Source organism: Aquarana catesbeiana, linkage group LG10, assembly GCF_042186555.1.
Source record: "Aquarana catesbeiana isolate 2022-GZ linkage group LG10, ASM4218655v1, whole genome shotgun sequence".
NCBI classification, from domain to species: Eukaryota; Metazoa; Chordata; class Amphibia; order Anura; family Ranidae; genus Aquarana; species Aquarana catesbeiana.
Genome location: NC_133333.1, coordinates 53,039,269 through 53,183,447, shown reverse-complemented (window position 1 = coordinate 53,183,447; position 144,179 = coordinate 53,039,269).

Genomic DNA, 144,179 nt, shown 5'->3' with positions numbered 1-144,179 from the left:
GCCGCCTAAGAACACCTGAAGCGACATCCAACTCCTCGACGATGGGGAAGAGCGATAAGAAGACCAACAAGGAGAAGAAGAACCCCGTTCCAGCCACTTCCTCCGAGCCCGGGAATGCCGCTGCCTCAACCCCCACCCTTACCCCGGCCGGCACCAGCCGACCAGGACCAGCCAAGCCAGACCAGCCTGCAGACGGGCTCCCAGCACTGGAGCCTTGGATGAAGCAGACGGTCGTGCTGCAGCTGAAGGAGGTGGACAGAAGAGTCCCTGACATGACCCCGGAGATCTTCAGAAAGAAGATGATTCTGGAACAGGGGTTCAGCAAAGCGGAGACGCTTTCTGTGCAGGCCTTCACAAGAGGTATATTCTTTATAACTTTTGTGTCATTTCAGGTCTGCAGAAGATACTGGGAGATGGTGAAGACCGGTGGCCCTGAATCCCCTTTCCGGAAGTTCACTGCGAACTGCCCCATAACACGGGACGAAAAGCGGGTGACAGTGGCCATGAGGAACCCCCATACCAGTGGAAAGTCCATAGCCACCTATCTCCAGAGGTTCTGCACCATGGTGAAGGACCCGATCCAAATCTTCGATGCCAACGGCTTCTGGATAGGTAAGTGGTCTGTGCTCTGCAAACTGAGGAAAGACCCTTCGGGGGACATCCAGCACCTGCAGCCTTTCTTCTCCCTGGGATCGTCCGCAGGAATCCTTTTCTACCCTGGCATACCCTACAACTGTAACAAGTGTGGGCAGCCGGGACACATAGGTAAGGATTGTACCCATCTGGGAGGAAGCTGCCAGAAAAACCAAAGGAACCGCGAAAGGCCACAGGTAAGTCCACTCCCCCCCCCTGCCCCTACCCCTGCCCCACCCTCCCACCCCCCTCCACCCCCACCAGTGGCTCAAGAAGAAGCCGGAAACGGAAGCCAGAGAGCCCAACAGCTGAGGAACCTGCCACCTCCACCAAACGGCCCAATGGGGTCCAACGCGACAGCGATGGACCAGAGCAAGTAGTGGAGGACCTAGAGTCTGCAGGGGAGGAGGAGGAAGGGGAGGAGATCATGGTCGACCCCGAGCATGACCTCCCCCCCAACGTCCACATCAGCCAGCAGATGATGGAGTCTGTCCTGGAGGAGCTGGGCCTGGCCCAGAACACAGGACAGGCAGAAGACGCAACGGAAGAGCCACCCCCCCCTCCGGGGAGGTAAGTTCGGACCCTTGTTAACTAGACCCTCATACCCTTTTTCATTATGGCTGAGATCTCAATCTTTTCCATTAATGTGAGGAGTATCAAGGATACATCTAGAAGGCAAGCGGTCCTGACCTTTCTTTCAAGTCAGCAGAGTGATGTCTACATGCTTCAGGAGTGCGCCCTTCCTCCCTTGAGGAGGTACACTCATCTGTCCTCCCAGTGGACTCCTACTGGTCCAGGGGTGGCGATTGCAAGTCTGCAGGAGTAGCCATTGTGGTCAGGGGTGGGCGCTTCACGGTTGACTCTATCCATGAGCTAGTCTGTGGCCGTCTTTTGGTCATAAACGGCTCGTGGGTGGAAGAGCCAGTTAGGCTCATCAACGTGTACGCCCCCCCAGACAAGAATGTGCGGCTGGAACTTTTCCAGACCCTGTGGACCCAACTCGTCACCACCAGAACAGTAGTGATCGGCGGTGATTTTAAATGTCCGATCGAGGAGGATGGGCGCAGCTCCAGCATATACGCAAAACTTGATGCTACTTCTAGGCTGCACAGAGAGATGATCTCGGAGGCCTCCTTGCAGGACGCCGTGGGATCCATAGGGAAAGGGACCGTGAACTATTTGTGGTGCCGACCCGATGGATCTGTGCGTTCCAGGATTGACTTCGTGCTCACTTCAAGAACAGTCAAGCATCGTGAGTTCTCCATGGTCCCCTGCTTTTTCTCTGACCACAGGGCTATTCACTTTCGGGGTGACCTGGGCGAGGGCTTTGCCCGCGGACCGGGTTCCTGGAAGCTGAATAGCACCCTGCTGGAAAACGAGGAATTGATGGGGGAACTCCGGGAGGCCTATGCCACCTGGACGGAGGAAAAGAGATTCTTCGGAAGAGTAAGTGACTGGTGGGAGTTTGTGAAGGTTAAGCTGCGTAGCTTCTTTCAGGCAAGGGGACGCCAGCGTGTGTGTGCCAGGAGGAGGGAACTCAGGAGACTGCAGCGTCAGTTGCAGTCTGTTAGGTACCTGGTAGGAGAGCCTGACTGTAGGAGAAGACCTCTCATACAACGCTGGTTCAGGAGCCACTGGAGTGGGGACAGTGGTCTCCTGAGCGCAGTGGGGTAGGAGTGCCTGTTGGAGTATAGGCTCTGATGTAGAGGCAGAGATCCCTCCTGGGATGGCAGGACTGCAGGTGAGTGGAGACTGGAACAGCAGCAGACTTGACACACTGGAGGTGAGGGATCACAGGAGCTGAAGCTGAAGGTGCAACAGCAAGTAGAGCGGCAGGCACAAGCAGAGTCAGACAGTCCGGGTCGGCAGGTAACTGGCACAGGTAATCACAGCAGGCAAAGGCAGAGTCGGTGAACAGGCAGAGGTTGGCAAAGGTAGCAGATACAAACAGCAGAGTGGTCAGGCAGGCCGGGTCGGGATTGGAGCAGGTCGGATGGTCAAACAAGCCGGGTCAGATCAGGTAGCAGACAATCAGATACAGGTTCAAGCAGAATCACAGAGCTGAGACGAAGCAGCGATGTTCCCATGGAACAGGGGAACTTTTATGTGCTAAATGGCGCCAAACCGGCGCTAACGCGAACGCGCGCGCACGCACCCGCGCGCCCGAGCGCCGCGCTGATGCACAGCAACAGTAGCAGCTTGATGCCGTGTCTGAACAGGGGCGCGCCGGCGCATAGGCGCATGCAAGCGCCCCGGTCTGGTGCTGGTAGATCCCTGACATTGCCCCCCCCCAAGGGGCAGCCTCCGGATGCCCAACAACCTCTTTTTCTCAGGATGAGTAGAAAAATAGGCGCGTACTAAACGCCTAGCATGCACATTACTGTCCGGTTCCCACGAGTTACTTTCTGGGCCGTAGCCTTTCCACTTGATTAAGAATTGGTTTTGCCCTTGCCTTCTTCTACAATCAAGGATAGCCTCAACCTCAAATTCCTCGCTGCCATTAATTACAACAGGTTCAGGAGGTCTTGTCCCCCTAGCAGGAAAGGGATCAGGTACAGCAGGTTTGAGCAGAGATACATGGAATACCGGATGAATTTTAAATGAATCAGGTAAAGTCAGTTCATAAGATACTTCATTGATTTTCCTTCTAACTGGAAAGGGTCCCATGAATCTAGGTGCCAACTTCTTAGAAGGACATGCTAATTTGATATTAACGGTAGAAAGCCATACCTGGTCGCCAATTTGTAGGTTCAGCTCCCCCCTTCTTTTCCGGTCGAAGATTCTCTTACCATCTGCCTGAGCCTTGGACACTGTTTCCTGCAACAACCGGCTGTTGTGACTGAGGAACTCCACTGTACTTTGTACTGCTGGAACCGAAGACTCTGAAAGGAAATCAGGTAGAAAGGTTAGGTGAAAGCCATAATTGGCGAAAAAAGGAGATTGACCGGTGGCAGAATGTTTGGCATTATTGTAAGCAAATTCTGCTAAGGGTAGTAGAGATACCCAATCATCTTGTGAGAAAGATGTGAAACATCTGATGTATTGTTCCAGGGTCTGATTAGTCCTTTCTGTCTGACCGTTCGTTTGAGGATGATAGGCCGAGGACAAGGCCAATTCAATCTTTAGGGTTTCACACAGGGATCTCCAAAAACGTGAGGTGAATTGAACCCCTCTATCAGAAACTATGTTTACAGGTACTCCATGAAGTCTGATGATCTCCTTGACAAATATCCGAGCAGTTTCGGTGGCAAACGGGGTTCCCCTTAAAGGTAGAAAATGAGCCATTTTGGTTAGACGGTCCACTACTACAAAGAGGGCTGAACACCCTTCAGAACATGGAAGCTCCACAATAAAATCCATAGAAATCATTTTCCATGGTCTGTCGGGTACAGGCAACGGCTTCAATAGGCCCCAAGCTCGATTCCTGGATGACTTATTCTGAATGCAGATGGGACAGGAACTGACATACTTTTCACAAAATTCTTTCAGATTGGGCCACCAGAATGTACGCTGCACTAGTTCCAGGGTCTTGCGAACTCCAAAGTGGCCCGCCAATGGATGATCGTGGAGAAGTGTCAAAACCCTGACCCGAACATCTTCAGGAACGAAAATTTGGCTTCCTTTCCAGAACAGACCATCTCTACTTACTAAAGAAATCCCAGTAGGCCTGGCTGACTCAGAGGATGCTTCCTTAATCAGGGAAAGTAAATCTGTTTGTAGCAGTAAAAAACTGTTTGCGGGTAAGATGGTGTCAGGAGTAGATAAGTCCTTAGGATTGTCGTGCATACGTGATAATGCATCCGGTTTAATATTTTTTGAGCCTGGACGGAAGGTGATATGGAAGGAGAAACGTGAGAAAAACAGAGCCCAGCGGGCTTGTCGAGGCTTCAGCCGTTTGGCAGATCGTAAGTATTCCAGGTTCTTATGGTCAGTATAAATTAGTACTGGATGCATAGCCCCCTCCAACAGGTACCTCCACTCTTCCAGTGCAGTCTTAATGGCGAGAAGCTCTCGGTCACCAATGTCATAATTCCTCTCCGCAGGGGAGAGTTTGCGGGAGAAGAACCCTACAGGATACATTATCTCTTTGCTACCTTTACGTTGTGAAAGAATCGCACCTACCGCAATCTCGGAGGCATCAACCTCTAAAATAAACGGTAGAGATGGTTCAGGGTGACTGAGGATAGGTGCTGAAGTAAACAATCTTTTGAGATTTTCGAAGGCGTCTTGGGCAAGTTAGTTCCAGGAAAAACGGGTATTCTGTTTAGTTAACTGCGTGATGGGTGCAATTATAGCTGAGAACCCCCTGATGAACTTTCTGTAGAAGTTCGCAAACCCCACAAACCGCTGAATTCCCTTCTTGTCCAAGGGTACCGGCCAGTCCAGAACAGCAGAAACCTTTTGTGGGTCCATCTTGATGCCTGTTGCAGAGATTATTAACCCCAGAAATTGAATGCTCTGTTGTTCGAACTCACATTTCTCCGCTTTTGCGTACAGACTGTGTAAGCGGAGACGACCCAACACCCTGCGAACATGTTCTTGATGCAACTCACGGGATTCTGAAAAAATCAAGATATCATCCAAGTATGCGATTACAAACACATCTAGAAAGTCCATGAGGACATCGTTAATCAGGTGTTGAAAGGTCGCAGGGGCATTGCAGAGTCCAAAGGGCATGACCACAGGTATTCATAATGCCCGAATCGGGTTCGGAATGCTGTCTTCCACTCATGCCCAGCTCGGATACGGATCAAATTATATGCCCCTCTCAGGTCAAGTTTAGTGAAAATGATGGCAGTCCTTAATTTTTGGAAGAGTTCAGGTATCAAGGGTAGAGGATACCGATTTTTGACCGTGATTTTGTTTAGTTCACGATAGTCTATACACGGACGGAGAGACTTGTCCTTCTTGGTGACGAAAAATATCCCGGCACCAGCTGGAGAGGTAGAGTGGCGTATAAAACCCTTGGCCAGGTTCTCATCTATATATGTCTTTAGTACTTCCTGTTCTTTCTCTGATAATGGAAAAATGCGTCCGAATGGTATTTCGGATCCTGGCAGCAATTCAATGGGGCAATCGTAGGGGCGATGAGGTGGAAGAGAGTCTTCCCCCTTTTTACTGAAAACATCAATGAATTCATGATACTGTTTAGGTATGACCTGACAAAGTTTCTGGTCGGTGTCCAAACAAAGTAGGGTGGATGAGGAATCCGAATCTTTCTTAAAACAGTGTTCATGACAGTAAGAAGATGAGAATTTCACTTCTCCAGATGTCAAATGAATGTATGGATTGTGGGCCTGCAGCCAAGGAATGCCCAGGATGATGGGAAACATAGGAGAGGAGATGGCATCAAGAACCAGCAGTTCCTTGTGTTGGGAGGAAGTAGAAGCAGGCAGAGGCAAGATTTCCTGGGTTACTTGTGCCGATCTGATGCGGGATCCGTCAGCTAGAAATACAGCGAGTCCATGGGTCTTGTAATGGGATGTTATGCTGGCTGGCAAAGTTTGAATCAATAAAGCAACTGCATGCTCCGGAATCAATGATGGCGTTGATCGTTATCGTCCCTTCTTGCAGCTGCAAAGAGAGAGGAAGGGCAATGTGGGTAGAATTCGCAGACAGAGCAGAGAGACTGGTATACACGGAAGACGGGCACTTACTTCTTTTGACTGGACAGTTCAGGACATAGTGCCCAGTCCCACCGCAGTAGAGGCACAGATTGAGTTGCCGGCGTCGGGCACGTTCTTCAGGCGATAAGGCAGGTCGCATCAGTCCTAATTGCATAGGTTCTGCAGAGTCAGGCGTGGCATTAGCTGGATTTGAACTGGATGGGGGTACATAGCGTGTTGCCGGAAGTGGTGCTCTGGCTGTCATCCAAATCGGGCGGATTGTAAAGCAGATCGTTCAGATCGACGTTCCCGGATACGTCGGTCGATTTGGATAGTCAAGTTAATCAAAGCCTCAAGAGTATCTGGTACACCCACTCGGGCAAGTTCGTCCTTTAATCCTTCAGATAGACCCAAGCGGAACTGGTGACGCAGGGCCGCATCATTCCACTGAGTGTCCGCACTCCAACGTCTAAAGTCCATGATATAGTCCTCTGCAGATCTGCGGCCTTGCTGGAGCATGAACAGAGCTGATTCAGCTGTAGCAGTTTGTTGAGGGTCTTCGTATATTTGCGCCATGGCTTCAAAGAAAGAAGATAAGGACTGGGTTAGTGCTGAGTCCCCCTCAAGTAGACGATGAGCCCAGGTCTGAGGTTCCCCTTGTAGGAGGGAGATCACGAACCCCACCTTAGTGGCCTCCAGTGAGAAAGTTCGGGGCTGTAATGCGAAGAAGAGCTTGCAGGCGTTGCGAAGGCCCGGAACTTGGTCCGGTCTCCAGAGAATCTATCAGGAGTGGGAACCTTTGGTTCAGGTGGAAGCATTACAACGGAAGGACCAGGAGCCGTCTGTGCCGGGGTTGCGACTGAGGAGGAGGCCAGGGGGTTAGGTCCTGCAAGGTTCTGGACTTGTCCCTCCAATCTGTTGTAGTTATCCTGGAGGGATTGTATTGGCTTGAGTGAGGGCCGCAAGGTGGGTGCATATTTCTTTCAATGGAGAGGTATCTCCTGCAGGCTCAGTCATGGCTGCTTCGTACTGTTAGGTACCTGGTAGGAGAGCCTGACTGTAGGAGAAGACCTCTCATACAACTCTGGTTCAGGAGCCACTGGAGTGGGGACAGTGGTCTCCTGAGCGCAGTGGGGTAGGAGTGCCTGTTGGAGTATAGGCTCTGATGTAGAGGCAGAGATCCTTCCTGGGATGGCAGGACTGCAGGTGAGTGGAGACTGGAACAGCAGTGAAATTGACACACTGGAGGTGAGGGATCACAGGAGCTGAAGCTGAAGGTGCAACAGCAAGTAGAGCGGCAGGCACAAGCAGAGTCAGACAGTCCGGGTCGGCAGGTAACTGGCACAGGTAATCACAGCAGGCAAAGGCAGAGTCGGTGAACAGGCAGAGGTTGGCAACGGTAGCAGATACAAACAGCAGAGTGGTCAGGCAGGCCGGGTCGGGATTGGAGCAGGTCAGATGGTCAAACAAGCAGAATCACAGAGCTGAGACGAAGCAGCGATGTTCCCATGGAACAGGGGAACTTTTATGTGCTAAATGGCGCCAAACCGGCGTTAACGCGAACGCGCGCGCACGCGCACCCGCGCGCGCCCGAGCACCGCGCTGATGCAAGCAACAGTAGCAGCTTGATGCCGTGTCTGAACAGGGGCGCCCCGGCGCATAGGCGCATGCAAGCGCCCCGGTCTGGTGCTGGTAGATCCCTGACACAGTCCCTGCAGGACCTTCATCACTGTGGCTGGAACGTTAGGCAGGACCTGGAGGACACCAAGAAGAGCCTGAAAGGACACTTCGAGGAAGAATCCAGGCACATTGTCTTCCGTGCCAAGGTGGAGAATCTTGAGAAAGGTGAGAAGTGTAATTCTTTCTTTTTCAGGAAACTTCACTCAGGACACACACCCTTGTCAGAGCTGCGTGACGAGACCGGAACACTCCAGAAGGGGAAGAAGGCTGTGATGCAAGTGGTCAGTGACTACTACACCAACCTCTACTCCCCGAAAGAAACGGACACACAGGCGGCCGACAGGTTCCTGTCAGGTATCTCTAACCATATTGATCCTGCAGGTTCATCAACCATCAACGCCCCCTTGGTGTTGGAGGAGCTGCACTCTGCCGCTAAATCCTTTAGGCGAGGCAGGACCCCGGGCTGCGATGGTCTCCCAGTTGAGCTCTATGTAGCACTGTGGGATCTCGTGGGCCCGGACCTGCTCGAGCTGTACGAGGAGATGGTGGTGGAGGGCAGAATGCCTCCGTCACTGAGGGAGGGGATGATCACGATTTTGTATAAGCGGAAGGGGGAGAGATCGGATCTTAAAAATTGGCGTCCGATCTCTCTTCTGAACGTGGACTACAAAATCCTCGCCAAGGTCCTGGCCAACAGGCTGAAGTCTGTCATCGGACAGATCATCCACCCGGATCAGACTTGCGGCATTCCTGGTCGCAGGATTGCGGACAGCCTTGCGCTTGTCCGGGACACGGTCCAGTACATTCATGGCCGCCGTGTGCATGCGGCCCTGGTCAGTCTTGACCAGGAGAAGGCATTTGACCGTGTCTCCCACGAGTTTATGTGCAGAGCTCTGCGCAGGTTTGGTCTTGGGGAAATGTTTTGTTCGTATGTGAATGTAATGTACACTGACATTTCTAGTTTGGTGCTGGTAAATGGCTGGAAAACTGACCCCTTTCCAATCTTGTCTGGGGTCAGACAAGGCTGCCCTCTCTCACCTCTGCTTTTTGTTTGTTGTATAGAGCTCTTCGCCCGAAGCATCAGACGGAACCCAGAGATCAGAGGGATCACCGCACCAGGACCGGACAGACGGGAGGTCAAGTGCTCACTCTACATGGACGACGTGACGATGTTCTGTGCTGATCGGCGCTCCATCGACACACTCGCCCAGACCTGTAAGGACTTCGGCCAAGCTTCAGGAGCAAAGGTCAACTGCGGGAAGTCAGAAGTCATGCTCTTCGGAAAGTGGTTCCTGCCTTCTTCTGCACCCATTCCTTTCAGCATCAAGACGGACTTCATCAAAATCTTTGGGGTCTGGTTAGGAGCTGAGGGCGCAGCCCTGAAGTCCTGGGAGGAAAGACTATCAAAGATGCGACAGAAGTTTGGACTTTGGAGCCTCAGAGAACTCACCATCGAAGGCAAAACACTGGTACTCCGCAGCGAGATCCTCCTTGTGTTGCAGTACCTCGCCCAGGCCTGGCCTCCCCGGGTTAACACCTGCAAGGCCATCACCAGGGCGGTGTTTCACTTCATCTGGAGCTCCAAAATGGACAGAGTGAAGCGGGCGGTTATGTTCAAGGAACCCCTCAAGGGCTGTAAGGGCGTGCCCGACATCGCTACCCTACTGAGGGTGTGCTTTGCCTGTAACTGCATCCGCAGGACATTGGTGGACAGAACTGTGGACTCTGGTGGTAACTCCATGTCCCGTTTTTTCCTCCTGCCTCTTTGGAGGACCCTTGGCTGGGACAAATGGGACAGCTCCATCCCCTACAACTGGGACACCCCTTGGTACTACTTGGACACCTTCAATTTTATTAAGGAGCTGGGGCTACATGGAGTGAAGCCCGACTTGTGGAAACCAAAAACTATCCACAAGTTGATTAGAGCATCGGACATTGTTGAGACTGTTCCAGGCCTCCCTTCAGCCACTTGTAAAGTGGTCTGGAGGAATGTTTCTTCAAAGAGACTCACCAACAGGCACAAAGATCTGGCATGGATGGCAATCCAAGGGGGGCTGCCACTCAGGACATTTATGCATTCCAGAAACCTGTGCAGATACAGGCACTGCCCCTTTTGCATCATCCAGGAGGAAACTGCTCTGCATGTTTTCTGGGAGTGCCCCTTTGCACAGGACCTGTTGAGGGCCTTGGAACCTGAACTCAAAGACTTTGTGCCACAGACTGCTATCACACACTTTGGTGTGTTGAACGGACTCTTCTGTGGAACTCATTCACAGGAGGACATTGACGGTGCCTGGCGGGTGCTGTGTTGCTTTAAGGACGCTTTATGGTGCGCCAGAAAGCGCCTCATCCACCAACGGGAGAGGATGTCCATCGAGGACTGTCGCAGACTGGTTCACAGTCTGCTCAGAGACTATCACTTGATGGACTTCAAGGAGGAAGAGGAGGTCTGAAGATTTCCCCTCCCCCCCTCTCCCCCGTGTATCCTTTGGCAGTTCAAATAAAGCTTCGGGCCTGTGAACTCTTTCTCCCTCCCCTACCCCACCTTCTCCACCCCCTCCCAACACACCCGTTGCCGATTTGAATGTTATTAGACTGTATGACCTGACTTTTGTGACATGTGTTTGAAGTAATGCTTTCAGGGTAATGCGGCGTCATGCATGATGTGATGTTTCGTGGTATTATTATGCCCCGTACACACGGTCGGATTTTCCGATGGACAATGTCCGATCGGAGCGTGTTGTCGGAAATTCCGACCGTGTGTGGGCGCCATCGGACATTTTCCATCGGATTTTCCGACACACAAAGTTGGACAGCAGGAGATAAAATTTTCCGACAACAAAATCCGATCGCGTCAATTCCGACCGTGTGTGGCCTGTTCCGACGCACAAAGTGCCACGCATGCTCAGAAGAAATTCCGACACGGGACAGCTCGTTCTGGTAAACTTAGCGTTCGCAATGGATACAGCACTTTCGTCACGCTGCAATGTTCAAAATGGTTTAATACAGCGCACTCTCTTCTTCTTTATAATGTGACAAGAATGAAGTAGTTTTGCTGCTCATATTCACACACACTTCTCAAACCTTTCTTTGTGTTTTTTTAGTGGGATTCCCTCAATATATTGTTATTAGTTGTCACATCTGACAGTTTTATATTTTTTATGTTTTTTTTTTTGGATTTTAAGCCTTTTTTTTTCTTTAATGTTTGGATTTTTTCCAAGGCTGATCTTTGTTCAATGTTATTTTTATTTTTACTCCATAATATTTTTTGTGTGTTTTGTGTGTCAAGTTACCCCAACACCATTGATATCTTTTATTATTTAATCTCCAGGAGATTTTTTGTTGTTGGTGTCCCTTGTTCATTTCACATTGTATATTTGAAATGTACCTGAATCCTCACAAACAAACTGTCATTTTTGAAGTAAAACACATAGGAGAGTATAATTCAAAACAAAAATCCTTTATTAAGGGATCAGAACCAAACAAAGAGGAAGGCAACACTGGATCAACAGCAGAAATTAGTGAAGCCTGGGACCCCCACGGCAGACATCAATTCTTCAACATCAAAATTGGTGGCCTGAGGAGTACATATCTAAGGGAGGGCAGTCTGGTCCAGAATTCGCAGAGATCCGGATAGCAGCAGATGACATCTGTGTCCCCAGGCTGTGGTACCACAAGAGGCTGCATTTTTTGGCCGACCAGACTGGACCCAGGGCAATCACTGTCTGGTCTTCCTTTCACACTTCCTTCCGGGCTGTGGCTGTGCAGTTGGAGATGTGGCAGGAGGAGGAGTAGGACCTGGAGGAGGAGGAGGACTGGGGGGACCTGGAGGAGGACTGGGAGGACCTGGAGGAGGACTGGGAGGACCTGGAGGAGAGGGAGGAGGAGGAGGACCATCCCAAAGCTGTGTGTGAGGTGTAATTTGGCCCCTCATACCTTTCTCCAGAGCCTCTGATATGAGGGCCTCACACATCGCTTTTTGGCCCTCCTCCATCCTCTGCATTTTATATGCTATGAAGGCAGCAATGTTCTCCTGCCTGGTGTGGGGTGCTCCCAGGACCTCTGTAGCCCTCCAAAAGAATCTGATAGCCGCCTCCTCTAGGGCACTCGTCCTACTGCCACTTTCTCTTTTCAGGGGGGGTGGAGGGACCTGCAGATCAGCCAGCCGGCTCGGCCCGGCCACCTCCTGGCTGAGACTTCCCTGTGTATGAAAAATGGACATGGTTGTAATGTTTTGCATCATCAATCACAATCCTAAATTAGTACTCCAAACTAACATCTAGTTAACATCATTGATTGGACAAGCAGAAATATTTAGAGGAATGCTATACCTGGCTCAATCTGGGCTCCTCCACATGCGGCCTGGAAGGCCCAGGTTGGGCGTCAGAAGCCTCAGCCAGGGGGGAAGGAAGCGTGGAAGGAAGACTGGAGAGGGATGGCCTGGGTTCAGTCTGGCCTGCCAGAAAGTGCAGCCTGTCGTAGTACAACATCCTGGGGACATAGATGTCATCTGCTGCTCCGGATCTCTGTGAATCCAGGACTTTCTTGCGCTCCCTCAGATATGTGCTCCTCAGGCCACCAATGAAAATCTTTAAATAAGTGATGTCTGCCGTGGGGATCACCTGCTTCACAATTTCACACAATTGCTCCAGTGCTGCCTTCCTCTTTGCTTGGTTCTTGAAATGGGGGTGGGTAATCTCCCACAGACAGGGCAGCTCACTTAGCATATCAATGAATAGTGACATGAAGTCAGTATCTCTCATTAAGATATCCATGTTCACTGCAAGACACAACACAAGACAAAGCCTAATGTCAGACAAAACTCTCCTAATCTTGTTACAATATAGGCCTCAATCTAGAAGCAGTATAGGCACAAGTTTGTCTCTTACCTTCGTTCTTACAATCGGCGCGTCCAATGCTCCTTCCTCCGCTCACAGATCGTACGTAATACGCACGCGTGTTACGCTTTATACACACTGCGCATGCGTGTAACTCCGCCCGCCCCTGACGTTCTTTCTAGTGTATTCCCCGCCCTTTTCGTTCGGCGCAGTGGGTGAAGAGCATGATGGCAGAGTTACAGCAGGTGCATGCTAATTATAGCTACGAGGAGGAGGAGGAGGAAAGGCCGGATCCAGGCACGTCCCGATCCAGAAGGAGACGTTTTAAGGCCACAAATATGTCGTTTGGGAGATGTTGGAGATGGTACACATCATGAGGAAGTCCGACTATGACGGAAAATATGGGCCTTACCCCAACCCCAACATCTGAAAGGCAAAAATCATTGGTAAAGTGGTCAGGAGTCTAGAGCGGAATTTCGGGGTACGAAGGTCTAAAGATCAGCTCAGGAAGCGGTGGTCGGACCTGAAGTTGAGAGAGCCAGAGCAGTACCGAAAGATCCGGAGAGTGCTGCAAAAAAGTAAGTAGTTGTGCTGTGTTCCTATTCTTTCTGTCTTTATTATGTTCGTTCTGCTCCATATGCTTTTATTAATTGTAACGTTTAAAAGGGCAACTTTAATGTTCATGGGCCCATTATTCGTTCGTATCAAACATTTTTATTTCGGCCTCTAGAACACCATTGTTTAGGCCATATGCATTTTCACACATTTTTTGGGGCCTACTTGGATGCCAAAGATTTGTTTGTGTAGATGGGTTTGTTACTAGAATGAAATGACAACTAGATTGTGTGTAAAGAGAGGACACTGAGCAGCTGTTTTCACATCTGGACACTGGAGCACTAGTGTGGGACCCCAGAACACCATTTTTATTAGGGGGGCACACAGGTGCTCCAGTGTATACTATAGGGGGGGCTACATCTGTGAAGCTTGTACCAAACATGTAAAGTATTGCAGCTTGACAAAGGGCAATAAAAAAAATATACATCTTGGAACTCGGCTAAAATAGACAATTGTACCCCACTTCCAAGCAATGTTTCCTATTTCTAGTTCTGCCATCAAATATCTGTGTGCTAATTATACCATTTTTGTTTTACATAGGGGAGAAAAGACTCGGAGGACAGCCCTCATCCGAGGAGACCACAGACCCCCCACCTATGGAAGAAGGTGAAATACCCCCAAACGAAGAAGAAGAGCAGGAGGAAGAAGAAGACGTGGTGGAGATTGGCACCACAACAGGTGAGTGTCTGCGACCACAGGCTCAGGTAAAAGAGATGGATGGTGGCAGATTTTTGAGACCTTTTTTTTGTTCTTTATCTCTTTTTAGGTGATCGTGATGTGAGGGATCCTGAACGCTTTACTTCAGAAAGTGCCCAGATACTTATCGGGGAGATCATGGGGTGTAATCTCCAATTGCAAAACATCCAGAACCAAATCAGTGATGTTATTAAAAAAAATAATAACATCATTGATGTTTTGGGGCGAATTTAAACCCCACAAAATCACCTGTTTTATTAATGTGGTCCAATCTTCCAAAAATTTTTAAAATGTTTAGAAAAGCCAAATTTGGAGGATGCACACAGTGTGCCAACATGTGCTATCTGCCATCACGGGAGATCAATGGACGCGTTTTGGGGGTGCAACACCTTCCTCAATTATAAAGTCGCATTGAGGAAAGGCTTTCTCCCCCAAAACACGTCCCTTGATCCCCCCTGATGGCAGATAGCACATGTTGACATTCGTAAATTGGTGTGCATCTTCCAAATTTGGCTTTTCCAGGGGTGATTTCCCCCCATCTGAACGCTAGATCAAACCCAGTTCCTAAATACTGATGTCTGATCTAGCCTTCAGGTTTTACCTAATGTGAACTTTGTAAGTTCAAGTTTTTTGGCTTTCTTGTTGGTTTTACACAGGCCTGTTTTATCTGAAATGGATATTTTGATTTTTCATAATGCTACTGCAAACATTGTTATACAACAAACATGTTGGTTTGTTTTAAAAACCTTTGGTAAATGCACATGTGATTGTGCAGGTATAAAAAAGTGCCTTACTCAAGAATGTGTGGATTATTGTCTCAACACTACAACACTTTTGGGGTGATGTAATTGTTGTTTTATGCACAAATGGGGGTTATTTCCTAAGGGCAAATCCTCTTTGCACTACAAGTGCAGGTTCAGTGCAGTTGCAAGTGCACTTGTAGTGAAATGTGTTTTTGCATTTAGGAAGTACCAGTCAACACTGTTTTTTTATATAAGGTTACCCAATCACGACATTTTCTGCACTCAACACATTTCTGTCAGGGTCAGCTAAAACAAACACAAGCAGTAAATGTCCACCAAGAATTTCTTTTGGTTGTTTTTTATTTGAAAAAGGTGTCAAAGATTGTCTGGCATATTGATAGCCCCCCTACCCGCAAAGAACTCCAGGTATCGTAACCGGACATCACGGGCATTCAGGGAGGGCAAGCCAGGACGGCCGCTTTCAAGTGCCGTCATTGTTGATGTATTTGGGATTCCGGCCTCAGGCCCAACTGAGCCAGCATAGTTGGCTGAATGTTTTTGTAGAAAATTATGGAGAACACAGCAGGCAAGTATTATATGGTTCAGTTTATACTCCGCCATATGGATGGGTGTCATAAATAATCGGAACCGGCTGGCCAGGATTCCAAATGTGTTCTCCACCACTCTTCGGGCTCTGGCCAGCCGGTAATTAAAAACCCTCTGTTCCGGGGTGAGGGTCCTCATCGGGAATGGCCGTATCAGGTGGTCCCCCAGCGCAAATGCTTCATCAGCAACGAACACAAATGGGAGACCTTCAACATTGTCCTCTGGAGGTGGCAAGTCCAAGCTGCCATTCTGGAGACGCCTGTAGAACTCCGTCTGGGCGATGACTCCACCATCGGACATCCGGCCATTCTTCCCCACGTCCACATACAAGAAGTCGTAATTAGCCGACACCACCGCCAACATCACTATACTATTAAACCCCTTGTAATTATAATAGTACGACCCCGAGTTGGGTGGTGGGACGATGTGGACGTGTTTCCCATCAATTGCCCCTCCGCAGTTAGGAAAGTCCCACCGCTGGGCAAAGTGGGAGGCCACAGTCTGCCATTCCTGTGGCGTGGAAGGAAACTGTTGAGGAAAAAACAATAAACATTACTATTTTTTCACAGAAACCTGGCAAGCAGATTAGACACAAACATTATGGGTCAACCTCCAGATAGCATTTATTAAGTGGAATTTAACAACAACAAAGTATAAGGTACACCTATCATATTCCCCCTCCCCCCCTCATGGGCCATTTCTAACATTATAGGGGGGGGGGGACTCTTGGACAGGTAACCCTCTTCACTTCATTGAGAGATGAATGCCTAAATACAGGGTATTACTTGGAACAGCCCCTCCTTAGTTACACTATTAGCAGACCACTGGACAGGTAAGAAGTGTCTGAATACAAAGATATAAATACACACTGTACACATTTGAGCACATTTGGACATTCTGCTATTACCTATCAAGATAATAATAGGATACAAGAACGTTAAACAGTACCATTGGAAAGTATACAGGCAGGCCCTTGCACTACATGCTTTGGGGAATTAATCCATAAATCTGAGCACTAAAGAGATGGGTATAGTGTGTATGGGTTTGGCAAAGTCAGCAGATAGATGATTGGAGATAGAGAATTGGGATCAGCTGACTTAGCAGTTGGGGGAGGGAGGGTTACAAAAAATTTGGGGACACCACAAAAAAAAGCCTCTGCCACTCTGCCTGAATTTAAATCAAAAATAACATTTCAAAACATTTTAGGGGGTGTTTGGGGTAAAGCACTACTATGGAGCTGATAAAATACATTGTTAAGTGACTACATGAGGTGAATATAGGGCAGGAGACACCATGCTGGGGAGGTTATTGAAGGGCAAATATGTATGAAGGACCTAAAATAATAATTACATAAAAATCCAGCATGCATGAGAACAAAGGGGACATTCACAGCATATTACAATCATGGTAATTAGGGAATGAGGGAAGAAATACAATATATTATCAAACATTCAATACAATAAAATGTGATATAAAAGGATAAAAATCTTACCTTCATATACTCCTTCTGCAGGACCTGGATGATGGCAGAACAGGTCTCTGGGATAATGATCCCCAGAGCCTGGGGGGAGATGCCTGTCGAGAACTTCAAGTCCTGCAGGCTTCTCCCTGTGGCCAAATACCGCAAGGTAGCGACCAACCTCTGCTCCGGAGTGATGGCTTGCCTCATGCAGGTATCCTGCCTGCTAATATAGGGGGTCAGCGAAGCCAACAAACGGTGAAATACGGGGTCCGTCATCCGGAGAAAGTTCCTGAAATCATCAGGATTATTCTCACGGATCTCACGGAGCAAAGGCATATGACAGAACTGGTCACGCTGAAGCAACCAATTCTTGGTCCATGAACTCCTCCCCACCCTGTTCATGGACTGGACTTGTGTCAAGGTCAGGACCCCAACACCAAGCCCCCGCACAGCACGAACTCTACGAGGAGTACGCATACGAAACATGGCTAGAAAACGGTCGGCTGCTCAGAACGAAGTAACAGAACGCACTGAAGAACAGCAAGGCCTGTGAAGAGCGACCTGAAAAACAGCAACGAGCGGACAAGATCGCACAGAAAACTCCAATACGAACTGACTGCACGCACTGAAGAGCAGATACAAACCCACAAGCACAAACTGAACGGCAGAAAACGATCTGAAAGCCACGAGTCTGAAAAAGCGCAAATCGTCTCTCACCAAACTTTTACTAACACGAGATTAGCAAAAGGAGCCCAAAGGGTGCCGCGCTTGGTTCTGAACTGGCCTTTTCTAGTCTCATCGTACGTGCTTGACGTCACCGCGTTCTTGGCGATCGGAAATTCCGACAACTTTGTGCGACCGTGTGTAGGCAAAACAAGTTTGAGCCAACATCCGTCGGAAAAAATCCGAGGATTTTGTTGTCGGAATGTCCGAACAAAGTCCGACCGTGTGTACGGGGCATTACTCTGCACAACACATTAGGCATCATACCGCAGGATGAATGTAATTTATTTGTATGCTTGGCAATGTATTGTTATGTAGTGTATTTATGCGCTGCGTCGCAGTACAGATTGGAATGTACCCTGTTTAAGAATTTGTTTTTTGTATATTTTCTTGCAAAATAAAGTATACATTTTCAATCAAAAAAGCATTTCCCCGTTCTGCCTAGTGACAGGACACTGATCACAGCTCCCTGTAATCGGGAGCGGTGATCAGTGTCGTGTCACACATAGCCCACCCCCCCCACAGTTAGAACACATCCCTAGGACACACTTAACCCCTGCAGCGCCCCCTCCTGGTCAATCCCTTCACTGCCAGTCACATTTACACAGTAATCAATGCATTTTTTTTTTATATTCTCTTTTTATTTGTATAGGTTATTCAGGTTAAACAGCCTTGTTAATTATTACATTTTTACAAAAGTTGGTATCTACGCCTTACATTTTCAGTACATGAATCTATATTAGACATACCATCCCTCATCACATAACCTGAAAAGAAAATTTCAAAGTTTAGTAGATAATTAAATAAATCCCATAACCACCCCTCCCTCCCTCCTTCTCTCTCTCTCCCTCTCTCCCCCCCCCCACCCCCCATGCATCCACCCTCATGACTCCTCTTAACACTCCATCATCATATATTCTGATGATTTTTTAAACTCTAGCCACCTCTCCCATTCACTGTTATATGTTTCCATGGAGTCTTCACTTCTATGTATTGTTTCTTCTATTGATCTCAACCAATCTATTTTTACTATCCATTCTTTCATTGAGGGGGGATCAGGAGTTCTCCACACTCTTGGGATCAGGCTTTTGGCTGCATTCAGAAGGTGGGGTGCCAAGGAATTCTTGTATTGAGCTACTGTTTTATCCGTATCATGGAACAGACATATCCACGGCTCTTTCCGAACATGCTCTCCTGTTACACAGGCGGCACAGTGGTACAGTGGATAGCACTTTCGCCTAGCAGTAAGAAGGGTCGCTGGTTCGAATCCCACCCACGACACTACCTGCCTGGAGTTTGCATGTTCTCCCTGTGCCTGCGTGGGTTTCCTCCGGGTACTCCGGTTTCCTCCCACACTCCAAAGACATGCTGGTAGGTTAATTGGATCCTGTCTAAATTGTCCCTAGTATGTATGAATGTGAGTTAGGGACCTTAGATTGTAAGCTCCTTGAGGGTAGGGACTGATGTGAATGTACAATGTATATGTAAAGCGCTGCGTAAATTGAAGGCGCTATATAAGTACCTGAAATAAATAAATAAATATTTGGTAAATGTTATCTATGACCCTTTGCCAATAAGGCTGGATCTTCACACAGTCCCACCATAGGTGTGCAAAGGTCCCCAGGGCGCCACATCCCCTCCAGCATGTTGGTGAGGTCTCTACACTATACTTCTGTACTATTTGCGGGACAACATACCATCTCGCCATCAGTTTATAACACATTTCTATTTTCTTAATATCCCTAAAGGTAGAGCACGCTACCTCTAGGGGCTTGACCTTCCAGCGGTCCCTGAAGAGGAAAGAGCTGCTAGATGCCCAATAACACAGGAAGAAGTCCTAAGAGCCATTAAGAGTCCTGGCCCCGATGGGTATTCTATTACATACTTTAAGAGGTTCCAAAAGCTACTGGCCCCTAAACTATGTGATTACTTGAACGCTCTGGCAGAAGGGGAAAATCTTCGGGAAGAGGCATTGATGGCCTATATTACTCTGATTTTAAAAGAGGGCAAGGACCCAATGACACCGGAGAGCTATAGACCAATATCATTGCTAAACACCGACATAAAGATCTTTGCAAAAATAATATTGGGAAGATTAAAACCACTTCTGCCTCGATGGGTTCACAGTGATCAGGTGGGGTTTGTAACAGGGAGGGAAGGGAAAGACAACAGTCTTAAATCCCTGTGCCTGATACATGAGGCTAGAGAGAGTGAGGACCCGGTCGTACTACTGTCGATAGATGCCGAAAAGGCCTTCGACAGAGTCGACTGGGGCTTCATGATGGGAACACTGAGGCATTTGGGAATAAAGGAAAGGATGATGCGATGGATATCCGCATTTTACTATCACCCAACAGCTAAAATAAAAATAAATGGAAGTCTCTCTCCCTCCCTGGAACTGTTTAACGGTACAAGACAGGGCTGCCCCCTTTCACCAATGCTATTTGTATTGGCATTGGAACCCCTGCTAGCCGCGATCCGGGAAAATACCAACATAAGAAGAGTAAGAGAAGGTGATAAGGAAGGTAGCCGCATACGCAGATGATATACTATTTTATATCACAAACCCCAGGACAACAATACCAATCGTAATAAAGGAACTGAGTAGATACGGGAAGATGACAAATTTTAAAATAAATACATCAAAGTCAGAGATTCTAAACATAACTACATCAAAAGAAGAACAGCAGGCAATTCAACCTACATTTCCCTTCATTTGGTGTAGAGAAGAGCTTGGATATTTAGGCATAAAACTTACAGCATCATTGTCAACTCTCTATGCGGCTAACTATATCCCTATACTGAACAAGGTCAAAGACCAACTAAACTATCTGAGACACAAACCCCTCTCATGGTTAGGGAGGATCAATGCTTTAAAAATGTTCATCCTGCCAAAATTAACATACATATTCCAAATGATCCTAATAAGAGTCCCACAAGATTTCTTCGCGAAATTAAGAACTCTAGTAATAAAATATATATGGAGGCACAAACACCCTAGAATCTCATATGCAACACTTGTAAAGGGGAAACAATTAGGGGGATTATCAGCACCGGATTTTAAAAAATATTATCAGGCAATTATTATCTCACGGATAACAGGTTGGATACATGATAAAGACGGGAAAGGGTGGGTGAATATTGAAAAAGCCCAAAGCAAAGTAGACTTAGGGAAAAGGGTATGGATCCCACATCAATATCGCAAATTATCAAATAGCACAAATACACTAACAAAAAAACACTTTTAGGATATGGGATGGTTTGAGTAGATTATATCACTGGCAATATAACTCCCCTTTAATTTCTTTACTAGACACAAATTATTTTAAACCTGGGAAAGATGAGCACATGTATTTCATTAGATGGGCAAAGAAGGATGACATAACTTTACAAGATGTAATGAGGGGAAATAGATTATGCACTTTCTCTGAATTAGCACCAGGGCTTTTTTTCAGGGGGAACTTGGTGGAACTCAGTTCCACCACCTCTGGCTCAGACCCTTTGGTGCCTGCTCACCATAATCACTTGTAAACACAGAAGTCTGGTTTCTGTGTTTACAAGTGACAGCTCTGCACTCTGTGTGTAACCCCCATGAACTCTGCACTCTGTATGTAATGCAATCCTGATATTTAATGCCCCTTTAAAACCCCTCTACTGTTTGTGAAATATGACCACACCCACTATTTGATGTGATTTGGAGGGTGTGTGTAGGGGGAGGGGTTTTGGGGGGTCGTGGTTGAGTTCCAGCACCTATTGTTTGAGAAAAAAAGCCCTGATTAGCACAAAAATGGGGAAGTAGACCACTAGATAGATGGAGATATGCACAGATACTGCACTTTTCACAGACACTCCCCCAGCCACTACAGGGAAGAGGTAATATAAGGCCTATGGAGAGGCTACTCTCTTCCCCGGGGTGCTTGGGCCAGAGTATATCTAAAATATATAAAATATTGGTAGAAGAAACAGAACCTAAATACCCACCCTATTTGGGGAAATGGGAAGAGGAAATAGGTGACCTGCGGGATGAGGAACATAGGTGTAAGATTCTTAGGGTAATCAATGCATTTTTAATAGCACTGATCGCTGTATAAATGTGAATGGTCCCAAAATAGCGCCAAAAGTGTCTGATCTGTCCGCCATAATGTCGCAGTCATGATAAAAATTGCTGATTGCCGCCATTACTAGTAAAAAAAAAAATATTAATAAAAATGCCATAAAACTATCTCCTATTTTGTAGACGCTATAACTTTTGCGCAAACCAATCAATAAACACTTATTGCGATTTTTTTTTACCAAAAATATGTAGAAGAATACGTATCGGCCTAAACTGAGGAAAAAAAATGTTTTTTATATATTTTTTGGGGATATTTATTATAGCAAAAAGTAAAAAATATTGCTTTTCTTTCAAAATTGTTGCTCTTTTTTTGTTTATAGTGCAAAAAATTAAAACCGCAGAGGTGATCAAATACCACGAAAAGTAAGCTCTATTTGTGGGGAAAAAAGGACGTCAATTTTGCCACGCCGCACGACCGTGCAATTGTCAGTTAAAGCGACGCAGTGCCGAATCGCAAAAAGTGCTCTGGTCTTTGGTCAGCCAAATGGTCCGGGGCTTAAGTGGTTAACATAATCTTCAGTCTGTCCTGGGGGGTGCCATCTGGATGGCTCTTCAGTAATATATTTTTTAAATTTGTGCATTAGACTTGTCATCAAATTAGGCTGATACTAAAGTGGAGAAAAAATAAAGGCATATTATTTTTTCACAGAGCATGCAAACAACTTTCCTTTACTGGCCTAGTTTTACACAAATTTTGGGTGGTTGGCAGTCCTGCTTACTTCCCTTACAGTTGAGTTCTTTCATTTAATGGTTACAGCTTTGCAATGCAATGTAAAGTGAGGCCCACATATTGTGATTTGTAGTCCATTTGCACACTACAGTCCTCAGAATAAGTTGAACCCTTTATTTAGAAATGATGAAGTGTTTGGGTGAATTCAAGCTTCACACCAGCCACAATGACACTTAGACAACTTCTGCTCACGCCAATATGGTCCCTACATTCTGCTCGGCGTGCCGGTGGCTCTGAACAGAAGGGGAGGGAGGGTCTCTATACATCCCATCAATGCAAGCCTGCTCCATTTTCTTCCTGGAGGCTCACATTTAATATGATAAATGAAGCGTGCTTGAAAAATAGCTGCACACAGTTGAAAGCACCATGTATCAGTCTGGTGCTGGCATTGGGGACAAAGCTCGGGGACCACCTTCATTAAAACAATTAGGCTGAAAGTCTTTGCAAGAGGCGGAACTCCAGCTGTTAGCTCCTTGGACTCTGAATGCCTCCTTAGCAACAGGGGACCTTAGGGCTCAGCAGGGTGGAGAACAGGGACACTAATTACATAGGTCAAGGGTCCCGTGTGTTCAGATAAGAAAGAACACACACTACTTAGTAATTTTCTGCAGAGATGGAATAATGACAATGCATGCTTTAATTAAACCTTTATTTTGGGCATGGCATTCTAAATTCAGTAATAACAGAGCTTTTGATGAATGTGACGCAATGGAAGAGATATTTGTCCATGGTGTTTGGTGTTTGTATGACAAGATTAAAGTCTTTGCATAAAGTGCCAACGAGTATTCAAAGGTATGCATATAAAAGTTCCCACACTTCCAAAAATGTAATTGCATTAAGCGGCAAGCACATAAAAATCAAGGAATGTTTAAAGAGAAATTTCAAGTAACAACAAAAAAGAGTCAGTGAGCTAATAATGCTATCTAGCAAACATAGCAAATATGCCAAAGTCAGCAAGTTCACTCAGATTATTCTAATTATTTATCAGTCATCGAGCCACATTTCAGAAAGAACCTCACAGGATCCCTGGGAGTATACTTCGTATTGTCTGTGCTATGTAACTTCCTTGACTAGGGTAGCTAAGAGCTAACCTTCCAACATACTCATTATCTTTTCCTTGTGACCTCCATAACCCCTTACCTTGACATAAAAGACCACACAACACCTGAGGTGGGGTAAAATGGCCGAACACGGCCTTTTATTAACAACACAAACTTTATTTAAATTAACCAACATAATTAACCAACATAATATTTAAACGAACAAAACCAGATGTAATAATTTTAAGGTCCTTGACGGTACCAATATACCCATACCCTTTTTATTGTATCAGAGGCATCAGCAAGCTGAGTTGCCTCCCCAGCCGTGACTTATAGACTCAAGGCCTAAACCCAGCTGACCTCAGCCACCCAGGGTCCTTAACGCTACCCGGTCACTACACAGTGAACCGTTCCCCCTAGAGGATACCATACCTGAGATGGTTCCCCACCTCTTACCCAAATGAACCGAATTATATCGCCGCCAAGGACCCCAAAATGGCACAGAGCCGCAGGTGTAACTCCTTACACCTGCGCACCCTGCCACACCTAAAAAGCCCTGGGGGTGCCATCCTCCAATCCCAGAGACCACCAGTCCATGCCCACATCATTGAGGTGAACTCCATCACCCCTCAGGAACTGCCATGTCTCGGACTCCAAGTCTAAGTGCCTGACCACCAAGCCCCCATTCCTGACGAAAAACTTCTCCACCTCCTTATTGACCTTGACTCGAGCTTTGTTGATCTTCTCCACCAATCTGGCCTCTCACCACACAGTACCTGCCACGATCTCTGACCAAACTAAAATGGTTCCTGGAAAATCACAACGAAGCCGGAGAAAATCAAAACGGATGTCTCGTATAAGTTCCCTAGAAGATCTAATGCCCAGATCATTGCCTCCTGCATGTATCACAAGAATATCCGGGGCCCTGTCCCAACGGGCAAATCTGTGAACCTCAGGGACCACCCTGTTCCACATCATGCCCCGGACCCCGATACAGCGGTCACTGCCTAACTCCCTGGGGATGCCCAACTGCCTGGCCTTGGGCCTGACCTCCGCCTGCCTGGCTCCCCTGTACACAAAGGAATGCCCCAGGATCCACACGAGGCATCTCTGACCTGTAAGCAAACAAAATAAACACGGTACCTCCCACCAACCAATGAACACATCTACACATTACATAAACAACAGCAAGAGAAAGGGTGGAAAACAAAAGCTTGACACAAAAACAGAAAAAACCCCCATGCCCTACAACAAATGAGGCCTGATGTACAGCCGGAACCCGTTGGACACCCACCTGCCGATCTGTTTGACCGCAGTGTCCTTCAGCCCCCACCGAGATGCCTCAGTAGCGGCGCCTATACGGAAAGAGCGAGACCCATACTGTTTGGGATCCAAGCCCGCCGCCCCAAGACATTTGCGAAAAACGTCCATGAACTGAAACCATGATAAACAGGAACCATCCGCGTGCACCAACAATGGGCCCGCCATTTGTGGTCGCACCGCCGCAAACTGTGACAAGGCAACAACCGGGCAAAGCCCCGCCACCTTTCCCCGGAACAATTCCAAATGTACCCCCTTGCCACCCTGATCCGTTTTGAACGACGTATCCCAATACGTACTGATGCCCCTGTGCACTCCACATCCTCCCACAAAACCCCCCCCACGATCGTTTTGGAAGGACTGACCAGTTCGCCTATCCAGAGAGCCCCGAAAAAAGCCAGCAAGAATGCTGCCTGCAACAAAATCCGTTCATAAACCACAGAACAGACCGAATGCAGGCTGCTGCCTGAAACAAAATCCGTTCATAAACCACAGAACAGACCGAAGGTGCTCCAAAACAACCCTCAATATGGCGACCGACGCTGGACGCCTGGAATCCCTAGAACTGCGGCCCCTGCGATATCCCTTCATCGCCTGCCGTACCATAAAGGATTTCGTGGCATCCCCACTACCCTGCAACTTAAACCAGAAAGCCAGGCCCACCAACTTGCGGTCCACAGCCGATGCAGATGCCCCCCAAACAAAATTACGCACTACAAAATAAAGAACTAAGGAAGACAAATCCACCCCAGGCTCCAGCCCCCCTACCTCCGCCAGCAACTAATTCCATTCTCTCCACGCCCTGGAATACTCTTCCCACGTTGCCACACTCAAGGAATCCCGAATCAATCCTGCAGTGTCTCCAATGCAATCGTCCATAACCGTGGCGGACAAAGTGTCCCATGCCGCTCCGCTTCCGGTGCCAACATGCAAAGCTCCTCCCACTGAACAAGACAAGGCATCCGCAATCTTGTTGCAAACGCCCGGGATGTGGACAGCGTAAATGAAAGCATTCAGGCGAAGGCATAGCAGAACCAAATGGCGCAAGAGGCGCACCACAGGTGGACAGGAGTCCGAGAGGTTATTTATAGCCATCACCACCCCCATGTTGTCACAGTGGAAGCGCACCTTCTTATTCCGAAATGCACTTCACCAAATTTCAACAGCCAACGCAATTGGAAACAATTCCAAAAGTGCAAGGTTCTTCAACCAACCTGCCGCACTCCATGCCTCAGGCCACCGCCCCGTGCTCCACTTACCCTGAAAGAACACTCCATAGCCCACCGACCCGGCCACATCCGTAAACAGAGCCAGGTCCGCGTTGCTCACCGGCCCCGACATCCACAGGGATCTTCTGTTGTAAGATGCCAGAAATTCATCCCAAATCCGAAGGTCAGCTCTGAGATCCCGGGTCAAACGAATGTAGTGCTGCGGGGCGCTGACGCCCGCCATAGCCAAGGAAAGCTGGCGGCAAAATATCCTGCCCATAAGAATTATCCTGCAGGCGAAATTCAATTTGCCCAGCAGGGACTGCAACTCCCTCACCCGCACCTTGCGCCTGCCCCCCATGTTGCTCACCTCCTGCCGCAGAGCCACCAGTTTGTCCACAGGCAAACGGCATTCCATGGCCATTGAATCAATCGTTATGCCCAGAAAAACCAGCTCCGTCGTCGGGCCTTATGTTTTTTCCGGCGCCAAAGGAATGCCGAAACAGTCTGCTATATGTTGTAGCTCCCCCAGCAAGACCGCGCAATTGTTAGAAGCCAGCGGCCCAATACACAGGAAATCATCCAGGTAGTGGATGATGGAATTCAAGCCGGAAACATCCCGCACCACCCATTTGACAAAAGAACTAAAGCCCTCAAACAGTGCACAAGAAATGGAACACCCCATCGGTAGACAACGATCGACAAAATACGAACATTGCCACGACAACCTAAAAGGTGCACACTGTCCGTATTAACCGGAAGCAGGCGGAACGCCGCCTTCACGTCCGTCTTGGCCAACAGTGACCTGCGGCCGTACCTACACACCCAGGTCACTGCCGTGTCAAACGATGTATAGGTGACCGCACAGCCCCCTTTTGGGTAGGAAAGATGATGAATTAAACGATACTTGCCAGGTTCCTTTTTGGGAACCACCCCCAGGGGAGAAACGACCAGGCCTGAAAACGGAGGAGAGGAAAAAGGTCCGCTCATCCTACCCAGGGAAACTTCCTTCGAAAGATTCTCTGACACTACCTCCGGGAACTGGAGAGCCAACTGTAAATTCGGGGACACAGGGGGAACCCCCATTAACATGCACGGGATGCCAAAACCCACCGTAAACCCCTCCCTAAGGAGTCGTGCAGACTCCCGATCCGGGTACCTACTTAGGAAAGGAAACATCTTTCCCACCCTCACCGGAGTCTTCCCTTTTTCCAGACGCATCCCCTGCCTGGCCTTTTCCCGCCTTGAAACATCGGGCGAGCCAATGGCCGCCACCACACCCAGAACACTCATGCTTAAAAGGACAGGTCACACCAAATCTGCAGGAACTGTCGTTAAATTGCCAGCACCCCCCCTTCTTCCTAGTGGCCGACGAACCCGAGGTGGAGGCACCGCCAGCCCCCCCTGGAAAGGACTGGCTCCCACTTCTGGCTGTGGTCATCAGCTTCATCCAGAGACCGATGTCCTTGTGGTCCCAGCAAATAGCCAGCCGCACAGCCTTACGCTGCCTAAACTGTTTGTCGTAGCGAAGCCACTCCATGCCACCATAAACCCTATTAGCCTCCCCAATAGCATCCAAATAGCAAAATAGGGCCAAACAACTCTCCAGTTCCTTCTCGTCGATCACACTTGCCAATATCGCAAAGGCTTGCAACCATTTGGCAAACGTGTGAGGAATAAGGCGATACCTATGCTTCTCCTCGTCCTTCTTGCTCTTCTCCGGTTTAAGCATTCAAGATTAAACTTCCACGAACCCCCCCCCTCCAAATCTTTTCCCATACCTCAGGCTTGAGGTGAGCACCGAGGGGCCCCTCAAAGCAAACATATACCTCACATTTTGCAGAATCAGCCAATCTCACCTTGTCCGTCTCCTTGTCCTCCTTGGACTTCTCCGCTGTGGCCTCACCGCCCGACCCTTGCAGGGGTTCCAGGTGCTGACTCCCTGTGTCCCTGGGATGTCCCTCGGCGTAACTGTGGACTCCCCTGCACCACACCCCCTCTCCAAATTGTGTAAAAGTTCCCTCAAACCCGCCAGCACCTCACGGGTGAGCGCATCTGATCCCTGGGCCCTAGTCTCATCCCAAGCCTCCCGACCCCAGACCCCCCACCCCAGACAGCATAGAGGGAGAAAGAAAAGGCAAAAGAGCTGAGTCACACTCACCAGGCTGCATGGGGCTAGGGACCGACATCCCTCGCTGCCTCCCCGACATCCTCTTCCAGCTCTTCTTCCTCAGCGCTGCTGGACTCCTCTTCGGACCAGTCCACTGGCACTATGGGTTGCACCGACCTCCGCGCTGCAGTCCGCCCCCTTCCTCCCATCTGCTGCAGGCAAGCCCCGAGCAGCCGACACACTGGCCGGCCTCTCCCGCACCGTTTTCGTCCTCCCGTCACTGCTGACGTCATCGATGTGTGCCCCGGCCCAACCCGGAATCTCCCAGTCACCGCCCGTGACCTGGAGGTGTGCGCCGCCATCTTGGATCTTCCGTGGTCAGACGTGCCTATCCTAACATGCCACCGGCCACACCAGGAGACAGGCCAGGGCCCACAGCCCTCTCTCTCCCACGCTGGCCTGTACGTGTCAACCGGAGCATCGCCAGGCACACCAGCCGCCCGCTCCGGAATCCAGACGATGGAGGATGGGGCCGGATCCACACGCCAGGGAGAACCCATCCCCCGTGGGCTCCACCTGAGCTGGGGATTCCTTCCAGGCGCACCCCCTGCTGAAGCCAGCGTGCGATTTGCAGGGGGACTTGAAGGGTCCGATGGTGGGCTCCCGTTGCGGCGCTGAGCCAGAGGGGTCCTGTCGGGCTGAAGTGATCCGAGGGCCTAGAACTCCGAGCACGTGGTGGTGCAAACCCCGGCTGGGGGGAACTCTTCTAGACCCCTTGCAGGGAAGCCACGACTTGGCTCTGCACCCACGCTGTGCCATGTACATCGGCCGCAGCCTGAAGCTAGGATAATAAGCGTTCCAGCTCGCTCATAATCAGCGGCGTGGAGAGGGAGAACACTAAGCCCTGGGATGTCGGATGTTCTTCCCCAGCTACCTTGATCAACTGTTGAAGCCCCACCCCCCTTCTGCAGCTAATACCTCCTTAGCTCCCCCCCATACACCTTCCCATGGCCAATGGGGTGCCCCCTCAACTTTCAATACAAATACCTCCCTTAACCCCTTAGTTGCTAAGCTACCCTTACCACCCTGTCATGTCCCCCCTCCGCTGACTGCGTTCCTGCTCAGCTACGGTGCTTTCTCTCTGTTTCCTTTATTTCCATCCCATTTAAAATTCCAGGACAAATATGAAATTGATTTGTGGCTGTGAGAAATGCTTTATTTGTTTTACCAGGCCATCAGATGTTCTCTGTGTGAAAGATGCCAAGGAGCCTGCAGTAGATGCCTTTGGGAAGAAAAAAAGGTGTATTCCATATTACTAACAAAAAGGGAGTGGGATTGATTGCACACTACAAAAATGCCTGCATGAGGGGGCAATATTTTGAAACGCACTGTTGATCTCCTGTGCGGTAATCCAATGGATGAAAGCTTTTACTTTAGTGGCTCCTTTTACCAATGGACTAAACTACAACAATTTAAAATCCTATCCCATTGACAGATTTAACATGACAGTCACCGTATTTGGCTAAGGCTACTAGGTGTTTTTTAGCAGCTCAACCATGCTTCTAAAAGTTGCTAGAGATGAATCTCTAGGATTAGCAACTGGCCATTTAACAGATGAAACAAATGGCTCCCTATAGTGTAAACTACACAAGCAGCATGCAGTATCATTTGTACTGATCAGTTGCATGTGATTGAAGCATAGGAGCATTGTGCTCATGTCAGTCTGATCACTACTGAATGCTACTACATGCTAAATCAGGGGATAAAAGAATATAAAGTCAATTTTAGTAATTTTGAGATAATAAACAGCAAAAACACATAGGGGTTTATTTACTAAAGGCAAAAAGACTGTGCACTTTGGAAAGTGCAGTTGCACACGGCAAGAGCAGTTGCTCCAGAGTTTAGTAAATGAGCAGAAGCTCTGTTGACTTTCATCAACTAATTATGTGCAAGCAAAAACGCTGTTTTTTTAATTCTCCTTGCATGTGATTGGGTATTCTTTGCAAAGTGAATCTTTACCTCATTTACTAAGCTCTGGAGCAACTGCACTTGCAGAGTGCAATTGCACTTTCCAAGGTGCACAGTGTGTTGGCCTTTAGTAAATCAACCCCATAGTCCCTCTAAATCAAAGCATACGGGCTTAGTATTGGTTTCTAAATAGATACATGTATATAGGCCTAGCTAGGCCTTGCCAGTTGCCATTTCCCCTTTGTAATTTGTAATTTCTATGCATGACTAAAGTTGTCATTTATGTTCATGAAAACCCTTTAACCTCTTCCTAACCCATATATGCGGCAAATACAGTATATGTGGCAGCAGGAACAGTGGACTTTAACACCCAGGTATTGTACATATGCATCCAGGGTGATCTGAGGTTGTGTGCTTAAAGCACTCTTACTGTGCACTTCCATCACACTGACCAAGCTGTCTCCGACAGCTCGCTGTCACTACTTCTAATCGGAGTCAGTGGGATGAGCTCTCGATCATGTGACCACTGTATCATGGTGGTGTTATATTTTTAAAGAATAATACACTTTAATTACATCTGAATATTTCCCTACGATCAACTGCCATTTTTTTCAGGTAAAAAATATATAGCTCACATTAAATGACATTTATTCTCCACCAAGTTATAGTTAGGATCAGGGGTCTCCAAACTTTCTAAACAAAGGGCCAGTTTATGGTCCTTCAGACCTCATGGGGGTAGGACTGTAGCTAGTAAGAATAGAAAATGCCCCAGCATCAGTGGGAGTGGACCATGTCTCAGGCTTGGTGGTCAGTGGGAGTAAAAATTGCATAGCCCCCGTGGTCAGTAGAAGGAGAGAAAGTGCCCCATTATTGGTATTAGTGGGAGGAATTATGCCTCATCATTGGTGTTAGTGGAAGGAATAGTGCCCCATCATTGGTGTCCGCGGAAGATATACTGCCCCAGTGGGAGGAGTGGTGCCTCATTATTGGTGATCATGAAAGAAATAATTTCTCATATCAGTGAAACAGTGCCCCAAGAGTTGGATAAAGCGAAGCAAAGGGCCACATCTGGCCTGCGGGCCAAAGTTTGGAGACCACTGGTTTAGATTTTATGTCTAAAACAGCCTTTCTCCACATTTTGAACATGGAGGAACCCTTGAAATAACTTTCAGGTCTCAGGGAACCTCTGACAATAATTATAATATCTAAAAACTCATAGTACATTAGAATGATGGTCAGTGAGAAGAATGCCCCTTATATTAGTGGTCAGTGGGAAGACTACCCCCTACCTCACAGACAGCTTAAAAGATCATAGATTACATATCTGAGAGGTAGAAATTGCCCATCGCTCAAGGAACCCCCTAGAAATGTCTGGAGGTGGTCATGAGTTCTACATAATCCTGCTTGAAAAAGGCTGGTCTATAGACTAGAAGAACCGAATGCCCAACAGCAACAAAAAGACAGCAAAGCCCACTGTAAAAGGTAATAAAACATTCTAAAATTCAGTAATACTTGTGTTAGAATAAAAACACAGTGTTCTTATAACACTATAACATGAATTTTGCTGGTCCTACTTTTCAAAAGTAAATCTAAATATATGATACAGATTTCACAATGAAACTTTTATTTGTTGCATTCAATAAGTAAGACCATTAGTTATACACAAATATAATTAATCATATGGGCCCTTTAGGGTGCACCACCGCTACTATTTATGAAAGTACTTTATATAAATGAAAAGGGAAAGTCATCATTAACTGTCAGACAAGATCCGCTCAGGAAGTACCCTGCTGCCATCTCACCAGCCTCTTCATTGTTATTCACTCTTGAGAATGAAAAGCTGTCACAGCATGGTGGTCCTTCTTTTCCACATTGTGAAGAGGTGGGTAACATTTAGTTTGTGTCTGCTGTGAATTTGTAGCACACAGAATGATCAATGTAAATGCTAATGACAGTACATACTATAATATTAGTTTACTAAGTTTGTTTAAAGGGCAAGTACAGTTAAAAATGGCATGAGTTAGCATCTCAAGATCCTAGCAAAAATAAAGCAACCACTGATCTAGCCAGTTTTGGTGACAATTTCATCTTTGGGACCTCTGTATGACTGATCTCTGCCCATTCTTTGGGGAAACAACCAATCAGGCACAATAGAAACCTTGCCTGGATCTCTATTAACACCTTCTACTGTTAAGGTTCAAATCCCACTAGCTGTCTGGAGTTTCAATGTTCTACCTGTACCTGCATGGGTTTCCTTCAGGTACTCCGGTTTTCTCCCACACTCCAAAGACATGCTGGTAGATTGATTGGCTCCTGTTTAAATTGGCCCTGGTGTGTGTAAGCTCCTTGAGGGCAGGGACTGATGTGAATGTACAGTAAGCGTAAATTGACAGCTCTATACAAGTACCTGTGATAAATAAATAAATACCACCAGCAAGGTTTCTTACAGGAATAGTTGGCTGTGGGGTGTAAATTTAGGCATGCCAATAAGTAGGGACAGCAACACCATTTGTCAAACCATCTTCTGTAAATGAAATACAAGGTTCAGATTGCTATGAAAAAACATAGAATGCTGCAGTATTTAATGCCTCGTACACACTAAAAAGATTATCGGATGAATGATCGTCCATTTTTTTTGCACGCTGATCTCCTATCGAAAATGAAGAGGTTACTAAAGTTACATAAATTCTTGTACGACAGAATAAAAAGTGATGTTATGTTTTGTATTGCATTAGTATTGTATTTTCGGACAACAACTATACCGAATAAATGGAAATCGTATGATCTGGTATCGATTGCTTCGAAAGCGGTATTTTCCGTACGATTTTCAGATCGTGTTTACGGGACATTAGTGTGGTGCATGGCTTATCAGGCAGACCAGAAATACAAGGAGCCCTGTCATAATAGTGCTATCATACCCAATTATATACTATTATGCTCATTTTTCCTATATTATTCTTTCACCGAATTCCATGTGATTGCAATACCATCGATTAAAGGCAAAGCAAGCCCTTAAGGCAGTGTAAGTAGGCTTGATGAGGCTCTAAATGTGCTTATAGATGCTAGATGGGAATTTCCAAAACTAGCTTGGAAATTATGTGGGAAAGAGTTATAGTATTTTTTTAAACCATTTGTGTTTAATGATTCAGTGGATTGCATAAATGCTTGACAGTTGTTGGCTTGTGCCTGCACATCAAACGCTCTTTAATGTCTATGGCTGCCTTAATTGGGATCACTGAACTAAGGTTTCTAATTGGATAGTAGGGGTTTACTTTTTGCCCCATCTCAATCAATAAAGCATTTAAATTAAACTCAAGTCAATTAAAAAATAAAATGGCCAATTCTACTACTTATATGGGAACTAAACTTTAAAATACCATGAATGCTAGGAGATAGAATTTGTTAAAAAAAAAGAGTCTCTGTAAGTCTCTTTTAATAAATAACTTCTTTCCTTTTCCCTGAACAATTTTAATCTTAGTGAACAGTACCCACAGTGCATGTACGGAGTTACATCATCCGTGTCTAGCTAAAGGGAGGCCTGGAGCGGGAGGAGTGAAATGGAGCTAGCAGAGGGCGGGCATGACAGGGGGATAAGGGTACAGCAAGGGTTAATGTGGAAATTGTTTAGAAGGTTGGTGAGCTTGGGATTGGATAAAAAGTGTAGAGAGGGGAGGGGTTTAGTTTATTTAGGGGGCAGGAGGGGTATCCCGGGCAACATTGCAGGGAGATTTGTGAAGAAGTTTGTCGTCCAGAGTAGAGAGCAATGGCGAACGTCGAACGTTTGTTAGCCCAGCTACGGGCTGCTGCTACCACCCACGGCCCTGAATGGCTTCACAGCCAGGTGGCTGTGCTCCTCGGAGACCAGGCAGGAGAGGAGGTAAGGGGACAGGACCTCCCACACTCCCAGAGGTCGTGGCCTCCGGAGCATTTTTCCCCGGGAGCCTCCCCCAGAGCATCTCGCCACATTAGGAGCCCCCCCAAGCGGGACCCGTCAGGCCCACCAGCGAAACGGCACCCGGTTTCTGCCGCCATGGGTCCTGGACGGAATCCTCGTCATCGGCGGAGCTCAGTGGGCGGGGCATCGGCGCGAGCCAGTGTCTCCCCCTGCCCGCTCGGCGAGGACAGCGTGATCGTACGGACGCTCCCTTGGTTGCTGCCGCAGCCAGGGGGAGGTCTCAGCGTGGGAAGATGATGGCAACGGCCGCTGTGCTTTCCCTATCCGCGGCCGGCGGCTCTGATGCACAGATCGTTACCCCTTCCAGGAGGAGTGGGCAGCCCAGCAGCCAGGTGTCTAGTGCGACGGTGCGGAGGAAGGCATCATCGGTGGGAGGAGCCAGTGGAGGGAGGCGTGGCCAGTGCGGTCAGGAGACGGCAGCATCCAGGCCCTCATCCCCAGGGATGGATGACACGGAGCCCCTGCAATTGCCCAGTGATCGGTCGGAGGGCGAGCTGAGCGGGTCTGAAGCGGAGGAAAGGCAGGAGCGTCCGGCGCCATCGGATTCGGGAACATCGGCGGTGGGGACAACCCCTGGTCGGCCCGGTAAGTCACCTTCTGGTTCTTCTCTTACACTCACCAATGCGTTACAGGGGTTGTTGGGTGTACCTACTGTGGGGGGGTCAGGGACCACAATGGGTGGGCCGCAGTCTCTATTGGTCACGGCAGTCGACCCCCGGCTGGCGGGCCCGGTGCCCGCTTCTGGAGGGCCTGATGGGCAATTGCAGGCTTTGTTGGGGGGGCCAGTGGGAGAGGGGGTCGGGGCAGTGGGGGTCCCCCCTCCAGCCGCTACAGGTGTGACAGTGCCCACTGGGACGGTGCCCCTGCCGGTGTCCGCTCCGGCTACTACAGTGCTGGCAGTGGCAGGGGACAAAAGGGTATGGCCCAAGAAAGTGGCAGCAAGACAGACGTGGATCGCATCGCAGATGCAGCGAAATGCGAGGTATACGTCTGCTTCAAGGAGCCGCTGGGGTCACATCTGAAGTCAGAGGTCAGGGACAAGATCGTGACGGGGGAGTATGTGGAGATCTTTTCCCTTCTGCCCTTGGAGAAGTTTAACCTGGACAGGGTGAAGCCAGAAGATAGCAAAAAGGAGGACGAGATGAAATGGCGGTATCGGCTGATACCGCGCACAACTGGCTGCAGGCGTTCGCCATTATGGCGAGCGTAATAGGCGAGAAGAACACCAAACATTGTTCGGCGCTCTTTTGCTACATGGACGCCATTGGGGAGGCCTACAGAGTGTATGGGGGTATGGCGTGGCTCAGGTACGATGAGCAGTTCCGGCAACGTAGGGCAGTGCGTCCCTCCCTTCGCTGGGACCATAAGGACATTAGCCTCTGGATGAAGCTAATGTCCTCAGCGCGGGCCCCAAAACAGTTTTTTCCAGGGGGGGCGGCGGTCCTTCTTCCCCCGGACAGCCGGCCGCCAAAAAATGGGGCGTCTGCTGGCAATACAATGTTTGGAAGCGCCTGTCGTTTTAAACATGAGTGCTCAGGCTGCGGTGGATCTCATCCCGGATCCCGCTGTTTTAAAAAAGGGAAGGGTCACCCCGGTGAGCTTGGTAACAAAAGGGAAGACTCCAGCGAGGGTGGAAAAGATGCAGCCTTTCCTAAATAGGTACCCGGGCTTTTGTGGGAGGGCTTCAAAATTCCTAGTTCATTAACTGTTATTCCACCGGTCGCGAAGAACTTGCGATCGGCATTGATTTACCCCGGGGTGGTTGGGGAAAAATTGGGGAAGGAAGTGGCATTGGGTCGTATGGCCGGGACATTTCAGGAGCTACCCCTGCCGAATCTGGTGGTTTCCCCTCTGGGGGTGGTTCCCAAGAAGGAGCCGAATAAGTTCCGACTGATACACCATTTATCATTCCCTAAAGGTGGATCGGTCAATGACGCGATCGACCCGGATGCTTGCACGGTGTCTTACATGTCATTTGATGAGACTGTGGGATGGGTGCAACGCTGTGGGAAGGGCGCGCTTATGGCTAAAGAGGACATTGAATTGGCTTTTCGCCTGCCCCCTGTCCATCCTGACAGTTTTGGTTGTTGGGATGTTGCTGGCAGGGTAGGTTTTACGTCGATCGCTGCCTGCCTATGGGCTGCTCAATCTCATGTGCGTTATTTGAAACTTTTAGCTCCTTCCTGGAATGGGTGGTTCGGGATGTTTCGGGTTTGAATTCAGTAATTCATTACCTGGACGACTTCCTATGCATAGGCCCCCCAGCGTCGCAGGCGTGTTCGATGCTGTTGGCCACATTACAGCACATGGCGGTTACATTTGGTATCCCGTTAGCGGGTGATAAGACGGAGGGCCCGACTACCGTTCTTAGCTTCTTGGGTATAGTCATCGATTCGGAAGCTATGAAATGTCGATTGCCGGAGGATAAATTGGTGTCATTGAAGGGTGAAATTTGGTCGATCTTGGAGTTGCGCAAGATTCAGCTTCGGAAACTACAGTCATTACTGGGAAAGCTGAATTTTGCATGTCGCATCATTCCCATGGGCAGGGTGTTCTGCCGACGGCTGTTGGCAGCCACAGCCGGTGTTAGGTCCCCTAATCATTTTATTAGGATTACACGAGAACATTGGGCGGATTTGAGGGTGTGGGATACCTTCTTGTCGACATACAATGGTAGATCATTGTGGATGGCTGGCCCGGTGAGCAGCTGCGATTTGGAGCTGTCCTCGGGTCCTCGGGCTACGGGGCGTTCTACCAAGGGCATTGGAGCGCGGAACCGTGGCCTAGGGAGTGGCAGGAGGCTGGATTCTGTAAAAACCTGGTGCTGCAGGAGCTGTTTCCAGTGGTGCTGGCAGTTGAGGTTTGGGGTGAGTTGTTCAGGGATTCGAAGATCAGATTGAATTGTGACAATCTGGGAGTGGTGCAGGTCATTAACCGCATCTCAGCGTCATCACTACCTGTCGTTCAGCTGCTGCGGCACTTGGTGCTGCGTTGCCTACAGATGAATATCTTGTTGTATGTGGTGCATCTCCCGGGGGTGGATAACACGTTGGCTGACGCCTTGTCTCGTTTCCAGTGGGACAAATTCCAGGACTTGGCTCCGGCAGCGGACCGGCAGGGTGTTTGTTGCCCCCGATGGCTGTGGTCAATTGTTTTGGAGCCCTCGCTCGATGGATAAGGGGTTTCGGTGAGTGTATCCACATGGGGAGGCTTACGAAAAAGTGTGGTCCGAGTGGTGGGCACTTGTCAGGCAGGTTGGAGTGGACCCTGGGGCTGAAGAGGTAAAGTTGCTAGTTGTTTATTTTGTCTCCAGGAATTTGGAGCAAGGGGTGTCGGTTTCAGCAATGGCCCGCAAGCTCGCAGGTCTGGCATTCTTGTTCAAGTTGCAGGGTGGGACGGATTATACAAAGGATTTCTGGGTGCGATAAGCAATGAAAGGCTACCGTCGGTCGCGGAAAGGTAGGGACAGTAGGAGGCCAGTGACTTTTGGCAACCTGCTAGTTTTATCCGAACAGTTGGGCTCGGTATGCACATCGGCATACGAGGTGTCCTTGTTTCGGGCAGCGTTTTCGCTGGCCTTTTTTGGTGCCTTCCGGATAAGCGAACTGGTTAGTCCTTCTAGGAAGGTTCCGGGGGGTTTGGGGGTACAGGATGTGACGGTCATGGGGGGTTGGCGTTGAGGTATTGCTGAGACGGTCCAAAATGGACCAGAGGGGAAAAGGGGTTAGGGTGCAGCTATATCGGATGCCGGACTCTCCGGTGTGCCCCGTGAGTACGGTAAGGGATTTTCTGGGAGTTTGCCCATTAGGGGATGGGGTTTTGTTGATCCACAGTGATGGGTCCCCTTTGTCGAAATTCCAGTTCGTAGCAGTTTTAAAAAAATGCTTCGCACTCCTTCCACATTGGAGCGGCCACAGAGGCTGCGCGATGTGGGTTGGACGAAGCGGCTGTTAAGCGCATTGGCCGTTGGGAGTCACGGAGATTTCGTACTTATGTGCGGCCGCACTTGGTGGTCGAATAGAGAGCGGCCCACTGATTGACCTGGAAGAGGATAGGTTCTTAAGGGGATTGTTCATAGTGTATGTTATGTGACTTTGGTTATCTGTGGTTTTCTCCTTTCTTTCAGGTGGAATCCAGAGTGGTCTCATATGGATATTGGGCCACTTTTATGTGTTTTGGGGGGCAAGGCGGGCTGACATGAGACCCAATGGGAGGCAATTGGAGATTTCCAGGGCTGAGGCATGTATCCGCTGGATAGGTAGGCCAGGAATGCAGTGGGCTAGGGTGTTGCCGGAGGTGCAGCATTTTGTGTGCCTTGACAGACCACCTGATGGGTTGGTGCTTCACGTCGGTGGTAACGACCTGGGGGGGTCGTCCCATCCGGGAGCTCATCAAGGATGTTAAGATTGATTTCTTACACTTGAGAACTTCCTTCTCTGAGATGTTGATCGTTTGGTCCGATATTGTGGCCAGGACAACTTGGAGGTTGGCAAGGTATGTGGACCGCTTAAATAAAGCCAGGATTAAGGTTAACAAAAGGGTGGGCCAATTCGTGATACGGAACGGAGGTTTTGTGGTTCGCCACTGGGAATTGGAGAGGGATGTTGGGTTGTACCTGCGAAGGGATGGGGTTCACCTGTCAGAAGTAGGAATTGATCTCTGGTCCCTGGGTTTGGAGGAGGGGATTCAGAGGGCGCTGAGAGTGTGGAGGGGCTCCCAAGGGTAAGGGGGTCACCCTTGTTAGCTGTGGCGGTGGCGGTGGTCTTTGATGGTGGTAACTAACCCAGGAGATGGAAGTGTGGGGGACCCAATGGTTATGGGCCCTCTTGGTGTGTACAGTTAACACGGATTAGCTGAAGATGGTAATGGTGACACTGCGGGTAACGAGTTGTCTTTGGGCTGATGTTATCACGGCAGAGGCCTATTACGATAGAAGGCCCGCAGTGTAGAAGTGGAACAGAATTTATGTTGGGAAGTGCTCATTGACCACCGGGGGGAGAAACTGACAGTTGATTTTGTTACGTTTAAATGTTATATATATATATATATATATATATATATATATATATATATATATATATTTATTTATTTTATATATATTTTATATTGGTTAATAAAAAGGGCTGCTATGGCCAGTTTTACTCCAACAAGGTGTTGTTTCGTCATTATAGGTAAGGTTAAAGGGGAGTTAAGGTTGGGGTAGAATAGATGGCGGCAGTCATTGAAAGGAAAGGTGTGCATCTTATATACACTGGTCATGGATGACTCTATCCACCTTGCTTGTGTGGATGGAGGAATTTGTTATTTTTTATTTATTTTTTTTGTTCAGTCCGCTGGCTGAATGAAAAATAATGATCCAGTTATGGCAAGCTTTACAGTGAAGTGGGAACTCCTGATCTTTATACTTGTTCCAGATTAGTGGCTCAAAAAGCTTTAAAACCAGAGGATTAACATGACAGACAGTTTAATAGTTTAAGAAAGAGGTTAGCAAATTGACAGCCCCGTATCTCTCACATGGCAGAATGCATTAACTATGCACTAAAAACAAACTTACCAATTTGAAACAAGTTCGCTGAACAGGTGCCCAACATTTTCAGAATTCACTGAATCTGTGCTTGTTACAGATCATTGTCTTAATTGGTAAAAAAAGGCATTAAAACCAACTCAGAAATGGCAGGTCACAATTTGCAGCTTCTTGGGCCCCCTTTAATTCCGTGTGTTAAAAACAATGTTAGAACTGGTTTGCTATTACAAAGCTGCCCATAGCCCTCTTAGCTAGGTAATTTGCATATCGTTTGCATATTGGCACTTGAACATTGCTTAGTATAGTGTATAAAAGATTAATACTGCACTGGTATACAGAGTTCTCAGTCCTGGACAGCAGTCTGTCCGATAATGATTCATAAAGGGATTTTCCCCTTTCAGCCAAAACTTTGGAAAGCCACACCTGAGTGCTAACACCAAATGGCAAGGGTCCAAAATGTGGACTTTCACCAATCAGTTTTTCTGCAATAAATCCAGATGTGAGGCTCCTAGGACACTTAAAGCTGATTGGCCCTTTTCAGTATTATGCAGTCAGGCTAAGTTTAGATGTGCGGTTGTGGGGCTCTTAAAACACACAGGGGTTGATTTACTAAAGGCAAAAAGACTGTGCACTTTGGAAAGTGCAGTTGCACACGGCAAAAGTAGTTGCTCCAGAGTTTAGTAAATGAGCAGAGGCTCAGCTGACTTTCATCAACCAATCATGTGCAAGCAAAAATGCTATTTTTTTTATTTTCCTTGCATGTGATTGGGTATTCTTTGAAGCTTTACCTCATTTACTAAGCTCTGGAGCAACTGCACTTGCAGAGTGCAATTGCACTTTCCAAGGTGCACAGTCTATTGGCCTTTAGTAAATCAACCCCACAGTTGATGTTTTAGATCTGCCTTTAAATCTATAAGGTGAACAGGATTAGAAAAGCTACCAAAGCCATCAAAATAATTTTCTACGCAAAAAAAAAAATTCCCACTGTCCCTAACCCATTGGGATGGTAACTGGGGTCTTACTGTACTTCTTCCCTATAACAAGAAAAAACCTTTCGTAGTAGGCTGCTTACACGACTTGCTGCATAAAGTATCCCAGTTTGTGAGTGTGCATAACAAAGAAGTGTAGTTGTTCATTTTTCTCTTAGGCTTGCTTCACACTACTGTGAATTGGATGCGGGGTTTCTCCGCATCCAATTTGCATGACAGGAGATTGTGACTGGCTCTCTATGGAGCCAGTCCACAGATCTCCAGAACAGAGGAGTCTTCTGGTTCATTTCAGGTCCGAATTCAGCCAAAAATTCACACTGAAATCGGATCTGAAATGGTGAACAGGGACGTACCGGACCCCCTGCTGTGAACCGCTCCGTGCTTCAGTGTGAACCCAGCCTAAAGGTGGATATCACCAAAAAAGGTTTTTTGTTTTTTTTTTTGTATAAAAATAAGAGTTAGAAATTCTGTCAGGTTGGCATTGCTGTATCCACTCTTTTGGATATTCATTCACTTTATTTGTCCTGGTCACTGTTATCACTTGGATAAAAACTAATATAAAATTCAAACTTTTCTGATTGCCACCAGAACAGAAAATGACAGTAGGGCTGGCCATAGATGTCAGTTTTTTGTTCAATCAGTGGGTTGAACAAAAAAAACCTAATCCGATTCTCCGATCCAAGGAGGATGGGGAGATCATCCCCGTTGTGTCTTTGTATTCTGACATTGGGAAGATTCCCACACTGTCAGAATGCAATGATCAGAGCTGTAGACTATAGCGCGCAGTGCTGATCAAGCTTAAATCGACTTCTGTTAAACCACAGTGGCCATACATGGATCAAAATTCGGGTGGTCCCTGCTGAACCGGCAGAATTTCGATCCATGAATGGCTAGCTTAAAGTTTGGGGGCACCTGTTCCAATGACAACAAAGTGAGATTCCTCCCTACTTTGGGGAGATTTCCTCCTCCCGCAGTATTTTTGGGACAGGAAATAAAAAGAAATCACCCCATGGGGACACAGACAGTGAGAAAATCCTTACAGGGGTTTGAACAGTCCTCGAGCCAAAACAAGGAAATAACTTTTAGCTACGAATACAATTTAACTAAGGAGCTGTGGCACTTAACATGTATTTCTAATGCAATCAAGGCATTAACAGTGTTTTTTTTTTTTTGAATGCATAAAATGATAATCTCCACTGCTGCATATTTAATGTGATGAAGGGATATGTAAAGAGTAGAGGCAACACTAACACTTTGTAATTTCTTTATTGAATGCAGACAATTGTTTCATCTCCATTGCTGCCTATTATCTTTTGAGAAAAGGACAAAAATGATAGCAGAACAAAAATGACATTTTAAAGAAGGACCAACCTTCCTTTTGACTGTCTCCATTTTCATATGATATCCCTGTTAGGATTACAATTTAATTCTAGGAACTGTAAAATCTCCAGGCATTGATGTGTCACATCTGTATAGAATTGCAAACCCTTCTTTAAGAAAATGACTTATATTAGCTGTCCATCATAGAGACTGACAAGGTTGAATTGTCTCTAACCTCCCTGGCCCCCCTTCCTGGCTTTCTTGAGAAAGTTTAAGGAGGAAGGAGGGCTCAGTCATTGAATAGAGAGCTCTAGTGAAAGTAGTATAAGGTGATTGGTGGGAGGAGATGTAATCTAGCTGGGGAGAGAGAAAAAAGAGAGAGAGAGAGAAAGAGGCATACACATTGTAGTGCACAAGGAAGTGTGCTCGACATATCACAAGAGACAAGTCATGACGAGCTGACAGGGGAGTAACCTGTTCTACAGAGATCCTCGCAATTTGCAGGATAGGACTCAGCACAAAAGACAGGACAGATCAGCCACTGGTTTTATCTGTTCCTTTTATATATCACTGAAGAAACAAGCACCTGTTCTACCTCACTGCCCAATGGAGACCTCAGAGGAACCCAACCTACTGCACAGCAGCCCAGAGAGGCCACCTAGGACTATGCGTAAAGGTGGCGCACATTCAGGCTCCCCGCAGAGGCTAAGATGCCAAAGACGAAGTGGGGGATCTGGAAGCAACAGGAATGGGGTCATCTCCTCCACCTCAGAGAGGCGTAATGAAAGAGAGAGGAACAGAGTAAAGCTGGTCAACATGGGCTTTGCCAAGCTTAGGCAGCATGTGCCCCAGGCTCAAGGGCCCAACAAGAAGATGAGCAAGGTAGAAACCCTGCGTTCAGCTGTGGAGTACATAAGGGCACTCCAGGCTCTGCTACTGGATAGGCAGAATGGAGAGGCTGGCCAAGGAGGTTCAGGCTCTGATGGGTTGTCTCCATGTGGCAGCAGCTGCTCAGTGGACTCAGGCTCCATGCCTCTGTCTCCAGGCTCTTGTTCCCCTTGTCCCTCTGAAGAGTGTTCCAGGGAGGACAGCAGTGTGTCAGATGCGGACTTCTTCCTGACATTGCATGGCTGGGGATAGCATACTGCAAGGTGGGTGCACCTGTAATGTATAGCTGACAGCTGTTACTGAATATCAAGGTGCATTACAGGTTTTGGAAAACTTTTCCCTAGAGGGAAAACATTGTCTCTGGAAACGTACCAACTAAACCTAATCCTTTCTTTGTATTATATTCTCATTGGAGATTTTGCCAACAGTGATTAATATGAATTCTTGTTTGACGCCTCCATAAAAGGGTTGGATAGGCAACAGCTCTAATTGTGTGCCCATTTTCTTTTCTCCAGTTTTTATGCATCAGCACCTTTAGGTGAGCAAAAAATATTTATAGCTCATTTTATCATGACTTATTTATAGAATGTGTATTTCTTGGAGACACATTTGTCCATATTTTAAAAAAGGGCAACTGATCCACTTAGACTAGAGAAAAGAAAAGGAGAATTAAAATGAAGTCACCGCCATTAGTAACCAATAATAAGAATATGAACTTTGTTTTAATTCTTTTATAAAAATGAAAAGTAGAACCTGACTGGTTGCTCTTAATAACCCCCATTTTGTGCTTGTTTTCTTTTTTTTCTTTTCTCCAAATTAAGTGAATAGGCTTTTTGGGAGGCAAAGGATTAAGGAAAATGTTTACACAGCCACTTAATAGAGCAACAGTTCTAATGCAAGTTGGTTTCCTGACTGTTTGTGAATTCTGTGTTTAACATGTTTTGCCATGCAGTCGTAAAACTCTTTAAATTTATTGCAATAACTAATGCCAAATATTGTATCTGAACTTACCCAATATGTCTGTGTTTAACATGTTTTGACATGCAGTCATAAAACTCTCTAAATTTATTGCAATAACTAATGCCAAATATTTGAACTTAACCAATATGTCTGCTTAGTGTATACTTGGCTTATTCACAAGTTTAAAAGACTTGCAGACTTGTGTTATTGAATGCTATCCCTCAAAAACTGAAATTTTACAACTCAGTTTTATTGTATATTTATTATTAAAATAGGGGACAGCATACTCCAATCATGATACACAAGCTGCAGTAACCCATAGCAATCCGATTTCATCTGGTTTTGGAGACTCCATAAAAATAAATCTTAATTGTTGATTGGCTGCTACGAGGTACTGGACCATAGACATTAATCTTTGCTTTGTATAAAACCATTTGTTTAACAAGTTCATCAGCAACGTGGACCAGTAGGAGGCACATCAGACAATGGTACAGCACAGCAAATGCTGTCTTGCTGTTTCATTGGGATAACACATAACAGATTTATGAGATCTTTTGCCACAGGGTTTTGAGTGATAAAATTACCAATGTGTGTTGTAGGCATTTTAAAAACACTTCATATCCATAGCAGCCTCAATCTTCTTATCCCAGAGGACTCCTTAAAATAATTTTCAGGTCTTGGGAAACACCTACTAAGACCGATTCTTCAAGTATCAGTATGGAAAAATACCCCTTATACTTATGGTCAGTGGGAAAAATGCCCCTCTTACAGTGGTGGTTAGAATGCCACCCTTTTAGATAAATAAAAAGATCATTGGTGTCATGCTGTTGGCTCTGCCAATTGGCACTGGCAGGTATTGACAGAAGGGAGGTCAATCAGCCACAACTCAAGGAGCAACCTCTGGAGCTCTGGAACTCCGAATGGCTGATTCATGGGGTTACATTTACAACACAGGTGTAATACTGGACAAGAAGGTTTAAAACAAAGTAAACCAAGTTAATAGAAATTGGTGTAGTACTCTTGTTAGCCATTATTAACCCCCTAATGTCATCCTCTGCCAGCCCTTTAAGGGTTTTATTGGTTAGGAGGCGGTATGGATTCTATATCTTGTGACCTGTGCGACTGGCTCTCACAGTGGTCACATGACTGGGAGCTCATCTGCTGTCTCCTGATCAGAAGCCTTGACTGACTGCTGTCAATGACAGCTCGGTCAGTGTGCTGGCAGCGAGCAGTGAGCGCACAATCAGCACACAAACTTCTGTCGCTGCGGATGCAAAGGTGCAGTGGCTGGGTGTTAAAGCCCACCTTCCTTACTGTCACATATATGCGTTATGGAGACAGCAAGAGCTTAATACACTTTTAAAACAAATAAAGCGTAGCGCAACTTTAGATAAGAAATCAACATAAATATTGTTACAAATTGTCCTAAAAAATAATAATAGATAGCAACAGTCCAACATCCCAATGTGACTTTTGACAGCAGTGCAAAAAATTGAAATCTCTCATGCATACATCAGCAATCCCACAGCGACACCAGTGCTCTCCACCACGTGATCATGCTATCTACTAACCTCAAAAGTTTGAAAAGGAACTGATCCCTTGTTCACACTCTCATATGGCTCAAACGTGCATTAAATATGTAAGAGAAAAGGAGTTAATAGAGCTCACTGTATTTTATTAATGGTAAAAACAATAGGGTTTAAAAACACTCACAAGATTTAAGTCTCAAAAACATGTGTCTTTCAAAATAGGCAGCAGCGGTAACATATACTGGTCTCCCACTGCTCAGCAATTTCAAAATGGCAGCGTGGTGATGTCATCTGCTACAGGCTTCGCCCCTATACATTATGTCCGATGGGCCGGATGTAATGGCAATTACATAATGGTAGTGTGGTGACATCAGCTAAGGCTCCACCCCCACACCAAGTTGCGGTCAAAGGGCCAGACTTCATCTGTGTATGCATAATGCATTGTCACGTGGTGGAGAGCATTGGTGTCACTGTAGGATTGCTGATGTATGGAATTTTCTAGAGAGATCACATTTTTTTCCACTGCTGTCAGAAGTCACAGTGGGATGTTGGACTGTTGCTTTATATTCTTTTTTGAGACATTTTGTAACAATAGTCATGTTGATGTACTGTTGATTGCACGTTTCCTATTTAAAGTTGCGCTACTCTTTATTTGTTTTAGATTTCTGTTCAGGGGGTGGTATAGTGAAATCACTCCATCAGTGTTTAGTTGGCAACTTTCTTAGTCCTTGTTTTATATTATCACACATATAGTAGACCTGACAGATTGCTTTTTCAGGTTTATTTATATTATTATACTTGTTCTTCGGAGTTGTGTGTTTGCTGTGGTAAGTTCATTTTGCATTGTCTGCATAAACCTCCACTGCGATATGTCAATGACATTATTCATAAAGAAATTGGGAAGTGTAAAGAGCAGTAACCTACCATATCTAATCAAATTTGAGTTTACCCCTCACAGATCAGTAAAAAGTACATTTAGAATGGCTGCAATCAGCTTTTGCAGTTTGCACAATATAGCAAATGTGGTTGAGAGTATACACACAAAAGATAATGTCATTGTTGAAGTGAACATTGTTTTCTCATTTTGTGTGTCAGTCCAGCAGGAGCTTTACTCATTTAAAAAACAGTAGTCGGGTCTCTAATATTAGTAATGCACTAAGGGGCCTCTGATAAATGCAATGGGGTTAGGGTACCAATATATATTAAAGTAAATTCTGAATATACAAGAGATTGACCATCATCTTGTGTGTGGAGTGCAAATAGTCATGTAAACCTGTCATAACAGAAATATAGAGGCTGCCACTAATGACCTGCTAGTTGCCTGGCAGTTATGCTAACCCTCTGGCTACTGGCTTTTGAAGTCATTGACCTGGGACAAGTATGCTTAACAGGAAAATCATAGAAAACTCAGAAACCCTCATCTACCTGCTTGTTCCAGATCACTGACACAAAAAGTAGTGAAGCTAAACGATCCCCATTAGTGATCATGTGAGTGAGCCTTAGCAGAAACATAGCACATGCTGATAACGTCTGATCTGATTGTATTGCTTTGGGTCTGATTTACTGATAGATTACACTAGATCATTGGTTCTCAACCTTAGGGAGACCAGGGCCCAGTAAGTTGTTCCAAAACCTTCCATCCCCTAACCTGGCTGTGATTGTGGTAGATTGAGATTAAACTGTTGCCGATCATCATTCAAAACCTTCCCTACTCTATCCATAACCGCAAAAAAAATGGGCTATAGATACTTTTTAAATCCATAGCTTATTATTATAAAAAAAAAAAGCTAAAGGACTAATTCATTAAAACTGAAGAAAAGAAAAATAGCACACAATTGCAGTTGTATCCCACAGCAACTGATCACATTTAAAATAAGAAGGTGAAATCTGATTGGTTCCAGTTAGTTACAGCTCCAGTTCTCTACGTATTTACAATTCTCATCTTTAATGTAAAGTTAAGTCCCAGGAGCTGATATTTTTGCATGACTTGTCACATGAATTCACCCACCAATGAGATTGGATACAAATGTGCAACAAGCAACTTCAAACTGGGTATCAAAAAGCGATCATTGGGGCAGTACTGAGCTTGACAGACAACAAAGAAAGGTTTTCAGGATCAGGGCAATGTGCAGCACCTACAGTAAGTCTGTGAATGCATACCCAAGCTGGCCACCCCGTAGAGCTGCACATAGAGCTTGCCAGCAGTAGATTGCACACTTCCCTACCATGTAAGCTGCAGGTCAACCTGGTGGCTGTGGCTGCTGTTGTTTTGAGATGGGATTTAAGGTGACAACATTTACCAATTTTTTTGCTTTCCTGGCCATCTCTAAATACCTTTTGATAGATTTACAGTGCTAGATTTAGCTGACCAGAAAATGTGAATAATATTGATGAGAAGAGTCCAAAGTCTCTCTGTAGCTCAAGTAACATGTAGCCATCTCTGAAAACCTTTCAGGCATGTGGGCAGCAAACTGAACAGTCCCATAACATGTCTGCATATAAATCAGAGAGAACAGCAAGTGACAAAGGACAAACCCTCTACAGCAGATTTTCTGACCCTTTTTTAACACAAGGGAACCCTTAAAATAGTTTTCATGTCTCAGGGAACCCCTGCTAAAATTAATTAATAAGGGGTCAGTGAGAAGAATGCCTTCCCTACAGCGGTGGTCAGAATGCCACCTTCAGAGACAGTAAATAAAACGAAAGGAGAAGTAGAGTCCAAGCTGTTTTGGCCTTACTTTTCCTATGGTTTACAGGAGTGTATTTTATTCTTTTATTCTGCACCCCTGTGACCACGTCACTCAGCCAGTACAGACTCTGAAGAGATCCTGACTTTACAGTTGGGATCCACCCAGATGCCTGGACCGGTAGCTGGCTCAGACCCCTAGTAAGTCGCTGTCTGGGAGCACTTCAGTAAGTGTTGGGGGGGGGGGGCAGAGCAGAGAACTGGTAACTGACAGATTCACCAAGGTAAGCATTTGTTTTTTTACATCCCAAACTTCTCTTTTTTTGGTGTGATGCTACTGGCTCTGCCAAGTGGGGCTAGACCTGAACCTAGGCACTATCAGATGAGTGATCAATCAGCCACAGCTCAAGGAACACCTCAGAACCTGTGGAGGAACCTTGGTTAAAAATGACTGGTCTACAGAGAACTTTATCTCTAAGTATGCTAAAAGCAGGGTGATACCTAAAGGAAGACAAGAGATTAAGATGTTCTTTATTGCATACTGCATGGTCAAGCATCTTTAAGCCCATTTATCAGAATGTTGACCTTAAAAGTAGACCTACTGAAGTATGATTGCCTATAGACAGACTGCAATGATAAATTACTAGAGATCTCCATTGATGGGGTCATTTACATTTCAACAGACAAGCTTAAGGAGTCGTTTTTTTTATTTGCCTATGAAATATATTTGCATGACTTTGAAGTAATTTCTTTTTACATGTTTATTTGAAGGGTCAGTCCACCCACAATGAATGTTGTAGATTGATTTTGACTGAATGACTCGTTAACTCGTTTCTTGGATGTTTTGAAAAGTTCTTCTGTTAAGGTATTTAACTCATGAGATTCCAGGTCTAACCAATTGCTCTGCCATCACAAGAAGGCTTATTTTTTGCTGAAGTTTTAATTTTTATTATGATAGGGAGACTCTCTTGCTTCAACTTAGACTCTGTAGTAGAGGAGGGCAAAGGGAAAAAATATGGGGGAAAGATCTCACTAATGTTGTCCCAATAGCCTACTAGCACTCATCCATAACTAAAATATCTCTATTGATAGGACATTTTACTAAGGTAAACCACAATGCGCAAGTCTCAGAAACTATGACCGGGCCCCTGTTCAAACTGGGAACCCAGGCCATCTCCACATAGTCCTAAAGAAAGCAGAATGGGAAGGCTCCCCCATTTTTTTTTATTCCTGTTGCTCCTGCTCCAACGCGTTAACATTCATTACCGCACATGGAGTAATGTGCAGCATTTCATGCTTTATCATGCTTTTCGTTAGAGGAGCCCATTTATTTTGAATTACCTGCCAATACAATACACATTTTAGTGGAACAGTGCACAACAACACACTTTTGTGCTGCACTGTCTACATGCATTGGGGTACCATTCAAAATGAATGGCACAGCAACACACAGCATTATGTTTCATGCTTCAGTGTCTGAGTGCTAAAAAAGCATTTTTCAGGTGCTTCTGGAATTCACAGAGACTGCTGCATAATCAGTCTTTTGTAGAGATTAGCATTGCATTGTATGGTGTGTACCTTAAATTGTAGTGAACAATCTATAGCGCATATTGAATCTCATATCTACCACGAAAGAAGTGAAAAATGCTGCAGCCTGTGTGCTGCGGTTAGGATAAATGTATGTTACTGAAACAAACGGGTCCTATTGCAGTGCATTGTGGTGACATTCATTGTAAATAGCACCCTGATGCACTATTCAGTGGCAGCCAACGAACAATAGACTACCACAATGCATATACTGTGCAATTTTGTACACTACAGTCCAATGTAGTGGAAAAAAGTGAATGTGCATTTTCTGGTCTATTTTGGTGCATTAGCTGCTCAGTCATAATGAATGAGATTTCCCAACATAAAGCCTTTAAACAGACCGCAATGGACCAGATAAGTCTAAATGGTCTGAGTCAGTAAAAGACCTGGAGTCCAACTGCAACCCTTATAAAAAGGGTAATAGTTTCAAAAGGGTATCCAACACCAACAGGAAAGCTAACGCATTATGAGCTATGATTAAAATGGTCGTAAACTGCTGTTTTTTTTTTTTTTTAATCCTGTAAGGCAATGCTATCGCATACTAGCACATTATGTAAAATTTACCTTAAAACAATGCCCTCCAGAGACGCGCTGTCACCACTGAAGGTGCTTCCATCTTCACCTGGCTTTCCTTCCAGCTTCGCAGACTCCGGCTGTGTGACTGGTCTGAGCCGCGATAATGTCACTCCCGCGCATGCACGTGGGAGCCGCCGTTCATGGTACAGGACTCTAAAGGAACGGCACGGTATGCCGTGCCTTCAGAGCACTTGCGCCGGTGACGTCACCGGCTGCATCAAAAGTAAATATTTCCTAAACTGTGCACGTTTAGGAGATATTCACTGTACCTATAGAAGCCTTGTTATAAGCTTACCTATAGGTAAAAGTCATGCTGGGAGTTTACTCCCACTTTAAAAAAAAATGTAAACCCAACATTTCATATTCCTGATATGTGCCTGCTGTACCATGTACTTTTATGAAACAGTATCCTGCTCTCTTTGTATTGCTTCTTTTGTGCGAAATACCTGGTGTTCCTGCAGGTCCCTCTGCTTTCCTATTAAAAACTGAGAAAGCTAAGCAGGAGAGCACACTATGGTCAGTTCTCTAGCTGTGCTGGGAACTCAGGCTGCTCTCCTCCAATTATCAGACTTGTCCTGCTCCCCCCCTCCCTCCCCGTACACAGAAGCTCAGTGTGCTGTTGTGTCTCCTCCCCCAGCTCTTATGCAGCTGAGAACATAGGGAATGTGATCACTTCTGAAAAAAAAGGGAAAAAAAGGCATTTATGTTTTCTTATATCTATACACAAATCTTTTTACTTTCATTTCTATTTTAAACTGAATTGTGTGATCTTGTTGATGTTAGATGTTCTTGGCTTTTAAAGTCATCAACTTTTGATAAGGATTGCAGTTGGACTCCAGTATTTTCACTGACTAGGATGATCAATAGAGAACACATGGGAGCCCAGCTGGTGAGCCACAATGACAAACAGATAGAACATTTTTTTTTTGCTTTCAATGAGTATGAATGGGCATGTTAAAGTAATTTAAGTAAAAACTAGGGACAGAGGGGTCAGAATCAGACTAGTACTGTGGAAGGACTGGGGAACGAATACAAGCTAAATGCAGGTAGTTTCCATGGTATGAATTGGAATTTGGAATCCCAGCCCTGTCAGATTAAGCAATACCCTAACTTTGCAATATTATCAGGCTTATCTTATAAGGCTGTACAAAAATTAATTATAATGTGCACGTGCAGTTACCTAGAGCAACTAAATAAATGTCACTTTTTATTAGTTTCCAGCAGTCAGGGCAAGAAAAGATTATTTCTGATTGGTTATCGTGGACCTGCATACATTGCAGTCCACCCTTCTGTCACCACTCTTTTCATTGAAGGTCTGCTTCTGTTTGCTGGGCTTATCTATTCTTGGCCTAATGCATGTTTCTTAAGAGACCACTGGCTTAATTTCCCATGTCATTGAAAATTTCAGTGTTTGCTTTATCTTCCTTTGTGCATCGCAGGCCCCTTTTTGTCTGTGGACTTCTGAGAATTTAAATAGGACCTCTTAATGCAAATTAAACCACTTTATACTCCTGCCATCCCATTTGCTGGTTAAGGAATCCAAACATTTAGCAATATCAGTCAGTGCACTTCTGCTGCTATCCAGTAAATGCTGCAGGTAGACTAAAATCCAAAAGGTCCAATCAGTCATAATCCACTGTACAATGCAAAATCATCTTGTCACATGAGTTTCTGCAGTGCAATCTACTTGTCCTATTCCAGTGTGCATTGGTGGGACTGCTGTGGATTCAGAGGGATTGCTATGATTAAACTGTTTAACACATTGGCCCATATTTTCATTTTGACTGCAGACCGGATAAAAGATTGGGATAGCAGGAAGTACCAAGTGAAACACAGCATGCCATTGCTAACCAAGGAACATGCTAGTTGCCTGGCTGTCTTTGGGATCATTGATACATTAAGAAGCTGATCTGGAACAAACATGTAAATTAGGAAGGTCAGCATATAAATCAGAAGTTCTAATCTGTCTATTTGTCTGTAGCTTGGAAAGTTTAAAGTCTATTGGATCACCATGACAGCCTAAGTACTGGAATTTTCAGGAGAGATCAGCAATGACATCTTCAAATGTATCTTTTAAATAATCCATTCAATTTAAAGCCAGTTAGGTAGTTCCTGGCTCTACATATAGTAGTTGCTGTAGATTTAAAGCAGCGGTCCCCAACCAGTGGCCCATGAACTGATGGTCCATGAGAAAATGTTGGTGATCCCCAAGGGTTCTGCCGCAAATCAACATTGTAGCAGATGTATACCACCCAATGCTGTTTCCAGTGTTGTTCTCAAGGAGCGTTGAAGTCCTGTGAACTCAGAGGGAGGTGCCAGGAGTAGTGCAGAGAGCGGGAGGTGAAAAAGGAGGGGACTTACAATGGCAGCGCTGATCACAGACTGTGGGAGTGAGCACAGATCTTTAATAAGGAGGTGTGAGATCCAATGTTGAGTCTGTGTAAGGCCGGCTATACACGGAGTGAATTTCTTCGCTGCAATCACAGGTTGCAGGAAAGAAATTCACTCGATTCCCCCATCAACACAGGCAGTGTTGATGCAGGAATCTCTCAGGCCGAGCCATTGTCTTTTCGCAGCAGAGGAGGGGGGGTGGCAGGGTAGCTGTCCCCACCGGGAGGGGACAGTGATGATTGCTAGCAGCTATAGCTGCCGCTAGTGAAAATAAATCGAAGACAAGTCCCAGCAGGCTGGTTGTACCCAAGTTGATCGATCAGCCTGCCCACACACGGTTCGAATTTGAACCATGTATGGGCTGCCTAAGGCAGCAGTGTGATGCAGAGAGGGGGGGGGGAGCCAGAGCATTGGGTGTAAAAGGCAGCAGTGTGTTCATGTTAGTGGTCCGTAGGATTCAAAATTGTGAGTTTAGTTGTCCGTGAGGTCCAAAAGTTTAGCGACCACTGATCCAAAGGATCATAGGTGTGCGCAGCCTATTGCATTAGGGTGTGCACCCCCAAGCTCAAACACATATGCCTATGACAGTGTCAGTGGAGCAATGGACAGTGTCAGTAGTTTTTATTTTTATTATTTCATTTATTATTCATTTTTAAAATTTATTTATTTTTTTTAATAATTTTTTTTTTTTTTTTTTACAGTTTTTTTAGGAGCCCCGTTAGGGGGCTTTGATGAAATAAAAGGAGTCTAAACAGGGGGAATCTGTGCCACACAGAGTGATTAGGGTGTGCCCAGGCACACCTGGCACACCCTGTGCGCACGCCTTTGCAAAGGATATTCTACATTTAGATTGTGGGCTCAGATTTAGTTTTATGGTTCCTCTAAAACTGAGGTTCTCGATAACAATAATAACACATGGCACATCTAGTATTTTCTAATTATTGTTGAAATTTTGGAACCTCAACTTCATTTCCAGTCCCAGAGCCCAATGGGGTCACCATTCATAAGCCACTGAAGAAATGGCTATCAATGCGCTGTTAGTTTCTGAGATAGAGAAGTCAAAGAAGCTATGGTCGCTCAAAGCAAACTGGGCAGTGTACCTAAATCAAAAGGCTTCCTGGAGTGTATAAAATGCACTTGTAAAAGTACCTTTTTCACATCTGCTCTTTAGTCGTATTGTTAGTTTGAGTAAAATGGGGAAGTGGATTAAATTGGATTGTTTGAAACCATTTACCAAACTGAAAATATAATGAATTATACGTTAAATATAAATAAGCCAGAGTTAACGACCAACTGAACTTTCAGTATAAATCAGCTTGTTCCAGGAACATTTAGGCCTCATACACACGAGACGCTGGTGCAAACTCTGCTGTACACAGGCTTTTAAAAGCTGAAACCAGCATTTAGAAACGCACATTTTGCCGAGTTTGCATGCCGCGTTTAGCCGCATTTAGCCGCGTTTGTGTTTAGAAGCATCTGCAGAGCAGAGAATGACTTTTGCGACCCAACTTTGGGGCCCCGTATCTCGGAACCCCTAATTTGGATATGTTATAGTGTTAGTCCAACTGTGTTAGCACAATTGACCCCGGGATATGGGGCCCCAAATTCGGGTCGCAAAATGTCAAGCACTTTTCTGCAGCAGAGAATGACATTTTGTGACCCGACTTTGGGGCCCCATATCTTGGGGCCACTTGGTGCTAGGAACCCCAAATTTGGAGTGCTAACACAGTTGGGTTGTAAAAAACACTTATAAATGCAAACACGGCTAAACACGGTACCGGCGTTTAGCCGCGTTTGGCGTCTGAAACATGGAAAACTTTTGCGTCTGAACCCATTTTTTTGCTTCTGGAAAAACGAGGTTAAACGCAACTGCCTAAAAACGCCAAAAAACGAGACTGTGTACATGGACACATAGGATAACATTGAATGGGTTCAGGGGCAGTTGAAAAAAGTGTCCAACTGCCTCTGAACACGAGTTTAACAGTGTCTCGTGTGCATGAGGCCTAAAAAACAAAAAGGTGTGCAACAGAGAGTTACAGTTCTTTTCTTTAGAAAGCAGCCACCTGAGTGGAAAAGTCTGCTCTCTGTCAGGATGCTGCAGAGAAGGAACCTTGGTTTCCATATGAAAGCAGTGGTCTCTGCAAATGCCTGATATGCCCTCTGCTAAATCATACCTTTAGCTCTGCAATTAGCAAAGCTCATGCTTCCTACTGAGAGCTCTAGCAATGACTCAGCAAGGGAATATCAGACATCTGCAGACAAACCAAGACACAGTAATGCCGTGTACACACGACCGGTTTTGCTGTCGGAATAAACTCCGAAGGTTTCTCCGACGGAATTCAATTCAAGCGGTCTTGTCTACACACTGTCAAACCAAAGTCCGACCATCCAGAACGCGGTGAAGTACAGCATGTACGACGGGACTAGAAAAATGAAGTTCAATAGCCAGTAGCCAATAGCTTCCGTCTCGTACTTGCTTCAGAGCATGCATCGTTTTTGGTCCGTCGGAATAGCATACAGAGGAGCGGTTTTCCTGATAGGAATTGGTTCCGTCGGAAATATTTTCTTTCTAGGTCCGTCAGAATTTTCAAAAGAAAAAAGTCAGATGAGGCATACACACGATCGGAATATACGATGAAAAGCTTCTGTCGGATTTTTTCTGTCGGACATTACGCTCGTGTGTACGCGGCTTAAGGATCTTTCTCTACAAAATGCTCTAAAGAAAGAAAAGTGTAAGCATTTGCATACCTTTTGTTTTTATGCACCTGGAATATATTTCACTGAATTAAACTAAAAGTTCAGTTGCGTTTTAAAGCCTTCATTTAGAATGTTTATTTTAGTTTGGGACAGAGTGGGGAGGAATTAGAATCTTTGCCTGTTCATTGTAATTTGTGACTCCCTCTGGGGTGATTTCTAAACACTTGCTGTATGGGGGGACTAGACATGACAGGAATTTTTTCCAATGGACATAAATAGTGACCATAGTAGGTACTGTATGTGTTGGTGGAATGCTGGACCCCAAATTGGACAGAAGTTCAGGGGTCAAGAACTAACTTTCAGAGGCAACCAGGGTGTCCCATAGGGTCTCTTGAAGAGCAAAATAAGGACGAGAGCGCCACACAACATAATTCAGAGCAGTAATAATTTTATTTACCACCAAACTGTAACTTTTTTTTCCACCGTTTTGGTGGCAAATTATGCCAGACTGAATCATTTTGTGGCACTCTTCCTCTAATGTTCTAAAGACAGTGACCAAAAACACATTTTTTAGTATAGTGGCAAAGGTTTCGAAATTTGGTCAGTTTTTATGGCATTCTGCATGTTCCTATGTCCAGTCTTTCATTATTATTATATTGCAGAAAGATGTTAGAGAGCAACATGGTTGTATTTATTATATATGTAAGATGGATGACCAAAAATAGAAATCAGACCAATACTAGGAAGCATAATGACCACAACTTATGGAACCTGTACTGATCAGTAACAATTATGATAATGAGTCCTTTATTGGTGATTTCTCATAAGGCCTGATTCACACCTATGCAGGTTGCAGTTTGCTTCTTCCAGGTGCATTTTGCGTTTTTCAATAAACATTTTTGATCCATTGAAGTCTATGGAACCAAAAACCAAAAAAATCAAAAAAAGGAACAGATGTTTACTAAATCCATAGGAAACAATGTTAAATGGACTGTAATGTGTTTCCACAAAACTGAATACACACTAAAAAATGTATAGGTGTGAACCAGGCCTAAGGAGGGTCTTCAGAGCAACCTTTTCATTTACATTTGGAAAGCAGGCCCATCAGTGCAGCATCACCTTCTGTGTAGCATTGACTGACCTCTGTAACTGATGTTACTGATCCATACTAACAGCCAATTCATAGATGCATAGATATCACCACCATTTTCAGAGAAGGTATTGTTGACAGCCACAAGTAACACCAGGGGGATAACACTACTGTGCTAATATAGCTGTAGCTGAAGGTGTAGAGCTGCATATAACTATATCGAACTATTGTATTCAAGTGCCTCTATTCTTCTTTCCTTAACAGCTAGCCTTCCTTATGCCTGATACTTAGGCTCAGTAACAGAGTGTTATGTACTGTTATGTTAAAAATGGTAGTCCCAAATCATAAGTTTTGTATGCCATTGTTTCAGCACTTCTACTTTCTAGCAAGAGACTGGGTTAATATAGTTAAAGCCCAAGAAAAGCAAAAATCCTCCCTTGCAGTAGGGAGCAGGGAGGCTATGCTGCAGAAGTGGACTGTTCCTCAGCGCCTTCACATCTAATGCGGGCACTGTGCCATGCATCAGTCTTGATGATGTCAGAGGGTATCCGACCATCTTATGCTGGCCATACATTATACCATTTTCTTATTCAGTTTCCTTTAGATTTACCTTCAACTATGTAGTGCAAGGGTCTGCCTGACTGCATACAAATTGAATGTGTTTTAGATTTGACCTCATATTATTTGGTTTTGGTAAATCTAAAGGAAAACTGTACAAGAAAATTCTATAATGTATGGCCAGTCTTAGTCCCCTATACCTAAACGAGCATTTAAACCTTGTTGGGGGACCAGCCCAATCTAAGGAAGAATCTTTACTTTTCCCAGAGTTTGGCTTTAAGAAGATATTTCAGGGCCCATTTATACAGTTGTGTTTTAATGCACACATTGCAAGGCGTTAAACAGCATGTGTCCAACTTCCCCATTGTAAAAATAGTGCCTGTGTTTTAAACCATATGTCAATTATTTTTCTGTGTTTTAGTGTGTTGGGAGACCCATATATGTCAATAGCAGTGCATCAAAGTGGATATATACCATGTGCTACAGACATTAACAAGCCTTGGTCAATGACTATTAACCCTATTCACTCCCAATTTAAAATTCAAAAGTGCATTGAAAATTCATATCAAGGGGCATCAAAATGCAAATGCAAAAAGGAAGCGCAAGGTTGACGCATCACAATGCACCTGCCTAACACTACAAAAAACAAACCTCTACACAGTCACATAGATCTAAACAGGCTCTCAGTGTTTGAAATTAAGTTTAAAAAAAAGTTAGCCTTGGGGATTTGATTAAGGGTTAAATTGTAATTGGGTTTAGGATCTAGGGTCATGCTTAAGGGTTTGGTTAGCAGTTATGGTCAGGGATAGGGTTATGTGTTAGAAATTGGTTTGGTTAAGTGTTACATTTCAGGGATAGTTTAAGGGTTAGCTTTAAAGTGGTTGTAAACCCTTCCATATACCAACTGAAGGGACTATCCTCAGGTGATACACAGAGCTTAAACAAATCCTCCTACAAAAGTTGTACCAGTCTATCTGCAGTCTTCTCTTCTCTATATCTAGGCTTCAAAGTGCAGAATTTATACAGTTTGTCTGAGAGTTCAGAAAAAAGGGGACATAGAGCTGAAATTACACTCTGCAGAGCTCAGTGAGGAGAGGTCTGAGAGCTGATTGAAGGGAAGGGACACACCCCCTTCACACAGCACACAGGAACAGAGCTGAGGCTGTCAATCTGCTGGAGATTCCTCCCCTGTCACCATTTTTCTCTTGGTGTCAGGAAAAATTGTCAGAAGTGACTCATGCTGATAGCAGAGGAAACAAAGCAGCAGACAGAAATGACACTTAGTGCTTTTAATGGAGACACGTACACACTATAGAGGGATATGCTTTGTTAAAATTTCATGTCTGAGGTTTACAACCACTTTAAGGGAAAATTATACATTTGTATAGATATCTTTTAAAGCAGACTTTTACAGTTTGTTTTTTGGTACCAAACCCCTTCTTAAATGTATTGTGTCAGTAACCTGCAAATGATCATATTGTGCAATAATTGTATCATTGTAATATTACATTGTCTCCAAGTAATCAGGTTAAATAGTGTTACTAATATATTCTTTTTAGCAGTTTGACCTTATAGTAATTTTCTGTTTCTTCTTCTTCCTATAGGACCTGAACGGTTATGGCTCCACTCTTTTCACAAGAATCTACTTGCAGCTTGGATGTACCTGCCCCATAAGTGTTCACTGCATGGGAAACAATGGACAGCTAATATATTAAGGGACAATTATTTATATGTGACGTTGTACATACGTTCTGGCCATTTTGTATTTAACAATGCTGTAGGAGGGTAATATATTTGGTACAATCAGTATTCTATGTATTTTAAGGGGTGAGTGATATGCCCTGTTCTGGGTTTTGTATTGACTGTGCTGAAAAAAAATCCTCTTTGATATTACTTTTCTGAAAACTCAGGGGGAGTCACAATTACCTTTGGAGTAGGGCTTTTAAGTGAAAGCCATTGTGTGCCCAAATCCCCCTTTTTTTGTTGGGATCTGAAAGGCCACTGTTTGCATAGAGCTTTGGCTTGCTCCAGGCTATACAAAGGACTCAATGGCAAAGCCACATTCACTCAACTAATGGATCTGAGAGCAAACAGAGCCTGCTCTAAAAAGTCAGACAGGATGGAGGACAAAAAACTACAGCATAATATATACATCAAAAAGTCTTTTTTTTTTTGGCATAGTACCTCGATGACAGAGATGTGTATTATTCTGGCTGTCAGAGCACAATCTACAGCAGCATTGTTATGCCCTGTGTGACCTCTTAAAGGCTGACTCTTCCAAAACTGATGTTTCATTCTTGCATGGTTGCTGGCAAATTAATTCTTCTGATGGTTTTTTTACATATCATGGGGACGCAAGTGCTGAGAAATCCCTACCAAATGTCAAGCACCCCTTAAAACCAAATGATGGTGTCATGCCCCACCCTTCTTAGTGAATTATTTCTTTTATGAAATAAACAAATAACTGGGGAGTCTAGCTGTAACATTGACACCTTTGTTTAGTATCATATGCAAGGTATTGTACTCTCGGCAGTCTTTAAATTTCAGAGACATACAGAGGACAGGACAGTCAACTGTCTATTTAAAATGGAAATATCAGTTTTGGTTTCAACATATTCTCTGCAAAATGTTTATAGCCTGCTAGCTGGAACCAATTATGTATTTGTATATTGTGTTGATTTCTTTCTTTTTTTTTTTTTTTTTTTTTAAGGATAACTGAGCAAAATGTCTTGTTGACAGTGTAATAGATGGCCACTAGGTGGCAATGATTTGCGTTATGACAACTGCCTAAACAAGCCCTGGGCAACCTGTTAGGGCTCATGCACACAGGACATTTTTACAGCTGCTGTTAGGGAAATTTGCCATTTTCTTTAACTGCCTTTAAAAGCCTCTCAATGTTATCCTATGTGTCCATGCACACATAAACTGTCAGAGGCGTTTGGAGGCATAAGCATTAAGTGGCAGTTAAAAAAAAAAAACAGCTAGCCTGTGCTTCCAGGAGCAGTTAAAACGAGCTGTAAAAACGAAAAACGTCAAAAAACGCAGCTATGTCACGTTTGACATTTTTACATAAAGAGAGTATTTTCAATAAAAAACACCCAAAAACTCTAATGTGGGAAAACGCGCAGAAACGCTAATGTAAAAATGTGGCTAAACTGACGCTTTTAGCGCTGCTGTGGCGCTGGCGTTTTTGTGTGCATGAACCCTTAATGTTGAACTCTTGCTGACCATGAACTTTCCAAGTAGGCGTGAGAATGCAGAAATTTGCAGTCTTGCATCAACTTGACAAGAGTAGGTTGCTTAATTGCCACGGTAATTTGAAGCCCATTGTCCTGTAACAGAGACAATGGATAGGGCATGCATGGGGTGTTTTTGGCCAACCCTTTGTTGTTTCCTAAAAAGATGGGCAATAGACTGATGGGTCAGTTTGTGCCATATATACAGATAATATGTTATGTACGAAAGATTAGAGGTGCATACCTTAAAATGGATGGAAGCGGACGTTGTGGTGGACATAGGGTGATAACACTGCAAGGCCCCCAACTTACTGCATAGAAACTTTCAGATTGCTAACAGCACTGGGAATGTAGTTCAAGATCAGTTAAACCTGTAGTATCAGGCTCCCTGGTCAGGTCTCCTAAGACCCTATTCACAGGTTTTTTTACTAAACAAAGGCTGTGTTATAACTATGGCTACCTTAAAGCTGAATTCTAGGCAAACAGCTAAATATACGGTTGAAAAATATACATGTACAGTAATCTATTCCACCTGGCAATGGTATTTGTAATTCTGTTCAGCTAGTCTTGTGTTCCAAGCACCCTTGTGAGAAAGCACAGACACATCCCTGATATCCCTGCAGACTACACTGCAGTTAAGAAATAAAGACCGCTCCGAGATTCACCCCATTCTGTGATTGGATAATGAAAGAGCAGCAGCACACCATCGAGATCGTTTTACCTTCTGTAAGCATGCTCACATATTTTGCTTTACAGCAATGTGCTAAACAATAGAGCCTGAAAATGTCTCAGGTTGCTGACCTTCCCACTCCAGGTCTGCTTACTACTGTGCAAGAGATAACAGGTTGACCTACAAATGCTGGTACTATGTACACATAATAGGAATAAATGGTTCTTTTTACATATCTGCCTGGAATTCAGCTTTAAAAGTTACGCCTTGGCAGAACTGAAGTTTCAGTTTTGAGTGGAAGTTGGCAAATTGAATTATTTACTGGTTTCTACGGTCTATCAGGCTGTAAAATACCTGAGGTTCTAGAACCAACCATCTGTTACCCAACACATTTGGTCTCTCCAATGGATTCTGGAGTATAGAAATTGCCACTGGGGACACTAAGGGATATAAGACGTTAGTCATTAGTGGTGATTTACACCACACCAGCATCCACCCAACACTTAGCCAAAAGCCCAACTCCAGCCAAAACCTATTTTTTTATTAGGATAGATGGGAAAGTGTAAACACTTCTGTAAAGTTTTTATTGCTGTCAATGACCCTCTCAGGGAAATTTCACTTCACTGCCTGTGCCTATGACAGCCTGTGAAGGCAGCACAAGAATTGAGGTAGTGTTTTCACTGGGATAAGAAGATACAGAGAGTAATACTAAATAGAGTGAGATTAAGGAATGCTGGATCCCTTATAATTGCGATTAAGACATTGGAAGGATGAGAGCTCCACAAAGATTGAACAAGTCTAATAAAACATTTTATTTATTATGGTACGAAAAACAGAAAACCAGCGTATTTCAACGGCTCGCACTCCTCTTCATTAGGGTTAAAAAACAAAACAACGAAGAATAATATTAACCTCATATCATTCTTCATTGTTTTGTTTCTCAGCCCTGATGAAGGGGAGTTTTGAAACTTTGAAACATGTTGGCTTTCTGTTTTATGTATCTTGAAGAATAAAATAATTTGTGGTACTTTCATCTATCCAATATCCTACAGATTCCTCCTGGGATTCTTTCCTGAATGGCAGAAAGTTGCCTTAAAAAAGCAAGATTTTGGCTCCTATTTTTCCTCACCTTGGAGTTCACCAACACTTGTAATTGTTCTTATTGTCCTAGTTTTGTGGGTTGTTACCTACGCAGCTCTCTAAAGTACGGCACATAAGTCTCTTAGTCCAAATTAGTTTTATTCATCATCGCATTTGTTTAAAAGAAAAAAAAAAGAAGGGGAGCATTTTTCGCAGGTTGCCCCTTCATCAGGGTCTTAGGGGTGTGAAATTGAAAAAATAGCTTGATTCTGGACATTTGCCAAAAAATACGCTCGGAAATCTATTGTTTTCAAGAACAGAATCTGTCCTCAAATGTTGGGTGGGCAGCATGAACTGAAAAGTAGAAACAGATTCTTGTTCAAATTAAAAATGGTTTCTTGAGCATATCAAAGCGCTTTTATTCACACCTCTAATGCCCAGATAAAGAGAACTCTTTGGAGCATCCTCAATAAGCATTCTTTAACCAAATACAGTTATAAACAAAACTAATTTGTACTAACATCTCTGGAGTTGTATTGTCCTTTCTATCCTTTTACCAAGTACAGTGGAACCTCGGATTATGAGCATAATCCGTTCCAGGAGAATGCTCGTAATCCAAAGTACTTGCATATCACAGCAAGTTTACCCATTAAAGTCAATAGAAACAAAAATAATTTGTTCCACATTGACTTCAATGGTATGCAATACCGCATGCAGCCAGAGGTGGGGTGGGGGGGCGCCAGAGAGCCTTGGAAACGGCCGGAAGGGCCCGAGGACACCTCGGCTGACCTCTGCAAACCTCTGTTCCCGAGGTTTGCTGAGGTCAGCCGAGCTGTCCTCGGGCCTTTCCATGCATTTCCGAACAGCGCCGATCGGCTCAGGCGCCCCCCACCTCAGGCCAAACGTGGTATTGTACACGCTTTGGCCTGAATCGTGCTCATTTTGGGAGACAACACTCGCAAACCGAGTTACGATGTTTAGAAATACAGTGCTCGTATTGCGAAGCGCTCGTTATCCGCGTTACTCGCAATCCAAGGTTCCACTGTAATAATAACCTAAAATCGCTCTAACCCTTCCCCATTTAGAGTGGAAATAGAGTTCATACTTTTTCACCTCCGTTCCAGCAGAGCAACATCCACAACTCCCTTGCCAGCTCTGACACCTTCTCTCGGTCTTCCTCCAAGTGCTGGGTCTTTGGCCGTCTTGATTGGCCAGTGGGCGATGACATAACCCCCATGCATGTGCAAAAGTGTTCATTCATTCTGTCACCAAGGTGTGCCAAGAATGTACATGGAGCTGTGCATGTGCAGCTCAGTGTACATTCTAAAGAAGATTGCGAATAGGCAGGCATGTTAATTTTATTGCAGAAGAGACATAGCATGTCTCATTTTTTAATAAAGAGCCTAATCACAGTTTTTGTACTTCAGTTCCCTTTTGAACTAAAAAAAAATATATTGTTGCAGTCTTTATCCCGACTGATGAGATTTCCAATCACTTGTTGTTCCAATGGGGACACAGAATGCAGTACAAACCTGACAAGGCTTCTTTACCTTCATCACTCTGTCCAAAGAAAATAAAAAGTTTGGCTGGGAGTAGGGATTTTAAAAAATTAAGTTTTGGGTGAACGGACTTTTTCCTTCTGGCCAATATATTTTACACTGTTTTAATATGCAATGCACATGTATCTACCTCCTGCTACTGACTGTAGTACTTTTTTGATGGATTAGCACTGGGAATCTGGGAATTACTTAGACAAAGCACTATTACTTGTGATTACTTATGATGAGTGTTCATGTTGAAAACTACATCTTCTGGCTGAGCGATCTGCCTTGAGGCAGCAAAAAATGCAGATCTGCAAAATACCACAAAACCATTTTTCACGGAGTACGGATAAGACAATGGAAGCATGGCTTCAAACCACAGCTGACACAAGGTGATCAACAAAGGAGCTCGGATTATATAAACAGTCACTGCCTCTTCTCACCTATGGACTTGTGCCTGATACGACTCAAACAATGGCGGATCAGATATCAGCACCTGTACAAAGCATGATGGGAGTTCATTCTGTAATGTGGACAACGCCAGATTGGATGTACTGACTGATACACACGATTTACCGATTAATACTCACTGATTTCAGAACTGTTAAGTTATTTATTTGTATATAAATTCTTTCTACTTACAGATTTTCTAACCCGAATGTTAAGCTATTTTTCTAATTAAAACCAGAAAATGTTCTTTTTTATGCGCTTACAAACTGTGGTCTCCTTTCTATCACTTACTTATCCTTCTCGAAATCCTCTTCTGTCCTAGGGTGACAACACTCACCATACTGTATCTATGGAGGAGCAGCGTTGTCATCCTAGAGCAGGACTACAGAACACCTCCCCTCTCCTACATATAATAGGGAGTCCACAAAGTCTACAAAGTAAGCTGGGAACAATATACAAGATAAGGATGCAGCACAGACAGAGATCACATGAAGTTATTAGCTCACAAGATTTCTGGCAGGATCAAAAGGTGTTTTTTTTGCATTTATCAAGATATTACTAAAATGCTAATGCTAATGGTATATTTATTAGATTGAAACTGAACAAATAAGAGAAGTTCAATGTTGTATACACTTTAGATAGAATGAAAAGATAAATACAGTGGAACCTTGGATTATGAGCATAATCCATTCCAGGAGAATGCTTGTATTCTAAAGCGAGTTTCCCCATAGAAGTCAATGAAAGCGAAGATAATTCGTTCTGCATTGACTTCTATTACATGCAATACTGCATGTGGCCAGAGGTGGGGGGGGTGCCAGAGAGCCTTGGAAATACTTGGGGACAGCTCGGCTGAACTCGGAAAGCCTCGGAAACACTTGGGAAAGGAGTATTTCCAAGTGTTTCCGAGTATTTCCATGTCATTCTGAGTATTTTCGAATGGCTCCGAACCATTCCGATTGTCCCCGGTGACCCTGCACCTCTGTCCAAATGCGGTACTGCACCGCCCATTAGCTTGAATTCTGCTCGTTTTGCGAGACAACACTCACAAACTGAGTCAGAATTTTTTTTTAAAAATTGCTCGTCTTTCAAAAAGCTTGTTAACCACGTTACTCGTAAACCAAGATTCCACTGTAGTTGCTATTTTTTCTGGGATCCTTGATATTTCATCAGGCAAAGGAAGTCTAAATGTAAATTGCAGTCTTGATATATAACATTCACCACCACACAGCCCTGTTCTTGCAATTATATTCTCAACATGCCATAAATATTTGTATGTAGTGCTCACGTCATCAAACAGCAATCATTTATAAAAAGAAAACTAGAATAGAAGAAAAAAGTTCACTCACCAGATTCTCTCATTACAACCCTCTTATTTTTGCATCAGCAAACTCAGATGTAACCACCATCCTTAGAAACGGGTAGATCTGTCATTAAAAATTAGCAAGAGAACCCTAGATAGCACCTCACTGAACAGTTTGCCCCACTACAATGTAACCTTTCTATATAAACGCAACGGCCACTTTATTAGGTACACCTTGCTAGTACCGGGTTGGACCCTCTTTTGCCTTCAGAACTGCCTTAATTCTTCATGGCATAGATTCAACAAGGTGTTGGAAACATTCCTTAGAGATTTTGGTCCATATTGACATGATAGAATCACACAGTTGCTACAGATTCGTCGGCTGCACATCCATGATGCAAATCTCCTGTCCCACCACATCCCAAAGGTGCTCTATTGGATAGAGATCTGGTGACTGTGAAGGCCATTGGAGTCCAGAGACCTCATTTTCATGCTCAAGAAACCAGTGGTAAGATGATTTAAGCTTTGTGACATGGTGCGTTATCCAGTTGGAAGTAGGTATCAGAAGATGGGTACACTGTAGCCGTAGTCATAGTCGTAAAGGGATGGACATGGTCAGCAATAATACTCAGGTAGGCCCTGGTGTTTAAATGATGCTCAATTGGGACTAAGAGGGACTAAGGGGCCCAAAGTGTGCCAAGAAAATATCTCCCACACCATTAGACCACCACCACCAGCCTGCACTGTACAAGACAGGATGGATCCATGCTTTCATGTTGTTTACGCCAAAGTCTGACCCTACCATCTGAATGTCGCAGCTGAAATCGAGACTCATCAGACCAGGCAACGTTTTTCCAATCTTCTATTGTCCAATTTTGGTGAGCCTTTGCGAATTGTAGCCTCAATTTCTTGTTCTTAGCTTACAGGAGTAGTACCCGGTTTTGGTTTCTGCTGCTTTAGTTCATCTGCTTCAGGGTTCAATGTGTTCAGAGATGATATTCTGCATACCTTCGTTGTAACGAGTGATTATTTGAGTTACTGTTGCCTTTCTATCATCTCAAACCAGTCTGCCCATTCTTCTCTGACATTAACAACGCACACAACTGAAGCTCACTGGATATGGCTAGAGATGGTTGTGCGTGAAAATCCCAGTAGATCAGAAAATTTTTGAAATACTCAAACCAGCCCGTCTGGCACCAACAACCATGTTACATTCAAAGTCACTTAAACACCCATTCTTCCCCATTCTGAAGCTCGGTTTGAACTTCAGCAAGTCATCTTCGCCACGTCTAGATCCCTAAATGCATTGAGTTGTTGCCATGTGATTGGCTGATTAGTAATTTGTATTACCAAGCAAATGAACAGGTGTACCTAATAAAGTGGCCGGTGAGTGTACATCTCATGCACACAGGACTTCAAAAACACTGCATTTACAGGTGTTTGACAATTTTTTTTTTCTGCCTCCAAATGGCCTTCTATGCTAGCCTATATGCACACATAGGTATTTACAGGCAGGAGTATTTAAATGGAAGTAAGAGTGATGAAGAACCGGAAGTAGGCACCACATCCCATTTACTAAATAGGAACAATGGCAAAAAGCGGGACTTTAAAGGTGCCAAAACACATGTACAATTACAAATTTTATTAAATATCAATTTCTTTAAAAATGATAATAAATGTTCAAAAGACATATAGTTCATACAACAATGCAGCCACTTTTGCACTATATGTTTCGCCCCAAAGAGCTTCCTCAGGAGCTTTAAAAGTACTGCATAAAGTTGATACTATGAAACTATAATGCACTGCATTGCCTATGAACTATGGTCAATGTGCTTAGAAGAACCAATAAAGGGGTTTTTGGATATGCCTTCAGTATAAAAAGGGGGAGGGGGGTAATGACAGTGTATTGGAAGCTGCTGAAAGGATAGGGAGATCTGACAACTGCATAGGGAGAGATTAGAGTCAGTTCGGAAACTATACTTTTAAAGGACAAGTCACCTTTCTAAAAAAAAAAAATATTAAAATGCTAATTTTTTTGCAGCCATCAGCTGCAAAGGCTGTTGGTACTTGTAATTTATTAATTCACAGAACTCTATGAATGAGTGACAAGGCCATGTGGGTGGAGCCCTGCACGGCTGCACTCTTTTCAAATTGTGACAGCGGGTCCAGGGAGAAGATCCCTGGCCTGCTGTCACAATTAGCAGGGGGATCGGGGGGAGGCTGCAGGAGTGGGAACATGTGACATGTTCCACCCTAAAAACAGGTGTAAAATGTAACATGTTCCCAAAGGTGAACTTATCACTTAAGTCTATACAATAAAACACAGTGAGTGCTTAAGAGATGAAGCTGCTAGCACAAAGGTGACCAACCCTACGATCCAAATCAGTATTATACAAAAAGTGCAGTGTTACAAACACTCCAGAAAGAATTAAACATAAGTGGCCGAACTTACAGAAATGGCCGCTGATCCAGACCTAGGATACGGCGGTGTGGCATCAGCACGTAAGTCTCCTCCCTACGCGTTTCATGTGCATGCATTTAATCATGGGATACACCTAGGTTGATTTTGATACAATGCCGTGTACCAATGGCATTCTGGTGAGTGCATATTGGTGAAGGAAAAGTACTGAAGTCACTTTATGCAGAGAAGCACTGATGTAATATTATATGTTTATTATCACATGGGAACATACCATAATTGGATGATTCTCATTCACCTTTGGCACAGTCTGCACTGTATCGACTTTCTTGGACTTTTTTTTATGATTTATGAGTTTGTGTGATGAAATTTTTTTATATGTTTATTTATGACACTTTGTTATTGGAGAGTTTGTAGCATTGCACTTTTTTTATATTATACCTTAATTCTGATTAGTAGCTCATTGGGCAATCAAGCCCTTTGCTGTCTTTTTTCTTCTTGTTATTTTTTTAATTTAATCCTATTTTGAGGTCAATTTGAGGTAAGCAGTCAGTTTTAGCTGCTTTCCTCCATTTAAAAAAGTGGACTTTTGTTTAATGAATTCATTTTGGGGGGTTTTCCTTTCTTTTGGGGTTTCCTAATGTGTAGCACCCTCTACCAGAAGGTAGGTGCTAGTAAATGTTGTTTTACTAAGTTTATTCAGCACAGGCAAATTTAGGCAGGCTTATGCTGCGAGCTAGACCTGTCTGTTTTAATTCTGAGGCTGGGAGTGTTTAGAGTAGCAGTGGGTGTGACCACCTGTCCTTCAGTCTGAGGCGCCTCCCCTGCTTCCAGGCAGAATGTTCTGGAAGAGGAGGCTGGGCCTAGAGCTGGAGTGGCAAGCAGCACATGTGGGAGCTCTGACCAATCCCAAACTGGCATTGGCAGGGGGCGGGCCTCCTATATATGCTGAGGTCACATGCTGCTGGGGAGGAGAGTCGACTGGGTGAAGTGAGGAATGGAGTGCTAGACAACCGCAGGACCGCACCCCCATCTGGGGGGGGGGTGTGGGATCGCAGGAGAAGGCCCAGGAGAGCAGTGAGGTAACATTGCCTTCACACGGTCATTGGCAATGTCTCTGTCACCACACGGTCGGTGGCAGGGAGCTCCTGGAGCAGAGAGGGCAGGAGAAGCTGTTGGAATGCATTGTTCAGGCAAATTCCTCCTCAAGGACTCAGGGCTGGAAGGTTGGAAGATCGGTGAGTGTTACCACAGTGGATGGCTGGAGGTGCCAGGGAGTCTGTGAAGGGAACTCTGTTAGTACATGGTCACTAATGGAGTCTGCATCAATACACACGGTGGATCATGGAGAATCCTGGATCAGGGAAGAGACTGTGGGGATGTGTGTGTCAAATCAGTGTGGCCGGGGAACACGTGATTTGCAAGCTGGACTGGCTGGGAGCAGTAGTCCATTTCCTAGAACATAGACTTTAACCTACTAGGCCTCCGGGGAGAGGTTCTGCAGGCCTCAAGCCTAGTAGCAGCGAGTCACCAGAGCCAGTAGAGGGGCTTATTCAGAGTGAGTTCTTCATACCCATTTGAAGAGGATGTGTTATACCCTAATGTAACTACAAGTTGTGCAGGAGGAAACCAAGAGTGCAAGGAGAAGCAAGTTTGGGCTGGTGGGGAAGACCATTACTTTTACACGGTCAAAAGTGATGTTTCTGTGCCTCACACGGTGATGGATGGGGAACTCTTAGTTAACAGTAGTCTGCATGGAGATGCAGGGAGCAATAGTCTGCATAGGAGATGCAGAGGGAGTAACAGTCTGCAGGGAACTGCAGGAGAAGATTTCTACTTAGTCAAGTGTGCACATTCTAGCTTCAGGCTCTAAATGGATCAAAGTATATTGAAACTTGTAAATATGATGGCAATGATTTATCCTATGGGCATCCCATATCCCTATCCCTATCCAAGTTGTACCCCCCAATAAAACAACAAAAACAAAGCTCGCAAATGACTGTTCATTGTTTCTGGAAAAGAAGTATGAAGTCTGGCAGTGGGGTGATTTGGCGGATCATTTGTCACTAGTGCTGTCACCATGGCTAAAAATGTTTATCTTATGTTGATATAAGTATGGTATGCTCAATTACTTGATACTGACCATCATTTTGCTGCATCCTTTGAGAGAAAAAAAAAAACAGCGTGCACTTAAACGACCTCAAAATATATCAATTCCATTCACTGAACCCCACCATCTCCATAGTAAAATCCACAGTTAGGCATATACTTGTTAGGCCTATTATCCCTGAATACTAGTGTCCTGCCGGCCAATGTTATGCTTCTGTATCTTTTGCAGTGTCTTAGTTATTGTAGTAAAATCCCAGCCTGTGCTCTTTGTCGTTAAAAAACTTGGGCCTACCCTTGCTCAATAAAGTTTCACAATTCAGAATTTTCCTTGTGAGCCAACACATTTTGAGGGCTTAAAACATCCAATTTATCAGGTCTAAAGATCTAAGATATGAGCAGTACAAAAAAAGTAAATAATCCATATTAGTTTAGATTCATGATTGAATTAGTACTTATCCCATACTTTTATGTAATTATGTATGTTCATTAATTTTTTGCTTCAGCCAACAGTGTGGTGCGCCTGCTTCTTCTCTTCTGTAACTTTTCCAGGCTTGTGTAGTGAACTGAGCTTATGCGCCAAACTCAGGAAAAGTCCTCGCATAAATCAAATGCTACAAAATGTTCAAAACTGTACTCAAATCAAGTGCCTGTTTTTACTATTACTGCACAATGGTACATTCATGCCATGGGTTTAACCAGGTGGAGTTCTCTAATGGCAGTTTATGACAAGGTTCTTTTCACGTTTCACAATCTAATGTTGTTCCCTGTCTCAACTATCAAAAATTGTGATTGGAAGAAGACAGGACCTATCACAGACCTCAGCCAGCGCTAAACGCAAAAATGCTCTTGAACCTGCTGCAGGCAACATTAGAAAAGATGACAGACACATAAAGCTCTGTAGCAGATACAGTAGTTGGGGATGACTGCTGTCAATTCCAGTTGATAGTAACAGCACGATCCACTACAAGGCACCAAAGTGGCACTAAACCCTTCCTATCCTTTACAGCCAAGGAAGTTGCCATTTTAACCTCTGTTTGGTTTGCAAGTGCCATGGTGCTGCACATGTGATAAAGATGAAAACAGCTATTTGATGGCTTCAGTTGAGAGCACAAGCAGCTGTGACAATTATCATTCATGCCATGCCTTGAATGTAACTGTTTTGGGAAATAGTTAAAGTGTTTGTAACCCTAAAAAAAAAAAAAAAAAAAAAAAAAAAAGGAGATCCTGTTCCCTTATAGCAGATTAAACAGCAAAGTGCTTGTGCTGTCTAATCTGCCCTCACTAAACTGTAAAAAACCTGGCTGATCCTGCCACTTCCTGTGTCCCCCTCTGTGAGCTGACCAAGATAATCATGGCTGCTGAGCTCTGACTACCCTGGTCAGGTTACGTGCCTCCATCATCCACAGCTCTCCTTTGTCCTCCTCGCATACCCCCCCCGCCTGTTAGCTCCCATGTCTGTGTCTCTGTCCTCTGTCTCCGCCCACCCCCACCCCCCGCAGCTACATTTTTTTACTACTAATGTAGTAAAAAAAAAATTACAAAATATCCCGGCAGCCACTCTCCTTTATCTGGTGATAACTCATTGTGTAAGTGTTTGTTTAAATAGGATGTCTCTAAATACCTTTTTACAGTTATCTTCAGGCCAGTCACATGACTCCTGGCCGCTCTGCTGCTACGATCCAAGGCTACAGTGGAAAGTGCCGAGTGGCCAGCACGGTGGTCACGTGACCCCCGGCCGACATCAGAGGGAGATCTCTCACCTCCCACTGTAGCCCTGGATCGTAGTAGCAGAGTGGCCTGGAGTCACGTGACTGGCCTGAAGATAACTGGAAAAAAGGTATTTAGAGACATCAATTTAAACAAATGCTTACACAGCGAGTTAATCGCCAGATAAAAGTAGAGGGGCTGCCAGTGAAAGGGGTTTTTAGGGTTACAACTACTTTAGATGGATGGGTTTAGTTCCATTTTAACCACTTGAACTCCGGAAGGTTTTACCCCCTTCATGACCAGACTATTTTTTGCTATTCAGCACTGCACTATTTTAACTGGCAATTGTGCTGTCATGCAACACTGTACGCAAATTAAATTTTTAGCATTTTTTTCATACAAATAGAACATTTTTTTGGTGGTATTTAAACATGTCAGGGTAATTCTAAGCTTCTCCCTATAAGCATATAATTTCTTTGTGCTTAAAAGCATAAACAGCTCTCTTATATAATGCCAGGAAAGCACGCTCGTTTATGTCTCCAAGTAACACAAACAGATGCTGGTATCACCTTGAGCTCAGTATAATCCTGCACAGAATAGCCAGGCTGCTTTTATTTATATTAAACACATGGATAACAAAAGCGGGTGGTGGCTTCAGAATCAGCCAAACACTTGTATTCATTCAAAAGAACCAATAACACACATTTATATATTCAAATAGAGATGCAGTAGTGACGTGGCAAATGGTCGTGTGCAAAACCATGCGGCAAGCACATGGTTCTGAACACGATCGTGTGCACATTCCCACTGCTACCAAATATGCGAGCCACACTCCATTGTGGCCCAGTGGGGCATAATTTTGTATGGTTATGCTATGGTTCCCAAGTACGCAGATCTGCTTACTTAGGAGTTTAAATGCGATTGCCATGGAGTGGCCAGTCCCTTGGTGAGGCATAAACAAACATCCTTAAAAGAGCAAACAGATCTGCCTCGTCCACGGGAAAGTTTCCTCATCCAATGGTCTTCCACCAGCGTCTGTATGTACGAATACTCTCGCATGAGCGTATTACAGCAAAACAGACACTGGGGGGGCATCTGACAACATACATTAATAAAAATGTCCACAACACTGGGTTTTTATTCTTTATGATATAAATTAAAAGACCGAAAATTTGGGGAAAAAAAAAGAAAGAATATTTTCTAACTTCTGTTATTAAAAAATACGGAAAACAAAAACGGATGAACTGTCGTGATCGTCCCTCGAAAGCTGTGTACTAACCATCAGATTATTGTACGATCATGTCGAAAGTGGTATTTTTTATCCAATGTACGGGCCTTAATGCCGGTGATCAGCGACCTATAGTGTCACTGCGATAGCGTAGTGGGCAATCTAGCGCTAACGGACACTATCTGGGAGGGTCACTAACTGACACTGACATCGCTAGTGACACCGATACAGTGATCAGTGATAATACTGTACACTGACACTGTACTGACACTGGCTAGTAAGGGATTAACATCTAGGGGTAATCAATAGGTTAACTGTGTGCCTAACTATATGTAATGGGTGCTGCCTTTACTTTTCAACCCTGGCTATTTTTTCTCCATGAAAACAGCCACATCGCTGTTCCCTGTGCACAGAGTTCTGAGTTTTTGGAAACACAGAACTCTGTGTGTGATTAGGCACAGCCGATCAGCTGACTTCAGCCAAGATCATTGGCTGAAATCAGCTGCCAAACCCCTGCTCTGTCCAATCACAGCACGAGTCAGCAGAAGGGACAAGCATGCCCGCCGAACCCAAAAGAATGAGCCGGCATACAGGTATGTGACTGTGCCAGCACTTGTCGCCCACTTGCAGTAAATTTACTATGAGCAGTTAGCAGGCAGTTAATGATTTTTGGAAAAAATAGCAGTCATCATATGAGTAAAATCAGGAGCTACAACATGTAAGGTATGCCTACCATTAAGGAGATATTGCCACTGCCTTCTTAGCTGCTGGCATTGTTGCCACTTTTCAGAATGACGTCAGGTCACGGAGCAGACTCCCAACAATGGTGAGCACTTGCCCCACTGTTTCCATTTTTCAGCATTCCGCTTCTCCTGGATGTCCTTGGCAGAATGAATTGCAGAGGGTTCTCAAGAGAATGCTGCAAAAGAAGAACATAAAAGGTCAATGTTCTCAACCTAGTAGAAAACATTTGTTAGGAGAGCAGCAACAAAAAATATGAACAGACCTCAAAGCCCAAACCTCTAATAGACAAAAAATAAAAAACTATCAAACATTCCCATGGCCCAAAGCAGAAAACTACTACAACAGACAACTTCTAATACATGTCTACCTTCTAGGGCTGCCACAGAAGTTTATTGTAAATATATGAACAAAGAAAAAACAGATATATCACTTTTATGCAGCCAACTTCCTAACAAACTTCTTTGGGATACCAATCAAACTGATCAGATGTCAGTCTCTCCCCCCCCCCCCACACACAACCCCATGTAACCCTGCGGTGGTGTTCTATGCTGGATGGACTTTTGCCTTACATTTGTGTAGCGATGGCCCTGCGGGGTTGCTACATGTTACAGCATCCACACATTTCACCCTGCTGCCAGACATCCACTAGACACATTTCTCAGTCAGTCAATGAACAGTCTCTTGCTTGTTTTTTGTTGTTTTTATTAGGGGATTGAACTTGGTTGGGGAAAAGGGACATGGGATGCCCATAAGATGAATATTGCTTGGCAAAATAAAAGTAACTGCGTCACACTGCTCGGCGGAACAAGATGGTTGACGCTAAACTTGACAGTCCTTTTCTCAGCACACTCCCTTCAGCACACTACTTAGGAGCACATACTTCACTGTCCAACTTTAGTCTCCTGTCACACCATCAGCATGACTAGGCCTCACTCTGAATAAGTCCTAGTGTCCTTTATTAATAGCCCTTTGTAGGCCGGGGCCTACAATACCCCTTTGTGGTAGCAACCGATTTGATAGAGAAGAATACATGTAGATGGGGTACTGATCCCAGCAAGTCCGATTGCAAATCCTGCCTGCCCTCCTGGCTGCAACGACTTGACACAAAATCTTCCACAGTCTCTCCCTCTGGCTCTACATCCAGCTCCCCTGGCATGTCTCTTCCAGAGCTTTCCACTGTGCTTTCCACTCTTCGACACCTGTCTTGGATCCTTCCTGAATGACTTTACTCCGGACGTACTGACCAACTGTCCTTCCAGCTCCCATTCCAGGACACCTCTCCATGACCGTGTAAGGAGAGGCTTCATCCCAGCTCCCGAACTCCTCCTGAGCCCCCCTCCCCCACCCAAGTGTCCTCGATCACAGTCTTTCCATCAGGCACACTGGGTGGCAGGCAAAGGCTGTCCCTGTAAAAGGAGTGTCAGTGAAGAAAACCACACAGACCCTGCCCTGTTCTTCAAAAAAGGAAAAGCAAATTTGGGACTTTAAATGAGGCTGGCACCAAAGGGATGCTCGCCTCCATCCCGGTCATTGGTTAAAAATAAAAAAGAGAGGTGGGACTTTAAATGAAGCACACACCAGCACAAACGCAGGTCAAGTGACCAAAATTCATTTATTTGATATAATCCATGGTATGTAAAAAACATTTTGGGCATCCAACCTCTAAAATGCTGTGGGCATCAAGCCTCTATATAATAAACTATGGATTAATTATACATAAAATACACATAAATTACACAATAAGTCATGATCCATTGTCACACAGAAAGCAAAGATAACAATCAATATGCATGTGTACATTTGTTACTGTAATTAGACCCAAAAAGAGCCATGAAAATTAGGACAAATAATAAAAATAGTAAAAGAGACTTAATGCCATGACAGATACTTATGGGGGTAAGTGGAATCATTGAAATCTTGGTATTCCATGATAAGGGAAGATTGGTAATAATCAAAGCTCTACGCGTTTCACGGTATAGCAACCGCTCTTCAGGAGCATACGTCATGGAATGATTCTAAAAAATATTTTTATTAAAAAAAAAATATACAGTAAATAAGCAGAAAATGAAAAAAGGTTTTGTATAAGAATGGTTTGGTTGTATAAAATTAATTAAAGGTTGTGCGTCCAAACTCACGTCTGCATCAGCGATCCAGTGAAACAGCATCCAGAATCGCAGAGAGCTGCAAAGCAACGACGCCGGATGCCAGGGTGATCTGCGGGAATGAGAACAACCGCCATAGGCAAAACCATAGCTGGTGGGTGCAATGAGTGTAGGATGCGGACCTCCATGTGGGAAACCTAGATGAAACAAAGCGTAGTGATATGTGTTGATGTGTGAGTGTGAGAAAATGTAAAAAAGAGTGATGTGGTGACAAACGTGGAAATAAGGAGAGAGGGTGGGATAGGAAGGGGTGAAAAAGGAGAGAAAAACAAAGAAGGAAATGAGGCCAAGAAAGAACATAAACAATAAAGACTGATGAAAAAGAAAAAATAGGGAAAAGGGGATAATACCTGATGTGCACAAAGTGGACAATTCCATACATGTGAGTGTGATGCTGAACAGGAAGGAAGGTAAAGTGTGTGAAGCCCAGCCTGGGAGATGCCTATATAGGTGTTCCATCATGGCCCAACCCCCTAAATCAAGTCGACAGACAACACCTGAGAGTGGAGCACTTTCACCTGGGCGGCTCAGCCGTCAGGCGATTATCGCCAATCCATCTCCCCAGTGTGTCCGCCGAACAGTGATACACCACCGGAAACACTGCGCCATAAGGAACCTGGTGACTGGTGCATGTGGCATGACGCAGAGAGGGAAGGACCATGCATCCATCCCCTCCAGAACACCCATGGGCGGGGAGAGGGGTAGGAGACCCACATGAAACACCGCAGCTAGTGGAGGCGAGCAAATGCAGACAGATCAGCGAAATCAAAAGCTCTGTCCAAGGATCGCAGATACAGACCCAGCAGGACACACCAACCAAACATCAGTATGGAAGGTTGATTGTAGGACCGCTGATATCAATGGCCTACATAGATATAGGAAGTAATTGTGTGACTGCTGCTGTGTGCTTCCATCCCGGATTATGTATTCAAAAAAGGAAAAGCAGATTTGGGACTTTAAATGAGGCTGGCACCAAAGGGATGCTCGCCTCCATCCCGGTTATTGGTTAAAAAGAAAAAGAGAGGTGGGACTTTAAATGAAGCACACAGCAGCACAAACGCAGGTCAAGTGACTAAAATTAATTTATTCGATATAATCCATGGTATGTAAAAAACATTTTGGGCATCCAACCTCTAAAATGCTGTGGACATCAAGCCTCTATATAATAAACCATGGATTAATTGTACATAAAATACACATGAATTACACAATAAGTCATGATCCATTGTCACACAGAAAGCAAATATAACAATCAATATGCATGTGTACATTTGTTACTGTAATTAGACCAAAAAGAGCCATGAAAATTAGGACAAAAAATTAAAATAGTAAAAGAGACTTAATGCCATGACAGATACTTATGGAGGTAAGTAGAATCATTGAAATCTTGGTATTCCATGATAAGGGAAGATTGGTAATAATCAAAGCTCTACGCATTTCGCGGTATAGCAACCGCTCATCAGGAGCATAAGTCATGGAATGATTCTAAAAAATATTTTTATAAAAAAAAATGCCCTGTTCTTGCAGTCCTTGCGGCTGCTTCTATGGTGGCTGCACAGCACAGCAGTCCTCCTCACACATAGAAGCAGGAATCCGGCAACCTCTTCTTGCTATCCCTTCTCCTCTGACTGAGACCGAATGGCTCCTGGTAGGCCGCATTTACAACCAGGACTCGATCTCTGTATATGGCACGTCCCAGCTTCCATTCCTCCCGAATGTCCTTGAACCGGGCCCAAGCATCACTCTCTGGCACTCTTAAAGGCTTTGGGATGTGCATGAACTCCCAGATTAGGTCATCCTCGCACTCTCCCCGGGAGTTCTCTACGATGTCCATAATCTGAGAGGGGACATACGGAAAGTCTAGACCCCACTCCAGAGCAACCCTTCTCTGTATTTCCCTCTGAAACTGAGAGAACCTTGGCAATTCCTTGGGCTTCCCTCTCCCGGGCAAGACACCTAGGCTTTTACCACCCACTGCCTGTAGGTGGGTGCTCTTTTCTTAGTAGTGGAAGGTTTGCTTAAAAAGAATCTGCTGCAAGGGACTTGGTTTGAGATTCTTCCCCTGCCTCTGAATGGGTCTCTGTGGTATGGGAGTCTCCTGTCTCCCACTCCTCCTCACTGGAGCTCTCCTCCCTCCCAGCTCCCAAACTCCTCCGTCAGAGGTACACCTCCCCCCCCCCCAAGAAAAAGGGAATTCCCTCAGACACAACAGTCTAACACTCCATCATCCAGTTTACCCAGCCGACAACTCCTACCCCAGCAGGCTGACCATGGGTATATGTAGGAGGCTTGCCCCCTTCTAATCCTAGTTGGGGATTGGTCAGGGCTCCCACATGCACCCCATGTCACTCCTGCTCATTGCCCTGCCCCTTTTCCAGAACATTCACCCTGGAAACAGAGGAGGCGCCCAAGAGCTGAAGTACATGTCAGTCACCTACTGCTATACTAAACCACTCCCCTGCCCCCAGATCAAAACAAACAGGCCTAGCTCACAGCATAGGCCTGCTTAAATTTACCTGCATTGGCAGCTTACACAAAAAACCTACACTTAGCACCTACCTACCTAAGGAGATATTTTGTTTTTAATAGTTATACCTTGACTTTATTTTGTGTTGCTTTGTGTCTTTATAATTTCTGTAATTAAAAAAATTGCGTTTGTTAAGAAGTTGGCTGCATAAGAGCAATATATGCGGATGATACTAAGCTATGCAGGGCAATAACTTCTCCGCAGGATGTGGAAACCTTGCAAGAAGATCTGAACAAGTTAATGGGGTGGGCAACTACATGGCAAATGAAGTTTAATGTAGAAAAATGTAAAATAATGCATTTGGGTGGCAAAAATATTAGTGCAACTAGGGGGAGAACCTCTGGGGGAATCTAGGATGGAAAAGGACCTGGGGTCCTAGCAGATGACAGGCTCAGCAATGGCATGCAATGCCAAGCTGCTGCAAGCAAAGCAAACAGAATGTTGGCATGCATTAAAAAGGGAATTAACTCCAGAGATAAAACAATAATTCTCCCACTCTACAAGACTCTGGTCCAGCCGCACCTGGAGTATGCTGTCCAGTTCTGGGCACCAGTCCTCAGGAAGGATGTGCTGGAACTGGAGAGAGTCCAGTGAAGGGCAACAAAAATAATAAAGGGACTGGAGGACCTTAGTTATGAGGAAAGGTTACGAGCACTGAACTTGTTCACTCCCTGGAGAGGAGACCCTTAAGAGGGGATATGATTTCACCGTACTGGTGACCTCACAATAGGGATAAAACTTTTCCGTGAAAGGGAATTTAATAAGATACGCGGCCATTCACTAAAACTAGAAGAAAATCGGTTTAACCTTAAACTGCGTAGAGGGTTCTTTACTGTTATGCCCCGTACACGCGGTCTGACTTTGTTCGGACATTCTGACAACAAAATCCTAGGATTTTTTCCGACGGATGTTGGCTCAAACTTGTTTTGCGTACACACGGTCGCACAAAGAACGCGGTGACGTCAAGCACGTACGACGAGACTAGAAAAGGCCAGTTCAGAACCAAGCGCGTCACCCTTTGGGCTCCTTTTGCTAATCTCGTGTTAGTAAAAGTTTGAGAGACGATTCGCTCTTTTTCAGACTCGTGGTTTTCTGATCGTTTTCTGCCGTTCAGTTTGTGCTTGTGGGTTTGTATCTGCTCTTCAGTGCGTGCAAGCAAGTTCCGTGTGACTTTTAGTCATTGTATTCTTGTTCGTTCGTTACTGTTTTTCAGGTCGCTCTTCACAGGCCTTGCTGTTCTTCAGTGCGTTCTGTTACTTCGTTCTGAGCAGCCGACCGTTTTCTAGCCATGTTGCGTATGCATACTCCTCGTAGAGTTCGTGCTGTGCGGGGGCTTGGTGTTGGGGATCTGACCTTGACACAAGTCCAGTCCATGAACAGGGTGGGGAGGAGTTCATGGACCAAGAATTGGTTGCTTCAGCGTGACCAGTTCTCTCATATGCCTTTGCTCCGTGAGATCCGTGAGAATAATCCTGATGATTTCAGGAACTTTCTCAGGATGACGGACCCCGTGTTTCACCGTTTGTTGGCTTTGCTGACCCCCTATATCAGCAGGCAGGATACCTGCATGAGGCAAGCCACCACTCCGGAGCAGAGGCTCGTCGCTACCCTGCGGTACTTGGCGACAGGGATAAGCCTGCAGGACTTGAAGTTCTCAACAGGCATCTCCCCCCAGGCTCTGGGTATCATCATCCCAGAGACCTGTTCTGCCATCATCCAGGTCCTGCAGAAGTAGTATATGAAGGTAAAATTTTTATCCTTTAATATCACATTTCATTGTATTTAATGTGTGATAATATATTGTATTTTTTTCCTCATTCCCTAATTACCATGATTGGAATATGCTGTGAATGTCCCCTTTATCCTCATGCATGCTGGATTTTTATGTAATTAATTTTTTAGGGCCTTCATACAGATTGTCCTTCACTAACCTCCCCAGCATGGTCTCTCCTGGCCCTATATTCACCTCATGTAGTCACTTAACAATGTATTTTATCAGCTCCATAGTAGTGCTTTACCCCAAACACCCCCTAAAATGTTTTGAAATGTTATTTTACCTTTAAATTCTGGCAGAGTGGCTTATTTTTTGTGGTGTCCCCAAATCATTTTTAGTAACCCTCCCTCCCCCAACTGCTAAGTCAGCTGATCCCAATTCTCTATCCTCAATCATCTATCTGCTGACTTTGCCAAACCCATACACACTATACCCATCTCTTTTGTGCTCTGATTTATGGATGAATTCCCCAAAGCATGTAGTGCAAGGGCCTGCCTGAATACTTTCAAATGGTACTGTTAAAAGTTTGTTGTATCCTATTATTATCTTGACAGGTAATAGCAGAATGTCCAAATGTCCTCAAATGTGTACAATGTGTATTTATATCTTTGTATTATGACACTTCTTACCTGTCCAGTGGGCTGCCAATAGTGTAACTAAGGAGGGCATGTTCCAAGTAATACCCTGTATTTAGGCATTCATCTCTCAATGAAGTGAAGAGGGTTACCTGTCCAAGATTTCCACACACCCCATAATGTTAGAAATGGCCCATGGGGGGGGGGGGGGTATGATAGGTGTACCTTATACTTTGGTGTTGTTAAATTCCCCTTACTAAATGCTATCTGGAGGTTGGCCAAGAATGTTTGTGTCTAATCTGCTTGCTTTGTTTATGTGCCAAAATAGTAATTTTTTTTTTTCCTCTACAGTTTCCTTCCACGCCACAGGAATGACAGACTGTGGCCTCCCACTTTGCCCAGCGGTGGGACTTTCCTAACTGCGGAGGGGCAATTGATGGGAAACACGTCCACATCGTCCCACCACCCAACTCGGGGTCGTACTATTTCAACTATAAGGGGTTCAATAGTATAGTGATGTTGGCGGTGGTGTCGGCTAATTACGACTTCTTGTATGTGGACGTGGGGAAGAATGGCCGGATGTCCGATGGTGGAGTCATCGCCCAGACGGAGTTCTACAGGCGTCTCCAGAATGGCAGCTTGGACTTGCCAGCTCCAGAGGACAATGTGGAAGGAATCCCTTTTGTATTCGTTGCTGATGAAGCGTTTGCGCTGGGGGACCATCTTATGCGGCCGTTCCCTATGAGGACCCTCACCCCGGAACAGAGGGTTTTTAATTACCGGCTGGCCAGAGCCCGAAGAGTGGTGGAGAACACATTTGGAATCCTGGCCAGCCGGCTCCGCCTATTTCTGACACCTATCCATATGGCGGAGTATAAACTTAATCATATCATCATGGCGTGCTGTATTCTCCATAACTTTTTAAGGAAACATTCGGCCAACTATGCTGGCTCTGTTGGGCCTGAGGCCGGAGTGATACCTGAAACAACACTGACGCCGCTTGAAAGCGGACGTCCTGGCTTGCCCTCCCTGAGTGCCCGTGATGTCCGGTTACGATACCTGGAGTTCTTTGCGGGTAGGGGGGCCATCAATATGCCAGCAAATATGTGAAGCCTTTTTATAATAAAAAAGCAAACAAAAGAAAATCTTTGTGGACATTTACTGCTTGTGTTTGTTTTAGCTGACCCTGACAGAAATGTGGGGAGTCCTGAAAATGGCATGATTGTGTAACCTTATACAAAGCACTGTTGGGTGTTATTGACTAAATGCAAAGACAATTTTCACTACAAGTGCACTTGCAACTGCACTGAAACTGCACTTGTAGTGCCAAGAGGATTTGCCCTTCGGAAATAACCTCCATTTTCTCTGAAAACAGCAATGACATCACCTCAAAAGTGTTGTAGCGTTGAGACAAAAATCCACACATTCTTGATTAACAAACTTTTTTATACCTGCGCAATCACATGTGCATTTACCAAAGGTTTTTCAAACAAACCGACATGTTTGGTGTATAACAATTTTTGGGGTAGCATTATCAAAAATAGAAATGTCCATTTAAGATAAAACAGGCCTGTGTAAAACCAACAAGAAAGACACAAATCTTGAACTTACAAAGTTCACATTTGCTAGAATTTGAAGGCAATATCAGACATGAGTATTTATGAACTGTGTTTGATATTGCGTTCAGATGGGGTGAAGTCACCCCAGGAAAAGCCAAATTTGGAACATGCACACCAATTTACGAATGTCAACATGTGCAACCTGCCATCACAGGGGATCAAGGGACGTGTTTGGGATGAGAAACCCCTTCCTCACCGCTACTTTATTATTGAGGAAGGCGTTGCACCCCCAAAACGCGTCCATTGATCTCCCATGATGGCAGATAGCACATGTTGACACACTGTGTGCATCCTCCAAATTTTGGCTTTGAGAAAAATCACAAAAACATTTTGCACATTGTAGCACACCAAAAAATAAAGGGTTTTGGAGGGGCTTTAAACTCGCCCCAAAACATCAATGATGTTTTTTTGTTTTTAAATAACATCGATGTTTTTCTTGAGGTTTTCCAATTGTAAATTACACCCCATGATCTCCCCGATCAGGATCTGGGCACCTTCGGATGTGAAAGGATCTGGATCCACAACATCACGATCACCTAAAAAGAGAGGAACCCCAAAAAAAATTAGGTCTCAAAAATATGCCGCCATCCATCTCTTACCTGAGCCTGTGGTTGCAGACACTCACCTGTTGTGGTGACTAGTTCCACCACGTCTTCTTCCTCCTGCTCAGCTTGTGTTGGGGGGATTTCCCCTTTTTCCAGAGGGGGGTGGGCTCTGGTCTCCTCGGATGAGGGGTGTCCTCCGAGTCTTTTCTCCCCTATGTAAAAAAAAAAAAAAAGGTATACTTAGCACACAGATATTTGATGGCAGAACTAGAAATAGTAAACATTGCTTGGAAGTGGGGTAAAATTGGCAATTTTAGCAGAGTTCCAAAATGTAGCATTTTCAGTGTCCTTTGTCAAGCTTCAATACTTTACCTGTTTGGTACAAGCTTCACAGATGTAGCCCCCCCCCCCCCTATAGTATACACTGGAGCACCTGTGTGGCCCCCTAATAAAAATGGTGTTCTTGTGTCCCACACTAGTGCTCCAGTGTCCAGATGTGAAAACAGCTGCTGAGTGTCCTCTCCTTACACAGAATCTAGTTTGCGATTCATTCTAATAACAAAGCCATCTACACAACCAAATTAGTTTCATACAAGTAGGCCCTAAAAAATGTGGCCAAATGCATATGGCCTAAACAATGGTATTTTATAGTCCGAAAGAAAAATGTTTGATACGAACGAATAATGTGCCCATGAACATGAAAGTTGCCATTTTAAACTGTACAACAGTTTCTAAAAGCAGTAAAAATAGGGGGAGAGCAGGTGCGGGACTTTGTACAAGGCACATGGGAGCAGAAGTATGGATTGGATGAAAAGTCCGATTTATTATTTAAAAAAGAATAAAAAAATTCATACAGTACATATTTAGGCACATAGCTCTGCATATGTTGGCACTTAGCTCTATGGTGTTAAAAATATGATCAGAAATATTCCATCAATAATTGCAAATACAAACAATTGAATACATATAGGTAGGAACGTTTTATGCATATAGGTTCATCATGTGTACATTTTTACTACTTAATCGGGATGGAGGAGGGGTTTTGAACGGCCCCACTATCCTCATGCAAAGTCCCACCCTATTGCTCTAACTTTCATCAGTTTCTAAAAGCACATGGAGCAGCACGAACGTAATAAACATCAAAAGAATAGGAACACAGCACAACTACTTACTTTTTTGCAGCACTCTCCGGATCTTTCTGTACTGCTCATGTTCTCTGAATTTGAGGTCCGACCACCGCTTCCTGAGCTGATCTTTCGATCGTCGTTCCTCGAATTTCCGGTGCAGACTCTTGACTACTTTCGCCATGATCTTGGCCTTTCTGACATTGGGGTTGGGGTAAGGTCCATACTTTCCATCATAGTCGGCCCTCTTCAGGATGTCCACCATCTCCAACATCTCCCCAAAGGACATATTTGCGGCCTTAAATCTCCTTCTGGATTGGGACGTTTCAGGATCCGGGCTTTCCTCCTCCTCCTCCTCCTCGTTGCTACAATTATCACGATCCTGCTGTGTATCCGCCATGTGCTCTTCCCCCACTGCGCAGAACGAAAAGGGGCAGGGAATAGACTAGAAAGAACGTCAGGGGCGGGTGGAGTTACACGCATGCGCAGTGTGTATAAAGCGTTACACGCGTGCGTCTTAAAAACGATCTGTGAGCGGAGGAAGGAGCATCGGAGGCGCCGATCGTGATAACGAAGGTAAGATCTAAACTTGCGCCTATACTGCTTCGAAATGGAAGCCTATATTTTAACAAGATTAGGGGAGTTTGGCCTGACCTTAGGGTTTGTCTTGTGTTGTGTCTTGCAGAGAAAATGGATGGGTTCAACGACCACAATTTCCTCCCCCTGTTCATAGACAAGTACAGGGAGCTGCCCTGTCTGTGGCAAGTGAGACATCCTCATTACAACAATAAACAAAAGAGGCAGGCAGCGCTGGAGAAACTGCTGGAGTTGGTGAAGCCGGTGGTCCCCACAGCAACCATCCCTTATTTAAAAACCAAAATTGGTGGCCTGAGGGGCACTTATCTTAGGGAGCGCAAGAAGGTCACGGATTCCCAGAGATCCGGAGCTGCAGTAGATGACGTTTATGTCCCCAGGCTGTGGTACTATGAGAGACTGCGATTTCTGTCAGACCACACTGAAGTCAGGGAATCCCTCTCTACTCTTCCTTCCACTCTTCCTTCCACCCCAGCTGAGGCTTCTGATGTCCAACCTGGGCCTTCCAGCCAGGAAGAAGTGGAGGAGCCCAGCTGGAGTCAGGTATAGCATTCTTCTACAGATTTCTGGTCAATAAATAAATGATGTTTTCTATAGATGTTATTATTGATCACTAATTGGTGATTGAAAAAAAGTGGTTTACATATTAATAGACAGTAGTGGGCACCCAAAATTGGTAAAAGAAACAAAAATGCTGGGCTCAGAATGCTAGTCTGTTATATTTGTTAACATTCAATTTGCAACAGTCAGAAGGTGAAAATTGTGTGTGATTGATGAATAAAAAACTAAAACTATGTCCCTTTTTCATACACAGGAAGACCTCAGCCAGGAGGAGGTTGTGGAATGTGGCAGTCAGGAGGAGGCAGGGATTAGTGGCAGCCAGGAGGAGGCGGGGCTAAGTGTCAGCCAAGAGAAGCCTGGGACAAGTCGCAGCCTGACCGAATCGCAGGTTCCTCCCCTCCGCCTTCCATATAATAAAAGAGCGAGGAAGACGACTCCCGTGCAGGATTCTGCGCTCAGGCTCATTCAGGAGGCTTCTGCGTCCCTCTGAGCCTTCCCCACTCCTGAAGAGGCCTTTGCCTGCATGGCTGCCACCAAACTGCAGGGCACGCAGGAGGGTCAACGCAAGCTGTGTGAGGACCTGCTTTATAAAGTCCTAAGTAAGGGGGTGAGTGGGGAACTAACAACCAAGACCGACGTGATTGAGTTGGACCATCCTCCTCCTCCTCCTCCTCCTCCTGCTGCCACAACTCCACCACCACAGCCACTGCGTGGAAGGAAGCGTGGAAAGAAGACCTGAGAGTGATGACCCTGGGTTCAGTCTGGTCTGACAAAAGCTGCAGTCTCTCGTATGACCACAGCCTGGGGACATAGATGTCATCTGCTGCTTTCCGGATCTCTGGGACTTCTGGACCAGACTGCCCTCCCTTAGATAAGGACTTCTCAGGCCACCAATTTTGCTTTAAAATAATTGATGTCTGCCCTGGGGGTCCAAGGCTTCGCCAATTTCTGCAGTTTCTCCAGCGTTGCCTTCCTCTTTGTTTAGTTGTGAGCCCTTAATAAAATTTTTTTTAGGGAAATTATACTCTCCTGTGTGTTTTAATCCAAAAAGGACAGTTTGTTGGTGAGGATTCAGGTACATTTCTAACATAAAATGTGAAATTAACAAGGGACAACAACACCAAACAATCTCTTACAGATTAAATAGAACAACATATCAATGGTGTTGTGGTAACTTGACACAAAAAACACACACACAAACATTTTCTGGAGTACAAATAAAAATCCAATAAAAAAAAAAAAAAACACCCTTCAAAAAATACAAACACAAAAAAAAAATCTACATTAAAGACAAACAAAAAAAAAAATAAAAAAATAATGTTGTTAGATGTGAGAAATCAAAATATATTGAGGGAATCCCCATAAATAGTAACGAAATAAGTTTGTGAGAAGTGTGTGTGAATATGAGCAGCAAAACTACTTCATTCTTGTCACATTATAAAGAAGAAGAGAGTGCGCTGTATTAAACCATTTTTAACATTGCAGCGTGACGAAAGTGCTGTATCCATTGCGAACGCTAAGTTTACCAGACCGAGCTGTTCCGTGTCGGAATTTCTTCTGAGCATGCGTGGCACTTTGTGCGTCGGAACAGGCCACACACGGTCGGAATTGACGCGATCGGATTTTGAAGTCGGAAAATTTTATCTCCTGCTCTCCAACTTTGTGCGTCGGAAAATCCGATGGAAAATGTCCGATGGAGCCCACACACGGTCGGAATTTCCGACAACACGCTCCGATCGGACATAAGAGCGGTTAGGATGTGGAATTCTCTTCCACAGGCGGTGGTCTCAGCAGGGGGCATCGATAATTTCAAAAAACAATTAGATAAGCACCTGAACAACCACAACATACAGGGATATAAAATGTAATACTGACATAAAATCACACACATAGGTTGGACTTGATGGACTTTTATCTTTTTTCAACCTCACCTACTATGTAACTATATACAGAGGGTAAAATAAGTATTGAACACGTCACCATTTTTCTAGGTAAATATATTTCTAAAGGTGCTATTGACATGAAATTTTTACCACGTCAGTAACAAGCTATGCAATCGATACATACATAGAAACCAAACAAATATGTTCAGAAATTAAGTTAAGTGTAATAAAATAGAATGACACAGGGGGAATTATTGAACACATGAAGAAAGGGAGGTGCAAAAAGGCATGGAAAGCCAAGGCACCAGCTGAAATCTATCAGTAATTAGAAAGCAATCCTGCTCCTTGTCAGTGCAAATTAATATCAGTTAGTTCTGTCTCCACTGATGGCCTATAAAAAGGTGTCTCATTACCAAGGTGTCACACAAGAAACATCTTATGATAGGTAAAAGCAAAGACCTTCACAGCCTTATTGTTGCAAAACATACTGATGGCATTGGTTACAGAAGGATTTCTAAACTTCTGAATGTTCCAGTGAGTACTGTTGGGGCCATATTGCGGAATTGGAAACAACATAATTTCACCATAAACTGGCTACGACCAGGTGCTCCTCGCAAAATTTCTGACAGAGGGGGGGAAAGAATTATCAGAAGAGTTGTCCAAGAGCCAAGGACCACTTGTAGAGAGCTTCAGAAAGACCTGGAATTAACAGGTACAATTGTTTCAAAGAAAACAATAAGTAATGCACTCAACCGCCATGGCCTGTATGCACGCTCACCACGCAAAACTCCATTGCTGAAGAAAAAGCATGTTGAAGTTTGTTTAAAAGTTTGCTGCACAACATTTAGACAAGCCTGTGAAACACTGGGAGAATATAGTCTGGTCAGATGAGACCAAAATTAAACTCCTTGGATGCCATGTTTGGCGGTCAAATGGCACTACACATCACCCCAAAACACCCCTATACCAACAGTGAAGTTTGGAGGTGGGAACATTATGGTGCGGGGCTGTTTTTAGAGTATGGTACTGGCAAACTTTATGTCATTGAAGGAAGGATGAATAGAAAAATGTACCAAGACATCCTTGATAAAAATCTGCTGCTATCTACCAGGATGATGAAGATTAAACAAGGGTGGACATTATGGCAAGACAATAATTCCAAACACAAAGCCAAGGAAACTCTCAATTGGTTTCAAAGAAAGAAAATAAAGCTGCTAGAATGACCCAGCCAATCCCTTGACTTGATTCCAATAGAAAATCTATGGAAAGAACTAAAAATCAGAGTTCATAGAAAAGGCCTTCAAAATTTGAAGACTGTGTGGAAGAATGGGCCAAAATCACACTTGAGCAATGCATGCGAATAGTTTCTCCATATAAGAGGCGTCTTGAAGCTGTCATTACCAATTTTATGCCAAGTATTAAATGAATTTCAGTTAGCGTGTTCAATACTTTTTCCGTGTCATTACATTTAATTACACAGAACTTAATTTCTGAACTTATATGTATTTGTTTCTTTGTAAGTATGGGTTGCATGGGTTGTTATCGATGTGATGAAAATTTCATGTCATTAGAACCTTTAGAAATATATTAACCTAGAAACATGGTGACGTATATAATAATAATTTTTTTCATATATTTGAACTTCCTTGGCAGTCCTATAAGGTAGACATATAGTAGAAGTGGTCTGTAGTAGTAGTAGTAGTAGTAGGGTTAAACGTTGGGCTGTGGGAATATTTGATAGTTCTTTTTTTTTCTATTAGAGGTTTGGTCTTTGAGGTCAGTTCATACATTTTTTTTTATTTTTTATTTTTTTTGGTCCATAATATACATTTTGTTGCTGCACTCCTAAGTAGGGATGAGCTTTTGAGTTCGAGTCAAACTCATGTTCGACTCAAACATCGGCTGTTTGCCAGTTCGCCGAACAGCGAACAATTTGGGGTGCTTGCGGCAAATTCGAAAGCCGCGAACACTCTTTAAAAGTCTATGGGAGAAATCAAAAGTGTTAATTTTAAAGGTTTATATGCATGGTATTGTCATAAAAAGTGTTTGGGGACCTGGGTCCTGCCCCAGGGGACATGGATCAATGCAAAAAAAAAGTTTTAAAATCGGACGTTTTTTTCAGGAGCAGTGATTTTAATAATGCTTAAAGTGAAACAATAAAAGTGTAATATTCCATTAAATTTTGTACCTGGGGGGTGTCTATAGTATGCCTGTAAATGGGCACATGTTTCCCATGTTTAGAACAGTCTGACAGCAAAATGACATTTCAAAGGAAAAAAAGTCATTTAAAACTACTCGCGGCTATTAATGAATTGCCAGCCCAACAATACACATAAAAGTTCATTGATAAAAACGGCATGGGAATTCCCCACAGGGGAACCCCGAACCAAAATTTTTAAAAAAATGGCGTGGGGCCCCCCTAAATTCCATACCAGGCCCTTCAGGTCTGGTATGGATATTAAGGGGAACCCCGGCCAAAATATAAAAAGAAAAATGGCGTGGGGTCCTCCTCAAAATCTATACCAGACCCTCCAGGTCTGGTATGGATTTTAAGGGGAACCCCGCGCCAAATTTTTTTTAAAAATGGCGTGGGGTCCCCCCAAAAATCCATACCAGACCCTTATCCGAGAACCTGGCAGGCCGCAGGAAAAGAGGGAGGGGACGAGAGAGCGCCCCCCCTCCTGAACCATACCAGGCCACGTGCCCTCAAAATTGGGAGGGAGCTTTGGGGTAGCCCCCCAAAGCACCTTGTCCCCATGTTGATGGGGACAAGAGCCTCATCCCTACAACCCTTGCCCGGTGGTTGTAAGGGGTCTGCGGACGGGGGGGCTTATCAGAATCTGGAAGCTCCCTTTAACAAGGGGACCCCCAGATCCCGGCCCCCCCATGTGAAATAGTAAGGGGGTACAAAAGTACCCCTACCATTTCACAAAAAAAGTGTCAAAAATGTTAAAAATGACAAGAGACAGTTTTGGACAATTCCTTTATTTAAATGCTTCTTCTTTCTTCTATCTTCTATCTTCTTTCTTCTATCTTCCTTCGGTTTCTTCCTCCATCTTCTTCTGGTTCTTCTGGTTCTTTCTCCGGTGTTCTTGTCTGGCATCTTCCCTTCTTCTTCTCAGAACCGTCAGAAGACGAGAAGCGTCACACAGCGGGAGCCTCCCATCATGGTGGATGCGGAGCGGCCCGAGAAGAAGAAGGGAAGAAGACGCCGCGGAGGAAGATGCCGGACGAGAACACCGGAGGAAGAACCAGAAGAACCAGAAGAACCAGAAGAAGAAGAAGAAGATGGAGGAAGAAACCGAAGGAAGATAGAAGATAGAAGAAAGAAGATAGAAGATAGAAGAAAAAAGAAGCATTTAAATAAAGGAATTGTCCAAAACTGTCTCTTGTCATTTTTAACATTTTTGACACTTTTTTGTGAAATGGTACCCTTACCATTTCACACGGGGGGGGGGGATCTGGGGGTCCCCTTGTTAAAGGGGGCTTCCAGATTCCGATAAGCCCCCCGCCCGCAGACCCCCACAACCACCGGGCAAGGGTTGTGGGGATGAGGCCCTTGTCCCCATCAACATGGGGACAAGGTGCTTTGGGGGGCTACCCCAAAGCACCCTCCCAATGTTGAGGGCATGTGGCCTGGTACGGTTCAGGAGGGGGGGCGCTCTCTCGTCCCCCCTCTTTTCCTGCAGCCTGCCAGGTTGCGTGCTCAGGTGAGGGTCTGGTATGGATTTTTGGGGGGACCCCACGCCATTTTTAAAAAAAAAATTGGCATGGGGTTCCCCTTAAAATCTATACCAGACCTGAAGGGTCTGGTGTAGATTTTGAGGGGGACCCCACGCCATTTTTTAAAAAAATTTTGGCCGGGGTTCCCCTTAATATCCATACCAGACCTGAAGGGCCTGATATGGAATTTAGGGGGACCCCCCACACCATTTTTTTTAAATTTTGGTTCGGGGTTCCCCTGTGGGGAATTCCCATGCCGTTTTTATCAATGAACTTTTATGTGTATTGTCAGACCGGCAATTCATTAATAGCCGCGAGTAGTTTTAAATGACTTTTTTTCCTTTGAAATGTGATTTTGCTGTCAGACTGTTCTAAACACGGGAAACATGCGCCCCTTTACAGGCATACTATAGACACCCCTCAGGTACGAAATTTAAAGGAATATTACACTTTTATTGTTTCTCTTTAAGCATTATTAAAATCACTGCTCCCGAAAAAACGGCCGTTTTTAAAACTTTTTTTGCATTGATACATGTCCCCTGGGGCAGGACCCAGGTCCCCAAACACTTTTTATGACAATAACTTGCATATAAGCCTTTAAAATTAGCACTTTTGATTATTCATGTTCGTGTCCCATAGACTTTAAGGTGTTCCCGTGTTCCAACAAATTTTTTGCCTGTTTGCATGTTCTGGTGCGAACCGAACAGGGGGGTGTTGTTGCCCTAGGACAGAAATTGTATTACTGGCCAGATCACCAGATGAAAATAAAGGAAAAAAGCCTAATGAAAAAAAAAAACAAATGCAGCCATCACATCTACCTCGTAAATTGCAATATATAAAATTTTATTTTTTTGGGTTAAATATGCGTTAAGATCACATTGCCTCTGGCTGAAAGAGCATTGTGGGTGTTTTAGATTAATACAGACTGCAGAAAGTCTAAAGTTTTCATTTAGACAGAATATGATAGAATTACAAGGAAATAAAATAAACAGAAAGACACAATCAGGAAGCAGGGTATGTCTCTAACAATCAAATATAGCTACCCTAATACATATATTACAAATTACACTTGGAAACAAGGATTAAAAAACAGCAACACACTATAATAGAATAATTTACATTAAGCTGGTCTCTTTAACCCCTTCTTGCCCGGCCCTGGTGTCCCTTTAACAGGGTTTTTAAGCCTGGGGGGGCAGGAAGGACTGGCTGATCACGTGATCACTTTGATTGGCTGTCACAGTGTTCACATGATTAGGAGTCAGTCTCACCAGATTCAAATCATTAATCATTCACATCTTGGCGTTCCGTATCACCGCGATTCTGCCTGCGAAGTTCTTGTACTTCTTTTGGGTGACAGGCGTCCCACGATTCTGTTTACGTAATTTTACCAGGATTGTCGCCCGATGAATCGCAACATTTCGCCGCGATCAGGGTGCCATTGGAAGTGACGGGGATTACACGGGCGTCCCGTGATTTGCTGCTATTTGCAGCGATTCGGAACTCCAAGATGTGAACGGAGCCTAAGTAGAGACCTAGGGCTGTCTGATAGCTCGGACACTGTGCTGGGAGCGTTCAGTGAGCATGCTCCCAGCACAGAATGCTCTGCTGCCAACCCTCTTAACCAACTTCCCTCCACTCCACCCCTCCTCCTATCCTGTATATGCTATATATTTTTTTTTTTACCTTTTTTTTTTTTTTTTTTTTTTTTTAGGGAAACTGTCCCGCCCCTCCAAGCACATAATTTGCCTAGGTGAACGATGTGCACACTGCCCACTATGCCTCCCGGGAAATGCACATCACATATCCCAGGAAGCATAGCCTTTCATTCATGAGAGATGCAGGGGGTGGATCTAACAGGGTTTCATCAGGAGGCCACCCCACCAGACCCAGAAGTGCCAGTGGGCTTCTCGATGACGTCAGAAAGAACATGGTGCCGCAGGACAGAACCAATTAGATCGGAGGGAAACCTGAATCCAATACAAAAACTATATACCTCACAGCTAGCAATAAAACACGAAATATCCCAGATCTATAGAATACTCACGGAGATGGGGGAGTTGGGAGGGCCTCCATTCATTGGAAAATGGGAGGAGGAATTGGGTATATGACTGCACACCAACTAGTGGCCAAAGTGCTGGGTGCAGTACACGATTACGCGACTGACATAAATACAAAAGAATCAAACTATAAATGTCTAGCAAGATGGTTCATAACTCCTGTGATAGCTCAAAAATACCAGCAAAGTAAATCTCCTATGTTGGAGAGGCTGTAAAGAGAAAGGTACTATGACCCATATTTGGTGGGAATGTACAAAAATAAAGGAGTACTGGCAGGTAGGGATGGGGTGTGTTCGCCTGTTCGCTGAATAGTGAACAATTTGGGGTGTTCGTGGCAAATTCGAAAGCCGCGGAACACCCTTTAAAAGTCTATGGGAGAAATCAAAAGTGCTAATTTTAAAGGCTTATATGCATGGTATTGTCATAAAAAGGGTTTAGGAACCTGGGTCCTGCCCCAGGGTACATGTATCAATGCAAAAAAAAGTTTTAAAAACTGCAGTTTTTTCGGGAGCAGTGATTTTAATAATGCTTAAAGTGAAACAATAAAAGTGTAATATTCCTTTAAATTTCATACCTGGGGGGTGTCTATAGTATGCCTGTAAAGTGGCGAATTTTTACTGTGTTTACAACAGAATTACATTTCTAAAGGAAAAAAAGTGATTTAAAAGTACTGGCGGCTATAATGAATTGTCGGTCCCGACTACCGGCAATACACATAAAAGTTCATTGATAAAAACGTCATGAGATTCCCCCGCAGGGGAACCCCGAACCAAAATTAAAGAAAAAAAATGCGTGGGGGTCCCCCCAAATTCCATACCAGGCCCTTCAGGTCTGGTATGGATATTAAGGGGAACCCCACGCCAAAATTTAAAAATAAATGGTGTGGGGGTCCACTTTAAAAATCCGTACCAGACCCTTCAGGTCTGGTATGGATTTTAAGGGGAACCCCGTGCCAAAATGTACAAAAAAATGGTGTGAGGTCCCCCCAAAAATCCATACCAGACCCTTATCCGAGCACGCAACCTGGCAGGCCACAGGAAAAGAGGAGGGACGAGAGAGCCCCCCCCCCACCTGAACCATACCAGGCCACATGCCCTCAACATTGGTAGGGTGCTTTGGGGTAGCCCCCCAAAGCACCTTGTCCCCATGTTGATGGGGAGAAGGGCCTCATCCCCACAACCCTTGCCCGGTGGTTGTGGGGGTCTGCAGGCAGGGGGCTTATCGGACTCTGGAAGCCCCCTTTAACAAGGGGACCCCCAGATCCCGCCCCCATGTGAAATGGTAACGGGGTACAAATGTACCCCTACCATTTCACAAAAAATGTGTGAAAATGGTAAAAAAAAACACAATACATGCCTTGGGACTAGTCCTTTATTAAAAAAATTTAAAAAATAAAACTGTCCCACGGAGTCTTCTTCTTTTTCTTCTCGTGCTCCGACGACCCGTAAAAGAAAAAAAAAAGAAAAAGCCGCACGTCGCCTACGATCTGCCTCCATGGGAGGCACCCACCGTAATGACCGGCCACTCTCAGGTGACAGCTCTTTTATAACTGAGGGCGGGGCCTCACGATGATGTCACCGGGTGAGCCCGCCCCCTCTGACGCACAGAGACATCCCTATTGATTTCCCGTAGTGTCAAAGGGGGCGGGGCTACCCTGTCTCCCCCCCTCTAACACACTGGGACATCCCTATGGCTTCTCCGTAGCGTCAGAGGGGGTGGGGTCACTCGGTTACGTGAGGACCCAGGTCCCCAAACACTTTTTAAGACAATACCATGCATATAAGCCTTTAAAATTAGCACTTTTGATTTTTCATGTTCGTGTCCCATAGACTTTAACGGTGTTCGCGTGTTCAAACAAATTTTTTGCCTGTTCGCATGTTCTGCTGCGAACCGAACCATGGGGGGTGTTCGGCCCATGACTACTGGCAGGATATACGATGTTACATAAGGAAAATTACAGGAGAGGAAATCCCAAATGACCCATGGGTGTGCTTATTCCATAATATAAATATTACAAAGAAAAAATATAAGAGAACCCTGACCCCATATCTATTGAATGCAGTAAAAGGGATAATACCAAAAAAATGGCAAGACCTAGAAAAACCTACTACACAGGAATGGTTCGAAGGAATAGACCATATATTTAAAATGGAATATCTTAGTAGTAGGGAGGAGGGCCAAGCAGAAAGATTCAATAGTATTTGGGAAAAATGGACAGACTATAAGAAAACTGGAAAGTATACTACAGAGAAACTGATAGCCTAGGTGTTGGAGGGGAAGAAGAGAAACGGATAATAAGAAAAAAAGGAATAAAGTAGAGGAGACCGACAAGGGGAGGGGAGAGGGGGAAGATGGAGGGGGGGAGGATGGAGGAGGGGAGGGGAGGTGGGGCGGTGATGGAATATATATATAAAATTATAAATGTCTGTGATGAAAATTGTTGCATCTCTTTTTAAAATTACACATATGTGGTCATGTAATTTCTAAAAACAAATAAAGTTTAGTAAAAAAAAAAAAAAAAACCCTTACATGAGGTCTTCAACTTAAAAGCCGACCACAATGCACTGTTTAACACCTTCCCGCCAACGCTATAGATGAAAGACAGCTACAGTGCGGGTTTAAAATGGCGGGAGGGCGTCCTTCGGACTTGGATCACGGATCACAGATCAGGGTAAAGGGCCAATCAAAGTGGCCCTTTACCATGTGATCAGCTGTCAGCTAATGACAGCTGATCACACGATGGAAAAAAGTACCACCTATCAGTGCCCATCAGTACTGCTAATCAGTGCCTACCAGTGCCACCCATCAGTGCCGCCTATCAGTGCCGCTCATCAGTGCCACTTCATCAGTGCCCAATGGTGCAGCCTCATCAGCGCACATCAGTGAAGGAGAAAAATGACCTGTTTGCAAAAACAAAAAAATACAAAACAAAACTATGAAAAATGTTTTGTGTTTTTTTTTGGCAACTATGTGGAAAAAGATAATGTTAATGTTGATAAATGTGAAGTTATACACTTGGAGGCCAAGTATATGCATGCATATGCATACATACTAGGGGAGTACAACTGGGGGGAATCAATGGTGGAGAGGTATGGACTCCAGGCAAAAAGATATAGTTTTTCCCCTGTACAAATCATTAGGAAGACCTCATCTGGAATATGCAGTTCAGTTTTGGGCACCAAAATCTGCCTGTATTTCTCAGCATTGAGGAGACCATTGGTCCTCATTAAATCTCCATCTCCATTTTCACAAATGCAGCCCCATAAACATACAAGGAACCTCGGCCATGCTTCACTGTTACCTGCAGACACACATTATTGTACCACTCTCCAGTTCTTCGAAGATCAAACTGCCTCCTGCTACAGCCAAATAGTTACAATTTTGACTCATCAGTCCAAGAGCACTTGCTACCATTTTTCTTCACACCCAGGCCCTATATTTTTGTGCATAACGCATAACATTGTTTTCATGTCTGAGGTATGGCTTTTTGGCCACAATTCTTCCATGAAGATCATTCTGGCCAGACTTCTCTGGACAGTAGATGGGTGTTCCTGGGTCCTACTGGTTTCTGCCAGTTCTGTGCTGATAGCACTGCTGGACATCTTCTGATGTCGAACAGACGTAAGCATGATGTGTCTTTCATCTGCTGCATTAAGTTTTCTTGGCCAACCACTGCATGTATGGTCCCCAAGGATCAATGGTGTCCTCAATGCTGAAAAATACAGGCGGATACTTAACCATCATACCATACCATCAGGGAGGCGTATGATTGTCCCCAAATCTATTCTGTAGCAGGACAATGACCCCAAACATACATCCAATAGCATTAAGAACTATCTTCAGCGTAAAGAACAAGGGAGTCCCAGAAGCAATGGTTTCGTCCCTACAGAGCCCTGATGTCAACATCGAGTCTGTCTGGGATTACATGAAGAGACAGAAGGATTTGAGGAAGCCTACATCCAGAGAAGATATGTGGTTAGTTCTCCAACATGTTTGGAACAATCTACCTATCGAGTTCCTTCAAAAACTGTGTGCAAGTGTATTTAGAAGAATTGATGCTGGTTGGAAGCCAAAGGGTTGTTACATCAGATATTGATTTGATTTAGATTTTTCTCCTGTTTGCTCACTTTGCATTTTGTAAATTGATAAAAATAAAAAAATGTAATATATATTTGTGAAAGCATTTTTACTTTACAGCATTTCTTCACATCTGCCTAAAACATTTGCACAGTACTGTACATCCTGCCTATGCAGAAATCTGTTACTTAGAATAGTATAGTTAAATTTTAATACAAGTTAGTTGGATGAAGTTTTAGAGGATACAAAGTGCTGGAGCTAAAGTGGTTAACAAAGATGCCATGGGGGCAATGGCCATATTTACCATTAGGCACCTGCAGCCATTGCCTTGAATATGATGTTGAGCTGTGGGACCTTGCTATATAAGGAATATAGTATTGCTTCAAACCATGCCCTATGGCTTTAGTTTTCACAATTGTAAGCATGGATCCTGGCTAGTGAGAAAAAGGTTAAAAACTCCTATAAAAGGGTGCATTATTAGTGTGAACCCTAAATATGGCTCTGGTGATATCCCAGCTCTAGGGATGGGCCGAACACCCCCCGGTTTGCACCAGAACACGCGAACAAGCAAAAAGTTCTAACGAACATGCGAGCCCTTTGGGTCTGGTATGGGTTTTAAGGGGAACTCCACACCAAAATTTAAAAAAAAATGGCATGGGGGTCCCCCCAAAATCCATACCAGACCCTTATCTGAGCATGCAGCCTGCAGGTCAGGATAGGGGGGAATGAGCGAGCGCCCCCCCCCCCCCAAACCATACCAGGCCACATGCGCTCCAAAGAACCTTGCCCCCAATGCTGATGGGGGCAAGAGCCTCTTCTCGACAACCCTGGGCATTGGTTGTCAGGGGGTTTGCGGGCGGGGGGCTTATCTGAATCTGGAAGCCCCCTTTAACAAGGGGACCCCCAGATTCCGGCTCCCACTATGTGAATGGGTAGGGGTACATTGTACCCCTACCCATTCACCAAAAAAAGTAAAAAAGTAAAAACCACAATACAGGCGGTCCCCGGGTTACAAACAAGACTGTAGGTTTGTTCTTAAGTTGAATCTGTTGGAACAGGTACATTTTTTAAGTGTAGCTCCAGCCAAAAAAAAAAATAAGCTTTTTAGATAGCATAGGGAAGGGTTAACACCTCTGTCCAGAAGATTTCACTTCACCTTCTGTCCCAATGACAGTTGGATTTTGAAAATTTTGCATTGTTGTGGAAACAAGCCTTGGTGATAAAGCTTCAGTGAAGGTATCTTTTTCCCATAACTCTTACAGGAGTGAATTTCCCTTCTTAGGGGTAGATTTCCTCTCACTTCCTGTTGTCTCCCTCCATTTGTAGGAATCTTTTGTAAGTCGGATGTTTGTAACTAGAGGACTGCCTGTAGACAGTTTTTGCCAATTCCTTCTTTTAAAAAAAGAAAAAAAAAGTGTCCTGCAATGTCCATCCATCCTCAATCACGCCGCCCAATGGACCCAAAAAATAGAAGGAAAAAACTCACCTCCATGGGAGGGCTCCCGCCGACTGCTGTCTTTTCCCTTTGACAGCTCTTACTATATATAGGTGAGAGTGGGGCCACCCGGTGATGTAACCGGGTGACCCCGCCCCATCTGACGTAACGTGACGTCAGAAGGGGTGGGGTCACTCATTTACATCACCGGGTGACCTCGTCCTTGCCTATATAACAGCTGTCACAGCCAAGAGACAACAGTCCCTGGGGGCTTCCAGGTTTCCGATAAGCCACCCCCGCCCGTAGACCCTGACAACCAATGGCCAGGGTTATTGGGAAGAGGCTCTTGTCCCCATCAAGGTTTTTTTCTTAATTCTGTCATAGGGTTCCCCTTAACCACTTCAATTCACTGTATTATATACCCTGCACTGTATATATATATATATATATATATATATATATATATATATATATATATATATATATATATATATTCTACACTGACTGTGTGTATATATATATATATATATATATATATATATATATATATACATACATACATACATACATACATACACACACACTACGTAGGTCCAGTCATCTATAACTGCATTATTGGGTAACTGGTAACTGTGTCCATACAGGGTGTTGTTTGTACGTTGTTTATATGTTTTTTAACTATGTTGTAATAAAACGCATACTTTTTTACTGATTCTCTCTCTCATTATGTCCTCACAAAATCTGTTAATTTTTTGACTTGGTCAATCCTTGAATATATATTTTGGATGTTGGCATGGTGAGGGTCTTCCCTACGAACACCTGCATGCCACTAACTAACCTGCATAATCTAGCTCAAATTCTCTCAATCTCCACGTTATCGCACTACATACGGCAGCCGTGTAAGCAGCCTTATATAGTGTGGGGCGTGGCCTTAGCCCCCTGAGCCATGATTGGCCAAAGCCACCCTGCCTTTGGCCAATCATGGCTCTCACAGCAGATCGCACTGTGATTGGCCAAAGCATGCAGGTCAGGTGTATGCTTTGGCCAATCAGCAGCTGTCAAATTTGCCGCAAACACCCCGTATGTTCGTTTGTTCTGCGAACGAACAGCGGATGTTCGAGTCGAACATCCAGACCATCCCCACCCAGCTCTTATCCTACTTTGGGGTCATAAGGTATTTAGCCACACCTGTGTTTTCATCTACCCTTATTATTTAAAACAAGATCACTTATTCTTGTAACTATCCACTGACAATGCAAATTTGTGTTTGATTTTGACATAGAAAAAGAAAGGCTGAGAGGCCAGCAATAAAGTCCTGTCCCTCTCACACACATGGGCTTGTCTTGTCTTGCAGGCCGCTACACGCTCTGGGGAAGAATGTTTTTCTTTGTACTCTTATAAAGTATTTGCTTGCTTCACCCCTTCCCCACCCCATCAAAACTTGATGTGCAGGTCATCATGAACTGGATAGACTGCAAAACCCAACGTTTTCTATGGGCAGAGCTCCGAGCAATGTGTTTTATATACACGCACGCAAGTGGGAGATGAAAAACACAAACAAAAAAATGACTCAATAGTTTCATAGGTTGAAAAAAGACAAGTCTATCTAGTTTAACCAATAGAAAAAATAAAGAGATAGAAAACCTCCATATGCTGACAGCACGGGGAACCCCAGGCTGTCCGTTTAAACTGATTACTTTTTCTAAGTGTTAGCATGATGGAACTGCTTTCAGGTGCGAGTTGGCACGCCTCTCAGGCCAGAGTCCAAACTACTATACCTGACCCCACATTGGAAGGATAGCATCTTTTCACCTGCCAGTGACACCTGTCCCAGCATTGACTAGAGTCATCTTTAGGGAAATAGCATTGAACACTGATTTGCCTCCACCAATTCTTTGACACACATTACATTACGTTACACTTTACTCTTCAGCCCGCAGGCATGGAGGAAAGCTGCTGTATACTTTGGAAAGCTTCGCACACCCGTGGTCCAGACCTAGTCCATAGCAGGATTTTTTTAGACAAAAGGCCCCAACATAGGGTCCCCGCCACTTAGAAGGGTAGACTATACAGCCACCAATCCACCCCTCCGACAGAACCTCTGTCACCGGTCACCACCGCCTCCACTCCCAAACTGGCTGCTCCTCGTTCCTTTTACTCTCCATCACCCAGAAGTTTACCATGAAGGTTTGCATTTCGTTCCCTGTTCCCATTCACTGTAGGAGCTCACTGTCGCCCTCTGTTCAGAGTAAGGCCCCTTTCGCATGGGCCCCTCCATTTGGCAGACTCTGCTTGCTCAGCTGAGGATTGCTCTGCTGATCAGTGCCCATTAGTGATGCCAGTCACTGCTGCCTTTCAGTGCTCATCAGTGCCTGCTCATCAGTGCTGTCCATCAATGCCTCCTATCCGTGCCCATCAGTGCCACCTATCAGTGCCACCTATCAGTGCCGCCCATCAGTGCCCATCAGTGCAACACATTAGCGCCCCCTCTTCGGTGCCACCTAATCAGTGCGCATATGTGCCACCTCATCAGTGCCCATCAGTGCAGCCTCATCAGCGCCCGTCAGTGAAGGAGAAAAATCACTTATTTACAAAATTTACTGACAGAAACTAGGAAAAACTTTTTTTTTAAATTTTCAGTCTTTTTTCTTTTTTTTAGTAAAAAAAATAAAAAACCAAGGAGTGATTAAATACCACCAAAAGAAATTCCACCAAAAGAAAGCTCCATTTGTGTGAAGAAAATGAAAAATAAAAATTCATTTGGGTACAGTTTAGCATGACTGCGCAATTGTCATTCAAAGTGCGAAAGCGCTGAAAGCTGAAAAATGGCCTGGGCAGGAAGAGGGTGAAAGTGCCCTGTAGGCAAGTGGTTAACAAGCAACTTCTTTTACTGAAAAGAATGGCAAAACATACAATTCTTCTTCATCTCCATATTACAGTTCTTCCATTAAAGTATTAAAGGCAAAACATTTTATTAGTTTTGGATAGAGTGGAGAGGGATTAGAACACCTGTCATTGTTTATTGCTGTGTGTGCCTCTATTAGGGAGATTCACCCTCTCTGTTTGTCCTGTTTACCATTATCATTGAAAGTGAAAGTAAAAGAAAAATCACAAATTTTGGATTGTCCCCAGAAAAGGGGAAACCTTTCAATGGGGATACTAGTTCCGGTGACCTGGGGGTCCCCAAGGAATTCCCTTAATTTGCAGAGATTTCCTCACTACCTATTTGGCTATGAGATAGGAAGTGAAGGAAAATCTCCCCAATGGGACACAGATGGCAAAAAAAAAATAATAATAATAATTGACAGAGGTTATAACTCTCCCTTACTCTATCCAAAATGAAAAAAAGTTTTGCCTAGAGTTCTACTTTAAAGACATGGCATAGTAACAGATTAATAACAGGACAGACTTCCCCTGTTAACTATTAGGCTGGCCCTGGGAAACGCTGTGGTGCTTATACCTTTCGCTTGTAAAAGTTCCAAACTGATGGTGACATGGCTCACTAATAGGGATGAGCTGAACACCCCCGGTTCGGTTCACACCAAAACATAACGCACACCTCCCAACATTTTGAGATGGGAATGAGGGACACCTACTAGCAAACATATATGTGGGCATAGGACACGCCCCCTGCCACACCCTCTTAAAAGGAGAATTAACCAAAACAAAAGATTAATTAAATCCACAAGAGCTTTTTATTTAACCACTACTATTCCTTTATATTGGCTTTTAAAATTTGAAAATGCACCAATTTAGAATTTGGATGAAGGGTTTAGCACTGGGAAACACTTTTTGAAAGATAAAAAGTGCATTTTATATACAACTATATGGATCAGACCAAAATGAGGTACAAATGAGGAGGAACGAGGGACAGAGGGACATTCCTCCAAATCAGGGACAGTCCCTCGAAATCAGGGACAGTTGGGAGCTATGACATAACGAACAGGCAAAAAATTCGTAAGAACACACGAACAACGGGGACATGTATCAATGCAAAAAAATTTTTAAAACGGACGTTTCTTCGGGAAACAATAAAAATGAAATATTCCTTTAAATATCGTGCCTGGGGGGTGTCTATAGTATGCCTGTAATGTGGCACATTTTTCCTGTGTTTAGAACAGTACCACAGCAAAATGACTTGGCAATATAGATAAAACTCATTGAAAAAAAGAGCATGGGAACCCCCCCCGTCCATTACCAGGCCCTTTGGGTCTGGTATGAATATTAAGGGGAACTCCTAACCAAAATTTTAAAAAAATTGCGTGGGGGTCCCCCTAAAATCCATACCAGGCCCTTCAGGCCTGATATGGAAATTAAGGGGTACCCTGCGCCAAATTTAAAAAAAAAATGGCATGGGGTCCCCCCCCACAATCCATACCAGACCCGACCTGTACCAAGAGACAGCTTGAGACAAGTCCTTTATTAAAAATTTTTTTTTTAAAAATGTCCGGTGATGTCCATTCATCTTCTATCACGTCGCCCGACGGACCGAAAACGGAAAAAAAAAAAGCGGCAACCGTTCCGCCTCCATGTGAGGCTCCCGCCAACTGATTCCTTTTCTCTGTGACAGTTCTTATATAGCTGAGGGCAGGGCCACCCAGTGATGTAAACGGGTGACCCCGCCCCCCTCTGACAACACGGGGAAGCCACAGGGAAGCCCCCATGGCATCAGAGGGGGGGGTCATCAGTTTATGTCACCAGGTGACGCCACCCTCAGCTATATAAGAACTGTCACAGAGAAGAAGCGTCAGTCAGCGAGAGCTTCCCATGGAGGCGGCACAAGGTGCCTTGGGGTCAGACCCCAAAGCACCCTCTCCATGTTGAGGGCATGTGGCCTGGTATGGTTCAGGAGGGAGGGGCGCTCTCACTTCCTGCGGCCTGCCAGGTTGTGTGCTCGGATAAGGGTCTGGTATGGATTTTGGGAGGACCCCTACACCATTTTTTAAAATTTTGGCGCAGGGTTCCCTGAAGGGTCTGGTATGGATTTTGGAGGGGACCCCTACGCCATTTTCTTTCTAAATTTGGTGCAGAGTTCCCCTTAATTTCCATATCAGACCTGAAGGGCCTGGTATGTATTTTAGGGGGACCCCCACCCAATTTTTTTTTTTAATTTTGGTTCGGGGTTCCCCTTAATAATCATACCAGACCCAAAGGTCCTGATAATGGACTGGGGAGGACCCATGCTGTTTTTTTTAATTGAGTTTTATCTATATTGCCGAGACACGACAATTCATTACAGCCGCGATCAGTTTTAAATAACAATTTTTCCTTTAGAAATGTAATTTTGCTGTGGTACTGTTCTAAACACGGGGAAAATGCGCTACTTTACAAGCATACTATAGACACCCCCCAGGCACAATATTTAAAGGAATATTTCATTTTTATTGTTTCACTTTACGCATTAAAAAAAATCACTGCTCCTGAAAAAACAGCCGTTTAAAAAAAAAAAAAATTGCATTGATACATGTCCCCTGGGGCAGGACCCGGGTCCCCAAACACTTTTTATGACAATAACTTGCATATAAGCCTTTAAAATGAGCACTTTTGATTTTATATATTAGTGTCCCATAGACGTTAACGTTGTTCCGTCGGCTTTCGAATTTGCAGCAAACACAGCATATTGTTCGTTGTCGAATAGGCGAACACCCTTACGTTCGACTCGAAAATCAGGCTCATCCCTACTCACTAACAACCCAACTTCAGACTCCCATGATCAGCAACAACCTCTGGCCCAACCCCTTCCTGCTTATATGCCCTTGGCTACAGGAAGCACCACAGGCCAAATGGCAGACACACCACAGTGTATTAACCCTTAGGTCAAACAGTAACTCTTTAAAACAGCATACAAATTACATTTTGGCACCTGTCTACACATATACCCACAGTTGACCCAGAGGAAGGCAAAAAAAACCATGGTCCAATTTGCTCCAGTGGGGGGAAAAAATCCTTCCCGATCCCATAAAGGTAACCAGATAATCTCAGGATCAACACTCTCCAGTGCCATTACCTATAAAAGTTAATAATATTATGTCATAAGTCTGCAAATAATATTATTGTGATAAATCAACTAGGGTATACAGTATTCACTGTGGCATTTTTACAAAATTAGCCAAAAGCCACTATCATATCTATAGACAGTAGTCTATGTTTACTAAGGAATATTAGTGATGCTATTTAACCACTTGCTTACAGGGCACTTAAACCACCCTCCTATCCAGACCAATTTTCAGCTTTCAGCGCTGACGCACTTTGAATGACAATTGCACGGTCATACAACACTGTACCCAAATTAAATTTTTATCATTTTTTTCACCACAAATAGAGCTTTCTTTTGGTGGTATTTGATCACCTCTGCAAAAATTTAAAACGGGTCATTTTTCTCCTTCATTGATGTACGCTGATGCGCACTGATAGGCGGCAGTGATGGGCACTGATGGGTGGCAGTGATGGGCAGCACTGCCAAGTGGCACCGATTGGCACTACAAGTGGGCATTGATAGGTGGCACTTGTGGGCATTGATAGGTGGCACTTGTGGGCACTGTTAGGTAGAACCGTGGGCACTGTTAGGTAGCACTGTGGGCACTGTTAGGTAGCACTGTGGGCACTGTTAGGTGGCACTATTTGGTGGCACTGATGAGGCAGATGTGCCTCTTCCACTTGGGGACTGATGTCCCTTACATCCGAGCCGGTGATCGGCTTTTTTTTCTACTCACGCTGCAGGGCGTTCGCAGGGAGCGTGCACAGGGGAGGCCGTCATATGACGGCCTCCCGGGAATTCAGGTCCCTGTGGCCGTCATTCGACCATAGCGCGGATGTGTAGCGGTTAATCGTTTCCTGACCTGCTCACGCAGATATACTGCGGCAGAATGGCTCTCCTGGGCTAAACCCCGTACAGGTACACCCTTCCCCTTTTCGGCCACCAGAGGGCACTGCTGCACGGCGGGGGACCCAATCGCATGCACGAGCGTAATTACACAAATCCTTGTGCTGTCAGAGGAGAGGAGACATGTCGTTTGTTCCTAGTAAGTAGGAACAGCTATATGTCTCCTCTCTTACTCATTTCTATCCCCATACAGTAAGAACGCACTGAGGGAACACACATTTAACCCCTTGATCGCCCCCTTCCCTGCCATTGACATTTAGACAGTAACCAGTGTATTTTTATAGCACTGATTGCTGTATAATTGTCAATGGTCCCAAAAATGTGTCAAAAGTGTCCGATCTGTCCGTCGCAATGTTGCAATACCGCTAAAAAACTCAGATCACCGCCATTACTTGTAAAAAAAAAAATAATAATAAAAATGCCATAAATCTTTCCCATAGTTTTGTAGACGCTATAACTTTTGCACAAACCAATCAATATACGCTTATTGCGATTTTTTTACCAAAAATATGTAGAAGAATACATATTGGCCTAAATTGATGAAGACATTTTTTTTTTTTTTTTTTAATTTGAGGGATATTTATTATAGCAAAAAGTAAAAAATATTTTTTTTTCAAAATTGTCGCTCTTTTTTTCTAGCGCAAAAAATAAAAACCACAGAGGTGATCAAATACCACAAAAAAAGCTCTATTTGTGGGAACAAAAGGACACAAATTTTGTTTGGGTACAGCATTGCATGACCGCGCAATTGTCAGTTAAATCAGCGCAGTGCCAAATTGTAAAAAGTGCTCTGGTCAGGAAGGGGGTAAAATCTTCCGGGGCTGAAGTGGTTAAAAAGGCATGACTTCTCTGATATATATACTGGAGCATATTTAGTATGGCAACTTTTAGGGATCATTACCTGCAGTATTTGTTGGCAATAGGCATGATCATGGTGTCAAATTGTATCTGAAAATAAACCCTATTGCACTAGATTTCATTTAAAAAGGAATTCTGCATTAGTTCATATATGCTAAAAAATAATTATAAAATAATTATAGGGTTGATCTCTCTCCTATATAGTACTCTAATATCCAAACTAACCCCAGAACCTCTAGAATATGTTAGCAAATCGAAACAAGATCTATGTCTTCATGTCTGGTGAACTTGCCCAGTAGCTCAAAGCCTATGACGGTAAAGACAGTATATCATATACTGAATATCCCTTTGCAGAAGAAATTTCTTATGAAGCCGCTCAAAACCTCAGCGAAAACCTGAGAGGATATCCAAATACCAATTTATCCTTATAACCCATGTCCTCACTGCCACAGACAATAGCAAAAGTTTGGATGTCTGAACATCTATCCGAGGTTAAATCTTAAATGCATTGGTCAACAAGAACCTGACAGCTAGACTTCATGGCAATATGTCTAAATTTTATCATGTTTGGGAACCATGGATTTCCTACTACCTGCCTCGAGGCTTTGACCGCCGCCTCCTGGATTTGTAAAGACTACCAATATCACATTCCATGACCATTAAGGACTGCGGATTCTCTTTATTTTTTTTTAATTTTGGCGCGGGGTTCCCCTTAATATCCATACCAGACCTGAAGGGCCTGGTATGGAATTTAGGGGGACCCCAACATCTTTTTTTTTTTTTTTAATTTTGGTTCGGGGTTCCCCTGTGGGGAATTCCCATGCCGTTTTTATCAATGAACTTTTATGTGTATTGTCGGACCGGCAATTTATTAATAGCCGCGAGTAGTTTTAACCTCCCTGGCGGTATGATTATTTCGGATTTTAGGTGCTGAAAGCGGTACCATTATTTTGCATGGAAATTTGGCGTTTTATATTGTAGGTCTGTAAATCTTAACAATAACACACTTAAATCTGTCCAAACCAGAGTCTAGTAGATATCCCGGGTATGATAAAGTTTGAAACACAAAAACATAAATTATAATATAATAAATAAAAATAAATAATTAAAAAAATTTTTAAAAAATAGTAATAAAATAAATTTCCCCACAATTCACTATCGCTCAATTCTGCAAGTGTTCTAATTTACTATCGCTGTTTTCTAGCTGGTCTAAAGCCACTTTTGACGTAAAGGGACACTTTTTGGTTGCTATGGACAATCTCCAGTTTCCAGGCAGAAAGAACAGTGTATATCATGTAAAACTGCATGCAGGGCATGGGCCAGAGCACTGGGGACAAAAGGGATGTGAAATCATTTCATACAGTACTGTAATCTGTAAGATTACAGTACTGTATGTGTTATGATTTTGACATTTTTTTGAATTTGCCGCCAGGCTCCGCCCCCGTGCGTCGCGCCGCTCGCAGGGAACGGAGCCTGGCACGGAGAGGCTTCGGAGGAGGACGGAGCCCTCGGACACTGCGGGGGACATCGCAGGAACCCGGGGACAAGGTAAGTAACGCCGCCCCAGGATCCTGCAATGCGATCCCGAGTGTGGCTCGGGGTTACCGCTAATGGTACTGAATTTTAACCCCGAGCCACACTCGGGAATACCGCCAGGGAGGTTAAATGACTTTTTTTCCTTTGAAATGTCATTTTGCTGTCAGACTGTTCTAAACATGGGAAACATGCGCCCTTTACAGGCATACTATAGACACCCACCCAGGTACGAAATTTAAAGGAATAGTACACTTTTATTGTTTCACTTTAAGCATTATTAAAATCACTGCTCCCGAAAAAACGGCCGTTTTTTAAAACTTTTTTTGCATTGATCCATTTCCCCTGGGGCAGAACCTGGGCCCCAAACACTTTTTATGACAATAACTTGCATATAAGCCTTTAAAATTAGCACTTTTGATTATTCATGTTCATGTCCCATAGACTTTAACTGTGTTCGCGTGTTCGAATACATTTTTTGCCTGTTCGCATGTTCTGGTGCGAACCGAACAGGGGGGTGTTCGGCTCATCCCTAGTGGCATTGCTTGTGGCAAGTCATAATGGCAATTTCAAACCATGTTTGACTAGGAAACCAAATTCACCAGTCTATATTTGCTAAGGAATATGGTAGTCAACTGTGGACAGGGCCAGCCGATTGGTACCCAAGATGGAGTAAGGCACACAAAGATCAAGGAAAGTGGCACCGTTTTTATTTGATAAATTGGAAGTAACAAATAACACATGGAAGACCGTGGAAAGGTGCTTACTCAACAGTCCCAAAAAACTCTCTAGAGTCAGAAGTAGCATCTCTGCTCTGTCCCTCCTCGACATGAAACTCTCCCTAGTGCTAAATGCACTGTCCCTAACCAACATGGGTCCTGTTGCTACTTCGCAAATGCGCCCCAACTGCAGCAGGGCAGTGCTAGTTTTGCAGCATCCAATCGGACAGCTGCTCCCCTGATAACACCTATGGAGGCTTCAGAGGAACAAAGCTCCTCTCAACCTCCATGCTGTACAGCGACCAGAACAGCACTACCTACAGAGGGGAGGATAAACTGCACCCACCTTCAAGTAAATATTTACTAAGACATATTCCTGATATTATTTATGGGACATGTTTTTTGCTGACATATCTACTGGAGGCATATTTAGTTTGGTATTTTGATAGGGCTAAGTCTTTCTGCATGTATGTGTGTTGTCAAAGAAAATTGTAAATTGTGTATGACTATGAAGCCTAATATCTTAGTCCGTATTTACTAAGGGATATCATATTAGTCAATAGTTATAAAGGAATATTAATGATCATATTTAAAGGGCCTGTTTTCTGTGACATTACTACCAAGGAGCATATGCAATGTGGCATTTATGTGGCATTTAACTAGCTTAGACATTGTGCATGAATAGGCGTTGTCATAAAGGCAATGGTACATTTTGTATGACTACAAAACTTAATACCTAACTTCGTATTTACTAAGGAATATAATACTAATCAATATTATTTATTAAGAACTATTAATAATTATATTAATAGGGCATCTTCTCTGTGGCATATTCAATGTGGCATTTAATCATGTAGCATGAGCATGTTTGGGGTGTTGTCATAAAGGCAACTGTAAATTTGTATGGCTATGAAGCCTAATGCCTTAGTTCATATTAACTAAGGAATGTCCATGGTGGTATTTATGGGTCATCTTGTCTCTGACTTTACTACCAAGCGCATATTAAATGTGGCATTTCACTGGCGCTTAGTCATTGTACATGAATCGGATGTCATAAAGGCAACCGTGAATTTTGTATGACTATGAAACCTAATGGGTTAATCCAGCACTTAAGATTTCACATTTTAAACTGAGATAAAACCTGGAGCATATTCTCAGGAATATGATAATCGTATTTTAGGTATGAAAGTGACTCAGATTTCCGCCTAAGGATAGAGCTGTGGAAGATCCTAGATGGTAACATTCTCAATTCAGCATTTTACAGATAAGATTGGCTTTTTTATTGTGTTATGTGTCGTTAATTATACAAAATCATGAAGGAACTTTACACTCTGATGCACTATAATGTGATATGAGCAAAAACTGCACTCATAAATTTAAAAGGCAATCAAGAGCCAAGTGAAAAAGGAACAGCCTTCCAGAGGCCTGCAGGGATTGAGAGAGGAGTAATGAAGAGGCTACTGTAAGACGGCACCCGCAGGGAGAAGATATATGATGGAGATGTGTCCAGGGGTGGTGCTGAACTAATCAGATTATGATTAATAACTCTACTGTTCTACACCTCCTCCCAACAGTGGATTCCATAGAAATTCCATCAGAATCTGTGTGTATGTCAAATATGAACATTATTCTGAAATACTTAATAGAATTATATGATACACAAGAATTGTCAGAATTTGCTATTTAGTGAGATTCACAAATCCATAAAATGATCAAATGTTAATTAAGGGCAACTCACACTAAGGCCCCTTTCACACGGGCTGTGTCCGTTTTTGCTCAGCAGGGGATCTGTCTGTTAATCCCCTGCTGAACGCAAAAGTGGGGTGCAGCATGGTGTGGTGGAATAACACACTTAAGCCTCGTACACACGATCGGGATTTTCTGACGGGAATAGTGTGATGACAGGCTGTTGGCAGAAAATCCGACCGTTTGTATGCACCATCGGACAATTGTTGTCGGATTTTCTGCAGACAAATGTTGGATGGCAGGTTTTCAAATTTTCCAAATGTCTGTTGCCGTTTTTTCCAAGTGTGTGTACACAAGTCCATCGGACAAAAGTCCAAAGTACAAACACGCATGCTCGGAAGCAAGGACGAGCCAGAAGCGGTCGGTCTTGTAAACTAGCGTTCGTAATGGAGAATTAAGATTTGTGACGTGGCAAATTATGAGATCTCGAAATGCAGCGCACATTCTCTTCTTCTTTAATGGGATAAAAATGAAGCTGCTTTGCCGGTGATACAGATGGAGTTATTGCAAACTAATTTTCAAAGGCTTTTTTTGTCTAGTGGTATCAAGAATAATATTATTATGCTTTTTTGGGGGGGCAAATTACCACAACACCATTATCCTGTAGTTTTTAAGATCAAAGATACAACTATGTTGGTGTCCCTTGTCAATTTTACATTGTATTTTTTTAAATGTAACTGCCTACTCCCAAACTGTCATTTGAAGTAAAACACATAGCCAAGTATTATTCTCCACATTTTTTTTTATTGTGCATTAAAAATAGAAAACAAATAAAATTAGACATGCTATCTGCCAATAGAACTTAACCAAAAAGTGCATTCTATGCATCCAAAAATATAGAAAATATAACAAATCAAATCATTATTATTCAACCAAAAAAATAAATTAAAGCCTCTTGCATGTGTCCTGCTTCTTAATATAGGGGGTCAACAATGCCAAGAGTTAGTGAAAGTAGGGGTCCATCATCCGGAGATAATTCAGAAAAACATCTGTATTATTCTCCTGGAGCTCCCGCAGCAAAGGCATATGACATAATTGGTCACCATTAATAAAGCAACCAATATTTGGTCCAAGAATTCTTCCTCCTCCTGTTCCTGGACTGGACTTGGGTCAAAGCAATAACTCCAAGGCCAATAATAAATAACACGTTATCTCCTCCAATTCCGCAACAAGTCTGGTTGACGAACGGCCGTTCAAAAACAAACTGAACAGCACGAAATGAAAAGCGCAAGCTGAAGAACCACGTAGTATGTCACTACGTTCGTGTTTGTTGGCTGACAATTCCTTGCCGTTTGTATGCAATACAAAATCCAGGCACACGGCTTTGGACAAAAGTCAGAGGTTTTGTCTGCAGAAAATCTGATCATGTGTACAAGGCTTTAGTCCCAGTGCAACGAAAGAACTTTTATTGAAATAATGCAGAAACAGTTCACAAATAACCCAGTGGGAAGGCAGCCTAAGGCAGGCCATAGACAGTACAAATTTCTTTCCTGCAACCAAAATTTGTATGATTCCCCATTAACACAACACATTGCCACCAGGGAAATCCCTCTTGCCAAGCAATTGTCTGCTCCCGGCAGGGGAAGCTGTCCCAGGCTGGTTGTACCCAAGTTGATTGATCAATTCAGCCTGCCCACTCACGGTTTGAATCTCGGCCAGTTCAGCAGGAATTCGAACCATCTATGGCTGGCCTAACCAAAATACTTCAGCCAGATTTCTTTAGTTTAGTTCAACATTACTATCACCGCTGAATGACAGCTTCTGGCCTCCCAATGTCTTGCTTCAAGCATGGCATGCATCCCAGGTGATGATATTTGGTCAATGACATTAGCCAGCTTTTCCAGTGGTTTAACTGCGGGTATACAGAAAAGGAAGTACAGGTTTAGATGTGAAGGAAGGTGATTGGTTGAATTGATCCGCGGCTGTAAGTATATTGTCTTTCTCTCTATGTGATGTGATGGTGGTCTGAGAAGCACCTAATGGGAATGTGTGTGTCTGTCGGGTACACTTACTGATCATGCATTGGAGCCAAGCTGCATTTTATCCATCCATCCATCCATGCATCCAGTTGAGGGCTTTTCTCACTTGGAGCACAGTCAGACGTTTTATAGAGGTCTAAGAGGCACTAATATTCCTCTTGGTGGAACACATCTTGGTGATCTCCCGAAGCACAGGATTTTTTTGAAGTTTTTGGCACACGAGTGGAGCACTTTATTTTTCTCATCACTTTCATTGAGACTGGATTTTTCCATGAGTTTTAAGAATTACGGGACTATTGATTTATAACATTTATATTTTTACCTATAATTGTATCAATTCACTAATCAATTATGTATTTTATTAGCTTATGAATTGTTCACACATTTTAGTGGATAACTCAACACGCACCTTTTCTGATCTTTGTTTTTGTATTGTTATGTGAGATACAGTGAGTGCAGCTGTCTTTTTAATTGTGATTTTTACACATTGAATAATTTTTCTACTGGTATTTGGATACACTTAGCGCAGAATATTTCTTTTTGTTGTAATCAAGAACATTTATGCCCCGTACACACGACTGGACATTCCGACAACAAAATCCATGGATTTTTTCCAACGGATAAAACAGAAGAGAGAGGCGCCTCTGGGTGTAGACTAAAAACAGTTTTTTATTCATAAAACAGTAGTGATCAAACTCACATTTTTGAAGTCATCAAAAGGGCATATAAATGTGAGCAGGTTCTGAAGGGATCATCATCCATCAAGAGGTCAGGTCAGTCAAAAACAACTCCTGGCTGGAGGCTCTGTCTGTGTGTGGGGAGAGGTTTAGTTTCCCTTCTTATTGTTGTTTTTATTGCTATTTCCAGTTCTCTGCGCCTACACTTGTATATTTTTCCAACGGATGTTGGCTTAAACTTGTCTTGCATACGCACGGTCACACAAATCTTGTCAGAAATTCCGAACGTCAAGAACACGGTGACGTACAACACGTAAGACGAGCCGAGAAAAATGAAGTTCAATAGCCAGTTAGGATCTTCTGCTTGATTCTGAGCATGCGTGGAACTTTGTGCGTCGGAATTGTGTACACACGATCGAAATTTACGACAATGGATTTTGTTGTCTTAAAATTTGAGATCCAGATCTCAAATTTTGTGTGACGGAAATTCTGATGGAAAATGTCCGATGGAGCCTACACACAGTCGGAATTTCCAACAACAAGCTCCCATCGAACATTTTCCGTCGGAAAACCCGACCGTGTGTACGGGGCATTACAGTTCCAACAGCATGTAGAGAGCAGTACGCAGTCGAACTGTCAGCGTCTGTAGAAAGGGGAAGAATGCGGCCTGGCTGTCTTGTGTCCAACAAGCAAGTAGCCAGAGAAGTTGTGAGCCTTATGCTTTCCCTACTCTTTAGGAACCTTTCCCTGCCTTTAATACTGTTTCTACCAGGCGGGGTACATGTCCCTACTCTAACAACTTGCAATTGGGTGCCAAACCTGGCAGCCAGGACCTTAAATAGGCTCTGTCTGACCCAAGATGGCTGCCAGGGTCACATTCCCCAGTGACCCAGGAAACCATAGAGGAACTATGTTCCTCCTGACTTCCTACTCAACTGCAGTGCCACTGCCGAAGAGCGCCACCTGCAGTGGAAAAAGTAGACTGCGAAAGGGGAACCCAGGAAGTGCCACCTAAGTGCAGTATTAAAATGAGGGTTTAACGGCAAGGTACATAAAATCACTCACAAGTGGCCTGTAGAAGGAGCTGATGCTCCGAGCACGTAGCCTGCCTGTCTTCTCTGACTGTAACAGCTCTCCCGCATGTATCCCAGCTGTCTGTGACGTCATTTTCCTGTGTTCCACACTGGTTCTGGTTGCCTTCCTGGTGGCCACAGGATGCGCTGAGGATCCTCTACCATAACAGCCACGCACGGGAGCCCCATCCAGGATACAAGGAGCTACCTGTACTACCAGATTACAGATGAGCCCATGTTTTATCTTCATCTTGTGAGTGATTTTATGTACCTTGCCATTAAAACCTGATTTTAATACTGAACTTAGGTGGCGCTTCCTGTGTTCCCCTTTCTCTTCTATTTACAGTGTTTGCTCTCTCTGAGGACAGCTGCCGCCTTCATTACTCCACCATTCCTTTTCATGGACTGATGAACTGTTTATGATCCATCCCTGTTTTAGTCACACTGTCTTTTGCGCCTACAGTTATTGATACCATTGAAAAAATAGACTGCACCTGTTTGTTTATGCAGAGCAGACTCGGACACAGCCCAATGTGCTCTATGGGCAGCCGGATGTAAACGGGCCGGCTGTCTGTTTACACCCTGCTGCACTCCGATCTGATCCGGCCAGCCAGAGGGGAACAGATCCCCTTCCGTTATTTTTGCCAGATCGGATAGGACCTAGGGGTAGCCAGGGGTAAATGTATACAAGTCCGTTTACATCCAGCGCTCCATAGAGGAGAATGGAGTGTCCAATCGGTCCTGCTGAAAAACGGATAGCTGGACCCAATCAGAACTCTTGTGTAAAAGGGGCCTTAGAGAAATATGTAGGATGCCATTGCTGATTTCCTTCTGAAAATGCTAGTTGCCTGGTCATATCAGCTGGAGCGTGGAATATCTTCCAAACTACATATGTAGCCCTTTTTTTTTTTTTTATCAAAAGGGTTATGAGAAATAGCCCTCCGCAAACAGGTAGGTAAATAAGAGAGACAAAACCTTTCGCTAAGTAGGAGAGTGGGTTTGATAATAAAGTTGGCAGTGCCCTCACCCAGGACAAGGCCTCTGTGAACAGAGGGAATTCCCTTCCTGGAAAATTAACCAGTAATCTAATCAAAGTAATTGGGAGAAGAGAAACTACTGCAGTCAGCATATAACATTAGGCGTTTTGATATTTGCAAAACTCCTTATAAAACCAAGCCTACTGCTGGCCTCATATCCATGTTACTCTTGCTCGTAATGAAGCATTGTTGAAGAGTACAGGCTGCTGTAACATTTCCAGGAAGCTATGTACAGCACCCTGCCGGTGCCATACATACTTAAGGTTCACCGGAGAATCCATTGGCCAGTATGCCCCCCTGTAATTGTCACATTACAATCTGACCATACAATCTTTGGAACAGAAAGTGAAGGAAAATCACCCTGATGGCACACTCCCTACTCTATTCAAAACTTGAAAAAAAACCATTGACTTTACAAACACTTTAAGGCTGGGTTCACATTGATGCGATGTCAGACATCGCATGTGATTCACATCGCACTGCTGTGCAAATCAAATGCGATGTCTGTGAGATGCAAATTCAGCCATACAGATTGTATGGCTGAATTTGTATCGCATTCGGACCAAAGTTGTGCAGGACCCTTATTTTGGTCCGCACCAGAATCAGATCACATGGGTGTTCACACCCATGAGATCCGATTCCTACCTGAATTGACAATTCACACGGTGATATGCGAACCAATCTAGAGGTGCCATTAACTTTATATTGACACTCCCAACGGTTCGCATAAGGCAGTGTGAACTGTCTGTGAATCAGGTGCGATGCGGAACCCGCAGTGGATTTGCAGGGTTTCCCGCATCGCACCAATGTGAACCGAGCTTTAATGTGAAGGCACCCCTAGGTTAAATGAAGGACTTTCTATTGTATGTTCAATAGAAGAGATTATTGTAGCATGCACACTCACAAAGATGTTAGTAGGAACATCTAAAATAATGAAGAGGAATTGATTTGACAAAGATCTAAGAATGCAGTGATATTCATTTCTAGGAATTCATAAAGCCATAGTACCAGGATGTTGCTCAAGAAACAGGTTACACAACTGATGTCAATTATTTATCAGGAAATACTATTAAATAATCTGCAGAACCTGCATAACATGTTAACAAGGTTATTGTTAAGGCCCCAACTGACTGAGAAACTTAGCTGACATGCTACCAATGCCATGAGCAAAACTACAGCCATGGCAGACCATACAACTGATGTGAGGTCCTGTCACCCAATGCATTAAATATACTAGAGTACAGGTGACAAGCGGGGATATTAAATATGATAACTGCTCCAGACAGAGACACCCTCAGGCAGTCAGGAACACCTGCCTTGGCCCTGTGAACAGGTTATCTGGATTGAGGATAAGCAGTTACCTAGAATAAAGTGAGCCCAAACTGGCGCAGATCACTTTAAGAGGTTTAGGTTGTAGAGCTATCGTTCTGATCGGTGCTTCACTACCTGTAAAGTCACTGTCCTAAAACAACCAAGCACCCAGAGATTTTTTTTTTTTCTGAACTCTCGCCCTGCCTCCTTGTTCCAGGTCACTGATTCACTTGATATAAAAGGCAGGATGGGGATGAAAACTCAAGTGTCTGCATCTGTAAAGAAAGCCTTGGAAGTTCACCATAGCTATGAAGGTGGCCTCTGATCCAGAGGCTGATCGCCTTCTTGAATACTTTGAACACTCAGGTAAAACCTAGGTGCTTTATCTGCCAACCACAAAAATTGTTAAGGTTTTAATTTTTGCATTTTGTATTAATATAGCAACAAAAAAACAAAAAAAGTGTATCTAGAACTGAACTGAACTGAAATGTATCTAGAACCATAATAATACACATATCATCCCTCAATAGGCCACATAGATCAGCGGTCGCCAACCAGTGGTCTGTGGACCACTGATGGTTCACGAGAAAATGTTGGTGGTCCACAGGGGTTCTGCCGCAAATCAACATTGTGGCAGATGTACTGTATACCGCCCAATGTTGTTGTTTCCAGTGTTGTTCTCAATGCGTGCTGACAGTCAATACTGTCAGCGCACATTGATACCTGATGCCTTCTCTGTAGTTACCGCTCCTGTGAACTTAGAGAGAGGCACTGGGAGTAGTGGAGAGTGCGGGGGTGAAGAAGGAGGGTATTTCTGCTCTCTACATGCTGTATGGCAGCACTGATCACAGACTGTGGGAGGGAGCATGGAGCTCGAGCACATGGCTGGATAAGAGGGGGAAATCCAACAACGAGTCTGTGTAAGGCAGCAGTGTGATGCAGTGTGATGTAGGGGGCACCAGCGATGTCCTGCATACCTCGTACGATGAACCTGATACATACTGACAGGAAGAATGAATGAACTACCACAGCGCAGTGCCGTGGTAGTTCATGGGAAAACTACAAGCCAACAGCCACAAAGGCTGCCAGACCTTGTAGTTTTCCATTCACAGAGAGTTGTGAATGAGTGACGTGGCCAGGTTAAAATTTTGACAGCTAGCGGGGTGGAGAAGATTTCCTGTCACAGCGGGGGAAAGGGAGGTGCGGGGGCCGGTGCATTCAAAACATGTGTATGAATATGGATGTAACATGTTATAAAAGGTGAACGTATCCCTTAACCTGGAGCCACCTGTGTAAGTAAGGTAAGTTCACAGGTCCTGCAGTGGATGTGACTTGCTGCAAGTGAACATAGTTAAAAAAGTGTTGATTAATTGAGCATTTTAATCTTAGTGAGCATAGCAAAATTGGATAGATTTTGGAAATCGTGTTTCCTGATCAGTGAACAGTTCAGGTATGTTCAGTTCCTAGTCTGAAACCACCTGAGTTATTCCACCAGGAAGCTGTCACTGCACAGTCACCAGTTGCTAGCGCTCGTCTAGATGCGCCTGTTCCAGTGACAAGTTGTCTATTGGCAGGCAAATGTAAATTGACCTTTCACATTCATTTACTTCCATGTCCGTCCAGGTATGAAAAAAATGGAAAAGGTCTGCGTCTTTTTCTGGACCTACATGTGACATCTCTGAGGTAGCCTGATGTAAATTCATGAAATTCAGTTTGCATCCAGCCTCCCATATAAAATATGGGTCCAGAAAGCTCCATTTTTTAAATAAATACTAAAACGGAATGTCACCCAAAGGGAAATTTCCACTTGTTTGACCCCCCCTGGTATTTAATTATTGGCACAGAGAGGGAGCGGGTACCTGGTGTTGACAGGTACCCACTCCCACCTCCGACCAGATCATGTGGTGAGCTGAGCGACTTTGGCCTCCCGCCATTTACCCGCAGCCTGCCGGGACACATCACAGGTTGCAGAATCACAGCACAGCGCATGCTTGCACAAGACTTTACTGCTGATTTCCCTTAGTTAAGATGCCGGCACCTGGACCCGAAGCCGTTGAGGGCAGAGCTGGATCCCTGGACAGGTAAGTGTCCTTATATCAAATTTATATCAATTTTATTTGGGTACAGCGTCGCATGACTGTGCAATTGTCATTTAAAGTAACGCAGTGCCGTATCGGTCATGAAGGGGGTAAACCTTTCGGAGGTCAAGTGGTTAAAGTGACATGCATCTTGTTCTGCTCCAATAAGGCAGGGGATGTATTCATGAATCCCCTGCTGAAAGCACCAGATGTGAAATGGGCCAAACAGATGGGGAAAAGCAGAAGTTTCAATCCATCCCTACATTATTCATAATGGAAAAAACCTTGGCTTGATATATTTTAGGGTCTTGCAATGATACGGACTTTAAATCTGCCAGTGTAAACTCAGAAATTTCTCTAATGTGCACGTTTAAAGGCATTGGGAGATTGGTGAATGACTTGGTTCAGAAATGACAAGTCATGTAAATTTTGTTACCTGTGAAGCTCTTGGCTGTGTTCCTACATGCCTCTCACCTTGTGACTTACTATAGAATTACAAGTGTGCAGTTAGATTGATCAGTGTAGAGGGGAGACTAAGTAAATGCTTTCTTCTGGCCTGCAGCAAACTGACAACGTTATCCTCCCATCTGTCAGCCTAGGAAAGGTAGGTGAACTGGAGATCAAGGATTGTTTTTTAATAGTAAGTTACAACCATTTAAAAAAATAATCCCAGCAAATGACCACATTAACGTGTAAATAGATTTTTTAAACCATGGGCGATACTTAACAAAATTCATGCACACAGAATCTGGTGCATCTGTGCATAATAACCAATCAGCTTCCAGGTTTTAACGTCAAAGTTTAATTGAACAAGCTGAAGTTAAAAGTTGCATAGAAACAAAGGAGAGGAATGGGGACAGTTGCTTAGGCTCTCATCCATAACCTCCTGAAGACAATGGACTATCTCGGCACTGACCACAAACTTAGATCTATGATAAAATGTGTTTATTACATAAAAAATATTAATCACAACATAGATTATAAGCACAATGGGAAGATCCATACAGCAATATGATACTTATAGACTTCCAGGATGGATGACTGGTTAAAGAGTATATTCACAGATTTATACAGTCCTCAACAGTTTCGCGATCATAGGACCGCTTCTTCAGGAGGATAAATCTATAAAATAGATGTTATAGATATACAATCATAAAAAATCTAAATGTAATACATCAAACAGTATAAACCATATAGAAAACAACACAGCAAGAAAAGGATAAAGAGCATAAATGCTTACCAGTGACTCGATAACCCAGCAGTGGTTTCAGCCACCACAGGTTCCCCCACGGTGAACAAGGGGGATTATGTGCAGATGAAGTAGATCTGGACAATATCTTTGTATGTATAAATGTATGTATAAATATATGTGTATAAGTACATAACGATTATATATATATATATATATATATATATATATATATATATATATATATATATATATACACACACACACAGTATCTCACAAAAGTGAGCACACCCCTCGCATTTTTGTAAATATTTTATTTAATCTTTTCATGTGACAACACTAAAAAAATGACGTTTTGCTACAATGTAAAGTAGTGAGTGTACAACTTGTATAACAGTGTAAATTTGCTGTCCCCTCAAGATAACTCAACACACATCCATTAATGTCTAAACCGCTGGCAACAAAAATGAGTACACCCCGAAGTGAAAATGTCCAAATTGGGTCCAAAGTGTCAATATTTTGAGTGGCCACCATTATTTTCCAGCGCTGCCTTAATCCTCTTAGACATGGAGTTCACCAGAGCCTCACAGTTTGCCACTGTGTCCTCTTCCACTCCTCCATGACAACATCACAAAGCTGGTGGATGTTAGAGACCTTGCGCTCCTCCACCTTCCATTTAAGATGCCCTACAGATGCTCAATAGGGTTTAGGTCTGGAGACATGCTTGGCCAGTCCATCACCTTAACTCTCAGCTTCTTTAGCAAGGCAGTGGTCGTCTTGGATGTGTGTTTGGGGTTGTTAACATGTTGGAATACTGCCCTGTGGCCCAGTCTCCAAAGGGAAGGGATCATGCTCTGCTTCAGTATGTCACAGTACATGTTAGCATTCATGGTTCCCTCAATGAACTGTAGCTCCCTAGTGCCAGCAGCACTCATGCAGCCCCAGACCATGACACTCCCACCACCATGCTTGACTGTAGGCAAGACACACTTGTCTTTGTACTCCTCACCTGGTTGCTGCCACACACGCTTGACACCATCTGAGCCAAATACGTTTATCTTTGTCTCATCAGACCACAGGACATGGTTCCAGAAATCCATTTCCTTAGTCTGCTTGTCTTCACCAAACTGTTTGTGGGCTTTTTTGTGCATCATCTTTAGAAGAGGCTTCCTTCTGGGATGACAGCCATGCAGTCCAATTTGATGCAGTGTGCGGCGTATGGTCTGAGCACTGACATGCTGACCCCCTACCCCTTCAACCTCTGCAGCAATGCTGGCAGCACTCATACGTCTATTTCCCAAAGACAACCTCTGGATATGACGGTGAGCACGTGCACTCAACTTCTTTGGTCGACCATGGTAAGGCCTGTTCTGAGTGGAACCTGTCCTGTTAAACTGATGTATGGTCTTGGCCACCGTGCTGGAGCTCAGTTTCAGGGTCTTGGCAATCTTCTTATAGCCTACACCATCTTTATGTAGGGCAACAATTCTTTTTTTCAGATCCTCAGAGTTTCTTGCCATGAGGCACCATGTTGAACTTCCAGTGACCAGTATGAGAGAGTGAGAGTGATAACACCAAATTTAACACATCTGCTCCCCATTCACACCTGAGACCTTGTAACACTAACGAGTCACATGACACCAGAAAAGGGAAAATGGCTAATTGGGCCCAATTTGGACATTTTCACTTAGGGGTGTACTCACTGTTATTTTGAGGGGACAGCAAATTTACACTGTTATACAAGCTGTACACTCACTACTTTACATTTTAGAAAAGTGTAATTTCACGTGTGTTATCACATGAAAAGATACAATAAAATATTTACAAAAATGTGAGGGGTCTACTGTATATATATATATATATATAGATATATATATATCTACCGTATTTATCGGCGTATAACACGCACCGGCGTATAACACGCACCCCAATTTAGGAGGGAATTTTAAGGAAAAAAAAACTTTTAGGAGGGAAGTTGAAGGGAAAAAAACTTACATTTAAATGCCCATCATTGCAGCCTTCTCAGTGCAGCCTTGCCCCAGTGCAGCCATGTCAGTGCAGCCTTGTCAGTGCAGCCTTCCCCAGTGCAGCCTTCCCCAGTGCAGCCTTCCCCAGTGCAGGCTTCCCCAGTGCAGCCTTGTCAGTGCAGCCTTCCCCAGTGCAGCCTTCCCCAGTGCAGCCTTCCCCAGTGCAGCCTTCCCCAGTGCAGCCTTCCCCAGTGCAGCCTTCTCAGTGCAGCCTTCTCAGTGCAGCCTTCTCAGTGCAGCCATGTCAGTGCAGCCATGTCAGTGCAGCCTTCCCCAGTGCAGCCTTCCCCAGTGCAGCCTTGTCAGTGCAGCCTTGCCCCAGTGCAGCCTTCGATCCCCTGTCCCTGCTTGCTGGGCTTCAAAATCGCCGACCGCGATTTGAAAATGGCGCCGCCGGCGCCGAAATACACAGAGCCGGTCCTCGGCTCTTTCCGGCGGGTCTCGTTCACTTTCGGCTCCACTCGTAGTCCCGAGCGGAGCTATCCGAGTAGGTTCGGATAGCTCCGCTCGGGACTACGAGTGAAACCGAAAGTAAACGATAGCCGCCGGAAAGAGCCGAGGACCGGCTCTGTGTATTTCGGCGCCGGCGGCGCCATTTTCAAATCGCGGTCGGCGATTTTGATAGCTCGGGATCGCAGGGGATCGGCGTATAACACGCACCTGCAACTTTCCCCTGATTTTAAGGGGAAAAAAGTGCGTGTTATACGCCGATAAATACGGTATATATATCTATAGATATAGATATATATATATATCTATATCTATAGATATATATATATATATATATATATATATATATACAGTGGGGAGAACAAGTATTTGACATACTGCTGATTTTGCAGGGTTTGCTACTTACAAAGCATGTAGAGGTGCTCTTCAACTGTGAGAGATGGAATCTAAAACAAAAATCCAGAAAATCACATTGTATGATTTTTAAATAATTAATTTGCATTTTCTTGCATGACATAAGTATTTGATCACCTACCAACCAGTAAGAATTCTGGCTCACACAGACCTGTTATTTTTTCTTTAAGAAGCCCTCCTGTTCTCCACTCATTACCTATATTAACTGCACTTGTTCGAACTCGTTACCTGTATAAAAAACACCTGTCCACACACTCAAACAGACTCCAACCTCTCTACAATGGCCAAGACCAGAGAGCTGTGTAAGGACATCAGGGATAAAATTGTAGACCTGCACAAGGCTTGGATGTGCTACAGGACAATAGATAAGCAGCTTGGTGAGAAGGCAACAACTGTTGGCGCAAATTATTAGAAAATGGAAGAAGTTCAAGATGACGGTCAATCTCCCTCGGTCTGGGGCTCCATGCAAGATCTCACCTCGTGGGCCATCAATGATCATGAGGAAGGTGAGGGATCAGCCCAGAACTACACAGAAGGACCTAATCAATGACCTGAAGAGAGCTGGGACCACAGTCTCAAAGAAAACCTTTAGTAACACACTACGTCATCATGGATTAAAATCCTGCAGCGCACGCAAGGTCCCCCTGCTCAAGCTAGCGCATGTCCAGGCTCGTCTGAAGTTTGCCAATGACCATCTGGATGATCCAGAGGAGGAATGAGAGAAGGTCATGTGGTCTGATGAGACAAAAATAGAGCCTTTTGGTCTAAACTCCACTCGCCATGTTTGGAGGAGGAAGAAGGATGAGTACAACCCCAAGAACACCATCCCAACTGTGAAGCATGGAGGAGGAAACATCATTCTTTGGTTCTGCTGTTCTGCAAAGAGGACAGGATGACTGCACCGTATTGAGGGTAGGATGGATGAGGCCATGTACCGTGCGATCTTGGCCAACAACCTCCTTCCCTCAGTAAGAGCACTGAAGATGGGTCATGGCTGGGTCTTCCAGCATGACAACGACCCGAAACATACTAAGGAGTGGCTCCGTAAGAAGCATCTCAAGGTCCTGGAGTGGCCTAGCCAGTCTCCAGACCTGAACACAATAGAAAATCTTTGGAGGGAGCTGAAAGTCCGTATTGCCCAGCAACAGTCCCAAAACCTGAAGGATCTGAAGAAGGTCTGTATGGAGGAGTGGGCCAAAATCCCTGCTGCAGTGTGTGCAAACCTGGTCAAGAACTACAGGAAACGTATGATGTCTGTAATTGCAAACAAAGGTTTCTGTACCAAATATTAAGTTCTGCTTTTCTGATATATCAAATACTTATGTCATGCAATAAAATGCAAATTAATTACTTAAAAATCATACAATGTGATTTTCTGGATTTTTGTTTTAGATTCCGTCTCTAACAGTTGAAGAGTGCCTATGATAAAAATTACAGACCTCTACATGCTTTGTAAGTAGGAAAACCTGTAAAATAGGCAGTGTATCAAATACTTGTTCTTCCCACTATATATATATATATATATATATATATATATATATATATATATATATATATATACACATACACACACACACACACACACATACACATATTGTACAGGACGCCAAGGTTGGGTATATATATATATAGCACCGATATTTGATGGGTGAGGAATTCCCGGGAATAGCTTTAGTCAGGAGAGGACTGACTCACAGTTCTCCCTATGTTAATAAAGAGATATTTTGGACTCAGAATTTCGGAGGCTCTGAAGTGATATTCGGGTGGGAAATCGCCTCCACCACTGACTACAGGGGTTCCAGCACACACAGGGTTAAGAGCCTCCAGGAAGCAGCTCTTAAAAGACAGGAAGTAGTGCTAGGCATACCTCCCAACCGTCCCTGATTGGCCGGGACTTTCCCGGAAATCAGTCCTTCTCCCAGAATCAGGGCTGAGTCCCAGAATGCCCGCGGCGTGTGCGGGTTGTCATGGTTCCCGCACGCCGCGAGCAACACATTTTATAGCAGCCAGCATCTCTCCCGGGCACACAGCACAGAGGGGAGTGCACTGAACCCGCCTCTCCTCCTCCTACATTTTCCTGTACACAGAGGAGGAGGTGGGGAGCAGCACACCGCTCTGCCACAACAACGTGGCTGATCTGAGTTAGGATTTCAGCCGCATAGACTCACTCCAGACAGTCCTGCCAGTGTGCCCCCCACCAGCACCAACAGCAGACCCCCCCTCCTACTCTGAATGTCCTCTCTCTCTGCTCAGCCTGAGTCCGTTCTCCCAAGTTCCACCAGCAGCACCTCCCCCGCTCCTGCAGCTGAATGTGCTCTCTCTCTTCTGCCAGGTCTGTGACAATTTCTGTGAGACTTGCAGAGGAGGGAGGCATGGGGGAGAAGGATGGAGCTGAGATGGGATGAGGGGGGACACAAGAAGGATGGAGCTGGAATGGGATGAGGGGGGACAAGAAGAATGGAGCTGGTATGGGATGAGGGGGGGGCAAGAAGAATGGAGCTGGGATAGGATGAGGGGGGGACAAGAAGGATGGAGCTGGGATGGGATGAGGGGAGGACAAAAAGGATGGAACTGGGATGGGGGGGGGCAAGAAGGATGGAGCTGGGATGGAATGAGGGGTACAAGAAAGATGGAGCTGGGATGGGATGAGGGGGGGGAGCCAAGAAGGATGGAGCTGGGATGGGATGAGGGGGAGGACAAGAAGGATGGAGCTGGGATGGGATGGGGGGGGGACAAGAAGGATGGAGCAGGGATGGGATGGGGGGACAAGAAGGATGGAGCTGGGGTAGAATGAGGGGGGGACAAGAAGGATGGAGATGGGATGGGATGAGGGGGAGGACAAGAAGGATGGAGCTGGAGTGGGAGGAGGGGGGGACAAGAAGGATGGAGCTGGGATGGGATGAGAGGGAGGACAAGAAGGATGGAGCTGGGGTGGGATGAAGGGGGGACATGAAGTATGGAGCTGGGGTGGGATGAAGGGGGGGACAAGAAGGATGGAGCTGGGGTGGGAAGAAGGGGGGACAAGAAGGATGGAGCTGGGATGGGATGAGGGGGGACAAGAAGGGTGGAGCTGGGATGGGATGAGGGGGGGACAAGAAGGATGGAGCTGGGATGGGATCGAGGCGAAGGATGGAGCAAGGATGGGATCAGGGGATTGATAGAGCCGGGATGAGATCATGGGATGGTTGGAGCTGGGATGGGATCAGGATGGTAAATGGACGTGGGATGGATTGAGCCGAGATGGGATCGGGGGATGGATGGAGCCGGGATGGGATCAGGGGATTGTTGGAGCTGGGATGGAATCAGGATGGTAAATGGACGTGGGATGGATTGAGCCAGGATTGGATCGGGGTGGTTTTAAATAACAAAAATATTATACTTACCTCCACTGTGCAGTTCATTTTGCACAGAGTGGCCCCGATCCTGCTGTTCTGGGGTCCCACGGCAGCTGTCTCGGCTCCTCCCCGCTAAAGCAAATCCCCTCTGGGAAGCTCTTTCCCAAGGGGGTTAGCTTGCGGCGCGCTCCCGTGTCATACACTTGGCGTCCATAGACGCCAAGTGTATGACTCGGTCCCACCCCCCCAGCGGCCGCATCATTCGATCTGATTGACAGCAGCGTGAGCCAATAGGTGCGCTGCTATCAATCTATCCAATCAATGGCCAGACTCAATGGAGAAGAGGACGCCGGGGGACGCGCACAGTAGGTGAATGGGCTCAGATAAGTAGAACGGGGGGCTGGGGGGGACCATGACAGCAAGGTGTTTTTTCACCTTAATGCATAGGATGCATTAAGGTGAAAAAACACAAACCTTTACAAGGGAATATAAGGGAATGTATGGAGCCGCCCCCTGCGATCTATAGATTACATACTCCTGTCCCCTGGATTCTGTACATTACACCTTCCTGTCCCCTGCATTCTGTACATTACACACTCCTGACCCCTGCATTCTGTACATTACACACTCTTGTACTATATACGCAATACTGTACATTATATACTTCTCACCAAAGTCTTCATTGTCTCAACAGTTGCTGGTTGCTATGCAGTCCCTGACTATTTTAATAAAGTTCTTCTTTAAGGTAGGCTCAGACAAAGCAATCAAAGCATATTTTATAGGTACAAGGAAACCTGTGTTTTGTTTAACCACATCCCTTGAGCCCCTTCCACTGTTAAGCATTTGGCCATGACCGCATTTTACCGCGGCGCACTGTGCGTGCCACAGATCTTTCCTCCAGTGTCCCTCATTCTGAAGTTCAAATGTTGGGAGGTATGGTGCTAGGTGTGGTGGTGAAGAGGCGTTGGTGAATACACCTGTCTTGAAGAGTTCTGTGTCTGCTGGAGGCTGCTAAAAAGATCCTGCAAGGACTGTTAAACCCTTGGGGCAAAGAGCCATCCATGAACTGTATGTGCCTTTTTACTTTTACTTTGTGCTGAAGATAAGCGGACTTTAAGTTGGAACTCGCAAACCTGCATCATCTTCCTCAGAACCACGGAGGTTGATTCCTGTCCCAAGGATGGGGGACATACAGTGTTGGCGATGTCGGCCCTGGGGGCATACCCGGGCACAATGCCCACTTCAGGAGGAGCCTATGGATTGCGGACAGAAGCTCCTTCTTGGTGCAAAAAACCATGTGCCACACATCTTGATCTGGCTGCAGGATGGTTTGAGTGCGAAGTGTGGGTGAACCACCTTCCTGCCAGGGCTCTACTGGACTCTGGTATCATGCTGACGCTGTTACATGCCAGGGTGATCGGGAGACTCTGCCCCATAAGTAGGACTCTACAGGTAGTACCCCCTGGTTTCGGTGACTGTTTCTTATGGCTGTACCTCAGTGACACAAGAGGTTGGGGTGCTAAGAAGTCTGGTACATGATATCATAGTGGGGCGTGACTGCCCGTTGTTTATTGAACTGTGGAATCAGGTACAGACAGGGCTGCCAGGACAGCCAGGAGAACTGGAGACACTGGGCCATTTGGGGCCAACCTTGAGGGGTCTGGTCCAGAACCAACCGCAACACACACCCATAATGTCGAGGTACCTGTCGCTGATAATGACACTGCAGAAAATACGAATATAGTTGATAATGCTCATCTTTCAGGTCTCAAAGCCGAGTTGACCTCTGAGGGGGGGGGGAATCTCTCCGCTACAGGTCATGTTGGGGGAGGACGAAGAGGAATTTTCCCCATTGCAGACCTGGGTTGAGGAGGATGAGGAGGAAACTTCCTCTAGGCTAGTGCACACAGATTTGTGGTTGTCCAGGGGTGTGTTTGGCAACACTCAGCTACAGGATCCCACTTTGGCCAATGCTCAGGAGCAGTTACCAGTTATTAATGGGGTCCCACAAGTGCCTGGTGCCGAACTAAGGTTTCCTCACTTTGCATTGAATGGGGACTTGCTTTATAGAGTAGCCAAAAGCCGAGGGGAAACTGTGGAGCAGTTGCTGGTTCCCCAGTCGTATCGGCTTATGCTCCTTGATTTAGCCCACAAAGATGCACTGAGGGGACACCTGGGGGCTGAAAAAACAGAAACCAGAATAACTGACAGGTTTTACTGGCCAGGGGTAAAGGCTGAGGTGAAGAGGTACTGTGCATCCTGCCCCACTTGCCAGTTAACCTCCCCGGCCCATAATTCAGTTGCCATTTGAACGGATTGCTATGGATCTGGTGGGGCCCTTAGTAAAGTCAGCCAGGAGACACCAATATATATTAGTAGTCCTGGATTACGCAACTAGGTATCCTGTAGCGGTCCCTTTAAGGAAATCTTCCTCTAAAGCCATTTCCTGGGAGTTGTTTCAAATGTTTTCACGAACTGGGTTCCCCAAGGAGATACTGACGGACCAGGGCACCCCTTTCATTGTAAAAGTGATGGCAGACTTGTGCAAACTGTTTCAGATCAAGCAGTTACAGACGTCCATCTATCACCCTCAAACAGATGGCCTCGTTGAGAGGTTTAATAAGACTCTAATGTCAATGTTAAAAAGAGTGGCCCAGAAGGACGGAAAGGACTGGGACATGTTACTTCCTGCCCTGTTATTTGCCATCCGAGAAGTTCCACAGGCATCCACAGGCTTCTCGCTGTTTGAACTGGTATACGGCCAAAGACCCCATGGACTGCTGATTCTAGTGAAGGAAACCTGAGAAAGTGAATCCTCACCACACAAAACGGTGGTAGAACACATCACTTAAATGCAGGAGAGGGTGGCTAGAGTGATGCCATTAGTGATGGAGCATCTCCAGAAGGCCCAGGATGCCCAGAGGAGGGTGTACAACCGGTCCCCTAACATTAGGCAGTTTGAAGCGGGGGACCAGGTGGCTGTTCTGATTCCCACAGTAGAGAGAACATTTTTAGCCAAATGGCAGGGTCCCTTTGAGGTGGTGGAAAAAGTTGGTGAGGTGAACTACAGGCTGCACCAACCTGGTAAAAGGAAACCGTACCAAATTTATCACATCAATTTGCTAAAACCCTGGAGAGAACGAGAACAGGTGTCCGCTGTGGTAGGTGTCAATGCAGGAGACTCTGCCGGAATTGACCTGATGCAGGTTGCTGCTACCCTCTCTAAGCCTCAAACTCAACAAAGGAGTTTCTGCAGAGAAACAGAGCAATGTTTTCAGGGTTACCTGGTCTCACCAATGTCATTGAACATGACATTATAACACAACCCAATGTAAGTGTCCGATTAAAACCATATTGCATCCCAGAAGCTCATAGAAAGGCAGTGTCCGAAGAGGTGAGAAGGATGCTTGAACTTGATGTCATTGAAGAATCGCAGAGTGAATGGTCGAGTCCAATAGTTTTGGTACCGAAACCCAACGGCACCCTGCGTTTCTGTAATGACTTTAGGAAACGTAATGAAGTGTCCAAGTTTCATGCCTATCCGTTGCCCCGGGTAGACGAGTTAATTGAAAGGTTGAGTCCCGCCCAGTACATCACCACATTGGACCTCACAAAAGGTTAATGGTAGATTCCCATCACCTAAGAGGCCAGAGAGAAAACTACTTTTTCCACTACCGAAGGCCACTTTCAGTATAAGAGGATGCCATTTGGCTTACACTCTGCCCCTGCCACGTTCCGAAGGTCAATGGACAAAACATTACGTCCCCATCAACAATACACCTCTGTCTACCTGGATGATGCTGTCATTTTTTTTTTTACCAAAAGGGTTTTATTAGACACAGGTACACATATCACATGTAGGAGAAAAAAAACGAACAACACATTTGCGGTGATACAGCATATACGGCAGTTACATCACAGATACAAATCATTACATGTATGGCAGGAATCTATTTATGCGGAGTATTACAAGCTGTCTAGCAGGATATGTAATATTTTTCATACAATACGTCTCTTATATCTATGATTACATCTCTCATGTACAGGTTTCGGATTCTTGTAGCCATCTGTCCCAAATTTTGTTATATTTATCAGGGCAGCCTCTGTTAATATATAAGAATTTCTTGTATGGTAGAGTAGTGTTGATATCCCTTTTCCATTCTAGAATATTTGGGGGTTCAAGTCTCATCCATTTTCTAGCAATTATTTTTCTGGCTGAGAACAGAGTTTCTTGTAGGAATGTTTTTGTGAATTTTTCGATAACATCAGGACATATCCCAAGAAGGCACGACTTCGGATCTAGCGCTAGGGGAGATCCCATAACATTGTGTAAGAAGGTCACTATTTGTTTCCAATATTCCTGTATTTTGGGACATGACCATATGAGATGAAAAAAAGTCCCCGTTGTAACATGACACATCGGACATGCAGTGGTCTGATTCTTTTTATATCTGGCTATTCTGGGAGGGGTAAGATAGGCTCGGTGAAGTATGTAATTTGGGACAGTCTATCTGAGAGTTTGGGGGACACATTCTTGCAGGTTTCTAAGGCCTCTTCCCATTCCTCATCCTCCATCGTTCCCACATCTCCCTCCCATCTGGGATTTAAGGTGTAGGCCATTTTGGATGAAATAGGCGTGGAAAGCATGTTATAAAAGCATGATATAAGCTTTTTGGGGTCAGTGTTTTTAATTATTGCTATAATGGGATTGGGGGTGGGTTGCGGCAAAGATTGCGAGACCTGTGTCTGTGCAGCGTGGCAAATCTGGAGGAAACGATAGAACATATTGTTCTGAAGTGTAAATTCTTCCTTAAGTACCTCAAAGGTTTTAAAAGTTCCGTGAGTGACCAAGTGGTGTAAGTAGTATATACCCCTCGAGGTCCATAGTTCTATGTTCTGAATGTGGTAAAATTCCTGTAAATGTTTGTTGTGCCAGAGCGGTGCATAGTCATTGTATGATGGTATGTCTAATTTGTTCGATGCTATGTCCCATATGCGCCTATATTGAAAGAGTAAGGACTGTCTGTATTCCCTCGATATCATATTCTCTGCTCCTACTGATATAGCAGTTATAGGGTCTCCAGTGCTTTGTGCCCAGCTAGGGCATAGGAGGGTTAGGAAACAATCTTTATCTGATTTGTCGATATGGAAAAGCTGGGATAGCTGTGATGTGATATAATAGTTATTAAAGTCCTGAAGGGCAGTGCCACCCATGTTGGTTGAATTTTTAAGTGCCTGCCATGAAAGTTTGTGTCTATTATTACCCCACACAAAGGGTTTGAGAAGAGCCTCCAGCGATTTGAAATATTTGATGGGAATGTATACAGGGGAGTGCCAGAGAATATACAGTACTTTGGGCAATAATATCATCTTTATTAAGTTGATACGACCCCACACTCCCAGGGGCAGGTGGGATCAAGTGTGTATTTTAGATTTAACTAGGGAAAACAATGGTTCGATATTAAGAGCTATATATTCTGACGGGGATCTAGATATTTGGATACCCAGGTATTTGATTAAGGCCACTCTTTGAAGCGGCAAGTTGGTCTGCTCCTCTGTGGGTGGAAAACTGTCAATCGGCAGAATCTGAGACTTCTTCCAATTGATCTTCAGACCGGAGAACGTCCCAAACCCCTCAATCGTTTGAAGGGCATTATGAAGGGAGGGACCTGAGTCAGCCAAATAAAGCAAAGTATCATCGGCGTAGAGACTAATTTTTTCCGTTAAGTGTCTGACTGTCAGCCCTCTGATCTCTGGATTTGCGCGGATGGACACAGCAAGGGGTTCTGCAGCTAATGCGTATAGGAGTGGGGATAGCGGGCAGCCCTGTCTCGTGCCCCTGCTGAGGTCAAACATCTGAGACGGGTAGCCATTCGCCACCACCTTGGCTTTTGAGTGTTGGTACAGTAATTGAACCCATCTAATGAACTTGGGCCCAAAGCCGTATCCCTCCAGGCACCTCCACAGATATCTCCATTCTACCAAATCGAACGCTTTGGCTGTGTCTAGTGTCACCACCACCCGAGTCCCCACATTGTCATGTGTGGCCTGTAAATTAATGAATAATTTCCTAAGGTTGAAGGAAGTGTTACGGCCTGGCATGAACCCCGCCTGGTCTGTATGTATCAGAGAGAGTACTACTTGATTTAGGCACAAGGAGAGTAGTTTAGCTAGTATTTTGATGTCTACTTGCAATAAGGATATAGGACGATATGATTCTGGGTATCCTGGATCTTTGCCTGGTTTGGGTATTAGGACTATTGTGGCTTCTCTCATGGAAGGTGGCAATATTAGGGTTTCAAAAAGATTATTGTATAGGGTTAATAGTTTCGGTATGAGTAATTCACTGAATTGGGAGTAAAATTCGATTGGTAAGCCATCTGATCCTGGGGCTTTGGATCTGGCAAAGCTTGCAATAGCAATTGCTATTTCCTCTGAGGTAAGGGGTGCTTCAAGAAGATCGATCTGATCTTCTGAAAGTTGGGGGAGTGAGATTTTGTCAAGAAATTGATCCATGTTTGTCGTATCCCCCGAGACTGTAGAAGTGTATAGATTATTAAAGAATTCTCTAAATTTGGAGGTTATAATAGAGGGGTCTGTAATCTGTTGTCCCCCTTGGCTATGTAAAGTAATGACAACTGGGGGCCTATCTTCACTATGCGCTAGATAAGCAAGGAGTCTACCGGCCTTCTCCCCATGCTCGAATTGTTTCTGTTTAGAAAAGAATAATTTCTGTCTGGCTTTTTCATATTGTAGTTGGGACACTACTCTCTCCTGTAGTTTAAGCGCATTAACATTTGATGAAGAGGGGTTAGTTACATAAGCTTGCTCTAAGGATGAGCGTTCCGCTACCGCCTTGTCAAAGGCTACTGTGGAGTCTGCCTTTATCCTGTTTATGCGGGAGGTTAAGGTCGCACGTACATGTAACTTAAATGAGTCCCACACTGCCTGAACAGAGGCAGAGTGGTCATTTTCCGTAAAGAACTGTTCCCACTCAGTGGTAATTGTATCTTCCTCCGGCAACAGAGACAGCCAGAATGGATTAAATTGTCAGGTCTGCGGGGGTCTATTAAGGGGTATGCTAATTACCACTGAATATGAGCTATGGTCTGACAACATTCTGGGGCCAAACTTCGCTTCTAGCAGTCTAGGTGCGAGTTGTTGGGATACAAGAATAAGGTCAATACGGGACATGGAGTTGTGAGTAGTAGAAAAACAAGAGTACTCACGTACTTGCGGGAACTTATGTCTCCAGGTATCTATTAAGTGAATGGAAGAAATGAGTTTAGAGAATTTAGTACTTCCAGTCTGCCCTGTGGTAGATGAAGAGGGTTTAAGCCTAACTAGGGATGTATTTAAGGTGGCGTTAAAATCCCCCAGCCAGACAGCCTGTACTGTAGGGTGTTTAACCATGAATGATAGCCCTTCCATAATGATTGATAGAGAGAATGGGGGGGGGGGGACATAAAAGGCCATAATAAGAAATGGTTCTCTGTATAATTTAATGGATAGGAACACATATCTTCCCTGGGGGTCAGTGCAGACTTCATATAATTCAAATTGTACTGATTTTACTATGAGCACTGACACTCCCCGAGAATGGGATGTGTGCACCGAGTGAAACGCCCATCCAATCCATGGACGTCGTAGGGCCATTTGTAGTCTGCCTTCCACATGTGTCTCCACCAACACCATCATGTCAGCCCTTTGTTTCTTAAGGAACGTGAAGGCTGCCGTGCGCTTTTTTTTCTCACGCAGGCCCCGCACGTTCCAAGTAAGAAATTTTACCGACACCATATTAGGTTATCTGTATTATTATACATATCGGGTAAAGCAATACCCAAGTTCCCGATGCCCTCCCACACATAAATGACATTACTGATTGTGTTTGTGACATAATATGTCCGTACCTGTTCAAAATTATACCTTGTTTAATAGAGACCTGTGTCCACATAACAATAACTGTTAAGTTTACCCCTAATAACATTCCCCCCTCCCTACCCTGCACCTTCCCCAACTGGTGTGGGTATAGTCCCTTAACAACTGAGAACTTCCGACTGGGAAAGTCAGTATCAGTGGATTGAGAAAAAAATAAGAGGAAAAAAAACACAAAAATACACATATTAGGTTCATCCGTCGAGTTGGACCATTATGTCGGGCCAATCTCTTCTGTACAAAGGGGTACCAGGACGTCTGTCTTGAGGAGGTGTTAATGCTTAACAGTGAAACATCCCATTTCCCCCTTCTGTATGCATGGTAGTGGTTCCCAGCGGATATTGGGGCAAAAACTCGCTGCACTGCGTGTGCGTTTTGCAGAATCAACATGATCCCATAACCCCGAACAAAGTTATCAACAAAGGAGTGTAGGAAAGAACAACTCCCTCGAAGGGAGTAAAAAAAAAAAAATTTAATAGTTTGAACTCACATTTCAAAGGATTAGTCAGTTTCCTAGCCGACCTTCAAAAGGTTTTCCTGTCTGCAACTTGGCTTCATAACCGTGAATATGGAAATTGTCCTTGTAACATTGCTGTCTAATGAGCCCTTCAGACAGTGTGCCATAGGGTATAACTAGCTAGTCCGGCAGCAGAGGAAAAAAAGGGGGGGAGACATTATCTCACCTTATGGCTCTTCTGGCGCTCCACTATTCTCTCCTGTCAGGTGCCTCTTTACGTTCCAACCAAGTAATGACCTCGCGTGGGTCTTCAAAAAATAGTACCTTCCCTCCGCTCTCCACTCGCAGTCGTGCTGGGAATAACATGGAGTATTTTAGGTGGTGAGTGCGCAGTTGTCGTTTAGCCTCCATAAATCCCTGGCGCTTTTTCTGTATCTCCGCAGAAAAGTCGGGGAAAATTGCGACCTTGATGTTGCCAATAGGGATGTTTCCCTTTTCTCTCGCCAATCGCAGGGCAGCATCCCTATCTTTGTAGTTAAGCAGTTTTGCGATAAAGGTGCGAGGAGGAGCTCCCTGTGGGGGGGGGGGGGTCTCGCTGGTATGCGGTGGGCTCGCTCAACCACTAGTACGGGGGAGAAGGCCTCACGCCCATAAGTGGTGATTAATAGTTGCTCTAAGAATGTTGTCGGGTCCTTACCCTTTGCCCCCTCTGGGAGACCGATGAGGCGAATGTTGCATCTTCTTAGACGATTCTCCATTTCGTCTTGTTTGGCGAGGATCTGGTTAATCTGCCGTTGCACGTGTTCTGAATCAGCCTGTAATGGTGGGAGGGCGTCTTCCACTTCACTTATGCGGGTCTCAGTCTCTCTGACCTGCTCATGAAGTTTCTGGAAGTCTTGTCTTATTAATGAAATGTCCATTTTGACTTCCTCGATCTGTGCTGTGAGGGAAGTGCGGCACAGAGTAATAGCTTCCAGCAGCCTGTCTGTGTCCCCTGCTCCCCGCTCTCCTCCTGCCTTCTCAGCACCGCCATCATCCTCTCCCTCCTCACCGTCCTGTCGGCGATACTGTGCCAGCTTGGCTGCAGCTGATTTTTGGCTTTTCGTGGGAGACATGACCTCAAGAGACAGCGGGCGTCCTCTGAGACAGTTTGGGAGCAATATTTTGTTGTAGAGTCGAAGGATTAGCCGGTAAACAGGATTTCTTGTCAGAGCTCCGGGAAGATGCATCCTACGCCATGCAGAGTCAGGCCACGCCCCCCGATGTTGTCATTTTTAGCACTGATTGGGAGTCCCATCTTCCCCGAGTTCCGGTAGTCAAAGACTCTCTGAGGAAAGCAGGGTTCACAATTAATCCTGAGAAATGTGCGGTTGGAATGGAGGGGGCCAAGTACCTAGGGTACATTGTGGGTAGGGGGCTAGTGAAACTCAGTTGAATAAGGTAGAAGCCATACAGAACTGGCCCCATCCCCTAACCAAAAAGCAGGTCAGAGCATTTCTGGGCATAGTTGGTTACTACCGAATATTCAGTATGTTTGACGATAGTCAGAACCAAAAAAGGGATCTGCCTATCGTCAAAACTAAAGGTGAAACTCAAATTAAATTCCTTAATGTTCAGTAAGCTGATTCAAGGCGCGTGCTCCTAGTTCCCATCCATACAATAAACAAATCATTAATATATCTGTACCAGAGTAAGATATAATCAAAGAAAAAGGATAGTTGCTCTTCACAGGTTATAGTTCGTTCCCAGCCATCAAGATACAAATTAGCATATGAAGGAGCACATGAAGTCCCCAGACTCCTTGAGTCTGTAGATAGTATTGATCATTAAAGGTAAAGTCGTTTTTGGTAAGTATGAAGAGCAACATCCCTGCTTGTGGGGGATACTCGAATACAGAGCTTCAATATGGATAGCCATGAGCAGGGCGTCCAGATCTGGACCCCCTTGATGTGTTTCAAGAGATCTGTGATATCTTGAATGTATGAGGGCAATCCACTAACATATGGCGTTAAAAAAGCATCAACGAATTTGCTGCCATTATCGGTCTATGACCCAATACCAGAAACTATCGATCTCCTAAGGGGGGGTGCATGGATATTCTTGTGGGTCTTGGGCAAGGCATAAAGAGTGGGAGTATATGGAAATTTAGGAATCAGAAAATCGAAGGTGTCTCGATCTCGATCAATCAAGACTTGTAAATAGGCTCCAGTACAAAGATCTCTTAGTTCTCCAGCAAAGGTTTGGACAGATATGGGGGAAATAGTCCTATACCAATTGTGGTTGTCAAGGATATTGTGCCACATCGTCGGGTAATGAACATGGGTCATTATGACGATGTTGCCCCCTTTGTCCAATGGTTTGACAACCATATCAGTGCGTTTTTGAAGGGATGATATTTGTCCCTTATTAAGATTGGGAGGGACTTCTGGGTCCGGCGCCATATGTAGGAGGCAGAGAGACCGGCAGCTCCGATCACCGCTAGAGATAAAACCAGCATATTAAGCCCAGGGATGGCTCTCCCCCCTCCAGGGACACTCCACATAAACCCCAACGTCCCGGTGGATGGAGCGGTACCTCTCTCAGCCGTGATCCCGCTCTGGATCTCGATCGACGGACGCTTCTCCCTCCCCCTCAGGAGCTCCAGGAAGACCTAAGAAGGCCGTTGCAGTGTCTGCCTCACCTCTCTCACTGAGCGATCTGCAGACACAGCTGACAGGTAAATCGAGTGAGGGAGAGAATCACACTGAGGACATGGAAGCCAGTGGACCGGGAAATCAGGAGGCTCTAGGCTCATATGACAAAATAGCCCAGGCGGTAGTAGTAGCCCTGCTCTCCCTCACTATAACAGCAGCAGTGGAAAGAACAGCATCAGCGGGCATCATGCAGTTACGCAAAGAGCTGGGAGACCACTCTCAAAGGTTAACTGAAGCTGAACAACGTATATCTTCATTGGAAGACGATCAATATACAATGAACGCGGCTTTGGAAAAATCCACGCAAGCTCAGCAGTATCTGCAAGAACGAATGGAGGATCTGGAAAATCATTCCAGAAGGAACAACCTCTGGATAATTGAACTCCCTGAGTCGTTTAATCATGGCTCACTCCTAGATATTTGCACCTCTGCCTTTCCAGAAGCCCTTGGTTTACACCGCAGATGCACCGTGGGAAAGGGCTCATCAGATCGGGGTCCCAGCTTACGATCGCAATCACTCAAGGCCCATCATAGCGAAATACCTAAATTATGCGGACCATATGGACATCTTGCAGTCCTTCCGAAAGGTGCGATCTGTGGTGATAGAGGGTCACAAGCTCCATATATTCGCAGATTATTTGGCCGAGGTTTCCCGCAAACGCAAGGAGTTTCAACCCGTATGCGCAGAGCTACTCAAACGCAGCGTCCGTTTCACACTAGCCTACCCTGCAGTCCTCCGTTTGCAAGCCCCGGACGGGGAAAAGCTCACTTTTCAATCTCCTGAAAAGGCAACCGCTTTTCTGCGTTCACTTACATCTCCGACCAAGCAGCTCTCTTCTGACTTATATGCAGATAAAGTGAAAAGTGGACTTAGGGAGCAAAGGAGCCCCAGGAAGGACCCACCAAAACGCCTAAAGCACACCTCTACAATTGATCAACCCACTCATTGTTGAAACTGATCTATCCCTCCAGGCACCTATCGCCTCTAGGTCAGTCCTCACAGTACTAACCTAGAAATGTCAACTGTTGTTCTACATACTGTTTCCCTCAGCCAGTTATTGTTTTATGTTATGATTTTCATCTGTTTTTTGAGCAATCTTCTAAATGTTCAATGTGTTCTCTGCTATGTTCCTCGCCGCCGGAAAACACCTAGTGTCTTCTTGCAGGCGAGGCCAGTATATTCCTTAGCCTCTTGGTCCACCCACCAGGGAAATCTTGCAAGTCAGGGAAAGGTGCAGGCCCTCTCCCCAATCAACTGTATTTTCTGGGGAGTAACACCTTACCTAAACCACACACTTCTCTGGCCTGCGGATTTGCGGTCTGACTGGTGGTGACATAACATACGGAAAAAAGTGAAGTTACAATATTGTTTATATCTCAAGGTTAATCTGTTCTATTCTTCTTTCCTCTTCTCCTTCTTTATGCCCCACTCTCTCAAGAAGGGATGGTTCCCCCGTCCACAAATCCGGAGACCTGAAACACTACACCCGACTCCATTCGCAGATCATTTCACGCAGGTAACTTACACACTCTATCCCATACACTATCCCCACGTAACTTGATCTATGACCACTCTACACATAACATCCTGGAATGTTAAGGGGCTGCATTCCCCTACAAAAAGAATGAAGGTCCTTAGACACCTAAGTAGATTAAAATCTGACATAGCACTGCTCCAGGAGTCACACTTAGCGGAAAACGTTTTTTTCCAAATGCAAAAGTTATGGGTAGGCAGGGTGATAGGATCAGCATCTAAAGGCCACAAAGCAGGTACAATCATACTTCTTCATAAAAAATTAACATGCAACGTATTATCAGTAAACAGCGATGAGGATGGAAGGTCAGTATCAATCCACCTTAAATTCCCATCCAGAGAAATCAGGATAACCAACATCTACACACCTAACTCCCCAGACAAATCCTACCTCACCGACCTCACAACCCAATTAGTGACTGAGTCCAACCTCCCCCACCTCATAAGAGGTGATTTCAACTCAGTCATCAACAACTCCGATCCAGATCCAGATCCAGTTTCCGCTGTAAATTAAGACCTTTAACACAAGAACTGTTCACCAACTTTTACCACACGGTGAACGCCCTCCACTTAATAGACACGTTAAGAATTCAACACCCCCAGATAAAGAATTCATGTTTTTCTCTCCAGTCCATAACTCTTTTGCCAGGCTAGACTATTTTCTCCGCACCCCCTCCTTGCTCCACATGGTCAGGGACTCCCGCATTCATAACATGGTCATTTCAGACCACTTCCCTATCTTAGTTACATTGGACAACCTCCAAACCCACCTAGAATTTAGATAATGGTGCTTCCCATAAAACCTAAACCAAAATGAATGCTTTCAGACCATGCTGAAAAAGGCCTGGAAGGAGTACACACACACAACAATAGCTCCCACGCAGACAATCCTAATCTGTTCTGGGAGGCAGGCAAAGCATTCCTCTGAGGAAGGATAATATCCTTCGTGTCGGCCTACAAGAAGAATACACACAAAACATACCTAGAGACCAGTCATAGTCTACGTAATGCCCAGAAATAACTTATAGAGCGGAACACTTCAGAAAACAGAAAGACATGGCAGTAAGCCAAGTACCGCTTTGACATCTGGGCACATAACCTAGAACGCTTGAAAATGACCCATACCCAATTACATTTTCACAAATTTGGCAATAAGGCAGGGAAATTACTTGCCAGACTCTCAAAAGGCACATACCTCCCCACACGTATCACCGCCTTACACAACTCTCACAGCACTGTTTCCACTTTTCCCAAGGACATTACAAAATGGTTAGAATCTTCACCCCTCCCACAGATTAAACCTTATTTACTGGCAGCTCTAAACTCCCCAATTACAGAGGAAGAAATCCTAGTCTCCATTAAAGGTCTGGCAAGCGGTAAAGCCCCTGGCCCTGACGGCTACACTTCTGAACTTTTTAAATTGTTAAAAGAAGATATCACCTCCTCCCTGTTTTCATTCTACAACAAAATTTGGGATGGTGGTCCTTACCTCCCGACAGGACACCAAGCAAATATAAAACTAATTGCCAAAAAGGGAAAGGATCCACAGCAGCCAGGGTCTTACTGCCCAATCTCGTTGCTAAACATAGACTACAAAATACTCTCTAAGATTATAGCCTCTCATTTAGCACACATCATGCCATTCCTTATCCATCATGCACCATCCGGGTTCACCAAGGGCAGGTCAGCCTCATCCAACCTGAGGAAAGTCCTTGCCACCCTAGAATACGTGAAACAACATCCCCTGGAAGACATGGCAATCACTACCCTAGATGCTGAAAAGGCATTCGATAATGTCAGCTTCCAATGGCTATCCTTGGTGATGCAAAAATTGGGATATCAGGCCCCTTCTATCACTTTATACACAACCTTTACTCAGCACCGTCAGCTACAGTAATAGCTGCTGGTGTTCAATCCAATCCCATTCGGTTACATAAAGGAACAACACAGGGCTGCCCCCTCTTCCCTGTTGATTAATCTGACTATCGAACCTCTCTCATGTCATCTTAGTTCCACAGCATGCATCCATGGCATACCACTCAGAACAAATGACTTTTGCCCTTTTTGCAGATGATATCCTGATATTCACCACGTCCCCCCAAACAGACATACCCGTCATTCAATCGATCTTTACAACCTTCAACAAATGCCCTGGCCTGAAAATAAACTTCACCAAGAGCGAAATTCTCCCTCTAGGTACTTGTAACCCACGAATATGGTCACTTTTTTCTCCCTTTCACATGAAAGAGAAACATATCACGTATTTAGGCATTAAAATAGGAAAGGAACCATTCTCTCTCTACTATCTCAACTATCCTCCTCTGATATCAAAGATAGTATGTGAATTGGAAGCATGGTCCAACGTCCCACTATCGCTTTTTGGGAGATGTACACTTTTTAAAATAGTCAGTTTTGCTCGTCTGCTATACCCTCTACAAACTTTACCATTATTGTTAAGGCACAAAAATATACAAAATTTAAACAAGGCAATTACCTCCTTCATATGGAATAAGAGCAAACCTAGAATTGCACTGACCAAACTTTTTCTCCCAAAGAGCGAGGGGGGGGGACAGCATGCCAAATATTAGAGTATATAGTTTAGCATGTCTCCTGAGAACAGGAATGGACTGGATTACACAAGTGTCAAAATACTCCAATTATGAATTGGAACGGGACTTGGCTTACCCAATAAATCTTTCCACCCTCCTTCATAGCTCGCTGCAAGTGGAAGACAGAGTAAAGGAAGAACTAGAGCAGTTTTTCAGGGTTAATGACACGGAGGAAATAACGGAAGCCACAGTCTGGGAAACCCACAAGCCTTATATCAGGGGTATCTTGATTATGTGTGGATCAGAAAAGAAAAAAAGAACTAAGGAGAATAAAATAGCCCTAACCAAAGAAATGTACGAGCTGGAACAGCAACATAAGAAAAGGAGAGATAGGGAACTGCTATTAAAACTTAGTATATAAAGGGAGGCGATGAGAGATTTAGTAGAGCAGGAATCCCGAACGGCCCATAATAGAATTAAGAAAGAGAGGTACCAATGGGGCAACAAGACCAGGAAATATTTGGCGAGGCTATTAAAAAAGAAAAAAACAGCTAACTATATTGAGAAAATCCAAACTAGTACCGGGGAATTAGCATACACGACAGTAGAAATAGCTAAGACCTTTTAAAATTATTATGGGAAACTCTATTCAATTAATAAGAAAGATACACCAGATGAGGTAAAACAGAAATGTGAGAAATCAAAAGCCTTTTTAAAAGAAATCTGCCTAAATAAGATCCCAGAGGATAAACTTAGTTATTTAGAGGCCCCCATAACAGAAGAGGAGATAACAAAAATCTTAAAAGAATCACCGAGGGGAAAAGCCTAGGACCAGATGGTCTGACGACACTTTACTATAAGAAATTTAAAGACATCTTAATTCCTAAACTCTGCTCCTATATGAACGGGATTGGGGCTAAATGGGAGATGTGGAAGGAGGCACTAGAGGCCGCCATTACTATCATACCGAAGGAAGGTAAAGACAGTACACTCTGTTCCAGTTATAGACCCATCTCACTATTAAACACTGAAACCAAGTTGTTCGCAAAGGTACTCGCAGGGAGGATGAAAACTATAATGAATGATCTGGTTCATACAGACCAGGTAGGTTTTTATCCCAGGCAGGGAAGGGAGGGATAATGGAATTAGAACGCTCCTGGCCGTACAAAAAAATTAAAGAAAGTGGGGCCCCAGGGCTGCTCTTGTCAATCGACGCTGAAAAACATTTGACAGAGTAGACTGGGGCTTTATGCAGAGCACACTGGAGGAAATAGGATTAGGACCCAAAATGACTAATTGGTTTAAAGCGTTATACAACTGACCTACTGCGAGGGTGAAGGTAAATGGGATGATCTCGGAATCGTTTGAGATGTATAATGATACTAGACAGGGGTGTCCCCCCCCACTGTTTGTGTTGGTACTGGAACCCCTCTTGGTGGAGATAAGGCGTAACCCAAACATTAGGGGAATTAAGGTAGGGGAGGAGGACCACAAGTTAGCAGCCTATGCGGACGATATCCTATTCTTTATAACTAGCCCCAGGATAACCCTCCTAAACCTAATGAAATCCTTAAAAGAATACGGAGAGATATCGAATTTCAAAATGAATCCGGCATGAAACCTTAAATATTAACGCATTAAAACCAGAGGAGCACTCCTATCAAAAGGACTTCCCATTTGTTTGGGGGAAAAAAGAACTGAAGTACTTAGGAGTTGAGATAACAACATCCACGGAGACACTATATCAATTAAATTTCCTTCCATTACTGAACAATATTAAATTAGAACTTCATAAAACAGGACAGTTATCTTGGATGGGAAGAAACAATATTTTTAAGATGGTAATTTTACCTAAAATAATGTATAAGATGCAAATGCTCCCAATTCCACTCCCACAGGCATACTTTAAAACGTCACAAACACTGTTTTCAAGATTCATTTGGCAAGGAAAAAAAACACGTATTAGTTTGACACTGCTGACAAAGGATAGGGCGTATGGGGGATTGGGGGCACCGGATCTTAGAAACTACTATAATGCTATACTTCTTTCACGAGTAATAGAATGAGCAAAAAATAATAAGGAAAAGAGGTGGGTAAAAATGGAAAGCACTATTAGTAAAGTTACACTGGGGAAAATAATATGGATTCCTGCACAATTTAGAGAATTAAGTGAAGACACGCACAGTATCACATCCAATGCACTGATAATATGGGATAAGATACACAAAAGGGAAAAACAGGGATACAATTCACCTCTGACACCACTGAAAGACACAAAATATTTCACACCTGGGATTGAGAAAATGTTTGAAAACTGGATCATACAAGAGAACGCACAACTGAAAGATGTAATGGTGCAAGATAAAAAGTGCACGTATCAGGAATTAAAACATAAAAATGAATTGATTGTGACTGATAGGTGGCGGTATACCCAGATACCCAGCTAAAACATTTCTTCTATTCTATACCCAGATACCCAGCTAAAACATTTCTTCGAGGCATTGCCCCAGCCTATTAGAACGGCAGAGAATTTACTCCACCTGGAAAAACTATGTGTGGATACAGTAAGGAAGAGGGTGATTGCTACGATTTATAAAATATTGATAGACATGAAAGGGCTGGAGATGCCACCATTTATCGGGAAATGGGAAAAGGAATTAGGAACACGGGTGAGTTATTTAGAGTTTGGGCATCTATTGAGGAGGGCTCATTCTACATCAGTAAATAGTAATATGATAGAACTGAATTATAAGTGTCTGACCCGATGGTATATAACCCCCGACAAGGCACACAAATGCCAAAAGGAGACATGGCAGTTATGCTGGCGGGGATGTGAAGAAATTGGGACTATGGCCCATATATGGTGAACATGCCCCAAGATTAAAAAATATTGGGGAGAGATTAGGCAAATAATCAAAGAGATCATGAATATAGAAGTCCCAGACAATCCGTGGGGGTGTTTGTTCCATGGGGTTAGAATGCCAAGTAAACAGTATAATAGAACTTTGCTCCCACAGCCCTTAGACGCTGCCAAAAGCCAAATACCTAGATACTGGCAAGAACCGGTAAGGCCCACAGTAAAGAACTGGTGTAATAAAATCAATGAAATCTATAACTTAGAATACTTAAGGTTCAGTGGCGAGGTGGGAATGGAGGAGTTTGAAGAGAAGTGGAGGAAATGGGTAGAGTTTAGGTACTCTTTAAAATTTGCAGAATTGATGGGAGCATAACTCTAAAAACATACAAATAATAAATAAAAAACATAATTAAAAGAATAAGAATAGAAAATAAAAACTCAGAGATGGAGGGAGAAGAGAAGAAAAGTCTAAGATAAATACGGTGCAAGAAAGAAAGAATGTAACGTTCCTGGGAGGAGGGGAGGGGTGAGGAGGGGAGGGAGGAGTAGGATTTAGAGATGTATTTGGTATTTTATAAGTGATGTAGAGACGAGAAGAGTATCTCGTCCATTGTAATGTTTCTTTTTATATTTTGGATATGGAGAAAATCAATAAAGAAATTTAAATTAAAAAAAAAAGAGCGAGGGGGGGCAGCATGCCAAATATTAGAGTATATAATTTAGCATGTCTCCTGAGAACAGGAATGGACTGGATTACACAAGCGTCAAAATACTCCAATTATTGATTGGAATCGGACTTGGCTTACCCAATAAATCTTTCCGCCCTCCTTCATAGCTTGCTGCAACAGATCCCGATTCATATC